The 126,019-nt window shown below is 40.6% G+C and overlaps 5 protein-coding genes and 1 long non-coding RNA gene across 13 annotated transcripts in view; 5 read left to right on the forward strand and 1 right to left on the reverse strand.

Annotated features, from left to right (window-relative positions):
- The window catches only part of LOC131197618 (integrin alpha-X-like), a 14,170-nt gene extending 2,977 nt beyond the window's left edge, over positions 1 to 11,193 (forward strand). Inside the window, exons 4-7 of the mRNA XM_058181893.1 lie at positions 982 to 1,127; positions 1,347 to 1,497; positions 4,375 to 4,519; positions 10,878 to 11,193. Of these exons, the coding sequence (XP_058037876.1) occupies positions 982 to 1,127; positions 1,347 to 1,497; positions 4,375 to 4,519; positions 10,878 to 11,050 (615 nt within the window). The 3' untranslated portion in view covers positions 11,051 to 11,193. The remainder of the gene's footprint in view (positions 1 to 981; positions 1,128 to 1,346; positions 1,498 to 4,374; positions 4,520 to 10,877) is intronic.
- Positions 11,194 to 17,491: 6,298 nt separating this feature from the next.
- Positions 17,492 to 37,135, forward strand: RABEP2 (rabaptin, RAB GTPase binding effector protein 2). Of its 4 annotated transcripts, XR_009154802.1 has the most exons (13): positions 17,492 to 17,608; positions 17,900 to 18,130; positions 18,265 to 18,383; positions 18,482 to 18,631; positions 25,734 to 26,051; positions 28,623 to 28,718; positions 29,952 to 30,050; positions 31,041 to 31,181; positions 31,263 to 31,440; positions 31,661 to 31,672; positions 31,762 to 31,832; positions 34,068 to 34,280; positions 36,758 to 37,135. XR_009154802.1 is itself a non-coding variant. In XM_058179805.1 (12 exons), exons 1-12 carry the CDS (start codon positions 17,602 to 17,604, stop codon positions 34,119 to 34,121), a joined length of 1,476 nt encoding a protein of 491 aa, XP_058035788.1. In that variant the 5' UTR covers positions 17,492 to 17,601; the 3' UTR covers positions 34,122 to 34,368. The 4 variants fall into 4 exon arrangements, 3 of the variants coding, with proteins under 3 accessions (XP_058035788.1, XP_058035789.1, XP_058035790.1); XM_058179805.1 differs by lacking the exon at positions 36,758 to 37,135 and having other exon boundaries at positions 34,068 to 34,368; XM_058179807.1 differs by lacking the exon at positions 36,758 to 37,135 and having other exon boundaries at positions 17,494 to 17,608; positions 18,482 to 18,601; positions 34,068 to 34,368.
- A 4,449-nt stretch (positions 37,136 to 41,584) lies between these two features.
- Positions 41,585 to 47,180, forward strand: TUFM (Tu translation elongation factor, mitochondrial). Its single transcript, XM_058179808.1, has 11 exons — positions 41,585 to 41,695; positions 43,434 to 43,480; positions 43,585 to 43,747; positions 44,491 to 44,657; positions 44,883 to 44,987; positions 45,095 to 45,259; positions 45,343 to 45,475; positions 45,571 to 45,675; positions 46,211 to 46,362; positions 46,560 to 46,679; positions 46,845 to 47,180. The coding sequence occupies exons 1-11, from the start codon at positions 41,644 to 41,646 to the stop codon at positions 47,013 to 47,015; spliced, it is 1,380 nt and encodes a 459-aa protein (XP_058035791.1). The 5' UTR covers positions 41,585 to 41,643; the 3' UTR covers positions 47,016 to 47,180.
- Positions 47,181 to 48,866: 1,686 nt separating this feature from the next.
- On the reverse strand, positions 48,867 to 69,272 carry ATXN2L (ataxin 2 like). Of its 3 annotated transcripts, XM_058179801.1 has the most exons (23): positions 68,100 to 69,272; positions 66,376 to 66,412; positions 65,403 to 65,459; positions 64,780 to 64,851; positions 64,318 to 64,468; positions 64,089 to 64,213; positions 63,893 to 63,984; positions 58,102 to 58,302; positions 57,547 to 57,722; positions 55,294 to 55,398; positions 54,979 to 55,176; positions 54,053 to 54,142; positions 53,359 to 53,423; positions 52,961 to 53,235; positions 52,443 to 52,512; positions 52,180 to 52,326; positions 51,981 to 52,050; positions 51,667 to 51,854; positions 51,452 to 51,581; positions 51,233 to 51,354; positions 50,255 to 50,464; positions 49,600 to 49,780; positions 48,867 to 49,317 (listed from the first exon to the last, which is right to left on the reverse strand). In XM_058179801.1, the coding sequence occupies exons 1-23, from the start codon at positions 68,342 to 68,344 to the stop codon at positions 49,268 to 49,270; spliced, it is 3,057 nt and encodes a 1,018-aa protein (XP_058035784.1). In that variant the 5' UTR covers positions 68,345 to 69,272; the 3' UTR covers positions 48,867 to 49,267. The 3 variants fall into 3 exon arrangements, with proteins under 3 accessions (XP_058035784.1, XP_058035785.1, XP_058035786.1); XM_058179802.1 differs by lacking the exon at positions 65,403 to 65,459; XM_058179803.1 differs by lacking the exons at positions 64,318 to 64,468; positions 66,376 to 66,412; positions 68,100 to 69,272 and having other exon boundaries at positions 65,403 to 65,441.
- A 244-nt stretch (positions 69,273 to 69,516) lies between these two features.
- Positions 69,517 to 78,563, forward strand: LOC131196689 (uncharacterized). 2 transcript variants are annotated; one of them, XR_009154804.1, is made up of 3 exons: positions 69,517 to 69,655; positions 72,894 to 72,975; positions 75,300 to 78,563. It is a non-coding gene; the product is annotated as an uncharacterized LOC131196689 (long non-coding RNA). The 2 variants fall into 2 exon arrangements; XR_009154803.1 differs by having other exon boundaries at positions 72,894 to 78,563.
- A 7,586-nt stretch (positions 78,564 to 86,149) lies between these two features.
- SH2B1 (SH2B adaptor protein 1) lies at positions 86,150 to 106,840 on the forward strand. 2 transcript variants are annotated; one of them, XM_058181895.1, is made up of 10 exons: positions 86,150 to 86,363; positions 88,707 to 89,632; positions 89,760 to 89,861; positions 90,867 to 90,958; positions 91,775 to 91,881; positions 97,463 to 97,654; positions 97,932 to 98,158; positions 98,320 to 98,491; positions 98,757 to 98,865; positions 103,268 to 103,433. In XM_058181895.1, the coding sequence occupies exons 2-10, from the start codon at positions 88,781 to 88,783 to the stop codon at positions 103,284 to 103,286; spliced, it is 1,872 nt and encodes a 623-aa protein (XP_058037878.1). In that variant the 5' UTR covers positions 86,150 to 86,363; positions 88,707 to 88,780; the 3' UTR covers positions 103,287 to 103,433. The 2 variants fall into 2 exon arrangements, with proteins under 2 accessions (XP_058037878.1, XP_058037877.1); XM_058181894.1 differs by lacking the exon at positions 98,757 to 98,865 and having other exon boundaries at positions 103,268 to 106,840.
- The last annotated feature ends 19,179 nt before the right edge of the window (positions 106,841 to 126,019 follow it).

Here is a 126,019-nt window from a genome sequence, read left to right on the forward strand (position 1 = left end):
ATGGCAAAGAAAAGAACTTGCCTAAAAGGTTTACAATTTAGTTTGGAAAGAAAAAAAGAAAAAAAGAAAGAAAGAAAGAAAGAGGAAGGAAGGAAGGAAGGAAAGAAAGAAAGAAAGAAAGCAAGCAAGCAGGAGGGAGGGAGGGAGGAAAGAAGGAAGGAAGGGACAGAAAGAAAGGAAGGAAGGAAGGAAGGAAGGAAGGAAGGAAGGAAGGAAGGAAGGAAGAAAGAGAGAGGGAGGGAGGGAGGAAAGAAGGAAGGAAGGAAGGACGGACAGAAGGAAGGAAGGAAGGAAAGAAAGAAAGAAAGAGGGAGGGAGGGAGGGAGGGAGGAAAGAAGGACGGAAGGAGGGAGGAGGGTGGGAGGGAGAGGGAGATACTAACCAGCTATTGACTAGCATCAGCCTCTGGATTGTAAAAAACAAAATTATAAAGCAGATTTCCTTGTCCTTGTCTATGTTCATATAACATGCTATGCCATGTTTAATTGGCTAATTAGCATGCTGGCTAGGGAATTCTGGGACTTGAAGTTCACACATCTTAAAGTTGGTCAGGTTTGACCATATACCCGAACAGGTAGGCTCACACCTTCAAGTGCTGGCTGGTGAGTGAATAATTATTTTCTGATTCTTTATTCTTTGTTTCTTTTAAATTTTAAATTATTTTATTAGCCAGAAACAGCAAGTGATGATTGGCTAATTGTTCTTGTGAGTTCTAAACTCACAAACAAATGGGATCATACTGAGAATGCCTGAATGTCAAAACAGGGCTTAAAATATATCACCAGAAATAAACCAGTCCCAGATATAGTTTGAATTGGATTTGTTAGAGTTGAGGGATGATCTAACATACCATCCAAAAAGCATCAGCTTGGGAAAGTCTGACCTTGCCTGTTGTGGGAATACAGCTAATTAATAAATGAATTCTTCAGAAATTCCAGATGGCTGCTTCCACTTTCATCCTCCTTTTCCTCCCCTCCTCAGTTTTCCCTCCTGCAGTTCTCCAACAAAATTCAGGAGTATTTTGACTTCAGAACCTTCCAAAATGACAAACACCTAAACAACGCCCTACAAGGAGTTCGTCAGCTGTATGGCTCTTCCTACACAGCCACCGCCATCAAGAAAGCTGTGTAGGTCTCCAGGCAGCCTTTCCTCTTCCCCAGCCCTGGTCTGGGCTCCTTCCTCCTTGGTTGGGTCTGGGGGTTAACATCCCCTTACCATGGAGCCATTGCCATGAAAGAATCCTCAACCCTTGGAATGTCATCTGCTGGGCCAGGATACTGATCTGGAAAAGGAAGTGGGCAATGGCACTTTGGTCTCTCTCTCTCTCCCCCTCTCCTATTTATTAGGGAACAGTTCACCCCCCAGAAAGGCGCTCGCAGCAATGCCAAGAGGTTCCTGGTGATTGTGACCGATGGAGAGAAAACTGCGGATCCCTTGAACTATGCAGAGGTTGTCCAGGAGGCTGACAGAGCTGGAATCACGCGCTTCGCTGTTGGGGTGAGGTCCAGCTTATTTGCCTGTCTTGCCCTTTGTTTCCACATTTTGCTACCCCACCCTCAGAGAACTTAGATCAGTATTTCTCAACCTCGGCAACTTAAACATGGCATCTTTCCCAGAATCCCCCACCCATTTTCAAGTTGCTGAGGTTGAGAAACACTGGCACAGATGATAGAACTCAACCAGGAGTCCAGAGTCACCTCTTCAGCTTACAACCTCAAGTTTTGTTGTTTTTCATTCTGGTTGCTTTTATTGTTTTGACTTTGCTTTAATTGTAAGCTGCCCAGAATAATGTACAGTGCCTTGGTACCCAACTGCTCTGAAACTCATTGAGTTAGATGAAAATTTTATCCAGTACTCATTGTTTGTTTGGTACTCAATGCAAGCTAGAACTTGTCGGAGTTGGCTGCCTTTAACTCATATTATTTCTCGTGGAAAAAATGGTTTGGTACTCATCATTTTTGGTATTCATCGTGTCTCCCAAAACCAATGAGTATTGAGGTACCATTGTATAGAAAATAGAAAATCAATCAATCTGTGTAACATTCATATACATAGACACCTATATCTAAAAGTATGTAATTGCAATGAGGCCACCTTCCTCTCTTTAACTATTTCTACATTAATTCTTATTTTGTTGGAATTAATAGCGGTATTGTGGGATGTTGTTTGAACCAGGATTTCAAATCCTGTCGCTACCGGTTCGCTTGTGGGCATGCGTGTGCTCGTGTGCATGTGCCACTTCTGCGCATGTGCAGAAGCATCCGGGTGGGTGAGTGGAGCCTCCCGACGCCAACGCTATTGGTTCACCCAATCTGGGGTGAACTGGTAGCAACCCACCACTGGTTTGAACCCTGTGTGTAGTTGTTGTGTTTGGTCTGTATGAATGTGAATATGTACTTACTGCTTTGACTTTTATTTCATGAACTACTTTTACTGGATAGAGTTTTGTAATTACTAGGTTCTTCGGAATTGTACCACACCTTTGTAAACACACAGATTAATAACTATTATTATCACACATTATCATCGTTACCAAAATAAAAATAGTCATTGGGTCCAACCCAGTGCTCTCTGTGAAAGTGTGTACTAGTCGAGGAAAAAAATAAAATAAAATAAGAAAATAAAAATAAGATGTTGCTGGTAAAGAATATCCTGGGGGAGAGCTGGAAGGGGTAGCACAAAGCTTTGTCACCAATTTATCTTCTGCTAAATAGGATGGATGTTTTATAACAAATTAAAACAGCTTTTTTATCAATAACCAGTAAGCAGATTTCCCCTCCCAAACACCACCAATTTGTAAGTATGCCTATATCAGACTCTCAGACTTCCAAATGTACCCAGAAAGGCTAGTTGTCTGTAATACACGTAGTCATTGTTTAATGATTGTCTCATTTAATGACAGTTCCCAATTACAACAGTGACGAAAAATAACTTTGTGATCAATCCTTGCATGTAAGACCTTTGTGGGTCAGTAAAGCAAAGGAAAGCTGAAGTGACAAGATAAATATAATTGTGATTTCACTTAACAACTGTCTCACTTAACAGCTGAGTTGCTAGGCCCAGTTGGGGTTGCTTAACAAGGGCTACCTGTATTTCAAAAGCTAGCCTGAAACACAGAGATTTTCTAATTACAACTGCTTGCCAAAGTTTCAATGGGGCCAGTGTGCTCATTATGTAGCAACCAATAGGAATTTTTTCTTGTTGTCGGTAAGAGTCGGCAAACTGCTTGGTCTGCAGTTTGCAAGGGTGTTTGGAAACCGTGTTTTCCAAAAATCAGTCCAGCCTGCTGGTAACAGTTAATAATTAACCTGTTTAAAACCTAAGGAAGAGAATTGATGTGTAATTATCAACATTCACAAATTGAACACTCCTTTACATGTTCTGTCAGAGCTGTTTTGGTGTTGCTTTGTGGCAGGTAATACCCAGCTTCCTGCAACTTGATTGAAATGCCTCTAGGCCAGTTTATCAAGCAGAGGCTGTGTTTTCTTGTTGTCCTCCTTGGTAAATCCTTGCCCCTTATTCTGTTTTTGCCTGTTGAGGATGTCATAACATTCTTCCCTGCAATAATCTTCATCTTCCTTTCCAGATTTCCTGGATTAAGAGATAAATTTTAGAGCCTGGTTGCATTGTGGCAGTGTTTCTCAAACTCAAACTTTAAGATAGGTAGACTTTCACTTCCAGAAATGGTGGGAGCCAACAATAGCAGAATAATGGAATTGGAAAGGACCTTGGAGGTCTTATAGTCCAGCACCCTGCTCAAGGGGGAGACCCTATACCCATGATGGCGAACCTATGGCACGTGTGCCAGAGGTGGCATGCAGAGTCCTCTTCCAGGTTCTGTCGCGTGAAGACCAGCTGTCCATCATGAATACATGCAACAGAACCCGGAAGAGCAGCTGGCTGCCATGTGCATAGGCACTGGCCAGCTGCTGTCTTCCGGGTTCCAGTGGTCCACCACGCAAACGCTCCAGTTTCGGCACTCAGTGCCAAAAAGGTTAGCTGTCACTGCCCTATACCATTTCAGACAAATGGATGTCCAGTCTCTTCTTAAAGGCCTCCAGTGATGGAGCACCCACAACTTCTCAGATCTAAACCATTCCACTAACCAACAACATGCATTCAGGTCTTTTACAGTTTGTAAAGAAAATATATTAAATGAAGGCAGCAATGTTTCTTATACTGGTGCTTGTAGAGCACTGGGAATTTGGAGCAGATGAATTCTGGGTCATATGTACTCCTTGAAGCTCACTGTCCATCCTCTATCAGGGCAGAGGGCCAAGTAGGAGTGAAGCCTATTTTCTTCTTCATTTCTACAAAAGTTCTTTGTACAATCAGTACTCAATGGTCTTTCACTGACTTTTTTTTTCCTGGAAGGTTGGTCCAGGGGTTACAAGCAGGCATGTCCAGCGGGAGCTTCATACCATGGCTTCCCGACCTGTCACAGAACATACCATCATCCTGAGAGAGTTCTCCGATCTTATGGATATCCAACTGAAAGAGAAGATTTGTGCTAGTCACGGTAAAGGGATTTGGGATCTTGGGGAATAGAGGAGGAGTTACCCATTCATATACCCAGAAAGGGCTAAGGGCACCTTGCAAATCTATGCATGTATTACAGGTAGTCCTTGACTTAAAACTACAACTGAGCCCAAAATTTCTGTTGCTAAGTGAGACATAGTTTCTTGCCATAGTTGTTAAATGAATCATTGCAGTAGTTGGGCTAGTACCACGGTTGTTAAATGAATCTGGCTTCCCCACTTACTTTGCTTGTCAGAGGGGGTTCACATGACCCCAGGACACTGCAACCATCATAAATAGTCAGTTGCCAAGCGTCTGAATCTTGATCACATGACTATGGGGATGCTGCAACTGTCATAAGTGTGAAAAACAGCCATAAGTCAGTGCCATTGTAACTTCAAATGGTCACTAAATGAACTGTTGTAAGTTGAGGATTACTTGTATTGTGATTTTGCAGTGAAGACTGTTCCTAATTAGTAATTCAGCCACTTATCACAGCTTTCACCCGAAAATTCCATTCACGTTCTCCTCATATAACGTTTTTGCAGCATTCTGTGGCCACCACATAGATTTTTTTAAAAACAAGGGCCATTTTTGGTCCTCTTATAAACCATGGAGTTCTCCCAGGCTAGCTGATATCTCCTTATTGTGTATGGATTGTGCCATTCCAACTACTAAAGCATGACTGAATATCAAAGATTGTGGAAATTATTTTATTTTAATTTCTGTCTGCACTTTTAAGAGTAAAGACCAGGTGAATGATTGGATTGATAATGATTTTATTTGCACAAGAATGAATTTGAGGAATTTAATTCCAGGTGGTGTAGTGATGGCCTCAATTTTGAAGCCAGAATAAATGGCTTCAAAATGGCATTAGATGAATAAATGGAGGCAAAATGTAGCAATATTTCTGAGGGGTAGCTGAAGTAACTTGCTATATTTCAAGGAAAAGCAAAATTGCCTTCTTGTCTGGCTTGAATGGGGTGGTGCTCATGAATTTGACAAAAAATGATGTCAGCAATTAGACTGATATTAAAAAGCTTTGCAAAACAAAACTTGGTTGGTTCTTAGATAGAAGTTTACTGCATAATACCAGGGTTATATGTTAGATTGGGTACAGTAGTTGAAAATATATCTTGGGAGAAGGCTATGGCAGATTACTTCCAAACTATATGGACATGCCTAGGATGTCACTAGGAATTGGGCTTAACCTTGTTGGAAGAAATATCCATCTGGGTTCAGTTCCAAGTGGGGACAAAGACACTGGAAACATGGAGACTGCTTGGAAAGATGGTTTAATGGTGGTCAGGATCACATGGCTTGAGTTCCTGAATAGAAAAGGGGTGAGATCCTGTGTGCTCTCTGGCTTTATGCTTTTTCTGAGCTTTGAACTTTCTGGACCACAAGAAGAGTACCCTGATTGGCTGTCAGACTCCCAGGGGGTGGGGGTCTTAGCTAGCCTTGCTGGCTGATGTAATCTTCCCAGGTGCCATGTGGTGAGTTTCAGTTGCTAGATGGGTTCTATTATGATGCAGATGATGGCCCATTGACAAAGGTGGTGGGTGGCAGTAAGTTGCAGGGAGCTGCTTTGTCTTTAAAACATGTTTCTCCATTTCTCATCCAGGGAAATATATTCTGCCTTTTTAAATATTTTCTAAAATATTTCATTCTTCTAGGAGGGGGGTGGGTGCTAAATTCCTACAATCCCTACTTTTTTTTTTTTTCAAAATGTGAGTTTTGAAACATGCTCTTGGCAAAAAATTAAAATTGATCAAATCAGGGAGGCTTGATGGGTGCTTTTAATTTTTCTGATGCAAAGGAAGCCATTGATAGAGACAACAGAAAAAAGATTCCTTCAGTGGCTCCCAAAAGCTTTCAACCATGAAGGTCTAGCAGCCAGGGGAAAAGTTCTGGTAAGAATTTTACAGTATCCAATTTTCTATGCCAATTAATTTCAGCTGTTAGATATCACTTTCTGTGAGCTTCCAGTCAGGTTTCAAGCAAGCACACATCCCAAAATTTTCACAGCCATGGTTTTCCTTTAAATTACAGGCTGCCCATTTCCAAGGGTTGGTTACTGAACCTGCCCTAGCTCTTACTTTAGTCTATCCAAGATTTTTTTTTCAGTCCAAATTGAGGTTAATCAGTGTGCAATCCAGGCTTTTTCCTTTCTTTCTTTTTTTTTTAAATTACACACAATGAGCCCTGGGACTTCTGCTCATGAGACCACCAGTGCAACATATCTTGCTTTACTGGGCAACTGGGCAGCATCATTTGTGAGTCATAGTCAGGGCTTGGGTTTTGGATATCACTTTTTCTGCTATCTCTTCAAGTGAGGAATTGCCTGAGGGGGATGCCCCTCCCCTATGGAATTAGCAGGGAGATCTGACTCCTTGGGCTTTTAGTGCCACAGAGCAAAAATCAACCTAGGAGAAGCTTTGTGTGGAGGTAAGTGAAGGGAATAGACTAATTCTGAATGGTGTGTCTCTCTGTGTGTGCCTGTGTATGCAGCTACCTTTACAATTCAGGCAATACAAACAATACAAACATGCTGGACAAATTTCCCTACCATTAGACAGAAATCTAAGGTGTTCAGAACTTGTGATAGCCACTCTCAAATACAATCCTTACATGAATACTTTAGACTGATTACAATGTAAATGAGACAAGAAAGAAAACCTTACAATCAATTTCTCACCTCCCCCATAGTCTTTCCAGCTGTCTTCTGGGAATTGAAAAGAGTCTTTTAGTCTTTACTTGTACATCCCAGGATCCTTTCTTTCATATCTTTTGGGTGGCATGCTTGGTGATAAGGCTGGTTAGTCAGGCTTGGAAGGTCTACTCCACTCTGGTTGCTGTGATGACTTTTCAGTGGGGGCTGGATTCAAACTCAATTCCTGGCTCCAACAAATGGAAGGTCTCCTCTGGGGGCAGCATCTGGAACCATGTGCTCTGCTTCCACAGTTGCAGAGTCATCTTTTCAGGGCTGAAAGACATTAGAACAGAATATCCTCCCCACTTTTGTGGGTAATCTTCTCAGGAAAGGCATTGTAACAGGATTAAAAGCGGGGGGGGGGTAGATATCTTGCAGGCATAGTTTGAAAGAAACAACGCATCAGTATTGCAGTTACTAAAAGATAATGCAATTTCAACAAAATGGAGACACAACTGATGAGAAAGAAAAAAACTGGATTCACATGCTTCAGGAAGAGGATGAACAGGTAAAATCATTTAAACACACAGAAATGCAAGACTGTTTTTTTCCCTCTTGTAAGTGAACTTAAAACTTTTCCTCATAAACTTATCTTGTAAGTGAACTTAAAATGTTTCCTTATAAACTTGAGTTGTTACTTTAAGATAAAGAGAGGGAAGGAGACAAAAGCAGAAATGAAAAGTTCTTTGTACTCAGTTTCTGTCGGCCACACAAAAACAGGATAAAGGCTCTTTCTTTCTTTTCTCTCTCTCTCTCTTTTCCCCATTTTCATTGCTTCAACCTTTTGTTTTTCTTTTTCCCTAACAATTTAAAATTCTTGTCTCTAGAGATCAGATACATTTTAGTTACAATTACCTCGGGGGCCCACAAAGACAGACATACACACGTAAAAAACAAGGAGGACAAAGAGAGGAAAACAAAACTGAAATTTACACACACACTGATCATTCTCGCCATAAATCTCAGTTAAATTAGGGAAGGCACAAATCTTAACAGACAGACCACGTGGTTCCATAGAAGAAAGAGAAAGAGACAAACAAACAAACAAAACAAACAAAAACCCAAACATTCCTATTTATATATTTCCCTTTTCTTTTAAGTACCTTTATTTAGCCAAATTTGTCTTCCTGGTGTTATCTCTTAGCAAAGCCCATTTTTTAATACAATTTCTTCAATTTCTTTTCTCGCATGCCAGTCAACACTGGCACCTGCCTGGCGTCCCAGGCCCCAAGCATGTCTCTCAGGGGATTTCCCTCTACCCTCTACCCTTACGCTTCCCATGATCCTCGGAATGTGAGGCTCACTTTGTCATAGCCATGTACTCCCGCAGTTTCGGAAAAAAACGGTATCCGCGAAGGACTCCGACTCCCTTCTGTCGAAGTATGGGCCCCTTCCTTAAGGGAACTCTTATTTGAAGATCACCAATAAAAAAAATAGTGATCCCGGAGGACCTTGCTGCCCCAACAGCAGGTACGAGCACCTCCTCTCACTCCACATGCACCACTTTAGGCTTTGCTTTCCTTTTTAGATACACCGATAGTTCCTATATATTTCTTTTTTTCCCCCCTTCACACTTCTTTTCCTTTCACTCAGCTTCCGTTCCTTGAAAACACAAAGTTCCACATTTGGCTTCCCCCCCTTGCTTTCTTTAGCCTACCGGTCATGGCTTGGTGGAGCTAGCATGTTGTGACCCAGGTTCCTGGACCCAGACTCCTGGACTCGGATGATTCAGAAAATGAGGGAGAAGACCTGGCAAGCCCTGCTTCTCTTGAGCCCTCTCCCTCCCTGGCACCCACTCAAAGGGAGGGGCCGGCAAGGCCTGATTCTCCCGGGCCTTCTTCTGATTTGGCAACGCCCCAAGAACAGTTTTGGAGGGACGCAAGGTTACGAAGGCTTGATCGGCGTGCGCAGCAGCGGAAGAGTTGGGACAAAGCCAAGTCATAATTGTCATGCAGTGACATCTGCAGAGACTATAAATAGGAGGCGGGACTTCCTGGTTTTTTGTCTCGGACAAAGCAATGAATTTGGCGCAAGCTAATTCATGGAGGGAAGAATATATTCGTGAGTAATTCTGGCCTTATCTATAATTTCCTCGTTATCTCCAGAAACTTGGCAGGCCCGTGGGTAGACGTGGCCAGGACATGTATCTATGTAAATAAAAGGAAAAAAAAAGGAAGGCCTCTGACGGACTCTTTGCTGGGAGTATTGGGGGAAGGGAAACAGAACATAGCAGTAGGTAGAGGTGCGGCTAGAGGTTGTTCAAAGAGGTGGAATCAGACTGTTTCCTTAGGTGGAATCCCACACACACACTTCCCTAACAGAAGGTCCTGTGCTCTGGCAAAACCCCCATGCTCTCCAGACTGTTGGTCTTTCTGCGGTTAGGAAATGCACAGAGGAAGCAAGATCCAGCTGTGATTGGGAGAAGGGCTCTCTTACTCACACACATGCAGGCATACACATATTTCCCATGCATTTCCATGATTTAAAATTAAAATTTAGAGGTACTCACCTTCTTTCCAAGCAGCTTTGAGCTCAACACTCAAAACCCCTTTAAAACCTAGTTCCAAATGGCCAAGGTCCAGGAAAACTTACCCACAGACTCAATGGGTCTGCTGCTAGCAAGGGAGGCTTACCTGGGCCAGGTCCATTGGTAAGGTTAGCTTGGAGTCCCATCTGTGGGGGCCAATTGTTGGAAGAAATATCCATCTGGGTTCAGTTCCAAGTGGGGACAAAGACACTGGAAACATGGAGACTGCTTGGAAAGATGGTTTAATGGTGGTCAGGATCACATGGCTTGAGTTCCTGAACAGAAAAGGGGTGAGATCCTGTGTGTTCCCTGGCTTTATGCTTTTTCTGAGCTTTGAACTTTCTGGGGCACAAGAAGAGTACCCTGATTGGCTGTCAGACTCCCAGGGGGTGGGGATCTTAGCTAGCCTTGCTGGCTGATGTAATTTTCCCAGGTGCCATGTGGTGAGTTTCAGTTGCTAGATGGGTTCTATTATGATGCAGATGATGGCCCATTGACAAAGGTGGTGGGTGGCAGTAAGTTGCAGGGAGCTGCTTTGTCTTTAAAACATGTTTCTCCATTTCTCATCCAGGGAAATATATTCTGCCTTTTTAAATATTTTCTAAAATATTTCATTCTTCTAGGAGGGGGGTGGGTGCTAAATTCCTACAACCTGAAGGAAACTTTACTATAACTTTTAAAACTGATCATGAGAAGTAAATCCCTGCCAAGTAAAGGAAAATGATTTTATTAAGCATCTCAAGATAAACCAGCGATCATAAAATTGTTATAAACATTAAAAAAAAACAGCAACCAATTTTTCCCCTTAATTCTTGCCACTTAATTGGAGTAATGTGATGGAAAAATTTAGTCATAGATTATACATTTGTAAGAGATAGAAATAGTTCTTATCAGTCACTATCTGCTTCTCCTTATTGGTTAAAATCCTAACAACTGTAACACCTTTCCCAAATGGCACCCGTGTGGCTGAATTCTTAATTGCTACGTATACCTTGGTGTATATGTCAATGTAGGGAGTTCTATATATAAAGGGGGGTGGTGAGGAAAGAATTATTGCAATTGATAAAGAAAGGATGGAATGGCAGATCGCTGTGAGAAACTTTGCTTTGTGTCTTCTAGGTACTGTGGTTCCACAGCCCACATTAATACCTCCAATTTCTTGCACCTCGTGCTCAGACCCCCGTCTGTTGCAGAAACTGGATCAATTAGTACAAGGCCTGGATCAAGTAAAATCCCAGCTGGACCAGCTAGCTGCCAAGGTTGGGAAATGTGGACCTGGTTCCCGCGGTTAACATTGTTTGCAGCAAGAAGAGAGTGATGCAGAGAAATGCAGGACAAGCTTAAGGAGTTGTATTTTTAGTGCAGTTTCAAGGAGCCAAACTTCTGAATTTAATCTAAATCCCAATATGATATTGAAGACCCTTTGAGGCCAATAAAACCGTTAACTCATCAGTCTTGTATCCTCCTTTTTTAAAAAATATAGCAACAATATATTCTCGTTCTGTAGAAATGACCTTAGAGATACTCACTACATATTATTTATTTATCATGTGGCACATTCACATCACGTTTCAATAGAAACACAAGAGATAAAAACACAAAATATGAAATATAAGGTCTAAAATATTACAAACACAGGTCACAGATATAATTTTTTCCTTCATTTGTCACAGCCAAGAAATCAACAAAGTCTCCATTATAGGCTGTATTTTGGTTTTCTATCACTTACCAAACTTTTCAGTCTATAAGATGCACTTCCCCCCTCCCAAAGTGGGTGGAAATGTCTGTGTGTTTTATAGAGTGAATGTTGCTGAAGTCCCACCCACCCACCCACCCACCAGCCCCCACCCTTCAGCTTCTGCCTCCCAGCAATTTGCCTCCTTGCAGTAAACAGCCTGGTCAGCTTCAGCGCAGTCTGATTTAGCATGAGCAGCTGATTGGCGGTTGGATCAGAATACCGTCACTCAGCTGTTCCAGGCTGCGGGGATCACTGCCACTCATCGCCGCCATTGCCTGTTACCGCCTCCATGCCCCCCATTTTCAGCCCATTTACCCACGCTGCTTGGAATGGGCTGAAAACGGGATGTACGAAGTCCAAAAATGGGACATGTGGAGGCGGCAATAGGTGCCAGCGGCAATGGGAGGCCATGACAGAGGCAATCCCCGCAGCCTGGAACAGCTGATTGGCGGTATTCTGGGAGGCTGATCCAACCGCCAATCAGCTGCTCGTGCTAAATCAGGCTGTGCTGAAGCTGACCAGGCTGTTTGCTGTTGCTGCAGAGAGGCAAATTGCTGGGAGGCAGAGACAGAGGCAGATTTTGTTTTCTTGTTTTCTTCTCCAAAAGCTAGGTGCGTCTTATGGTCCGGAGAATCCTATAGTGCGAAAAATACAGTATATGTTGGATAATTTATTTTTCAGCCCCACAGTTTGATGATGGTATTTTTTACCCCACTTATGGAGGGCATCTGCACATCTATCATGGCCAGTGTGAATTCAGATCAGTGTGGTCCATAATGGGCCTGGTTAAATCCAGCTGGTTTTCCAAGATACAAGGCAAAATTTCACTACACAAATGATTACAATAACATGTTTAAAAACATACCTTAAACCAAGGAATCAAGGCATAAAGAAGAAGACAAACCCAACCTTAATTTCTTGGGGTATAAAATAGAGAAAGAAGGAAAAACGCTGGCAGGGTTTGATGACCTATGTGAGATCTTTGAGGTAGTCTATAGACCAGAAAACAAACTACACAAATTTGACGGGCAATTGTACAGGCTACAGTAACAAAATCTTAATGGGTTGATTGTGTTTTTCCTTCTCTTCTTCTTATACCCCAACAGAACTAGAACAGAGCCAGCCTAGGTTTCGTCTTAACCTTTTTTTTTGTTTCTCGGCTTTACAACATAATTTTGTAACATCTCTGCAGTTTCTTCAAAGTCAATTGTGTGGCTCTCTGCACGGCCTCATCAATGCTCTGTGAGCTGTGAGGGCTTTCTTCAGTCTCTCAGCAGGAATATGTAGCAGCAGGTAGCCCTCCATAAACTCCAGAAGCCTTAGGTAGCATGACTAAGAGTAAGAGATGATGGAAGCCATATTTAGCATAATCTCAGAAACCACATATTGCCCAGTCTGATTTGCAACATCATTTTAATTCAATTCTTGAAGCACAACAAGCAAAAAACATGCAAATAGATAATCCTGCAGGCAATTTTACTCGGAAGTAATCTCCCCTGGATTTAAGGGAGGTTGTTTCCATATATCAGATGATTATATCTAAAAAGCGTACCATATATAATAACATAGAGAAAATATAAGTAGGTTTTTCTCTCTCATAATATAAGAATTCAAAATTACTCAGTGAAGTGGGCTGACACCATACAAGTAATCCTCATATGACCATAATTGAACCTAAAATTTCTGTTGCTAAACAAGACAGTTGTTAAGTGAATTTTTTCTCATTTTACGACCTTTCTTGCCATGATTGTTAAGTGAATTGCTACAGTTGTTAAGTTAGTAACATGGTTAAGTGAATCTCGCATCTCCACTGGCTTTTGCTTGTCAGGTGACAAAAAGTGATCACATGACTCCGGGACCCTGCAACTGTCACTAAACGAACGATTGTAAGTCAAATGCTATTTGTATTTAAGAAAGATGGAAACAGGTGATTCAATATATACTTACTATTTCAAAATCACTGTTACAAGTGATGCATTCTCTGATAGCTTTGAGAAAGGATTAATTAAATCCATAAGAGAATGACAAGGGTTAATAATCAGGATGGCAAAAATAAAACTTCATGTTCAGCAGCAATATATCACAGATTCTGTGTTGCATCGAGACACGCATAGCAGGAAAGGCTTCTTTTCTTCAACTTCCGTGTGAATTTTCAAGGGAAATTTGGTTAATCTTTGTATGTAAAAGAATGTTTTAAAAAAAGAATTATGGTAATCTTTTTAGAAACTTTTTAAAAAACTTATTTCCTAAAGGATTGTGCAGTTATAACAAGTACCTGCCAAAAAGCTGAAAATGTCTTCATGGCACATTTTCAGTCAATGCATGCTGGGTAATTAAAGTATACAGAATATAAATTCCTTACTGAGGATCACAGTTGGGGGTATCAAAGAAATCATAATGGCGGAATCTTGACCTTTTTAACCCAATCCAGAGGGGTGCTTCATCATTCTGCCTCTACCTCAGAATTTCCCAAATTTGGCAACTTTGCGATACATGACTTCAATTTCCAGAATTCCCCAGCCAGCAGGAATTCTGGGAATTGAAGTCCCTGCATCTCAAAGTTTCCGAATTTGGGAAATCCTGTCTACCTTGACTTCAGATGGAAACTACAGTTCCAGACAAGTGTTTATGGTTTCCAGATACTTCTTGGTGTCTACACAATCAGGACTAGTGCTAAATTGCCTGGAATCTAAAACAAAGAATATCTTTTAGTCTGCTGTCTCCATTCAGCTTAGATGTTTCCTTTTATTATTTATAGCATGAATAATAGTTATGTTTTTTATTATTTATAGTGTTTAGCATTCATAGGTAGGTCAGCTGCTTGGTAATATAATCTTGTTTCACTAATTATTATCTTGACTGAAAGGCAGCAAACTGGAAACTGAGAAGCAGACATGATCTAAACTTTGTTTTTATGTCAGATGACAATCTATTTTTACTATGTAAACTTTTTTCCCTTTGGAAAAAAGCCTCTAGTCACTACTGAAGATTAGTTCACATACAACAATAAGCCAAATATAATTTAGCATGCTTGTTTGTGAATTAACGTGTCATAGAATGAATTAATTTAGCTCATAGAGTTTATTAACTATGACATTATATGTCAGCCAGTTTCATGAACCCATCCAATCATGACTTATTCAATAAGGCATATTTGACTTGCAGGGTACATTGTTTGCTTCAGTTGTGGATTAAGATTATGGGGTGATATGACCCCTTAAAACTTTCCTCCCAAAACTGGGAAAGAATTAACTGGATTTGGAATTTGTGAGGAACCAAATAGAGTTGATCACCTATTAAAAATTACTAGATATCTTTGGCAGAGAACATGCAATGAAAGAGAGCAATTTAGGTAGGAATGATGAATTTATGTACCATTTTCACTAAAGATAGGGAAAATTTAAGATGTGCATAAAAGTTGAATGCAAATGGGGTCCTTAAATTTGGGTGGAAAAACAAAAAAGAACATATTAAGACTGAAGAGTTCATATATTACGGAACAGCAACTGGGAGAAAACTGAGAAAGTTGATGGATGGAGTTAATATGTTCTTCAGAAAGATAGCAATAAAGTTTAAGGAAGAAGGATACATATCAGTGGTAGTCAACCTAGTCCCTACCGCCCACTACTGGGCGTTCCAGCTTTCATGGTGGGCGGTAGGGGTTTTGTCCAATACTGAAGCACTTTCCTTTTTTTTAATTTAATTGACTTTAAAAAAAATTCATAGCATTATTTAAAAACATTTTCATTAGGTTTTCATAAAATTCCCCGTGACAATTTAAATTTCTGAAAATATACTATTTGCATTGCCCCCGCATAAGTTTTGTTCATGTTATGTAAGTGAAACTAAATGGCGCTATACTGCGACCGCAAATAAGAGCCTCGTCCCAGAATAGCTCGCGCATCTCCCTCCACACCACCCAGCTGTAACAGACAAGCAGAGCTGGTAGCCGGCGCCCCCCCCCCCCAAACGCGAGAGGCATGCACAGACGACGATACATTTTATAAATCACCATTACTGTGGAACCGGTGGGTGGTTAGAAAATTTATTACTAACAGAGAAACATAAGTGAACGGTAGGTATAAAAAGGTTGACTACCCCTGATATATATGAATCAGTGCATGAACTTGCTTTGCTTTATGATAGAAAGGAATGGTGAATGGTGATGGTGTAAACTAGATTTGGTTATATTTCTAACTTTTCTTGTTTCATGCCTTTAATTTCTCAGCCATGCTATTTCTTGTTCCTTTCTTCACTTTGCATAATGTTGTTTATCCCGAAAAGGATTTGGGGATAAACAAGTTTTTTTTTAAATTTTTGCCTAATAGAGACTTTGCAGCTATAACCACCTGCAGATGTTTCCCTGGAGATAGCAATAAATGAGAAGGTAAAAAAGGACATCTGCCCCACAATCAAGAGGGTTTTTTTTGTACTTTTCAAGGTAAGAAATTAACACAACAGGCATTTAGTTCAAAAGATGAACTGGCTGCTTTTGAAAAGTTTGTAAAATTACACCCAGTCTGGGCTATACTTGCACTACTGTATCCAATGTAAGACATTTACCAAAGATTGTATCAGTGTATCTCAACCTCAGCAACTTTAAGATGCATGGACTTCCATTCGGAATGGGAAGGTTTACTGCATTCAATGTCCAATCTTGCAATTTAGAATAGAATAGAATAGAATAGAATTTTTTGTTGGCCAAGTATGATTGGACACACAAGGAATTTGTCTTGGTGCATATGCTCTCAGTGTACATAAAAGAAAAGATACGTTCATCAAAGTACAACATTTATAACACAAATGATGGTCAATATATCAATATAAATCATAAGAATTGCCAGCAACAAAGTTACAGTCACACAGTCATAAGTGGAAAGAGATTGGTGATGGGAACAATGAGAAGATTAATAGTAGTGCAGATTTAGTAAATAGTTTGTTGAGGGAATTATTTGTTTAGCAGAGTGATGGCCTTCGGGAAAAAACTGTTCTTGTGTCTAGTTGTTCTGGTGCGCAGTGCTCTATAGCGTCGTTTTGAGGGTAGGAGTTGAAACAGTTTATGTCCTGGATGTGAGGGATCTGTAAATATTTTCACGGCCCTCTTCTTGATTCGTGCAGTATACAGGTCCTCAATGGAAGATAGGTTGATAGCAATTATTTTTTCTGCAGTTCTAATGATCCTCTGAAGTCTGTGTCTTTCTTGTTGGGTTGCAGAACCGAACCAGACAGTTATAGAGGTGCAAATGACAGATTCAATAATTCCTCTGTAGAACTGAATCAGCAGCTCCTTGGGCAGTTTGAGCTTACTGAGTTGGCGCAGAAAGAACATTCTTTGTTGTCCTTTTTTGATGATATTTTTGATGTTAGTTGTCCATTTTAGATCTTGCGATATGATAGAACCTAGAAATTTAAAGGTTTCTACTAAATTTGCTTTAATCTTGCATTTTTGTAAATTTGTGTTGTAAATGTTGTACCTTGATGAACGTATCTTTTCTTTTATGTACACTGAGAGCATATGCACCAAGACAAATTCCTTGTGTGTCCAATCACACTTGGCCAATAAAATTCTATTCTATTCTATTCTATTCTATTCTATTCTATTCTATTCTATTCTATTCTATTCTATTCTATTCTATTAAAGAGGTTTAAAAATAGTGGACAAATAAATCCGGTCCCGGAAGGTGGTATTTTTTTTTTAGATGAAAAAACAGGTTTCCAATCCAACGATTGAACTCTCCATTAAACTACTTCTTTGAATTCTCACGCCCAACTTCATAAACAATGCCAAGATATGCAAAAACACCGCTTCGACAAACGCCTTTCCTCCTCACTTAAATATGCTATTTCCCTTCGGTTCTCTTCGGAAACGGTCGAGAAGTCTCGGGGAGTCCCGCAAAGAGCCAACCTTAAACAGGAGCTGCGGTGTGTCGATCGTTCGGTTATCTTCGGCACATCCATGTTTTTTTTTCTTCCTCCCGACCATTTCCGAATTCCTTCGGCTATTTCCGGTTCCTCTCGGGGAATTCCGGCCTCGCTCGGTCTCCGGGGAAGCAGCAGCTGCCGCACCGCCACCGCCGGAGCAGTAGTTAGAAAAGTCTTGGCGGAATGGAAGGTACGCACGGACGCCCCCTCCCCTCCCCGCGGTGGGCTGACGACCAAGTGCGAAGCCACGCCCCCCCGCGGCTACGGGGCTTGCTAGAGAGGAGATCCTGTTGGCGTCACTCACACTGAGCAAGGTCAAAGGTCGCGGCTGGGATGTTTAAATCGGGTCCAGGGCTTACAAAGTTTATTGGCTGAGCTATGTGATAGACGGGGGGCGGGGGCGGGGGGGGGCGACGACTTCCAGTTCTGGGTTCCAGTCTAGCTCCGTTTGTCATTCATCGGTCCCTGTTTTTCTCCCTAGAGCCTCAGAGGGTGCAGGATGTGGGCGTGTCCCGCGCCCCGAATCTCTCTGGGGACCCCGATCCTGAAGAGACCATCCAAAGCCTGCAAGCCCAGTTGGCAGCCGCCTTGGCCGAAGTGGAGACAGTCCGAGCTGTGGCTGCAGTGAGTGAAGGCACCAAGCAGGAGGCGGTGGAGGCTGTCCAGCGCCGGTGCCAGGAAGAGGTGGCTTCCTTGCAGACTATCTTGAAAGGTGAAGGAATGCAGGTCGTGGCTGGGTGTGGAAGGAGCTGGGGTTGTTTTGCTCAAGTGCCTTAAGCCTTTCCCTCCAGACCTGATCGGATCTTGCCTTGGAGGTAGCAGCTGAAAAGTTTATTTCCTTTCTAGATACCATTTCCAGCTATGAGGCCCGTCTGTCAGCTTTCCAGCGTGACAGCCGGGAAAATGTTCGGAGCAGGCTGCCAAGGACCAACCCTTTGGACTCACTGGAGAAACAGATGGAAAAAGTAAGCAATGCACTCAACCAGAATCTCTCTTTGAGGGCTAAACTGAGTTTCCAGTGGGCAGGAAAAAAACAAAACCCTATGTCTGTCTCTCTCTGCAGGCACAAGAGGATACTCTGCGACTTCGGGCCATTGTTCTGCCGATGGAGCAGGAAATTGCTGAACTAAAAGCAAAACTGGCCCATGCTGAGAGTCTGGTTCAGGAGCTGCAGAGTGAGGAGGTGAGATGGAAAAGAGGGACAGAAGAAAAGGTAAATATTGGAAAGGATGAGTGAAAGCTGCTTAATAAGGGAAAAAACTGAGAAGAGAAGGAGGAAGGATAAAATATCTTATAAAATATATCTGAAACTGATGGCTATCTCAGAATAGATGCCAAGCCTTTGTGCATGTAATACCAGAAATGTTAGTCTGCAACTCTTAAGCCCAAGTGTTGCAGGTGGATCTCTAAAAAGAATATAGATTGGCAAGAAAGAGAGATGTGTGACTGGGCCAGAAAATGAATGACGTGAGGACAACATAAATTTTACACGATGATTAAAAGCCTGGGAAAGTTGTAGATAAATCACTAATGGAAAAAAAATTCTTTATTCAAGCACATTTATGAACTGCGCAATTAAAACTCGGCAGTGCAGCATATAAAAGTGGAAGAACAAATGTTTAACTTCTGGTAATTTAGAAGTCTTACATTAATGATGGAAAGTTCAGGGAAAGTCCTTTATGCCAAGTTATAGACATATAGACCCATTTTTCTGATTCTAGGCAGCTCACAACACATGAAATAAAACATAAAATCCATTTGTAAACCCACTTAACAACCACAAAACTGATTAAAAACTAAAAGTAAACCAGTGACTATTGTCAAATGAATCTGAATGCTTTCTTAAAGTGAGATGCTTTTGACAATCTTCCGACCTATCAGTACAGGGCCACATCTAACTTGCAGAGGCAGGGTGTTTCAATGGGAGAGCCACATTACTGAGAAAGTTAATCTCTGGGTTCCAGTTTCCTTCCTGATTTCTTTTTTTTTTTTTTTTTTTTATAAAAAAGTTTTATTTTTACAATCTTATCAAATAATTCATCCAATGTACAGTTATATACAATTAGTCGGGCCTGCCCAGTCACCACCCCCCTTTTTAACCTTCTTCCCTCTTCTACCTTCTTTTACTTTCCAAACCTTCCTCTCCTTCTCTTATCTACCTCCTCTCCTCCCTCCACCCTACACTCTTCTCCCTCTTCTACCCCTCTTCCTTCCTCTTCTCCTCTTTCCTACCTCCTACTCTCTCTTTTTTCCCTCCCCACCGTTCTAAAATGGCAACTGGTCAGACCCGACCCTACATTAATTATATTTATACATCTTCAATAATCCCTGTACATTAACCATCACTCCATCACTAACCTCAACCCCCCAATTCCCTTCCCCTTTACCCCCCATCCCCCACCCCGACTTCCCAGAACAAAATGCAGGGTATCAAAACTAACAATCATAATCTAAAATAATTCCTAAATTATAATCTCTAGTCTCTCCACGCTTATTCACACTCTCAATTCCCCTCTCCTTCAAAAATATATCTAATACAAATTATTTCCTAAATTTACTCATATGCTATTTGATATTTTTTTATCTGATACTTATTTTGAATATAATCAATCCACATTTTCCATTCTAAAATATATTTTTCTTGTGTATAGTCTTTCAAGTAAGCAGAAATTTTTGCCATTTCTGCCAGATTTGATACTTTAAGAGTCCATTCTTCAATTGTAGGTAATTCTTCTTTCTTCCAATATTGAGCAATCAAAAGTCTTGTGGCTGTTATTAAGTTCAGAATCAATTTAGTCTCTATAGCTGTACAATCCATAATTATTCCTAGTAAAAAGAACTGTGGGGTAAACTTAATCTTCTTTTTCAAAATATTCTGCATGATCCACCATACTTTAATCCAAAATGCTTTAACTTTTTTGCAAGTCCACCATATATGATAATAAGTAGCATCTTCACAATCACATCTCCAGCATTTAGCCTGTACATTAGGATACATACATGACAATTTTTGGGGGTCTAAATGCCATCTATAAAACATCTTATAAAATTTTCTCTCATATTTTGCGCTTGTGTAAATTTAACATTCCTCACCCAAATTCTTTCCCAAGTTTCCAACATTATTGGTTGCTGAAAATTTTGTGCCCACTTAATCATACAATCCTTAACCAAATCAGTCTCTGAATCTATTTCTACTAATACATTATACAACCTCTTAATATGCTGTTGACCTTGATCTCTCATTTGTTTTAACAAATTATCCTCAATTTGCTTAACACCTATTTTTTGATCTAATTTCCATCTAGCTTGTAGTTGTCCATATTGGAACCATGTATAATTTTTCCCTTCTTCCCCCATCTTTTCTCTAGATTTTAATTGTAACTCCCCCTTTTCCATACAAAGAAGTTCTTTATAAGTAACTACCTCCATCTTTTGATATATATTTATATTTTCTATCATGTGTCTCGGTTTGCCCATATTGGAATCTTTCCATCTAATTTGTATTGATATTTCCTCCAAACCCTCAATAATGCATTTCTAATTATATTATTTTTAAATATTTTATCAACTTTCTTATCATATAATAAATAGGCATGCCACCCATATAACAAACCATAACCTTCTATATTCAGAACTCTTTCCTCAGTTAAATTAATCCAATCAGTAATTAATGATAAAACAACTGCTTCATAATACAATTTTAAATTAGGCATTTTAAGACCCCCCCTTTCCCTTATATCCTGCATTACTTTTAATTTTATTCTTGGTTTTTTGCCCATCCATACAAATTTACTAATCCCCTTTTGCCATTCCTGTAATTTAATATCATTCTTAAACACCGGTATCATTTGAAACAAAAACAAAAACCTGGGCAAAACATTCATTTTTATAGCCGCTATTCTTCCCAGCAAAGATAGTTGTAACTTCTTCCAACTCTCCATTTCTTTCCATACCTTCTGCCACAATACCTCATAATTATTTTTGTATAATTTAACATTTGAAGCTGTAATATAACCTTTTTAACGATTTCAAAACCTGAAGTTCTTTCTAACTCTTCTTTTTGTTGTATATTCATATTTTTAGTTATCATCTTTGTCTTTTGCTGATTCACCTTAAATCCAGATACTTTACCATACTGACCAATTATATCTTTTAAACCAGTTACTGAGTATATTGGTTGAGATACAGTAACAACCAGGTCATCTGCAAAAGCTCTTAATCTATAATCTTGATGTTTAACTCTAATTCCCTTTATTCGATCGGAACCACGTATGTTATTCAGAAGAATTTCTAAAGTTAAAATAAAAAGTAATGGGGACAAGGGACATCCCTGTCTCGTCCCTTTCTCAATTTTAAAAGTTTCTGTTAACCCACCATTTACTATTATTTGTGCTGTTTGCTTCTGATATATTGCTTTAATTGCACGAATAAAATAATCCCCAAATTGCATTTTTTCTATTACTTTAAACAAAAACTGCCAATCCAATCTATCAAAAGCTTTTCAGCATCCAAAAAGGAATGCCGCTGATACTTGGTTGTTTCGTTCCAAATATTCAAGTAAATTTACGATTTGCCTCACATTATATCTCATCTGCCTACCCTTAATAAATCCTGACTGATCATTATGAATTATTTGATTCATCACTGGCATTAATCTATTAGCCAATATCTTGGTAAATATCTTGTAATCAGTATTTAAAAGTGATATAGGCCTATAATTCTCTGCTTTAATACCATCTCGATCTTCCTTCGGTATTAACGAAATAAAGGCTGTCCTCCATGAAGGGGGAACATCTCCTCCCATTTGAATTTTATTAAATAACTCTTTAAGTGGTTCAACCATCTCATTTTGTAAATTTTATAATAAACAGCTGTTAAACCATCTGTTCCTGGTGCTTTACCGATTTTAAGTTGTTTAATTGCTAAGAAAATTTCCTCTGAAGTAATTAATTGATTCAATTCTTCTCTTTGATTTTCTGTAAGCTCACAAATATTTTGTTGTTGTAAATATCTTTCTATCTCTGTATCATCAACCATATCCCTAGAATATAACTTACTATAATACTCTAAAATGCTTTTTTAATCAAGTTCTTTTGATAAACTTCCTTACCCCTATATTCTATTTTATCAATCGTTCGTGATTTCTGTTTTTTCCTTATTAAATAGGCAAGCCATCTTCCTGGCTTATTGGCATTATTAAACGTATTATGTTTTACATATTGTAAATTAATTGCTACTTGATCTGCCATCAACATATTAAACTGACCTCTCAATATATTTATTGATTCTTTTATTTTACTATTTCCTGGGCTATTTATCAATAATTGTTCTATCTTTTAATTTCCTCTTCCAGTTCCTTTTTCTTTTCTGCAATTTATTTTTGTATTTAATATTCATTTGTATAAGATTTCCTCTCATATAAGCCTTACTGAGTCCCAAATCATCTCTATAGATGTCTCTTTTTCATATTCATAATAAAAATTCTTTCATTTGTTTTTACATTCATTTACATTTTGTTCATATTTAAACAAATTCTCATTCAACCTCCATGATCTCCTAGCCTCCTTTTCCCGATCAAATTCAATCCAAACTGGACTATGATCAGATAAAGTTCTTGAACAAATCTTCGTCTTCTTCACTCTAGAATACAAATCATTAGTAATCAAAATAAAATCAATCCTCGAAAATGATTGGTGCCTATCAGAAAAGAAGGTAAAATCCCTCTCTTCTGTATTATGTTCTCTCCAAATATCTCTTAATTCCAAGTCCTCCATCATATCAAAAAGCCTTTGGTAATTTCGCCCGCTTGATATCTTCCTTAAGCTTTTTTTGTCTTTTTGAGTATCCAACACACCATTCCAATCACCCATTAATATATATGATTTATAATCCCAAAATACTATTCTTTTATGTAAAAACTTGAAAAAATTTTCTTGTTGTTGATTTGGAGCATAAACTCCTATTAATAATGTCTTCTTTCCCTCCAACAAGAGTTCAATAGCAATGTATCTTCCTTGCTTATCCACCTCAATTAATTTTGCTGATATATCCTTCTTTATATATATAACTAAACCATTTTTTTTCTCCAAAGAGGAGGCAACAAAATGTACTCCCAGTTTTGAATTTATCAAATATTTCTGGTCTAAAGATCTAATATGTGTTTCTTGTAAACAAGTAATGTCATTTTTAAATTGTTTCAAATAATGAAATACTTTCCTTCTCTTCTGCGGTGAATTCAAACCATTAACATTCCAAGATAATAGTTTAATTGCCATTATCGGCCAAAGGAAACTTTTGGAACACTAGCCGCAAATCACATTTTGCTTTAGGCCTTGCTCCTCCCACTGTTTCCGTTGTAGTAGTTGCCAGTTGTTGTTGTGCCTTCATCTCTTGTTCCTTGCGTTTAGCAGCAGCTCTTGTCAGCCTTTGTTCTTTTGAATCTGGACCTGTCATAGGTATTTCCAACACTTGTAATAAATCTTCTTCCATTGCAATCTGTTCTTGAACCTGCTTCACTTCTCTTTCCTTCACTTCAGTCTCCTTTCTTCTAGCATCCAGTGGAGAAAGACTTCCAACTTTTAATGCCTCAACATAAAATTCTCTCGCTTTTCCAACTGTATTGAGACGATGTACTTTCCCTGCATAATATACTATTATACCAGTTGGAATATCCCATCTATATTCAATCTGACGTTTTTTAAGTTCATTCACCAGGAAGGCAAATTCCTTTCTAGCTCTTAACATTTTGGTGGAATTTCCTTTAATATTAAAATATCCTGACCAGCAATCTGAATCTTCTCCCCCTTATATGAGGCTTGCAAAATCTGATTTCTCACTGTTCTATTTGTAAAATAAATAACAACATCCCTTGGCAACTTTTTTTGCCTTGCTATCCAAGAATTCACACGATATATTTTATCAATTTGATAAGCCACATCTGCTGGACGAGCTGCTAATATCTCAGCAAATACTTCAGAAAAATTTCCTTAAATCCTCTTCTTTATTCTCTTTCAGACCACGAATTCTTAGAGCAAATTCCATATTTCTGTATTGTATCAAAACTATTTCATCCTCTGTCTTTTCCATTTTACTTTGAAATTCAGCCATTTTATTTTCTAATTTTAAATTACATTGCTTAATTACTTCAACCTCCTCTTCTAATAAAATCACATTCGTTGCCAAACTTTGTACTGCCATTACAAATCCTTCTTTAACTTCTTTATTTCCCACTTGAATTTCTGATATCTGCTCTTTCATTTCAGACATCTCATCAGTTATTACTTTAAATTTTTCTTCTATAAAGCCTTTTAAGTTCTCTTGTAACGCCTCTAAATTCAATGTTCTAGTCTCTGCTGTATGAGCTGGAGAGGCACCAGCTGATAAAGTTCCAGAGCTCTTTGTTACAGTAGACTTTAATTGTTTGGCTGCCATCTTCTATAAAATTATTTATTTATTTATTTCCAACTTAATATTCACTTTAAATCTTCTTAACTTCTGAAAACACAGTCTTTTAAAGCAGTATTTAAAAATCTCCTAGATTCTATCAGCAGGCAGCAAAGAGTTAAAGCAGCAAGTAACATGCAAATTACCAACTGCAGAGGCACACGCTGAAAGTATCACTTTCGCTTTCCACTCGTTAACTTGTTAACAATTCGCCTCCATTTTCTTGCTGTTTTCAAGCTTGTTACAAAGTATCGGGGAATCGGCTTGGCTACTTGCTTAAAGTTCTCCCACTTTCGTTCTGTCCGGTATAATCCTTTATTGTCCAAAATAAATCTCGGCGTTTGGTCGTGGTGATTGGTTCCGCCAAAGCAGAAGAATCCTCGGATCTGGAGCACTTCGGGTTACTGGAGGGAACTTAACCCTTCAAACCCCTTTTTTCTCAGGGGCTTTAGGGAAATTCAACCTCTGCCCTCAGCTCACCCCTTCTCCTTCTCCCGAAGAGGGGGTTTTCCGAACCGCTGGACAGCAGATTTAAGCTGTCCTAGCGATTCCACATAATCCAGAGGTTGGTGATCGTAAAGATCACCGCCATCACCTACGGTGCCAAACCGGAAGTCCCTTCCTGATTTCTTTTAGTATGGGTACCCAGTGCATTATTTTCTCAGGTTATGCAGATTGGGCAAAATTACATGAAACTAATTATGCCATCAAATCTTTTTCAACTCCTAGTGATCGTATAGATTTTGTCTATGATGACCTATTCTGAACCAGAAATAAATGGTCCTAAAAATAATTAGAGCCCCAGCTATAAATACAGTACCCTATCTGAGCCACTTGGGCTTCTTTTTTAACTCCCATATTTTTATTTTCAGCATTCCTTATGTAGCTCAGCAGAATCTCTTGCTGACCCAGAGGCTGTGTCCACGGAATTGCCTGGAAGTCATCAGGTTCCTTTGATGGAAGGAGGAGTAGCAGAGAAGTTTGCCTGCAGTCTGGACAGCATCTCCATTGCTTCATTTTCCTCTTTGGCACCAAGTTCTGGGCCTTCTGTCCGACGCAGACGTCCCCCAAGTCCTGAGACATGTTCCATTGCCTCCTCCACTGGAACCCTGGTGCCTGAGACTATTTATCTACCACCAGTGGGCTACCAGCTTGTGTCTGAACCAGAGTGGGCTCAGCTCCAAGAACAGGTTTGTATGTGGAAGACAAAGGTAGTTTATTGTTAGAGATATTTCTGTGTATTCATTTAAGGTGCTTTTTGTGCTGTCTTTCAGGATATAGCCATCCAAGATAGTAACTTCTTTTATACAGAAAGAATATTATGTTCCAAATTACTTTCAAATGCTTCCACTTAAGACTTTATAAACTTTCTTTTTATTTACCGACTTCTGTTGCTTCTGACCATTCATGCTGTTTTCTTGTGGTCCACTTTCCTTCTCCCCACTTTTGCTATACCGTTTTTTGTGGCATAATGAAATTAAGCACCCTAAACTGATGTTGGAAGAATTTGGGAGTATTACAAAAATGTTTAGAGCAACTTTCAACTATGTAGAGTGGTGCTTAAAAATTTGTGAATCTTTGTGAATTTCCAACATTTCTGCATAGACATGACCTAAAATGTTATCTGTTCTTTACAGAAGTCCTAAAACTAGATAAAATGAACCCAATTGAGTGAAAACATACCTATTCATTTATTTATTGAAACAAATATTTCTTTATTGAAAGAACTACATATTGGTGCATAGCAAAGTGTAAAAATGTTTTTGACTCCTTTATTTAAATGGTTTTTTAAAATCTAATTTTAGGACATTTGTGGAGAACAGATCATCTGTTAGGTCATCTTTATGCAGAAATACTGAAAATGCAAAAGGCTGCTGCCATGGAAGGCTTAGCAGCTACCTCACAAAGGGTCAGGCCCAACATCCCTTGTCAATAGCAGGAGGAAGAAGAAAGCAAGGAGTGAAGCACAGGGCCTCCAAAAGGGCAAAGGTCTGGGGGAGTGGGGGCATAGGCAGGTGGGGGAAAGTTGAAGCAGAGGCAAATGTGTCAAGTCAGGAAAAATGTGAGGTCTTTGCCTAAGAATAGCATGGCCTAATGACCACAACCAGGACAACTGAAATTACCATTGCTAACCAGTGCAATTATGTTTTACCTAATGGACCACTTCACTTAATGATTTTGTACCTCATTAACAAAGTTGGAAGGGACCTTGCAGGTCAATTGCAGTACCAATCAATCAATTAATTAATTAATTAATTATATTTATGTGTGTGTGTGTGTGTGTGTGTGTGTGTGTGTGTGTGTGTGTGTGTGTAGGTCTTTGGTTATTCGGGTTTTCTCCCGCGTAATTCCCAGAAGCACGAAGCTGAAGCCTGAAGATGACGAATGAGACTTCGTTGAAATGTTGCCAAGACACTTCTAATTTTACGCGGGAGAAAACCCGAATGACCAAAGACCTACATACAAATACCCGCGAAAATCTCAGAAAACAAACAAACACACACATATATATATATATATATATATATATATATATATATATATATATATATATATATATATATATATATAATTAATTGCAGTACCAATTAATTAATTAAGCGAAGACTACCTTTTCTTGCAACTTTCTTTTGAAGGGGGTGATTGTTAAGTGAAATATTGCCCTAAACCAAATTCTTTAAATTTTATATAACTGAATAGCCTGAAAGCACCCATTGTCTTCCTTCAACTCTTTCCCCAAATACATTAAAAGAGCTCCATAAATTTCAGCCCTGCTTGCTTTAGAGGAGGGGCTGCTGTAGAAGTACAAGATTGCCTCCCTGTATTATAGGAATATGAAAAGGACAAGTAGCCTTTATATATGGCTTTCTTCATTGTAGCCCCCACCCCTCCTCCTCTAAAACACCCTGCTGATTGAGGCCGCCTGGTTCTATCATATTGTAATTTCTGGCACATGGTACATAAGAGAATTGTCAGGCTCCTTGCTGGAAAAGTTTGGGGGCTGGGGATGGATTTACTTGATGTCAGTATTTACTTAATCAGTATTGTTGGTGTTGGATTCTCTATGCTGCCTTTGTACTTTGTTCACAATTATTGTCTTAACAAGAATTTTTAGTTGCTTTGGAAAGTTTTTTGGAGGACATTATAGCTAGCTGACAATTTTTTCATAGACTGTCATCAACTTTGTAACTCCCAGGGGGATAATTTGTCACAGGGATAATAAGATAATTCTGATTAGCATAGTGAGAAATACAGGTAATTCTTGCTTCACAAAAATAATTGGGACTGAAATTATCATTGCTAAGTGATGCAGTCATAAAACTTGACATCACATTTTGTGATGCTGCTTAGCAATGGCAATTCTGGAAGTTCCCAATCATCGTGAAGTGAGAATTGTGTGGAAAGGACATCATGTGTTTGTGACTTCTCGCTTCTTGCCAGCTTCCCCATTGACTTTGCTTGTGGAAAACCAGCAGGGAAGGCCGCAAATTTCAGTTTCATGATTGCAGGAAGCTGCAACAATTAGAAATCCAGGCTGATTGCTGAGTGCCTAGATTGCAATCTTGCAACTGCATGGGTGCTCCACCAGCTGGAACTTTAAGGACCAGTCATAAATACTACTTGTTCAGCACTGTGGCAAATGAAAATGGTCAACGAACAAATGTTAAATGAGAACCATTGTAGAAGAACTTTGAGAAATGAGAGATATGAAGCTCAAGGCTTCCTTTCCCCATTCTCTATATCCTTGGCGGCCTTCTCAGGTACAACAACAACATGCAGCTCTGGAGGAAAGAGCAAAGGAGAAAGCTAACCTGGAGGAGGCATTGAGACGTAGCAATGAAGAATGCAGTAAGCAGGTAAATGCCATGTCTTGGATCTCACACTTTTTCTAATGTTAAATTGGGTATCTGCCCTTCCTCTAAGGACCTTGAGGTGGAATACAGGATTAAATCCATGTATCCATAAAGCATATGGAAATAAGACATAATAAAATACTAAATATTAATGAGGATTGATACCAAATGACCCAAATGATAAAAAAAAATGTCAGCTGGTTCCGCAGCTGGTGTCCAACTTGGAGTCAGAGACGCTGACAAGAACTTGTGGTTTTATATAAATAAATATATTTACAGTAAATAAGAGAGGCAAATAGCATAGGTAAATCAATACAGAGGGAACATCATGAGGTAAATTACAGAGAGCAGACAGGGCAAAAGAGACGGGAAATGAGGAAACTCCCCCTTTGCTCACAGCAACCAATCACAGCTCAGATTCCCTCATGCGGTGGCCGCTTCTCTTCAACCAATTAACTATAACTGTCTTCTTACTCGTCCAACCCTTCACTGTCCCAACTATTAAAAGTTAAATATATTAACAAACACTAGTAACTTCATAGAAACATCCATGTAGAAATAGTTTGCCATTGCTTTCTACCAGAATGTTTTACTTCCTAGATTGGCCTATCATTCCTTAAATTTTCTGGAAACCTTCAAGTACTAACCAGACCTGATCAATATCCAGACCAGGATAAATTCTTTCAGATGTTTTCTCTTTCTGGAAATCAATAGTGAAGTTAAAAATAAATATTCAGAGTCTATTTATGAGAAGACAAAAGGGTCTGCCTGGGGTTTGAAAAATAATTGTGGGTGGTAGGCTGATGTCTCACAACTGAGAAGACCCAAGACTTCGTTCATCTGAGGCTTGTGGGTAAAAATCTCTCAAGGATAATGTAGATTTCTAGGTAGATGCAGGAATATTCCTTGAGATACTATAAGCGACATCCTGTATAGATCTTTAAACATTAAGCTAAGAGATAAGTTACTGGGTGAATGTAATCCCTAAGCCATAAATTATAGTCTGTAAGGCTGAGTTTACACCAGGTGTTAAGCCAAAATCCAGCAAGCCACATTACAGCATATTACATTCTGCAGACTTAGTCACAGACTTGCTAAAGATAACATGACATCCATAGGCAACTTGGTGATTTTAACCGGCACATTTCACTTGCATAGTCTTAACCACTGTGCATTCTGTGCACAGAATGTCAACTTCCCGCAAGCCAGTCTCCCTTTCTCAATTTTTCTGAGTAGGTTCAGGTTCTTTTGATTCAAATCCAGACATCGGAGAACATTCTCCAAAGCCTCCAAGCCACCGTGAGTGAAACCCAGCGGAAGACTCAAGAGCAGATGGTGAGTATGGTAGATGGGTGATGATGCTGGGAATGAAGCAAAGGATAGCAGAAGAATTGGAAGAGATGCTTGGGAAAAATGATCCTGCTATGATGTATTCAATTTGGGATCTTTTGAACTCAGACTTTAGGTAGGAGGAGTTACAAGGCTATTGATTTGTTCATTTAACAAATGAGCTACCTGGTCTTCTGCAGTAGAGACCGAGAAAATAAGGTAGGGAATGAATTGACTATCTTAGTAGAGCACTCTTATCCAGATGTAATTATACAATATACCCCTGGGGACTTGAGGACAAAAGAGGCACTTCTGATTTTTTTCAGTTTCAAGTGCAAGATGTTGTCAGAACATGCAGTGTTTTCCTACTAGGGACGAGGAGTTTGTGTCTTACATATTCCAAAATGTCTTGAATAGAGTTTTCTCCTAAAAAGTTGGCACATATTTCCTCCCCCCCCCCCATGTGCCATTAGGCGCAGCCTCATGACCACAATTGAGCCAATTTCCAAAGCTAAGCAAGGTAGTAGTCAGTTATACACCATTTTTACAACCTTGTTGCCACAGTTGTTAAGTGAATCACTGCAGTTAAGTGAATTGTGTGGTTGTTAAGTGAATCTGGCTTCGCCATTGACTTCGCTTGTCACAAAGTGATGACATGACCCCAGGACAGTAGAACTGTCATAAATATATGCCAGTTGTCAAGTGCTCGAATTTTAGTCATGGATCGTAAGCGTGAAAATCAGTCATAAGTCACTATATAGTGTTGCTTTAACTTTGGTCTCTAAACAAATGGTGGTAAGTCGAGGATTGCTTGACCATTGTAGATTTGACAATTCCAGACCTTTTCTCACTTATAAATTCTGTGTTTGCTGTTCTGGATAAGTATTTTTCATAGGCCCTTATGTAGAACCCTTTAAATTCTCTCTTGGAGGTATCAGTGGAAGGATAGTTATTGGTTACTGACTGTCCCTCCCTACTCTTGTGGTTCTCTTCCAGGCTGATTTGGCTGCATCCCACAAACACCTCAGCTATGAAGTGCAACGTCTCAATGCCGAGAATGAAGGCCTGCGGGGGAAGAGTTCCCAAGATTCTCCCCCAACAGATGATGAAACTAGGAGCTTGCCCAGCACAGTGCCGGTACCTAGACTCTAACTTCTGCTGATATTGAGGTTGAGGAGTGAGTTTGCTAGTGTTGTATGAATTGAATTTCCTTCTCAGGAGTTGCAAGCCATGGTGTCCAAGCTGAGGCAAGAGTCTGCCTTACAACTTCGGGCTGCAGAGCATCAGGCTGAGCGCCTGCGAATTGAAATTATATCCTTGCGGGAGCAGCTGGATGAAGAAACAGCATCTCAGTCAAGCCTGAAGGGGGCGCTGGAGAGAGAGCGGGAAGAAAGAGGTGAGCAGGGGAAAGTGAAGAATGAATGTGATCCTGATTGTACAGATAGGAATGAATCGCTAGAATTGGCAAGTGCTAAGTTTTTAAAAAATAGTTCCTCTGCATTTAGAAGCTTGATATAAGGATGTCATTAGACCTTCAGGCCTGCCAGAGGAATTCTGTTCAGCATTAACAGCTCCTTCTTTTTGTTTCCTTTTCTCCCGCTACTTCTGACTGAAAGAGCTTTTGCAAGGTAAGATGCTCTCAAGTTACATGGTCCATATATTTCCATTGTACCATTTATGCACGTTCACAAACTGGATTTCTTGTCTTACTTTCCAGCCTCTTTGAATAGTATTCAGAGTGAGATGGAAAGGCTGCAGCAAGGGCAAGAAGAGCTGAATAGAATTCAGGTATGCTTGAATTTCTACCCAAAAATCTTGCATTTCTCAAAACTTGGTTCCACTGTATTTTTTTCAGTCTGGTGTCCTTGCAGGGTCAGAATTCTCAGAGAATTCACAAATCTCTCAATGTTTGATACAATCTCAGGGAATTCTGGGAGTTCAAATTCTAACCTATCCAGAATCCATCACTTTGGGAAAAAGTATGTATTTCTGCCCTCCCATATCTTGCAATTTCACATCATAAAGCAATTTGCCCCTATAATTTATTTATTTTAATTTATTTATATAATTAATTTCATAATTTTAGTGAACACTTGACTTTTTCATTGAGTTTCGATAAACATTAGCAATTGGGCCTGCAGAAATGCCTACTGCATTGAATTGACTATGTTTGACTCGTGGGTTCCTTACCTATGTAATGTTGGTTTAAGTAAATTTGTTGCAAACTTGCTAGACTCTTTGAATGCAAGGGTGTTTTCTCCAAACGAAAAGGAAAAACCAGGCCACGTGATTCCATGTTATGCAAAGTTTAGGGAAGAACATGAGAGGATCAAAATGTTTCTTACAGTGCCCCATATTCCTGAGAACCAACATGATCCCAAAAATGATGCTGAGAAAGACATTTCTCTAAATTCCGCTATTAGGCTTCAGTTCTTCTCCTAGGCATCACGATCAAGTTATCTAAAGGACCAAGTTAAGGAGGGCTGCAAATACTTCTCTTAATGTGTTGGACAAAATTGAGGCACTTTAGAATCCTGCTTCTAACTAGGATTCTAGCTATGTTTCTACATTCTACCTCACTTGGATGTACTAGTAATCTCCTCAATTATACCTGTGTTAGATTTCAAGAATCTACAAAAATCCTAATTAATTGGTTTTGAGAAGCTGATAATCACATTAACTCTTAAAATCTATTGCTTAGTTGTAGACTAGACCTGTCCAACCTTGTCAACTTTAAGATCTGGGGTCTTCAACTCTCAGAATTTCCCCAAATCCCCAACGAGCAATGCTGGCTAAGGAATTCTGGGAGTTGAAATCACCAAGTCTTAAAGTAGTCAAGATTGGACACCCCTGTTCTAGCCCGTTATTAAATTGCCTTTCATCTTTCAGTTTGAGAAAAATGACCGTACTGACATTTTTTTCTAAATATTTCTAAAATGCCCCCAAAGAAATCAATGTAATTCTATTGCAAAAGTTACCTAAGCAGCTGACAAGATCGTTTTAGGTCAAATGCAGAGGCCATAGCACTCTACTGCAGAATCCTGGAATTTCTGACTTATACAACATCCCAAGCTGGATGAGTACAAACATTTGGAAATGGGAAGATGGAAAGAGAATATGGTTGAAAAACAATGGCAAAATCATATCTAAGTCATAAAAGAGAGGCCCACAATAGATTTAATGAGTAGATCTTTTCTCACAGAACAATTCAAGCAGTATTACGTGCTCTAGAGAAATTTGTTATATTTCATATTGTCTTTATAGGCAAGTTACAGTGTACTATTCCATATAGTGAGAACAGCTCCCCCCTCCATGAGTCCACTACCCTTGCAGTCTTCATTATTCGGAACTCTTTCTCGTTTTAAATAATGACATGTTATATGCAGTAACAACCCCCTACTTCCAGGGCTGTGTTTTTATTGTTAGTGTCTTCAGAACTTCATTTAGTTCTTCAAAATTGTTTTAACGCACTTTCTCTAGGGCTCACTTACAAGATCCTGGATCTCTTCCTGCAGTTCTCTCTCATGAGAGTAGGACCCATGTTGTCACAATAGACATAAGTGTTGCATCCAGAACACCTTCACTAATTCAAGTTTCACCAATTGCAAAGTTTGAGAAGAAAAATGTGAAAGCATGTAGGCAAAGCAGAGATATGGTGCAGGGCTAGTATTGCCCTTTCTCATGGTGTTCCAGTCTGAAAGCAAAGTCTCATTCATATGGAAAGCAGTCTTAATAATAACAAAATTATATTAAAAAAGTTACCATAAGAAACGGGCAGGCACTAGCCTTTCTCCCAACACTTACAAGCAACACTCAGTTATAATAATTATAATTCTTAGCTGTTGTGATTGGGCATATTTGTGTGGGTGAACCTCTCGTTCTAATTGACAAGTGAAGATGGTACACATCACTTTTATTTGTGCACCTGAGTATTTTTGGCCGTCTCATCTACTTTGGGGGATGTGAGAGAAGTTGTGGGACTTCTTCTTTATACTTTATAAAGTATCCTTCTTTATACTTCAGATGCAGCCTGATGTGAGAGAAGCCAGTACACTACCAGGGAGGCCAGAGGCTTAGACTGACAATGAGGAAATTGGGCCTCTCTGTCTTCCCATTCCTGACACTCCAGGAACCTCAGGGAAATCATGACTTTCCAGGCACCAATGGGTCAACTTGCTCCTCCAGAGCATCTCCAGGTCTTCTCTCTGCATGGGTAGGAGTACCAGAACTCTGGAGGTAGGGATGGCTGGGTTCTTTTGTTACTTCCCCCAATCCTTGTCCGGACACTGGAGCCTCCAGAGCACAATAAATAAGTTTTTTGTAACTTTCTTAGCCTTTGCCTCTCCCTTTCAAGATTGATTAATTAAGATTGAGGTAGGGGGTAGCACAAAGTATTATGACTCTGGCAAAAATGCACAACAAGTAGCCTGTTCAAAACAAAAGCATCATGAATAGTTGCACCTCCACTTTTCAAGATAAAATTGTAGCTTGCAAGCAGTTTAAACTTTTATAATAAGTACTATTTTGCACCTATGTTATCCTAGCTCTTTTATACAAGGCAGATGGAAAGAATTCAGCTGAAAGGGCTTCTGTGGTGGCTGTTTCTTGCTTTTGTCTTCTTTTCAGAGGCCCTAGCAATCTCTGTCACACAGCTTGGCTTCACCCTTTGCACCAAATTACAGATTGCTGAATGAATCACAGTGGTTGTCTCTCCCATATCCCTATGCCAAAGCCAAACAAGCAACATTGTTTAGCCTGATGTATAGAACCAAACACAATTTCCACCAAAAAGCCTGTGAAATCAACTTGTGTAAAGTCAAACTTGCAACTCCTAGCTCAAGTTTGACTCAGGCTTCAGGTATTCTTTAACTACTGTATCCTTGAAAATAGTCGGTTTATATGGGACTTCTGGGTGAGGAAAATGGCAGTATGGAGACAACACTGAGACTGAAAATCTGACTTGGTGGTGAGTCCAGTTCTCAGAGCTTTTCTGGACAAGGAAAAGCCAAAGAGATTGCCCAATGACCATGTGAAATCCGGATCTCAGCTCCTTGTGAGGAAGCCTGCAGAATCAAAAAGGAATATGCAGGCACGTTGTAAGTAGAGTACCGGGAGCTATGAAAGGAAAGCTTAAAGTTCCAGGAAAGTCTTTAATGAATGTTGGGTCCATCCAAATCCCGCTTTCCTAAACACTTTGGATTACAACTATCTAACAGTATAAATGATCTTCAGAATGGCAGTTTCATTAGGCCCCCAGTGTATTTAACAGAAAAAGAAGAGACAAAAAAAACCCCTATAAAAATTAACTTGCAGCTTGTAAACATTTATTTTTTGTCTTTGCCATTTATTATTTATCCTACTTTCCCATAACAACAACTATCCTATGCAGTGAGTTGGACAGAGAGTGATTGACCCAAGGTCAAGTTCCTGTGAATTAAAGAAATAGCATGTACTTCCATGGGAGTGTTTTATTTAATTTCTCTGAAGAAAGTGAACTTTTTTAAACAAAACTAAAAAACGGATAATTATAAAAGTGTAGAGGCTATATAAGAATAGAAACATCAAGACTTTAATCAATTGTTTTAAAAATTCGCATATTGAAGAATTACGGAAAAAATAAATAAGGCTTGCTAATTGCAAGTCAGGATAAAAAAAGATGGCCACTACTGTACCAGAAACACAGTGAAAGAAGGGAAAATAGGATCATTAACTGACTAATTTGCTGGGATAACATATGAGATTTTACAGAGGATGTTTGAAGAGATAGGAAATATTATCACAGCCTCAACAACGGCTGTGACAGTGCCCATAAAATAAAGATTGCTGAATTTGGAGGAAAGAATTAATTTTACAAAATTGAAGATCAATGCAGATACAGATCAAAATTGAGGTTCAATTTAGCTTTACTGTTTAAAAAAAGTTGTTTATGAGAAAAAGGGAACCTTGAAATGCAATTTGGGTTTGCAGAAATGGTAAATTTGCTTGCAACTGCTGCAAAGAAGATCAGAAATCACTTCTTTAGATTTTTCTATTCCTTTTCTTAGTCTTTTTCTATTTTTCACTTTTTTATTTTTCCATACCTTTTTCTTTTCTCTTTTTGTAGTTGTTTAATTATGTATAAAATCTTAATAATAATAAAAAATTTCTTCTGCTCAGTCATGTCCGATTCTCACAGGCTGCCCAGAGAAATCCCTGCAGTCTTTTCAGCAAGGTTTTTCAGAAGTGGTTTGTCATTGCCTCCTTCCTAGGGTGGAAGTGACCAGCCTAAGGTCACTCAGCTGGCCAGTTCTTCTCACAATAATTTTTTCTGCATCAAGATTTTAACACTTATTTAACACTGTAATGGAAAAGAGGCTTAGGTGCATTAATGCTCAGAAATAGGGGGTAAAAATCCCTCTATCCTAGAAAAAAAGTAGATTGAGAATTCACTGCAAAAGTAACAACTGGAATAGCAATATTCTTATACCAATAAAGAATCCATGATCGATACAGAGTGTTCAAGTCCATTTCCTATGGCCCACTGCAGTCTTTCCCAGTTTAGTTTACCTTGAGGTTCAGAGAACATAGTACCTGGAAATGTGGGAATTTAAATCCAAGAAATCTGGAATCTGCAGGGGAATATATGCATATTTTTACTAGTTAGATTTATACCCTGCTTTTATGCTAAGAGATTAAGAACTGTTCATTGCATTCCCCTTTCCATTTTCTCCCAGCTTTATAGGGCAAGTTGAATTAAAAAACAGTGACTCACCAAAAATTATCCTGCAAGTTTCCATGACTGAGTAGATTTGTCTTGAATCATGATCTCTCTAATGCACTTAAGCTTAAAACTGATGTCTCCAATATCAAGATGTTAGCATATTTGCAGATACTTCCCAGGACTCCTACCAGACTTGTAGAAAAAAAAATAAGAATTTATTTATTAAATTTGCCCATCTCGCTGCAAGGCAACTCTGGCTGGCTTGCAACATTAAGAACGGGAAACAGATGTTGATACTATTAATAATTGTACTGTTTTATATTGTTGTATGCCATTGTCAGTCAATTACAATTGAGTACCATATAATTTCAATAAATACTGTAAATAAAACAAATAAACATGTAACTCAGTATTTGTTAGGAAGTAGGTCAAATGCTCAGAAAAGAACAGTGAAAGGGAAGATCAAAAGTGGCTAGCAGATATTCTAGCAACTCAGTTTTTTAACTGAATTGTTATGAATGTAAATTCCCCCAGTAGTCATTATGAGATTACTCATATTTTCCCAACATAACCCACTTGCCTAAAGAGGTTCGGGACTCCTGTCTTATACAGTACCAAGCCTAAATATCACTGAACAAAGATTTAACTGAGCAAATTGAAATCAAATGTTATTTGTCTTATTTCTAGGGTTTCTCTTTTGTAAAAATTCTATTCACACTGCTCTATAATAGTCATGGTTTTTAAATATTTTCATTTTCTGGACCTATAGAAAAGAATAACAAAATTCCATCATGACCTCAATAATTTCCACCCTACCATCAGTTTCACCCTACCATCTTTCTACAAATAATCCACTTCCTTGAAGTCATAATAAACTACATAGCGGATACATAAACACAATGTTCTGCATGAAACCTACCAGAAACTGCTACCGGACTCTTCTTGATATACTTTTTAAAACCGTTTTTATTATTTTATAAATAAGTAGGCAAACGTATCGAATACTCCTTCCTCCTCCTATTTTCCTCAAAACAAAACTGGGAGTAAACTTTGATTGAAAGACATTGACTGACCCTAAATCACCCAGCTGGTTTTCATGCTGAAGGTGGAATTAGAATAAATTTCCTGGTTTCTAGCCTAGTGCCTTAATCAGTAGACCAGTGATAAACTCTTTTGGTATACCCAAAATTCAGAAAATGCCTAAATTGAGTCTACTGGTATGTCACTCTTCTCCAACAAAAGAGAAACAATTCTCTCTCTCTCTCTCAAACACACACACACACACACACACACACACACACACACACACACACACACCATCTAGGCCAGGGGTCTCCAACCCGACCCCCCACCCCCGATCCGTGGACCAGCACAGGCTGCAGCATGCCAGCAACTAGGCCACGCAACTAAGCAAAGCCCCATCCATGGGATGCAGGCAGCACGTAAAACCACGCCTCTTCCGGTCCAAAGAAAAACCTTTCTCCATTGAACCAGTCCCTGGTGCCCAAAAGGTTGGGGGCCATTGATTTAAGCCACCTTGAACAGTGTCATTTGGTGGCAGCACTAAGCTGGGTCTGAAATGAAACCTGGGCATTGACTTCAACCTTGTGCCATCGCTGCCATTCAAAAATGTCATCTCACATTGTTTCCCAAGGTGTGTGAACTTTGAGAGAAGCATTCACCTCTGCAGCTCAGTGATCCCCAGGTTCTGTTGTACACCACTCACCTTCAAGTATTCTTTGCAGTGTTCTTTCTATTGACGGGTTCCTATAGCCTATCCAAAGCTGCTCCAAGTCGCAGTAAGCCTTTTTTTTTAAGTGCCTTTGGAGAATGCTCTTTTGTGGCCTCTGCAGCCTCTAAAAACTACGTGAAACCACATCAAATTCTCACATGATGTTTAGAAGCTCTGGAGGCCTCACAAGCATGGCCGTCTCACACAACTTTTGCAGAGTCTGAGACTGTGCAAGAGTGCACCCCATTCTCCTCCACAGCCTCCAAAAATCACACAAGACTTAGATGTGCTTTTAGGTAATCCCCAAGTTACGACATTCACTTAGTGACCGTTTGAAGTTATGACCTAACCACCCTCATAGTCCCGAAATTACAAATATTGGAGCGTCATGGAAGTTATTCACACTTATGAACCACCGAAGAGGTGCTGCAACATTTGCCTTGGCCTGGATGAAACTTTCAGCAAAAGGGTTTGCAAATGGTCTGACGCACTGAAGCCTTTGCCATCGAAAATGGAGGCCGGCAGGGGCGTGCCCATCCCTCCAGGCCTCCGTCGTTGCTGGCAAAGGCCTCCTTGGTGGTGACGATGGAAGCCGGGATGGCCGTGCGTGATTCTCCAGACCTTCCTCCTCGCTGGCAAAGCCTCAGACTAGCACTGATGTATCTAAGATACCATAGTAGTTTACGCTGGCTAGGGGAAACAAAAAAAATCTGATTTCTTCTTCTTGATTATGCCATGTGGCCCAGTGAGGGAGTGGCCTCTATGCTGACTTCCTGAGCTCATCAAAAAGTTAAGTAAGTAAATGGTGATGCGATGGGGTATGGAGGAGACCCATAGGGCTTTGTGGAAACCAAGGGGCTGGAGGCACAGCCTGGGATATCTTAAGAGGGTGTGGAATGCCTCCTGGGAATGTCTGTCCCTGCACTAGACCTCCCTTGATATCTCCCATCCCTGAGTCACCCCAAGCTCTACCTGACCCGGGCATTTGTTTAACATAATGCATTGGGGAAAGCAGGGAGAGGGAGTTCTTTAGTTAGGTGTTTCATTTAACGTAGAGCCAGACTTCCGACATGAATGGGCAGGCTCCATTAATGTTGTAAATCGGGGATTACCTATATTTGTTGGGTGTTGGTGAACGTTGGTATGTCCCAAAACATTGTGACGTGCATGCCATAGATTTCCTTCACTATACTAAACCAAGCTCACTTTAAGAGCAGGAATCGCTGTAATTTATAATTTAGCATGAGAAAAGAAGAATCATTAACCTGAATGGGTTCCTGGCAGTCATCTTGTCCAATCTTCTGATGACTGCATATTCTGCAGTACTGGAATGCGCAGAATTCTAGTTTTTTTCAAACTCCCAGACTTTCAAGTATTCTGTTTCAATGTGGGATTGAGGGAATTGCAGTTTCACCACATCTGGAGAGTGCCACATTTCAAAAAGACTGAATTAATGAAATATTCCAGTGTGGCATATTCACACTCTGCCTGTCTTTTGCTGCTAAAAATAATACTTTAATATATTTAGCCTACATCTATTTGCCAGCAATTTTCACCTATAACTTGTGAATTAATGCCCTATTTCAGAGGTTGGGGAATTTTGGAAAGTGAAACTGCCAGGATTGAGAATCACTGCTTTAGACTAAACATAGGCCCGGCTTCCAGATCATGCTCCTGTTTAATCACAACTCAGCTGAAATATTCACTTTCCCCCATTTTCTACTAGGACGGGTGCCACTTTTTAATTCTCTTCTGCTTTAGTATCTGTACATATTCCCAATTTTTCTCCACAACAGCCCTGTGTAGTAGGCTGAGGTGAAATAGAATAGAATAGAATAGAATAGAATAGAATTTTATGGGCCAAGTGTGATTGGACACACAAGGAATTTGTCTTGGTGCATATGCTCTCAGTGTACATAAAAGAAAAGATACCTTCATCAAGGTACAACACTTACAACACTTAATGACAGTCATAGGATACAAATAAGCAATATACAAATATCAGTATAAATCGTAAGGATACAAGCAACAAAGTTACAGTCATAAGTGGAAGGAGATGGGTGAAGGGAATGATGAGAAAATTAATAGTAGTGCAGATTTAGTAATAGTTTGACAGTGTTGAGGGAATTATTTGTTTAGCAGAGTGATGGCATTTGGGAAAAAACTGTTCTTGTGTCTAGTTGTTCTGGTGTGCAGTGCTCTATAGCAGTGATGGCTAACCTTTTTGCGTGCCAAAAGTGGGGGTCATGCGGAGGGGGAGTGTTGCGCGCATGCGTGCCCACACCCATAATTTAATGCCCCCTGCCCCCCCATGCATGCGTGCATGAACCCCCTGCGCTCCCCCTGCTTTTGGCACACGATGGCATGGTGGGCCAGGTAGGCCTATTTTTTGCCCTCCCCAGGCTCCAGAGCGTTTCTAGGAGTCTGGGGAGGGCAAAAACGGCTTTCCCCACCTCCTGGAGGCCCTTTGGAGGCCAGAAACAGCTTGTTTCCTGACTTCCAGTGGGTCCAGATGGCCCGAAAATCAGTTGGCTGGTGCACGCATGTGCACTGGAGCTAAGCTAAGGCAACGCTCGCGTGCCCACAGATATGGCTCCGTGTGCCACCTGTGGCACCCGTGCCATAGGTTCGCCATCACGGCTCTATAGCGTCGTTTTGAGGGTAGGAGTTGAAACAGTTTATGTCCAGGATGCGAGGGGTCTGTAAATATTTTCACGGCCTTCTTTTTGACTCGTGCAGTATACAGGTCCTCAATGGAAGGCAGGTTGGTAGCAATTGTTTTTTCTGCAGTTCTCATTATCCTCTGAAGTCTGTGTCTGTCTTCAGTATTCAGTATTCCTTATATTGGCGAACGATGGGATTTGAAACAAAAGTCTCCATAAGTCCTTCCTCCAATAGTTTTCTCGCGTTTCTACCAACTGATTAAAAAAAAGTGTCTTTCCTTCTCCGCTCAAAAAAAAAAAAAAAAAAAGGGGGGGGCAGGATTAATTTAATCTAAGACGGTTTGCACGGCGGAAAAAGGGATCCTCAAAAGTCAAAATTAGCGCCTTTTTAAAAATTTATTTATTTTATAGGCGGAAGTTAGATCAGCTAGATGCCCTTCCTCTCCATCCCCTCTCGGGCATTCCGCGGCTGGTGACGATCCTTCCGGGACAAGGAAAGGGAAGATGGCGGCCTCTGCTCTGCTGCTGGCGCGAGGGCGGCTGTGCGGCGGTCGCGGTCAGTCATAGCGGACATAGAGGAGGGGGGGGGGCCGGTGCGGGTGGAGGAGGAGGCCGAGCGGGGCGCGGGGGTCGGTGTGGGAGGGAAGCACGTTTCCATGGCCCGATAGGAGGCCGAAAAACGCGGCCCGACGTTTTCCCATCCTTCGTGCGTCCTCTCCGGAGCATGCCCGACCTTCTGCGCCTTGACCTGGTCTTCAGTTTTGGGGTACGGAGGATGCTGAAGGCGGAGACGAGACGGTCGAGGGGAAGGAGAGAAGCGCGCGTGAAATTTATTCTTTGTCCGCATTATATGTCTGCGTAAAAGCATCGATTCCAATACACGTGGGAGACATCGGGTTGCAGAAGCGCTACAAGGACCGGGGCTGGGCAAGGCGTCGCTGCAGTTTATTAAAGCTGTTAGCGGCGTTTTCTTGCTCTTGATCGACACCAGAGAATATGCTACCGCCATACCCATCTTCCCTTTCAAAAAAATATTTGTATAATTATGGTTTTAATTTTACCCCAGTTTTACATTTGAGTCTGTTTGAGAGCAGACATCAGAATTTCATTTTGAATGTACCCCAGTGTGTTCACAGTAAAAAGTGACAATAAAGGTTATGGTGTATGCATCTACATGTACATATGTATATGTGTTTGTATATTATATACACACAGAAAACACACGTATATATTGAAGTGTAGATTGAAGTGTATGTATGTACACACATATACATATATGTGTATGATATATTGTGTGTGTACATACACACTTCAGTCTACAGTTCAGTCTATACATTTCTGCTCAAGGTCCATTGTTAACATGATTTGGAATCTAGCAACTATGGGAAAAATAAATTGATTTTTACCCTAAATAAATTTTGTTTCCCTCTCTTGAGGGATGTTTCAGTTATTTTGTGTTCTTTCTTGCTGTATAACCAAATCCTTTTGAAGAGTCTTTCTGCAATAGATAAACAGTTCTGAAGTTTTTATGCTCATACTTGGCCCATTAATTGCGAATTCTGAATGAATTTCTGACATTTACATTACTGGTATCACAAAACAAACAATTGAGAGAGCCAAATGTATTTAATGTAGAGAAGATGAAAGGAGAAAATATAAGCTAAGCTGATTTTAAATATGCTATTCATATTTTTGTGTAATCTATACTTACTTAACTGAAATACTTTGGCCACGTAATGAGAAGGAGGACTCACTGAAGAAGAGCCTAATGCTGGGAACGATTGAAGGCAAAAGAAGAAAGGGACAGCAGAGAATGAGGTGGCTGGATGGAGTCACTGAAGCAGTTGGTGTGAGCTTAAATGGTCTCCAGGGGATGGTAGGGGACAGGAAGGCCTGGAGGAAAGTTGTCCATGGGGTTGCGATGGGTCAGACACGACTTCACAATGAACAACAAATACTTACTTGCTCTGGATTAAATGCAGTATAAACCAGATCATTGCATGGTGATTTATATCAAGTTTTGCCCGATCTAGAGATGCTTTTCAAGTTACCTGAAGTTCTGAGCATATATGGTTTTGTTAAATGCCTATACTAAGAGTTATATGCAGTGATTCAAAAAGGGAAGAAATGGAACTGAGAACAAGAATGTCCAAAGATAATGGTTTGGTTGGAAGTATAACAATTTCAGTGGGCTATGTGAAATACAATTGGATGTTTGAATATGAAGCAGTGTAGTGCGTAAAAGCAGAATACCATAAGCTAATGAGATTTCTATCACAATCTGTGTCTTATAGGCCTACGTGGCTTCCTGTCTCAGTACTTGCAAAATGTACTATCCAAGGTAAGAAACATTTACATTAGGGAATGGAAAAGACAAATGTGTTGATTAAAATTAGAAGCAGAAATTCTTAAGAGATTTTAATATTGCTACTTGTTTTTTTGCAGCCACCAGTACATGGCACAAGCTTCGGTGGACTAGAATTCCCAATTCGATGTTTTGCAGTTGAAGCAAAAAAAGTATTTGTAAGGGACAAACCACATGTCAACATTGGAACAATTGGGCATGTGGATCATGGCAAGACCACATTAACAGCAGCCATCACTAAAAGTGAGAGTTGGGGAAAGATTGGTGCAGTTGTTAAAGGAGACCAAATATCTTAAGCGCCTCCCTTTTTGTTTACTAAAGGGCCATTGATTTAAAGAACCATCAGTAAAGTATTGGAGCAATTGACTAGGCTGATCCAGAGCTATTGATAAACAGGATGGTCTAAAATTAAAGCTTGATATTTAAAAAAATTGCCAAGTTAGTTTTTTGTGTGTTGGGTGCTCTGGCTGTTTTCAGTCATCAGGATTCCCATCTAAAATCTGCTTCAGCCTTTGTATTTGGAATAAAAATGTTACCCTTCAATAATAACCTTGTTTGATGGCTATCATAACATATTTGAAGGTGTTAAGGCTCTGTTACACAGGAAGAGTTTTCCAGGAGGGTTTCAGATCAATTCAAGCATAATGTTATTTCAAAGTCTCACATGGTAGATTTAATGCTTTCTCCTTGCTTGAGGCTCAGGTAAAGAATTAAACCTAGTGTGTTCTCCCCCATTTTTATTAACTGAGAGAAAGAGTTTGAAGCTATTTTCTTTCTATTAATACTTCTTATAATTGCATAAGGGAAAAAAGGCTGAGATGCTTAAAAGTCCTTTTTGCTAATTCAAAAGTTCAGAAAAGGAATAAAAGAACCTTTAAGCATTGTTTGGCTGACTTGTCCCCTTACACAAGGAATACTGCCAGCCCTTCAAATACATCGGTTTAAACATACCCATGATGCCATGTTCAGTTACCTTTTTCTTCCAGTTCTTTCAGAGACTGGAAGTGCCCAGTACAAGAAATATGAAGAGATTGATAATGCACCAGAAGAGAAGGCCCGGGGGATTACAATTAATGCCTCCCATGTAGAATATTCAACAGCCAATCGCCATTATGGTCACACAGATTGTCCTGGGCATGCTGATTATATCAAGGTAGGCATGAGGAACTAGGTGCCAAGGAACTTTTTAAGAATTCCAATATTCCTATTTTGGAATCCCTGGCAAAAGGTTCTTAGTGTTTGTAGGTATATAAATGATTTAAGGGAAAAAAGTATATTTCCTGTTTGAGATATTTTTATGCCAACCATAATAATATGAAAGGATGTTTTTCTAAGCTTAGTGTTGGAAACTGACATGTTTTCCATTCTTTGGTCTCAGAATATGATCATTGGGACAGCACCATTAGATGGCTGTATCCTGGTGGTGGCTGCAACAGATGGACAAATGCCACAGACTAGAGAGCACCTTCTGCTTGCTAAACAGGTTGGTTGTGATCTAAGACACACCTAGTGATCATCTGATACATTTGCTCAGATGGAAAATTTAAGCAATTCTCCCCTCCCTTTTTTTTAACCCCCTCACTATTCTAGATTGGAGTGAAACATGTGGTTGTGTACATCAACAAAGCTGATGCAGTCGATGATAAAGAAATGTTGGAACTAGTGGAGCTGGAGATCCGTGAGCTACTTACAGAGCTGGGCTATGATGGAGAAGCAACTCCTGTAATTATAGGGTCTGCTCTATGCGCTTTAGAGGTCAGTGTTATGCTTCGCAAACTCTGCTCCTTTTATTTTCTCCCTTTAAGATGTATTACTAATTTCCAGTTCTTTTTTTGTAGAACCAAAATCCAGAACTGGGATTGAATTCTGTCATAAAGCTTCTCGATACAGTGGATTCATACATCCCTGTGCCAAAACGTGACTTCGATCAACCTTTTCTGCTTCCCGTAGAGCGTACTTACTCCATTCCAGGTACCAAACCATCACATTATCCCTTGCACTTCCAAAGATGGAGATCTATAACTGTTTTATACTTTATTATTTGAACTGGCTTTATTTTGTTCTAGGTCGGGGCACTGTTGTAGCAGGTACTCTTGAACGTGGTATTCTCAAGAAAGGGGAAGAATGTGAATTTGTGGGTTACAAAACACATTTACGCTCAGTTGTGACTGGTAAGTAGAATCCTCCCACTTGGTCTTCCAGTGTTTTTTTAGATTAGTTCTTCTTATTATATTACTGGTCCATTTCTAAACAATTATGACTAAGGCAATCCTTGAAGTAGTTCTCAACTTACAACCACAATGAAGCCCAATATTTATATTGCTAAATGAAATTTGTTAAGTGAGTTTTGCCCCATTTGATGACTTTTCTCACCACATTTGTTAAATGAATCACTGCAGTTGTTAAATTAGTAACACAGTTAAGTGAATCTGGGTTTCTCCATTGACTTAGTTTGTCAAAGGGCATAATGTGACCCAGAATACTGCAACCGTCGTAAATGTGAATCAATTGTCAAGCATTCGAATATAAACCATGGGGATGCTGCAACAGCCATTAAGTGTGAAAAAGGATTGTCAGTCATTTTATTTAGCGCCATGTAACTTTGGTCACTAAGCGAATTGTTTTAAGTCAAAGGCTACCTGTATAATTTTGTGGAACAGGGAAGCTGCACAAAATTTGCAGAAATGTGTATGTATGTGTATTCAGGTGTCGAGATGTTCCACAAACAATTGGATCAGGCACAGGCTGGAGACAATTTGGGTGCTTTGATACGGTCTGTGAAACGAGAAGATATACGAAGGGGATTAGTCATGTGTAAGCCTGGCTCCATCCAGCCACATCAGAAGATTGAGGCTCAGGTGAGTGAGGGAAATATATGTGGGAAGGCAGAAAACTAGGATGCTGTTTCACATCATGTAGAGGGCTGAGAAAGAGACATCCATAAAACTCTGGAGCACGTTATTATGTTACTAGGGAATGGTAGGCTAGTATCCCTAAACTTGCTCTCCTACCCGTAAAGTTAAGACAAGAAAAATAAATTGCTTTGCTTTCATAGGTTTATATCCTGACCAAAGAGGAAGGTGGCCGTCAAGGATCTTTTGTGTCTAAGTTCATGCCAATTATGTTCTCACTGACCTGGAATATGACTTGTCGCATTGAATTACCGGAGGGAAAGGTTTGTATCACACTTTTTCCTACTAATTTTTTGTGCATGATCATGTTGAGTACTGGGGTTTGTAACGGGCGTTATCTGAATATTTCTAGATTGCCACATTTCTTGCAGTTGTGGAGGTCTAAGTGTAGGTTGCCATCTTTTCATATCTTTCCTCGTTTGCTGTAGGAAATGGTGATGCCAGGTGAGAACGTCTGCCTTAACCTCATACTGCAGTACCCCATGGTCTTGGAAGAGGGGCAACGGTTCACTCTGCGGGATGGATCTCGAACCATGGGCACTGGAGTGGTCACAAAGATACTGCCACTAGCTCCAGGGGAGGATTGCTGGGATAGTTAAGTTGCAGCAGCTGGAATTGGACATGAATACTTTCTAGAAAACTGACAACACTGCATCCAGGTCTACATAGTAGAAAATGTGGCAGTCTTGGCTCAAAGAAGAGGGCTCCACCAAAGGGTGGGAGCAAGGTTGAAAATTGTTTAAATAAAAATAATTAAAAAGTGAGCAGGAGCTTTTTTCCCCCCTCCAGAATCATCCCTGGCTCAATGCAACTTCCAAAACATCTGTACCACAAGAACATAAATAACCCTGCTATGCAACTTAATCCATTACAGATAAGCAGCATGCAAAAGCAGCACGTTTCCAACAGAAGTTCTGAGAGCTTCTTGGTATTCTGGGCTGTGTTGTTTGCTTGCAGACATTTTGTTACCCAATCAGATTAACATAATTCTGGAGTGCCAAGAACCCCATAGAAGCATATTTGTTATGTTTTTGTGCTGCCATATATAAGAGAAAGGAAACATGAAATCTCAAAGTACTGAAAATATAAGAAAAAATATCTGCATTTAAAAAATGGAGACAGGAATTATTGTCTTGATGGGAAAGAAGAAATATGATTTGGAAACTAGCTAAACTGCTCATTGGAAGGAGTGAAATCACTATTATCTGTTCTCCAGCAGTATCTTAACTATGCATTGACAAGGTTTTTTTTTAGTAATGTTAAATACTATGAAACATACACAGCCTTATTTTTGCAACTAATTACATGAATCACTAACAAGAGTTTGATAAAATTTAATGTACAAATTTTTAGCCTGATTAAGCATTGCCAACCTGTTTCACAAATATGATCAGCAGAATTATAATAGTTGAGAAGGGACTAATACTATCCTTAATTCTAGTTTGTTTTCTTCTGTTTTTTCCTGTTCAAAAAAAAAAAAAGGATATTTCCTTTATTCACCACTTCACAACTGTTGGTTCAGATTACAGCTGAATATATACAATGCCAGATTTCCTATACCCATGATGGCGAATTGGTGGCACATAGAGTACCCAAACAGGAACACGCATGCGCATGCATGTACCCCAGCCCTGGAAACTTGAAGACCAGGTGGCCGGTGCACATGCATGCGCAGCGGCCAACTGTCTTCGAGTTTCTGGGCTGCAGTGCATGTGTGTTCTGGTTTGGACACTTGCTGTCGAAGAAGTTCGCCATCACTGCCCTATACCTCAGCTTGATTAGCCAGGATCAAAGTAAGACTATGACACTGTAAGCAGGTTGACAAATAAAAACTGAATTTCTTTGGAGAGCCACAAAAGGGTCATGGTCCACAACACTGAACTTAACCTGCGCTCATAAAAAAAAAAAATCTCAGATGTTGACTAGCTGAGGCATAAAACTGGGACTTTTAAGTGATTCAAAATGGTCTCTACAAATAAAAAAGACTTAACATCTCAGTCACACCATCATTCTTTTTTTCTCTTTTTATAATTACGAAAAAACAATAACAAGACTCCTTCAGAGGCCAAATTGAATTATGGCACAAATATACTGTTTTTTGCCCATCGCCAAACACCTTAAATTTAATGTGTCATTGATTCCAATAAAAGCATCAATTGAAATTTTAATTTGGTGGGTAACTTCATTCACAGGATAACCCGTCGCTAAATACGGCTGCTTTAGGATCTGTTTCGCTGTCACTCAAACTACTAATCCTCGGTGATCTATTTTCAGATAGATAAGAGTATGCTGCTAGACAACAATGCTGAATTCCAAAACAGTTCTTCAAGTCTGGTTGAGCTATGTATGCTGGACAGGTCACAAATTCTTCCTCTCTGATGCTGCAGAACCACAATTAAGGATTGTTGCTTACAGACTGGCCCTCCCACACATTCACCCCAAGCCCAACATTAGTTAGTTTAAATTTTTATTTTTTTAACTTTTTAAATATTTTTACTTAATAAAAAGTCAAGATTTGTCCATATGGTCATGTCCTTGTCAATGTGGGAAAGTGGCATTTGCTCTAGAAACCCCAATGGAGTTATAAATAAAAGAAAATAAACTGCCCTGCCCTTCTCTGGGCAATAGAAAGGGGTCTTGCTCCATCCTGCTGGTCAACAAGTAACTTGGGCAGGCTTCATTAAACCAACAGAAAGAAAGGTGCTTGCCAAAAGGGGCTGGGCCAGACTGCATCCCTTCAGGGGCCTCTGCCTTGGGCACAAGGGATGGCCCAGGCTTGGGGGTGGGGATGGGGGTCAGCAACAGAGCCATAGCTGGCTGGGGTCTCAGGTCACAGGGAGAAGCGTGGACATCAATTCCCAGGGGTGTGGAATGGAAGTTGCTGGGAGGGATGAGACTGAACTGAAAAGAGAAGAAAGAGACAGTGAGGACCACGAAATAAAAACAAGTAAATAAAAATAAAATAAAAAACGGTATTATCTGTTATCTGCAGGGCAAGCCCTGCCCAATTGCTATCAACATTCAATCAATTCTAAGTAGCCAATTTATCCTGATCAGAAATACTGATTACAAAATCTTTCATTTTCCACCCATACAGACATGCTAGATGGGGATCAGGTTGGAACATCACAGGGCTCATCTTTTCAACTTTTCCCCACCACTGGCTTTAAATAACAGACTTACCTTGGTGGTGCCCTATGTATGTGTAGGGGGATGGTGTGGAGGCGGAAAGCGTGGGCACACCACTCTGGGGCACACCTCCTTGAGGGGGTCCACCATGAGTCTGTGAGGGGTGCAGTAACATGACCTGGGGAGCCCCAGGGTGAGGTGGTGGGGCAGCTGCAATTCCAGTCTGGACATGGGCCTGTAATAGACAAGAATAGTTTTGAGTATTTTAATAAATGATATGCCAATTTATCAACTAATTAGGCCAGCAGAGAAAATGCCAAATTTTCTAATTTAAGAACATATATTTAGTAACTAATGTAACTCATGCTACTGAAATTTAGATGAAGACTTAATTCCAAGTATTGTTCAAAGAATATTTAATAATATAATTAAATAACAATTCAGGAAAAAATTGCTATTCTTGATACTGACACAATCTTTGCTCAAACTCATGTAGTACTCTGTTGATGGCTTTTAAATGTTTGTCCAAGCAATCCTAGTAGACAAAAAAGCATTTTTTTCTCATACATCAATTGCTGCGAAAAATGTTATTGATCATATCCATTTCCTGGGTTGTCAAACAGAGTGTTTATGAGGACAGACACTCAGAAATGTTTTCCATGGTCAAGAACGCTGCCCCTTTTCCCTTCCCAGGGTCAGGTATACTCACCTGAGTGACATGGGCCATGTTGGTGTATCCGTGCTGCAGCTGCTGATGGGCATGAATGGCATAAACTGTCGGCTGTGGAAAACCGCTCTGTGGAGACTGAGCGCTGGGCCCCGGGGTTATGGATGGTGGTGTAGCCGTCAGTGTAGCTGTGTGATATAGGTTCTGCTGCTGCTGAGCACTGGCCAAATGAGGGGGCTGTCCAGCTTGGTGCTATAGTAGAAAACACAAGAATCACATTTCAACTACCAGAGTTTGCATTTTTTCTTTTTACATTATTTCCAAAGAACATGTTTGGTATTTTATAGAGAAAAGCAAGATTTGAAACTTAGGTTAGCATGCATTTATCTGTGGGAAAGATGGGGAATGACTAAATTTGTTTTAATGGCATTATCTTTTTATTAAATTAGCCTTCCGATTCTCTGATCTCCTTTATATAACATAACCCTTTGACTCATTGGTCATGTTGCCATAGATTTAAATTATTCACATTTTGAATATAAATTCTCATAGAAAGTACTTTTATTTAGGTATCATATTCAAAAAAGCTACACATCAGTTATCATGGTGGGTAGATTCAAACCACCCATCTGTCCTCAGTTCCGCATTTCCGTTGCAGAAAATACCCCCCTCCATTTGTCTTATATTAATACCCAAATCAAAAGTAGCTGCAAAGCAGCATCTTGTTTAATTCTTAAATTGCATTCCCCCCAAATAAAGCATGCAAGCATTAATAAAGTTTGTCCCTGGTGCTTCAATTCTGTAACAGCAGTTTGAGGAACCAAGCTAGACAGAACATCACTTTAAAAGCAAGATCGCTTTTCATGCCAACCTAGAATTTCTAGAGCTTCAAGGATCATGGTGCTCTACGACCAACTTCAAACATAAAATCAAATAGCAGGGTGTTGAGTGCCAAGACAAGCATTAAGTGTCTCCTATGCAGTAGCTGCATACTTGGTTCCTCCCCCTCCCTCCAAGTACCTGCACAGGGCTGGGGGCGGCATGTTGTGTTTGCTGCTGGTTGCCCGTGGGTGTGGTAGCTGGTTGAGGCTGATGCGGATGCAGCTGTGTGGCATGATGGGGATACGACTGATGCACTGTGGCTGGGGAGAGAAGCAGCAAGCAGCAGTCAACAAGGCAACGTGGCGGGAGAAAGAAAGAAAGGAAGAAAGCTCAGACTTCAGCTAACAATAAAGGTACCATAAAGAGTTTGGGGTGTAGGTTGTTCGGCCGGAGGATACTGTGGAGTAGATGATGAGACGATAGCTTGGGGGTGACTGCCAGATGTCATCATACGGGGATTACTCTGCAGCATGGGGGCAAACATAGGCTAGAAGGAAGGAAAAAAGATAGAATATATGAGCAAAACAGATAAACACACATATCTATTTTCCCTTGAAATTTATTGTGTCTACCTGTGAGGAATAGTGGGCCATGGGCTGCATCATAGTAGGCTGTCCTGTGAACTGCTGGGGATTGTAAGAGATGTATGAAGAGTATGGAGTAGCAGCCACCAGAGGGGGCCCCGCAGCTGCTGCTGCTTGCATAATGGGAGGAGCTGAGGTGGGCTGATGCTGGTCTGAACGCTGGGGAGGTAGAGACCCTGTTCAGGAAAAATAAATAGGTTAAGAAAAGCCATTCATATTCTTGTTTTTTTCTGTCCAAGTGGCAAAACGAGCCTTCCAGGCAAATTTCCCATGATCAATGAGGCTTTGGCCAAGAATCTCACCTTTAGCTCGGTATTTCCCCTGCTGTCCGGGCACAGAATTGGAAACAGGATAGGGGTACATCTGAGGTGTCTGTAGAGATAGCAGCAAACTAATTAATTCTAATGCTATCCTTACTACTATATCTGATACATTCTGTAAAGAACCAATAACATACAATGCAAAAATAGGACCATTTAGGTATCATTCCTCCCACCTCACCTGCACAGCTGGGCTCATGTGAATCTGTGGGATGTAAGAAATATATTGTGTGCTGTACATGCCACTTTGCCCTGGGGTAATCACTGGGATGGAGGGTGTGGAATGGGTGCGTGGCCCTGGTGATGTAGGCGTACTTGTTGATTTGTTCTGAGAAAAAAAGGCAGCAGTTATTAGATATTTGACTATGAAAGCAAGTTAAGAAGATGCTGTTATCCCAAACCCCACCGTGTCAACTCACACTATCCCCAGAGTTAATTACGCACCACAGAAAGAAGTGTCTTTGAGGGGTTGAATTCTTTTGCATTAGGATTCAATGTTGATTTCTTCACCTGCCTGGATGGGAGTACAATGGAAATGAGACAGGAACATAGACAAACATGCAGCAGTCTTATCTACAGGTAGTCCTCGACTTAGAACAGTTCATTAATGACCACTTGAATTACAACAGCACCAAAAAAAGTGACTTATGACCTCTGCAGCATCCTCATGGTCACATGATCAAAATTCAGAAACCTGGCAAGACTCATATTTATGACAGTTGAAGTGTCCCGGGGGTCATGTGATCACCTTTTGCAACCTTTTGACAAAGTCAACGGGAAAACCAGATTCACTCAACAACTGTATTACTAACTTAATCAACTTATATTGATTTGCTTAACAACTGGGGCAAGAAAGGTGTACAATGGAGCAAACCTCACTTAAGAGATGTTTCGCTTAATAACAGAAATTTCGGGCTCAACTGAGGTTGTAAGTTGAGGACTCCGGTTCCCCCCAGACTCACTCTGAGACAGGACCATCTTCCTTGTCCTCTGCTTCTCCTTTACCCAGAGGACTGGCAGTCTGGGTCTGGCGTTCCAGGACCTCAGAGGATCCTTTCTCCTCCTTGCTGCTACCTTCACAGAAATCCAGGCTGGGCTTGGGACACTCTTCAGACACTTCACATGAATTGCCTGCTCCAACCAACACCTCTGGCAGTTTGTCTTTTACTTTCCCTTCAAGAGACTCTTTTGGCCGGAAGGGGTCATGGGTGGCCTCTGGAGAGGAGCTGGGCTGTAACTAGGAAAAGACGTGAATTAAGCAAACATGGTCAGAAATCTGCTTTTATTTTATGTTTCTATTTTAAAAGTGCTCAATGTTTTCCTCCTCTTTAAATGAAGAGGAATAAGAGAATGTGCTCACCTTAAATTGGGCTCCAAACTTCCTCAACTCCTCGAGCTGATTCCTCTTTTGCTCATTTTGGAGACCTAGAACAGTGCAATTGCCACAATTAAAGATTTAAGAACTCAAAACCTTGAAGAGCATTTTAGTATCAATCTCCAAGTTCTGTTAAGTCTTCTCAAATCTGGTACTCTTAATATTAAATGGGAGTAATTGGCTGAGGATTATGGGAGCTGTAGTCCTATAAATCCAGGTAGTATTGGTTTCTGGTGGCCAACTAAATTATATGCACTTGGTAAGATTTTTTTTTTTAGTTAGCAGTGATTATTCAATTTTGTATTATTATTCCACTTTTATGAGTGAGTAAGGGGATGTTATTGGATGTGTGTGTAATCGTCTTCATTTATCCCCAGGACAAACCTGGAAGTTACACTGAGATGAAATAGCTGGCTCAAAGTCATCTAGTGAGTTCTGAGTTTATCAATTAACTATTAAGTTCATTACATTTAGGATAGGATATAATTCTTTATTGGCCAAGTGTGATCACACACACAATGAATTTGTCTCCTTGTGTATAGACTCTGCCTGACGTAGCTCGCAATTTTAAAAAACAGCAATGTGCAAAATATATTGTATAATAGAAAATATGCAAAGCAATTCCAATCTGACATTTAGAGTAACAAGCAAAAAGCTAAAAGAGTCAAAAGAAACAAACCTTTGCTAGTCTGTTTGACCAAGTCTGAGGACCCCATAACTTCTACAGTCCTGCCGGCTTCTTTGGTGGCAGAGCTAGGCACCTCTTTAACTAGAAGAGGAAGGAAAGGGTTAGGAGACAAACCATATGCTACGTTTTACATCCAGATACTGAGCAAGGAAAGAGGAACAAAAACTTGAAATGCACTTAGAAAGTATGACAACTTCCCAAAGAGCCTCACCATTTATTCAAATCCCATACTTTCCTTCAGACAGACAGACAGACAGACAATAATAACAATAATAATAATAACAACAACAACAATAATAATAACAATAATAACAATAATGTTTTAATTTGTATACCGCCCTTCTCCCGAAGGACTCAGGGCGGTGAACAGGCAAATAAAATACAAACAAAACATACACAATAATTAAACAACCCTTAAAAAACTGATTAAATTTGCCAAAAAATTTAAAATAACATTATACCCCATAAAATTACAGAAATTTAAAACCCATCAGAATTCAATTAAAATTTAAAATTAAACTCAAGCCAGTCCAACTATACGAAATAGATAGGTTTTAAGTTATAAATAAAAATAAATATCCTAAAACTTTTTCAACTGATCAAACCTATCAAGTATTTAAAAACTGTAAAATCTCAAATATTCTTCTTACTAGGGTAAAATAGGAGGGAAGAAAAAACAGCAAGAAGTTTATAAGTCAGCAATCTTTCCAGGCAGCAAGTTTCAAAAATGTAAACAAAGTCCTCAATGTTCTCAGAAACACTGAAATGATATGACACATTGAGTTTGGTGCAGCACATCTGAGATTCTCTAGCCAGTTAATACTTATAGATTTCTTTGTTTTAGGTCCATCCTTAAGTTCCTTCTTTGTTGATTGGCAATCAATTAAACTTGCTTAACTCCCAGTTTAAGTACTTACCTTCAACAGCAGCTACTGGGATAGATGCTGGGACTTTAGGTGAAGGTGGGGTCGGGGAAGCACTCGATTCCATAGTAGTCCTTGATTCAGAAGGTGATGCAGGAGCAATAGGGATAGCTGGTCCCACAGGGGGATCTTGAGAAGAGACTGGAACAGTTGAGGCAGACTTCGGAGAACGAGGAGCATAGAGACGGCCCACTATACAGTACAGTAACAGCAAAGGTGCATTAGATTAGGGCTAATATGTGAAGTTTTTTTTTAATCAAGGCCCTCAGAAAAAAAAACATCAGGTTTGCTGCTTATTTGTGCTTCTACCTGTAGGCGATGCAGCAGAGACTTCCATTGGTCGGCTGGTCGGGGAAGACATATTCTTGGCCCCTCGATTGGGTCGTTGAGATTTTGGAGACATTCTAGATGGACCTGAAAGAAGCAGCCATAGGTGGTGATGAATCAAATTAGACACACACAAAGAAAACAAAATGTTCCTTTGACATCTATGGCTCTCTCTTACTAGTAAACAATGGAAACTCTACCATGTCAATGAAATTAGCAGGCACTTAGTTGCAATTGGCATTGACAAATTGACAAATAAAAAAAAAATTAAAATAAGTGAATGGTGATTAAGTCAATGCACCAACTGGAACCCTTATCTATAAGAGGTAAACTAATAAATGTGGATAAGTGACTTACCCTACGGCCTCTACAAATATGGGGGATGAATGGGAAGAGGGAGGAAATGTTGCACCCTATCCAAAGAAGAGAGGCAAGGAAAGAGAAAGGTCACAAGGACTCAGGATGAAATGCAGCAATCCTGGTTCCACAATGTAGTGAAGCAAGACTGAACAGGGGCAACCGAAGGCAAGCATGAGATCAGTGGTAGGGTAGAAGGCTACTTCAGACTGAGAAAGTTGTCACTGGTATTGTTACTGCTTCTCCTGATTTTCAGCCAGCTTTCAGTGAAGGTTAAGACCAACAGTGCAATGTGACTTTTGCAAGAACCAAAAATTAGCCTTGGATCATTTTTTTCTGAGGTGTTTCATAGGCTGTTCAGGCTTCAAATCTAACTTCTCCCTATTTGTACTACATTTCTTCCTTTCTTCTTCACTACTTCAATTTAAAATCCATATTTTGATCCCATACATTATAAACTATGCCACTTCATTTCTTTTCTTTATCTTTCAATGCTACTACCTTGTTATTGTTCTCCAGAGCACATTATAACCTTCGTCCTTCCATTTCCACCCCCTAGTGATGGTCTGATACACTTTGTGATTTCAACCTGTCCATACCATTCATCCCACCCTGCCCTTATACTCATCAACTTAACAGTATTTTTCAGCCTTGGTAGCTTGAGCCAGATTGATATTGCAATGAAGACAGAAAATCATCAATCATTTCCTCATTCAAGGAAGTAATCCCTCCCTAAACCTAATTTGTATTGGTGGTGCAAGTAGTCCCTGCTTAATGACCATTTGTTCAGCAATCATTCAAAGTTACAACAGCACTGGGTAGTTATGACCAGTCCTTGGGTTATGGACACTGAAGTGCCCCCACAATCCTATGATCAGAATTTGGGTGCTTTGCACCCAAGTGGAGAGAAGCACAACAGGGCAGAAGCTTGAGGTCCTTGCCTAACACTACAACTGGGACTATCAGAACTGTGATTGCTAAGTGATGCAGTTTTGCCTAATGTGACCATTTGGTTAGCAATAAAAATTCCAGTCCCAATTAAGGTTGTTAAAGAAGGACTGCTTGTAATTGTTACTAGTATTTCATTTCTTTCTAAATAATTCAGAATTTTTGCATGGCGCTTAGATCTCTTATCTCCCCTTAGGATCTCTATACTATTAGCCAATGGTTTCTGAAGAATCCTTTCAACCCAACTCTTCCCCAAATTGGCTTTACTGCTGTCATCCATTCGTATGATTTTCCAATGTTTTCCCAGGTTGCCCATGTCAGTTTTAGCTATCACATGATTTTCTTTTTTGCTGTCATCTTCTACAAGCATTTTCTTCAACTTTCTCAGTCTCATTTCAAAATGCATTTTCCTTACAGGAGTGTTTCTTAATGTGTGGTCCTAAAACCCCTGGGGGATTCCCTCAAGATTCTCAAGAACCAAGATCTGGTTTCCTTGAAATCAAAATTATTTGCCAGGCTATGTTGAAAAATACAACATTAAAGTCCCATCAATCATGAATAATCACAACTGTAGCAAATGTGTCAATTTTAATTTTTAATATGATAAATATGACCTGCAAAGAAAAGCTTTTGATGTTCTCTACAATTTTTTAAAATGTGAAATGGTCCTTGGGAGAAAAAAAAGTTTAAGAAATATTGCTTTAGAGGAAAAAGTAAAGCAGAACAAACTTCCTTACTTTGACTTTTCATCTTATCCTTTACCGCTTAAAATTACATCATAATAGAGACAGGAAACAGGGGTGGGGGAGGGAGTCATGTGAACTTCCAGTCAGATGGGCTAACATTCACCGAAGCCTTCCTGCCTGTTAAAGTGACTGTTTCAATTCATTCCAATATTTTCCCTTTTAAGTCAGAGATCCTCAGCCTTACCTCCATTGATACCTCGCTGCTCTGGAGCAGAGCCAGTGTTGCTTTCTGAATGATGTGAACTCCCACGGGGTGGCAAGGACCCCATGCCTGGCCTCCCTCCTCTAGAACTACTGCAGCGTATGCCTCCTCTGGAGCTTTCTCTGACACGCTGGGGAAGTGGGATATATTTGCCCTCTCTGCAAAAAGAAATAGTCGGGTAAGTTTGAAGAACAATAAAGAAAGAAACCACCATAAATTTCCTCATCCCAGAAGCTGAATGCAAATGCAAGGGAACGTTTGAAGCAAAGAGATTGGCAATCAACAGGTGAAACAGTTTCTAAGTTACAATGGGACCTTAAGGTTATTTCTTCCGCAAATATATAGGGTATATTAGCCACAATTAGTACTTGTTTTATACTAAAGAGGCAAATGGCTATCCAAAGGTTATTTTGTTTTTATAGTTTTAACAAATGCTGTCTGAGCTATACAGAATAGCTATAAAATAATTGGTATCATTGATATTAGAATATATTTAAATATTTACTTTTATTCATTTCACCAATGCTGCAAACTTACCTGGAAGCCAAACTGGGGCTGTCTCTTCCAGACACTTGTCTTTGCACTGAACTGTGCTTCTCTTCTTCTGTGCGCCCATCATCATTTTCCATTGCAATACGCAGTCTATACTGTGGGCTTGACTCAATTTCTCGTGCCAGCTGTGCAGCTCTGGCCTCTCGTTGCCTAAAAGCCTCGGTATTATCTTTTTCAAGAGGGACTCTGTCATGAAAAAATGAACCATTGGAAGAAGGGGAAAAAGGAAATGCAGCAAATAAATTCTACTGATCTACCCAAAACAATAAAATAAACTTTATTGCAAATGCACCAACATCTCTTAATTTGTAACATGGTAAAAAAACATCTTAGTTCCCAACAGTTCAAACCTTTTGATTGAACTTCCTAGAGTTCGTAAATTTCAGATCCATAACTAATTCCAATAAAATTCTTGGATGCTTATTACTTATTGCATAAATTCACACATTGCATTTTGAGTAAAATTGGATTTGGTTGGTGACATGATACTGCAAGTATTGGTGACATACTGGCCAAAATGTGCCGAAACTGACCAGTAGAGTTCTTACCATTAACAGAGACTACAGATGGTAACACAACTTGCTTCTTCTTTGAATAAAAAGGTGTTATGTGAAAGCTTTATATAATGAAAGCCGCAACAGGTACATGAGGTCATTTGTTGACCATGAAATATGAAGATTCTGATTTGGAATATAACAGGAAAATAAATTAACTAACCAAAGGAAGAAAATTAGATAAACTATATTTGTGAAACTAAAAAAAAAAAAAGGGGGGGGGACAATAATGCAACTGATCTAACTCTGAGGTATTGATGGATATGGGTATGAAATAAAAATGTAGATTTAATTATGAACAAAAGAACTACTATGTCAAACAGCATGAATTGGTACTATATTGACATAAAACCAAAGTCAATGAATTGTGTACTTAAAAATTTAAATGGGAATGACAACATAATCAAAAGTGAAACTGAAATGGTCAGCCAGGGTTGGTTGGAGATATGACTGTACAAGTACTTTGATCGCAGACTGGGCCATTTTGTAGTCTGAGACTCTAAAGGAAAAATTCAATGACCATTTACAAATAAATGGCAAAGTATTACAGCCAGGAGATTTTTATTTTATTTATTTATTTATTTTGTCATAACAGTATATATAAGCATTAACATGAAATAACTATATAATATATAAGCATATAGATGAGCGTAAGTATGTAATAAACTATATTAATTGGATATAATGAAGAGGAACAATAGGACAGGGAATGGTAGGCATGTTTGTGCTCTTATGCACGCCCCTTATAGACGTCTTAGGAATGGGGTGAAATAACACTGTTCACTTTAGAAGTATATCTTTGTATTTTATATTTTGATAAATCAATAAAAATAAACAAGTAAACAGAAGTATATCCCTAAAGAAGGGGACACGGATAGGAAAACATTAAAATTTATAAATGCTGATAAAAAGATAGGTAATATATAGTCTACCACATTTGCTAAGAATAAATGTTTGTTGAAAGACAGCAATAGCACTTAGATTTATATACCACTTTACAGTTGTTTACAGCACTCTCTAAGTGGTTTGCAGTTAGCATATTGCCCCCAACAACCTGGTCCTCATTTTAGTAACCTCGAAAGGATGGAAGGCTGAGTCAACCTTGAGCTGGAGAGAACTGAACTGCCAAACAGCCAGCAGCAGAAGTAACAAACTGCATCACTGTTTAACAAACTGCATCACTGTTTGGTTTGGTTACTGCAGTGCCTCAGATAGAAGGTCCATAGAGAGAGTGGTAAGAACAGCTGAGAAGATTATAGGAAGCTTGCTTCCCATTATTCAGGGTATTGCTCATAAATACTATGTGCTTAAGAATTCAAAGCATTGTTAGAGATCCCATACACACACTTTATGGTCCATTTCTGTTGCTCCCCTCTGGGAGGAGGTTTTGAAGTACATATTTCTAGCAGGACTATTTGATTCTGTAACAGCTTTGTTCCCTATGCCATTCGTCTGGTAAACTTGCAAGATTCGTTTTTCTCACCATGTACATGTATACATCCAAAATAGAATGTATTGTTTCTCTGTGTCATAATATATGTGGGTATATGCATAATTTTTATTTATTTATATTTTTGTCATGTTTATGTAGTGTATATTGGAGGTGGTGACCCTTTGAGAGCTATATGCAACAAAATTTCATTTTAATATATGCTGATTAGTGTAAATTTAAAATGACAATAAAATTAGTCTAAATCTGCAGTATTGCATGCTAAGCACTGCACCACCATCAAAGCTCTTTGAATGTAGATGTTTGAATGTAGTAAAGCAAAAAACGACAGGGTCAAGAATGAACAAGCAGACTTGATACAAAAATCAGAAAGTAGTATGAAAGTAGTACACTGAGGTGGCTTAGCTGTATAGAGAAAATGAACAAGTATCTAATAAAAATAAATATATAAAGCAAGAGTGAATAGTTGTAGGAGAAGACTGAGAAAGTAATGCCCTAAATTTGTAATCTTCAAGAAAATAAGAGGGGAGAAATTTAAGAAACAAAGGGAATATATAAACTGATGTACAGAGGCAAAGAAAGCAAGAGTGGCTTGCAAGCATAGAAAGGAAAAGTGAATGGTGACTATTTGTATTTTAGACTTACATTTTCTTTTATTTCCCGCTTTAATGTTTTTGTCCATTACTCCTCGTACAAAAATAAAAACCGAATAATTGAATATTTGTATGTGTGCACATGCACACATATATATTCATATTCCCCCCTCCCCTGTTTAATTAGATCATAATATTTGGCGTGTGTGAGTGTGTGTATATGTGCATATACATATACATATATGTCATATATTTTTTATAAATAAATAAATAAACAAGCAAGGAAACATCAAGTACAGGCTTCTGGTACTTCAGCATACTATTAAATTTTAGGAGCATAACAAAAACTAGTAATGTACTAGACAAGCTGTATATTAACTACCCTATTTTTCGGAGTATAAGACGCACCTTAAATTTGGAGGAGGAAAACAAGAATTCTGCCTCTGCCTACCAGCATCAGGATCAGCGGCGTCCTCACTTCCATTCGGATTTTGATAACGGGTAGCACAGATCTTTTTATCAGTTTAAAACAAATTCTATCACTCTATTTAACTGGAGTGGGTAGGGTGTGATGGGGGATGATTTTCATGGGGGCAGAAGAGGGACTTGGCACTGAAGGCTCCACTCTCAAGACGCCCCATCTTCCTACCTATAGCTGGAGGCATTGAAAGCCTGGCTTTCTTGCAGCTAGGTCCCATAGAGACGCAGCACTTCAGTCCTCCTGGACGCTGCCATCTCGTAAAAATAGTGCCAAGCTTCCCAGCAAGCCCCCTGTGCCTTTGCTGCCTTGATTGGACCCTGATTCCGGAAGTAGCCTGGGGAAGCATGGAGGTTGGGACTTGTTTGGCGAAGCAGGTGCTGTGCAGGGGGCAAAAGACAAGGCGCTGGCATCAAAAAACACTTTTGCCGCAATCTCCATTGCCTGGAGATCTCCGCTGCCTCCCCAATTCCAAAAATGGAGTATGCAGAGGTAAAGAAAGAGCATCGTGTTTTTGGCCTGTTTCAGGCAGCGGAAATCGCAGCAACAGTTTTTGGGTGGCAGTGCCTTGCCTTACACTTCCTGTGCAGTGCACAGCAAGCCACCAGTTCCTTGAGAATGCAAGCCCACTCTGGGCACATTGAGAACATGCACACTCCTGTTGCTGGAAGAAGGGCTGCTTCTCCTGCAGTCCCCCCTCATCCTTGCATCTTCCCTTGCACCTACATTCCTCCCTCCTCAGCCACCTTCTCCTCCCAAACAGTCTTCGTACCCAGAGGGGCTCTATCTACAGTTGAGGTTGGTCCCCCCACTCCCTCTCTTAAACTGAACTGCACTGAGCAGCTGGTGGCGTGAAGTAGAAATGTCTCAGCTCCCCACAGCTGCTTGGCGTTTTGACCACCCAAAACGGATCAGCGCTGCCTCCGCAGTGGCCGGCTGCTGCTTTCTCACCGGATCATTTATCAACAAGTCAGAAAAGCAGTTCAGTTTAAGAGCGGGGGGGGACGGGGGACGGGACGGACACACACCAACTTCGACCTTCTTCCAGCAACAGGAGAGTGTCTTCTCAATGTGCCCAGTTTTCTTCTTCCCCTTTAGCCACCAAGGAGGAAGAGGGTGCGCAGCTCTGTGAATTGCATTGAAGAGGAAAATGAAGGAAAATGTGACGCATGGAGGCAATGCTCTTGTGAAGCAGGCGCTTCTGCATGAGAGGCTTAAGGCAAGGTGCTTGCTGCCCGGCCTGCCCCTTCTCCAGATGATCGAGGCTGAGGGCAGTCGGCTTCTGCTCCTGGCCCGGGAGGTGGATCTGACAGGAGGAAAGAGAAAGTGAGACTGCGGAAAAGGAGGAGGAGGGCGAGCGGCTCTGCAAATTGCTTTGGGGAATTGAGGAAGAAATGCTGGAAAATGCAATGCATGGAGGCAATGCTCTTTTTCCTCCCCGACTGCCCGAAGCAATTCGCAAAGCCACAGGCCACCCTCCTCCTTTTCCGCAGTCTCACTTTCTCTTTCCTTCTGGTCAGATCCACCTCCTGGGCCAGGAGCAGAAGCCGAATGCCCTCAGCCTGGGTATTCTGGAGAAGGGGCAGGCCGGGCAGCGAGCCACCTAGCCTTATACCTCTCGCACAAAAGTGCCCGCTTCACAAGAGCATCACCTCCATGCATCATGTTTTCCTCCCCGATGCAATTCACAGAGCCGCACGTCCTCATGAAAACGCAGCAGCCGGGGTTTTTGGCCAGTTCCAAGCAACACCCTAACCATTTCCGCTGCCCATCTCCCAGTGTGTGGAGACTGAAAATGTGATGCTCATTTTTGGCAATGTGAGGATCCCCGCCGCCTGAAATCACTGGAAAATGCGATGCGTGGAGGCAGATAACCTCCAAAGGGTGGGGGGCAGCGGGTGGGTGGGGCTACATTCAGAGTATAAGACGCACCCAGATTTTCACCCTCTTTTTGGGGGTAAAAAGGTGTGTCTTATACTCCAAAAAATAAGGTACATAAAGTACAATTAAACTGGTTAGCAGTCCAAAGTGACCATTTTGCATGAGCCCCAATATTCACTGCATTCAAAATTTATTATATTTGTATCGCCTACATTTTGTGCACTATTTTATGCAACTCAAGGTGTACATAATGCTCTTATATTTTCCCCATAACAACAGCCCTGTGAGGTGAATTGGGCAAGAGTGTATTTCTGTCTCAAAATCATCCAACTGGCTTCCATTCCAAGAGAGGACTAGACAGACAGTTTCTAGTCCAGCACCAAACTAAATTGAATCCTGGAATGGAAGTCCAAGGGTAGCAATATAATATTCCAATGGACATGTCTCATCATGGAGTATTCACTGTTTATGTTATCAAACATTTCATTTTTTAAAGTAGCTGCCAATAGCCTATAATAAACAGGTTAAACTGAGGATAAAGGATAAAACTATTCACAAATACTGACATTCAAAAGGTTGAGATGATTACTTTTGAATTATCTTGACAATCAGTCTACTTTTCTTTATCCACTGATTTCTGCCAACTAATCAAGCCTTACAAGTCCTGGTATGTTAACCAACTCTGATTTATTAAGTGAAAGAGAAAGAAAAGCAACCTAGACTTTACTTTAATAGCCTACCAAATTATATTCTTGTCATCAGTTGCTCTCTCCCCTGAACCTTCACATAAAACATATATATGGCTGAATCATTAACTTACGTATATGATGAAAGACTGCTATCATATGTTGTCTTCACACCGTAATTTTCCTCATTGAATTTGAACATCTCATTTGGGTCCCAGCCATTAGACTGAAATCACAGATAAATGCTTTAGTACCTTTGCTGCAACAAAGCTTAGCGAAGCAGCTCTAAGTAAATCTATTTTGAGGACTCAAGCCTTATCGGTTACTTACCATATCTGATTCTAAGTCATAATCATCACTGTTGCTGTCTCCCCCTTCCCAGCGTTGTAGTATTTTTTCTTTGTGCTCCCCATTCACTTTAGAATTCATGGCGATGGCAGAATCTGTGAACTTATCTAAGACACATGACAGAAAGAAAGGCCAGGATAGAAAGGATTCAAGTTCTCCTTCACGCCTCCTCCCATCACATCTCAATTCTGTTATTTTAAGGCTGTATTACCTTTGGTGGCGTAGTTAAAATCAACATTGCGGAAGTGCACTAACATGACATCAGCAGGCTTGAAAACCATAGTGTCTACAATATCCTCCCTCCTCGGCCCTACTGGCTGGTCGGGCACCTTCTTGTGCACAGCATCCACAGCCAACTCAAACTGTAAAAACAAAAAAAAAACAAAAAAAAAACCAGGCTGCCTATTCCTACTATAGAAAACCACATAAATCGGAAAACATGCCATATCACAATCCACTGGTCACTAAGCACTATCTATTTCCAAATATTAACCTTTGTCATCTCAGGATGCTTAAGTAAGCTTTGTGAAATTTGGGGAGAAAGAATGCTTCCTGTATCCAAAGTTCCAATATAAAATAAAACCAAATACTTAAAATGCAAATTAAGAAATAAACTTCACTGAACCTGTTAGCTAAAATTCTAAGAAAACTAATCAGTAAAAAAAGTATTCACCTTAGAACTCAGGGTTTTAAAAATTCCTTCAAATGTGCTTCCATTTTTCACTTTCACATCACATGTTGATCCCTGGGAAGAGAACCAAAGGGCAGGAATACTTTTAAAAAAGGATACAAGGATACTTGAAAATGCTGATCAAAGGTTCCCTGCCCACCCACCCTCAACATACACCTGTAATCTATTAAACTAAAGCAAAATAAACTGAAGAAATCCAAGAGAAAATCCCAACACGTTTCCACAATGATTAGCACACACCATTCTTAAGGCACTTTTTGCCTTGAGACCTCAAAGGGGTAACAGCTATTAGCCTTTGCAAGCATCCCACCTTCCTTTGGTTGATAACTTTGCAATTTTTGCATTGTCTACTATTTTAAAATCAAACCAAATTATCTGGAACTAAAATTATTAACATGAGAATCTGAGTTCAAAGAATAATGTAAATAAAATTACAACATGAATTAGTACATCATATGAGCAATGCCTATATAAAATAAATGCTCAACTCTTCCTGCAGGACAACCATATCGAAAGAAATTCCATCATGTAACTTCCACAACCTATAAACATGCACCTGTACATCTATCTTTCCTACATCCTTAATTTATCACCAGGAGACTCACCACAACTGCAGTTAGAAAATGAAGCATTCGGGAATTGTTATAAACACCCTCAAAAGCCTGGGAGGAATTAAAAAATATAGTGTCACCAAGACATCTGTAAGCATCCATTGCCCAATGTTACAACACTCCCAATAATTAGGTAGGCAACTGAAAGATTTCAGAAAATATATACACCTGTTGTAACTAATAAAGGCCTAAATAACTATTATGTCATTTGTTTTCTTGATAAGGAGCGCCTTCATGAATCTTAGTATATAGGAGGCTTGGCACTGGTTCAAACTGTATTGCTACTTCTCAGAGTTTGGATAGAGGGTCTACGGTTGAAAATGAAGATTATATTGGAATTTTACAGTTCAGTATCTAAAATTGAACATTCAAATATTTGTGACAAAATAAATCAATGATACAGCTTGATATGATACAGTTTATGATATATGTTGATATGAAAAATACACTTTTCTTTTTCAAAACAAAAATTGTGCCTCTCAGTGATTTAACTCCATTAATCTTAACAAAGTTGTACATTTAGAAAAAAAGGGAGATAAGTATTTATAAGCAGACTCTGCTGTACCCCAACCAGAGTTAAATGACATTATGCTGAATATTTACAGGTAATTAAGCGTTACAAGTTTGAACTAAATTTATTACATAAAATTATTTTATTCCAGATAGTATTTATACTTTGCTATTGTTATAGAAATTGCAAATAAAAGAAATGTAATACAAATTAACACAAAGACACAGAAATTGTTTTAACTGTAGTCATACACAATACATAAGATTCTAGGGAGTCTTTACGTCATAACTAAAAAAAATCTTACATTAGGGGTACATTAATATCCATAAGAACTGAAACCTACTAGCAGATATATTTATTGGCAAAGATTAATAGTAGAAACCTCAAATCTCTAGCAGTTACACAAATCATATAGATTATATATGACAATCCCAAATGGTTTATAGTACAACTTACAGGAGATTGTGGAGGTCCTTTGCCTGTACTCTGGCCCCTGAAAATAAATCAGAAACAAATGTAATTAATAATTCAAAATGTAAACTCTTTAAGCTAATAGGCTACATTTTGTGCATATTCATCATTCCTTATAAATCTAATTCAAAGGAGCTCTCATCACTAACAAGAACTCCATATTTTATTACCAAAATAATAAAACAGACTTCCTAATTCAGCTAAGAAAGACATAACTTCCTTTCCATGGAGACAACTTTCTGAGAAATCAGTGCATGTATTATACATGAAAACTCATCCTCTACAAATACATAAAAGTGGATGTTGCTTCAAGGTCACAAAGTGTTACTGGCACATGCCCCCAATAATTTTCTGTGTATGAAAAGAACCTTAGAATGGATTTGCTTTGCCTCAAATCTATGATTTCTGAGCTTTCTACATTACTTTACCTAAATTTGGAATAAAGTTTTGCACAATTCATTAAAATTCCCCAGCCAATTTAAAATAAGTGAGAAATAACTAGGTGATACTTCAATCAGAATAGCAAAAGGAGCCCTTTATATTAAATAGCCTGATGAGCTCCTTCATTGCTATGCCTTGCTCTGTCATAACCAGAATTATCATCCCAAAAAATACCCTACTCCTGGGAACATGACAGACAGAAACTATGATCTTGTTCAACTTGATAAAATTGATACATGGCTCAGCAAATGTTATTTAGTCCTGCTCTTTCTTAAACCAGAGATTTATACTAGGCTACTGAAATGGAATGCTGGCTACTTAAACAGCATGCTGGGCAAAAGTCATTTCTGGAAGGCATCACTGCTCATATATACAGGTACCTCGACTTACAACAGTTTGCTTAGTGACTGTTCAAAGTTACAATGGCACTTTAAAAAGTGACTTATGACCATTTTTCATATGCATGTCAATGGGGAAGTCAGATTCACTTAACAACCATGTTAGAATAAAATAACTGCAATGATTTACTTAACAAAATGTGGCAAGAAGTCATAAAACGGGGCAAGACTCACTTAACAAATGTCTACATAAATTTTGGGCTCAATTGCGTCGTTGAGGTCTAACTGTATAAGGAAGTTCTTTTAATTAAGCAGACCAAGCCCCTGCAATCTCTGAAAGAAGGTCAATTGGACCTATGATTTTTCTGAGGTCTTTTAAATATATTGGATTGTACAGTTGGCATGCAGTTAAGTCAACAGAATTTACTTCCGAGAAAACACCTATTGCTCTATTGGCATCCAAAATTAATCCTTGCCTAAGCAGTCAAAGTCTACTGCTCCACGACAAGGAGGGCAACTCAGGCCAGAACGGATCGATTTCTTTTTCGAAAGAGGGTAGAGCCAAATACATCTCTCCCAAAAATGACACAAGGCCAGAGATGGGGAAGACTCCCGGGAGGGGGTGTGTGTGTAGGGGTGTGTGGGGGGTGCGCGAGTCTAGCGGTATCCACCTTCCGGTCTCGGCAGGGCTTAAACGGAGAAAAGCGGCACCTAATCAGCGGGAAAACAGCCCAACTCTGCTTATCGGGTCTACACATACTCTTCCACCCCCCCCCCCACCTCCACCTCCGCCACCCTGCCGAGTCCTCCCGTCAACCCTTTTGAGGCGGGAACGGGACGGTGTCTTCTTCCCTTTCGCTCTTTGCCGCCAGGATGGCTTCCCTCCCCTCGTTCACACAAACCAGCGCATTTCGGCCGAGCCTTCCTTACCTGGTGCCGCTTCCTCCAGGGGGGGCTCCTCCGCCGCTACCCGGGGGAGCCACCATTGTGGCTCTCGGTCCGCCCGCGGCCCCGGGGCTGAGGTTCCCGTTGGGGCTGGCCGGCGGTGGGTTGGCTTTGCGGGAAGCGGCGGCGGCGGTAGCAGCGGCGGCGGCCGGAGGCGGCGTCGGAGGCGGGGGGCCCGAGGAAGGCGCAGCAGGTTGAGGGGAGGGCGGCGGCAGCGGTTGTTTCAACATGGCGCTGGCGGCGGCGAGAAAAAGGGCCGGGCGCCCCTGTTCGCTCTCTCTCCTCAGCACGCGTTCAAGGCCCTCGAGCGAAACGGAGGGCGGAAAAAGAGCCAAAAAAAAAAAAAAAAAAGCCGAGCGGAAGGCAGCCGAGAGACCCTCGCCCCGTGCGCGCCTCCCGGGCGTTTGACTTTATGCGCTGCTTCTAAAGCGGCGACTTAAAAAAACAAAAACGGAAAAGTGAGGAAAATAAGCGTCAAGGCAGCCGCGGCAAGTCAAGAAGCCCGGCTGTTTCAGACTTTTAAGCTCCGCGATACAGGCAACGCCGTGCGCTCCTGCCGGCCCGGAAGGGGAAACTGACTGACTGGCTGGCGGGCAGGCGGGCGGGCTGGCGGACAGGCCGGCCGTCGCGGAAATGGGGAAGGGTTAAGCGCTGCGAAACAGTGGAAGAGGGGGGGGGGTCGAGAGAGAGCGAGCAGTCCTGCCCCCCACACCTGCTTTCTGTTGGCTTCGCCTGCGCGCGCGTCAGCAAAACAGACGCCTAGAACGTGGGCCTCGATCCCACCTGCTGCTGCTGCCGCCGCGGGATGAGTCCCTCCAGGAGGACGCGCGTCCTTTGGCCGCTTCTGCTTCCCGTCCGTTAAAGGCGGCGGCGCCTCGGGAAAGAGAAGAGGGGAGAAGTCTCGAGCCCCGCAGGCAACGTGAGGGGAATGGCAAGCTCGCGGAGACAGGGAAAAGAGGCGGAAAGGAGATGGAAGAGAGCGAGGCCGCAGCAGAGAGAGACAGAGAGAGAGAAAAGAGGGAGGGGGCGGTCGTGATGTTGGCGCTCAGGGCCGCGACGCGAGCGGTCTCAAACCCCTTCCTTGCAGAGGGAAGTGGACGGCTCTGTCCCCTATCAGGCTCGCGCTTGCTTGTGAAGTAAGCAGGGGGGGGGGGAAGAGCGACACGGATCCCGCTGGCCCGCGCGCACAAGAAGAAGTCAATCCGGTTGCTGCACAATGAGTCCCTGGGGAGGGCGGGGCCTTGCTCTGCGCCTGCGCTCTTCGCGCGCCCTCCTGAAGCGCACGTTTGGTAGGGGTTGCTGCTGGCCGCCGCGCACGCAAGCTCTTCGCGTTAACCAATCGAGAAACGAAAGAGAGCCCCTTCAGTTCCTTGACAGAGCTTTGGGGAAGAGGGGGGCGTTCCTCCGGTAATGGCTAAGACCAGTGCACATGCGTAAGAGGAAACAAAGGGTTGCCCCTGTCGTTTCCCTCGGATCGGTCTGAGCATGTGCGAAACGAGGGGAAGGAAACGTGTCGCCCATGTGGGGAGTGCGTACAAATGGTAGGTTGACTGAAAATACGCATGCGCGGGGGAACGAGAATCGCCAACAGACCAAAATGCCAGGATGTTGGTTACCCGGTTGACCCCGGTTGACCTCATTCCCAAGTATGATAGCTTTGGCCTCTGTGACCTCAAGGGCACTGTGTCTTAAGGAGGGATGGCTAGGCTTGATAGAAATATCAAAAACCATAAATAAAATACATATCTCTGTATTAGATACACATCGCTAAGAGTTGATGTGACTTGAATGCACATATTACATATATGTATAATAGTGACATGTTAACCATATTAATATTTAAGAAAATTTTATTATTTTAAACTTAGTCAACAAAGGCTGCAATCCCATAAATATGTACAAGACAGAACCCCAATGATTAAATAAATGTGGACATGAAAACACACCAGATACATTTTTATTTAAATTGTCTCTGAAATATGTTCCATTATCCTTCTTTCTTAACGTACCATTATACAAAAATAACGAAATTGCTGATTCTGACATTCTGAAAGAGGAATTATAAAATGCAAAATACAGTCACAGGACTATCAATCACAAAAGCTCTGCTATTGTCAAGTCTATTATGTTGCAATTATGATAGAAAAGACAGAGAGCCACTAGCACAGACTGGATTGGAGATAGGAACAGGCAAACCTGGATTTTAGCTTAGTCTCTTGGTCACTTTCACCCTGGACTATTTCACAGGACTGTTGTGGGGAAATATGGGAGAGAGTGCTCTGTACATTCTCATAATCTTCTGAAGGGAAACTGAGTTACAAATTAGTTTCCTGCATTCTTAGAGAAAGGCTCTCATTCCCTAATGCTCCACACAGTTGCTGTATCATAAAGTGCATTACATACATAATAACAAGATGCTGATCTAGGCAATACCCTACTTATACATTCCTGGGAAAGAGTAATTGCAAAGCAGCCAACAGGAGATACAAGAATGGCAGCAAAAATAAAACACTTCTCGTGTCCCTAGAGGCATGAGAGAAATGAGCATTACACTTTGTTGAAAATATGAGATTGGGAAATGGGGTGAGGAATTCACTCAGTACCTGCAGAAGAGTAACCTGTGAAAAACAAAGGTGAAATACACTAAGAAACAATAAAAGGTACATAGCACCCGAAGCTGGATTTGCAATCGAGACTAAATCGGGATTTCTAGCCCATGGCAACTTTAAGAGATGTGGATTTCAACTCCCAGGATTGAAGTTCTCTGTGGTGGTTGGGGAATTCTGGGAGTTGAAAATTAAACAAAGTTGAGAAATACTGCACTAAATGATACCACTCTCCATAACAATGTGTCTCAACTAGTTATGTTTTGCTAAGCAAAGTGTTCACAAGCACTTGGCCAACAATGGTAACAGTCTTGGTCTACAGGAAATGTATATGTTGAACTGGAGCCTCTTTTGTAGGAGTTGGATCAGAGTTAGTATTTATACAGCAAACAATAGGAGACCTGGGGGGAGAGTCACAGTTATTATCTATTACTGGAAGAGATTTTCTTTCCTTACTTGTCCTCTATTCTGGATCTTCTATTACAGCGGAGTTGGGGATTTGATACCTGGTCAAAAACAGGTCGTGATACCTGGTCAAAAACAGCCAGGTTTCTAGGTATTATTTGTTTTCTGCATTAGCCTCCAAGTGTCCTGGGATAGATCATTTGATACATTTTGTATGACTAAGGGCCTCCTTTCCTTCCTAAGTTCCCCTTCATATATTTCAAATATTTGTAAAACAACACCAGAGAGATCAAATATTGGACTAGACATTGACCAGATTCACACTGCATTAGAAGTCAAAATGTGACTCCTTTATTTGACCTAAAAGCAGATTACTTCACTTGTTTAAAGAGCCAATTTTAACATACTGGTTAAAGTGTAACCAGCTGAGTGAACTTGGGTCAGTCACTCTCCCAGCCCAGCTCATCTTAGAGGATTTTTGTTTGGAAAATAGGAGAAGGAAATATATATGCATCTTAGAGCTGCACAAAATAAATGCAGGCATAAACATAATAAATAAATACAGGTAGTCCTTGACTTACAACAGTTCGCTTAGTGACCATTCAGTTACAGCAGTGACATGAACGTTTTTCACACTTATGAGTGTTGCAGTATTCACATAGCCACGTGATCAAAAATCAGATGCTTAGCAACTGACTCACATTTATGATGGTTGCATTGTCCCAGGGTCATGTGTTCACTTTTCATGACTTTCTGACAAGCAAAGTCAATGGGGAAGCCAGATTCACTTAACAATCATGCTACAAAACTAACTTAACAACGACAGTGAATCACGTAACAACTGGCACCAAAGGTCATAAAATGGGGCAAAATTCACTTAACATAACAATTTTGGGCTCAATTGTGGCCATACATTGAGGACTACCCGTACATAAATATTAATATATTAAGCGAACATAATCAAATTATGATTTGGTCAATAACCCATGATAATACAAACCATGACTTCATGCATATGATCTCAACTAATTTGTATCTCAGCAGAAGTTATTTTGGAATTTATACAGCATATTAGCTTTGAAAAGCTGCAGTTGGTTGATGATCAGCATGCTCGGTTATAGAGTAGCACTGTTCTTGATATGAAGGAGTTATTTCATTTTAACATTTTTTTCTTCCTGTGAGAGGGACATGGATTAAATAGCTACAGGATATATAAATAACCTCTCCTGCTTCTATCCAAAATTTGCCTCCAATTTTGTCATCTAGTAGGATGTATCTTTGACACATTTTGCCACAGGAAACTGAATCAGGAAGGCATTATCCTGAGGGTAATGTATTTTGAGTTCTCCTGGTATAAAGGCATCCAATTCTATTACTGTGTTGTATTTCCAAGACAATGTCTCTCAAAATAAAGATTATGTGTGGCATCACGTCTGCCAAATTTATTTTGTTCTTCCACAATTCTCTTTCAATACATAATCAGCTTTCTGTCCTCTCTCCCAAAACTTTCATGGATTGTCATTCTGGGAGACTAGTGCTGTCTCATTCCAACATATTCATTTGGGTAAAAGCCTATTAAATTAAGATTTATTCTCAAGCAGGATGCTCCCAGATCGGACCAGATCGTATGATCCGGTAGTGATCATGGCCGGTAGTTCAGCGATCCGGTAGCAATGGTGGAGCAAAGCTCCGCCCACCCACCCACGTGTCATTACTTCCTGGTTTTAACCAGGAAATAATGTGTTTTTTACCTTTTGTTCATGCGCAGGTCTGTATGTGCATGTGATGCATGCACACGAGCAAAGTGAGTGCACGCACGCAGCTCATGCACTTCCAAACCGGTAAGGAAGGTAAGTATATTTTACCCCTGTTCTCAAGAGTAAACAATTTTTGTTGTCTTATAGGGGCTTTTGTTAATGGTTGCTAAAACAGTAGTCTTCAATTTAACCAACTAGTAAGAAATATATTTTTCTACTCTGTATAGATAAGTAATTAGTCTGAACAAACATTTGGAATATTTTAGGGGCTAAGAAAGCAGCAGTGGTTGCTTTATTGATGTTCATAAATTCGCTCATAAAGATTTTTTATCTATAAAACCTAAAATCTGCTAGTAGTTCCCTATTACCAGATCAATAAAAGGGTAGCAACAGAGGTGAAATCCAGCTGTATATATCCGGTTCGCGTGAACTGGTAGCACCGGTTGTGGGAGGCTCTGCCCACCTGCTGGGATGTTATTACGTCCCATTTTTGAACCTCTGCATGCGCAGAAGGCTCTGCGCATGTGCATAAGAGGCACACACTCTCACATTCCCAAACCGGTAGTGAAGGTAAGTGCATTTTACCACTGGGTAGCAACCATAGACGTTTCTATTACATCTTTTATATTATAAAATGGTCTCCCGCTTGAATAAGATTAGTGCTCACTCTAACAGCTTTTTGGCAACTAGTACAGAGTTTTTCCATGGAGAGTTGAGGACGATTGGGGAGAGGGTGCCATCTCAGCTATTATATTGGTATAATGTAGTTTTTGCTTTGTGTTTTCTCCTTTAATTGTCATAATATATAAATTACTTGGAGTGCATGCAGATTGCAGGAAAATATAAAAGAAATTAATAAGCTCCACATCTGTCTTTTACAATAGGTTCGCTAAGGTGTATCCATAATATAGTTTGTTTGGTTTTAGCTTAGCATGTTAAGTGAATCCAGCCTTCCAGACTCAATCAAAAAATTACTGTTAAAACAAATATGGATTAACATGATTGGCATAACGAAAACTTCTCTGTGTCATTTTTGCCCTACTGTTGCAATATTAGACTTTTACAGTTGGCCGGGTAGCATTGTCCAAAATGGATAATGGATGGATAATGTATGAATTATGAAGTATGAATGCAGATGTAGCCATCTCAGTACAGTAATCCCCGACATACACAAATCAGATTATCTGTGTGGAAATTTCTGTAAATCAATTTATCTTGCATATTCCTAAAAAGAGTTGCAGAATCGATATTGGAAGAAAAAAAAGAGTTGAATAAGTTGCATGAAGAAATAAATAAATATTACTGTTAGTTGATGGTTCAGAATCCACTATACTATGTATACTATACTATTTACTATTGGTGTAATTAAAAAATTAGCTGTGAAAAAAATCTTTTAAAAAATTGAACGGCAATGGTTCTTAAGGTCTTTTATGCAAGACATGATCCAAACATAAGCAAGAGACAACAGGTCGCAGCATTTCAGAGGAAGAACAGAACTTGAACAAAATTGCAATGAGTGTGAATATAATTATGAGTTAAGAAACTATAATACACAAACATTTTGTGGTCACTACATGAAGAGGTCAAGCTACAAAGTTTATGTCCAGCAAAGGCAGGACTGAAAGTGTTCAGAGATGCTATAATTTGCATGACATAAACTTGGCAGAAGAGATGGCTTTAGCAGAGTTTGAAGCAGCATCCAAGTTTCCTGTCAAATTAAAAAGAAAGTGAAAGAAATAATTAATTATTGGGTCTGGTCTTTGAAACTAGTCCTTTCTGAATCTGGCCCTTTCTGGAAGCACATGACAGAAACTGCAAGGAGGGGGAAAGGGGGTTCACAGCTGCCAAGACAGCTGTGAGGCAATGCTACATGATTTCATGTTGCAGCCCATGCCTTTATATTGTACTCTTAGCTCCAGGTACTTTTAAGGGCGGGAATAAGACTTTTCTCCTCTTCCTGGAAGGGAAATAGGCAAGCATGCATAACTGGTTAAGTGCTATTTTGCTTAATGAAGCATAGCTTTCAGGGTCCCCAGTAATGGCCATACTGTTTTGCACATCCCAAGTAATTTCCCCCCTCCAAATATCACCTCACTCCTTCAGGCTAAACGGCTGTGAAAGTTTTTAAAAGCTATTACATTATATACGTTACAGATTAATATAGTTGCTTAATTAATTCCAAAGCTGGCTTTTAAGGGTTCATGGAAAGGATACACCATTGCTCAAGTTGTATCTTCTAGGAATTTTTGGAGGAAACAAAACAACCTTAATGCTCTGAAGAGGAAACGCTGATACAAGATGGTTAATTAATTGATTGGTTTTCATGTTGCTGATGGTTTGCTTTCTTGAGGGCAGATAGATGATGGATCTGAAGACATACAAACAAATGTTACCACCTCTTGTATTTCCATTCTTAGGGTCTAACAACTGATTGCATCATCAATCAATGAATGTAATAATTAAGAAAAGCAAGATGAAGAACTCCAACTGAAATGGTTTTTATGAAATTAAGATATGCTACTATAGCCTCAAGCTATTTTGGTTGATGAGGCATTAGAGATTGATTCTTTTATGGAATGTGGTATGAAGTCTAGAAATCCGATGAATGATAATTTGATGCTATATAAATAGCTGCAGAAAACCTTAAGAAAGAAAAATAAGCAACTATCTAGGCAAAACTGAAACACTGATAGTATAGCCTGTGTTAATAACAGTACTATCAGGAGAACATAAAGTCACTTCTATTGTGAAAGAGGAGGAAACTATTTTCTCAGTAACCATCAAGCTCTTACCTTCTCCATCCTCAGTATTGTTGACATCTTCAGGAGTTTCAGAAGCATTAAAATAATAAACAAGGGCCTTGAAACAACCCCACTAATAGTGACAGTTTAGCATGCCTAGTGATTACAAGACACTGTATTCTGACAAGAGGAACAGAAAACTGGGACAAAAAGCACCTGGGCATGCCCCGATATTTTTTAATCCTATTATTTATATTTAAATTTGCATATCTATTAATGTTAATATGTGTACAGGGATACACATATGGAGCTCTATGTAGACAATTTATAATTTATAATGCATTGATTCTACATTAATTCGTTATGTTTGTTTTATGATTTTATTGATTTTATATACTTTTAATTAGGGCTCTTGTGGAAGTTTTAGTTATTTTCTATATGTTTGGTAAACCTCTGAAAGTAATATTTGACTGTGGTAGGATATAAATGTAATATAAATTGTAATTCAGTGTCAGAGCTGGCATTTCTCCAGGTATGTTAGACAATAATTTCCTTCATCCCCATGTATTGGCACAGCTATTGGCTATGTAAACTGGATCTGGTGGTAGTTCTAATCCAAGAAAACTGTATGAGGAGTCTGAGCTACGTAGATAAATCTGAGGTTTATTACCAAAAGTTACAATTACTTCCTAGCAGCTCTGCTTCTAAGGTCCTGGATATGCTTATGGTTAGCTGTTAGAAACAGGACAATTCACTTCGTGCCTTCTTTTTCTCTTATAATTTAACACTGAACTAGTGTGGCTTACTCTTTAAGGAAAATTAATCGTAATCCTGAAATTTAATCTTGATGGAAGATGATTATCTTTCCTATTAACATTTCCTTGAAAATATTTTTGTGTAATTCTGTAAAGACTGTGATTTTCAGGTATGCCATTACCTCCCTCATGTTCCTCAGAGTTCCTGATTTGGCTTTATTTTTTTTGACAGTTAATTATGTGAATGTGCAGTCTAAGCTCCCAATTTAGACTGAGACTTTCTCAGTACTTTTTGTTTTTTTTTTCCTGGACAAATGCATTAGCTCAATTGAATTACCATGGCAATCAGTTATCAAGCAAATTGTCCAGCATGTATTGAATTTCATTGCAGTAGTTTACAGAGGCTTTTCTGACATTAGACTTATTATCTAGACCTCTGGAACTGGTATAACATGATCCTGATCTTTTTAGAAAACATTTGTTTATTTTGTCTGGTATTCAAGCAAGAAATACTGTTACATGTCCCATCTAAAGTGATGTTTCAGTTTCCACAGCAGCATAAACGGAACAATTTTCAAAAAGTTGAGTTTCCAAAACTCATATAGACATTTATGCACATCTCTACTTAAAAACATAGCTGATATGTCACTTTAGAATTTCAGGCATATCCATCATAACACGATTCTATATTCATGTTAAACATAATATGGTTTGTATCATCTTGACCAAGCTTGTTAATTTCAGCGTTGTTATCTGGAACTATGACTTATGCATACCATGTGAATTCAAATATATAGATATTGGCTGGGTTTATAAAACCCACTGAACCACATTTGTTTTAGATTCCCAAATACTGCTAAGGAAATACTAAGATCCAGGAAGCAACATGGAATTCCAAATAATGAGCAACAACAGGCTGATTCAGGACAGCAGTCTCTCCAGTCTACTTGCTCAATGAAAACAGGATGTTTGGGGTGCAGGAGTGGAATAATGAACCAGATTTTAGGAAGAGGGGGAAGAAGATGGCAAGGATGAAATGCATGATGTACATCATATTGAAATGCTCTTTAGTTGAGTAGCTGGCAGATCAGTAGGGACATATTTTGGTCACTTGGCTTGAATTTGGCAAGGCATGGGTGGGAGACAGAAATCTGCAGAAGCTAAGCAGCTAATCCATGCATTATTTTTGTTGACAAACCTGAAGAGGGCAGGTTGAGTCTAGTGTAGGATTCTCTCTGGAAGCATATGGTATGGGCTAAGCCTAGAGGATTCCAGTGTGTACAAAGTATCTCTCTAGAGCAGCTTGGCAATCATTAGAAGAGCAATAGGCAATTGTTCAGGAAGAGCTGAGGTTGCATGAAGAAGAGCGACCACACTCTGAATTCGAATTACAACAGTGGTAAGGGGCAGATAAAGGGGGATAAAGCTAAAACCACCCCATTTGGACAAGACATGTACTCAGTGGTGGGATTCAGCCAGTTCGCACCACTTCGGGAGAACCGGTTGTTAACTCTCTGAGCAGTTTGGTGAACTGGTTGTTGGAAGAAATCATTAGGGCAGAGAAACGGTTGTTAAATTATTTGAATCCCACCACTGCATGCACTAGAATCCAAGAAAGCATTCTATCCAATGAAGATGTAAGTCAGATAGGGAACACCCCTAAAAGAGAAGCAGCACCCATCTCATACCTACATTAAGTTTGGTATGGAAGGTAATGCCAAGCTGTCTTGGAACTGGGAGTGAGGGCAGCTGTGAGAGCGTCATCTTAGCTCTGAAGGAGTTGCAGATGCTACTTGGAAGCAGTAGCCTGCATGGTTTTGTGCAGACCTTGGTGAATCACCTCTCCTGCAGGAACTGCTTTGGTTGCCGATTTGCTTCCAGGTGCAATTCAAGATGCTATTGTCACCTTTAAAGCCCTTCCATGACCTGGGATCAGGTTATGTGAGGGACCGTCTTTTACTGGTCACATCTACCTAACCCACTAGAGCGGGGAGGCAAGGAATGTTGCGAGTCCCATCCCCTTAGGACAGGAGTGTTATGTATTAGTGTTGTACCTTTAAATATTTGAGCGGGAAATCAGCACGTTGCTGATTGGTCGAAACCTCCAGCAGAACTGTATAAAAGGAGAGGTTTTTCCCCCAGCCTGTTGCTGGGTTCACCCTATATTAAAGAGCTGTTGTCACTACCCTGGTCTCCAGCCTCATTACTTCCCGAACCTAACATTGGCGACGAAGGTGGGATTTCGAGGCTAAGGAGAACCAGAACCGAGCTGAAGCGCGATAGTTCCGAACCCAGCAAACTCAGGGCAGAAACGCGGAAATGGCAAACACGCCACCCGCACCGTACAACCCGGTCAAGGAGAAATGGGGAACGTATATGACCCGTTCAAAGCTTTCTAGAAGCCAACGAACTACAGGATCCCTGATAACCGCAAACGGGCTTACTTCTTAAGCCATTGTGGGCCGGAGGTCATCGAGATTGCGGAAGCCCTGGCAGAGCCAACGCCGATACAATCGGTATCGTGGCCGACTCTGCAGACTTTGCTGAAGAACCATTTCGCGCCGACGCCGTCCAAATACGTGCAGCGGTTTGAATTCGGAGAACGTAGACAGATGGAGGGCAAGTCCATCGGTGACTACATGGCCGCTTTAAGAAGAGCGTCCAAGGACTGTGGATACCGAGACCTAGACGAGGTGCTACTCGAGCAACTCGTCCGAGGGGTCAAGGACATCCGTCTACGGCGACGGCTGCTAGCCAAGAGCAACCTGACACTAGCCAACGCTCTGGACGAAGCCAGAGCACACGAAATGTCTACTAAAGCAGCAGAGACCCTGCAAAAGCCTCTTCAATCCAAGGCGAGCGCAAAGCCAACGCCAGTACACCAGGAGGAGATTCAGTCCGAATCCGACGGTGAGGCGAGATGAGGAAGGGTCTGCCGGACCGAGAAACGCGACATTGAGGACCGTGGACGAGTGCGGAAGCTGCGGAGGGCAGCACCAGCGCCAACGCTGCAGGTTTAAAGACGCAACATGCCGGTGTGGGAAGAAAGGGCACTTAGCTCAGGTCTGCAGAGCGGCCCAACCTTCCCGCCGAAAATTCAAATCGGCCAATCAGAACGCGGAACCGGAAAGGCGGCCCGCGATTGGTTCAAACAAGAAAGGCGCGAAGTCTAACCAAACGACTGTCATTATAGGCCGCGCCTCAACCAAAGTGGAAAAGAAGATCTTCACAAAGCCCAAGATAGAGGGAGTACGGTGCAGGCTTGAAGTAGACACGGGATCAGCGATCACCATCATGTCCTGGGACACTCTGGCGAGGTCGCTGCCGTCCGTCGCGAAACGCCACCTGCAAGCACAACGGCTACGAGTGCACGACTACCAGGGAAATCGCATCCCTGTTCGAGGGACCACCTCCGTCCGAGTCGAGTATGGTCCACATAAAAAGACCCTGCCCATCACGATCGTCGAAGGAACTCTGCCCAGTCTGTTGGGACTAGACTGGTTTCGTGCCCTGGGCATGGGAGTGACTGGCATCTACCGAAGTGACTGTAACCTGAAAGACATTCTCTTTAACGAGTTCGAAGATGTCTTCAAGGACTGCCTGGGCAAGTACAAGGGACCCCTATTTCCTTCAACTTAGACCCCAGGTAGCCCCATTAGGCTTAAGGCGAGGAGAGTCCTTTGCCCTAAAACCAAAATTGATAAGGAGCTGGATAAGCTCATTAATCAAGGGATCTTGGTGCCAGTCGATCACGCAAGGTGGGAGACGCCAATCGTCACCCCCATAAAACCGGACGGGTCAATTAGAATTTGCGCTGACTACAAGGCGACGCTTAACAAAGCCTTACAGAAAAGCGCTTACCCGGTTCCCGTAGTGCAACACTTATTGCACTCGTTGGGGCAAGGGCAAGTCTTTGCAAAGTTAGACTTGGCCCAAGCCTACCAACAACTACCAGTAGACGCCCGCACAGCCGAAGCCCAAACGATTGTGACGCACAGGGGTGCCTTCAAGTGCACCCGATTGCAATTTGGGGTCAGTGTGGCACCAGGGCTGTTCCAAAACCTGATGGAACGACTACTGCAGGGGCTCCCAGGGGTAGTTCCTTACTTCGATGATGTCCTAATTTCAGGGGAAAACATGGAGGAACTGGGGGAGCGGTTAAGAAAGGTCTTGAGCATTTTCCGGACAGCCGGGTTAAAAGTCAAGACAAACAAATGCCAGATCGGGGTCGAATCCGTCGACTTCTTGGGCTACCGGATAGACAAGAAAGGAATTCACCCTACTGAGAGCAAGGTTAAGGCAATTAGAAAGGCTCCAGCGCCCAAAAACAAAGCAGAGCTGCAGGCATTCCTAGGATTGGTTAATTTTTACGCGGTCTTTTTAAAGAACAAAGCAACTGCTATGGAACCGCTGCATAGGCTCTTAGGGAAAAATACTGTTTGGCCTTGGGGAAAGTCAGAAAATAGGGCTTTTGAAGCAGTAAAGAACCTGCTCTCAAGTGATAGCCTGCTCATCCAATATCACGACTCATTACCCCTAGTGTTGGTTTGCGCGCCTCCTTATGGGGTGGGGGCTGTACTCAGCCATAGACTTCCAAACGGCACAGAAGCCCCTATAGCGTTCTATTCGAGAACGATGTCCTCCCCAGAGAGGAACTACAGCCAGTTAGACAAAGAAGCACTAGCCATTGTGTCAGGGGTCAAGAAATTCCACAGTATGTATTTGGGCGAATTTTGAAATCGTGACTGACCACAGACCGCTACTAGGAATACTGGCTGGCGATCACCAACGCCTGTGGCACTTTCGCCGATTGACCCGATGGACTATATTCTTAGCCGCTTATTCGCATAAGCTGCAACATCGACCAGGAAAAGAAGTGGGGCATGCAGACGTTAAGCCGATGCCCACTACCTGGGGCGACCGAAGACCCCACCCAGGGACACCCATCCTACTTATTGACTCATTGACTCTGGCCCAGTCACATCTAAGGAAGTGGCTCGGCATCATACCGACATTGTGTTAAGGACTGTACTCGGTTGGGTACAGAGAGGTGGCCGCTGCGCCGGGCGAAAGGTTCAAAGAATTTGTCAAAAACGAGATGAGCTCTCAGCTCAAGGGGGGTGTCTGTTATGGGGTGATCGTGTAATAATTCCTGAAAAGTTAAGGGGAAAGGTATTGGACCTCTCCACGAGGGTCACCCAGGGATCGTAAGGATGAAGGGGTTAGCCAGAAGCTATGTATGGTGGCCACTCATGGACGCAGAGATTGCTGAGAGGGTAGGAAATGTCAGGCTTGCCAAGAATCCAGACCTCTACCCCAACGGCACCAGTCAGAGAATGGGAAAAGCCCCAAGGGCCCTGGTCAAGAATCCACATTGATTTTGCTGGCCCTTTTCACGGCCAAACATTCCTAATAGTTGTGGATGCATTTTCTAAATGGTTGGAGGTCATACTCATGAAATCCACTACGGCCGAAGCAGTAATCGCAACCCTGCGCCACCTATTCGCAACTCACGGATTGCCGGACACTCTGGTGTCCGACAATGGGCCTCAATTCACGGCAGCCCAGTTTGAAGAATACCTGGCAGAGGAAGGCATCCGACATGCCCTCTCTGCGCCTTTCCACCCTGCGTCGAATGGCCTTGCAGAGCGTTCCGTCCGGAGCGCTAAGGAGGCATTGTCCAGGCTAAAGCCAGGTGACTGGCAAACAAAAATAGACTTTTTCCTAGCCATCCAGCACAGAACCCCAAGCACGGCCACCGGGAAAAGCCCAGCCGAATTGCTAATGGGACGGAAACTCCGGTGCCCACTGGACCGTTTGAACCCCCATTACACAGCAGAGGGTTACAAGGGAAAACTAGAAAAGACCAGGGAAATGAGCATAGGCGACCCGGTGTGGGCTCGAAACTATGGGGACGGCCCTAGTTGGCTCACAGGACAAATAATTAAAGTAACTGGCCCAAAATCATACGTGGTAGAGCTACCCGACAACAGAGTGTGGAGGCGCCACATAGACCAGTTAAGGAAACGAATAATCGACCAAACTGAACCAAACGAAACATATCATGATCAATACCAATTTGATTCCACAGCCAACAATGACCCGGGGGAGGCGCAAGACTTAGCTGAGATCCCAGAGTTCCAGCGACGCCATCAGGTTCCCGAGGGAAGCGGCAGGGAAATTGAAAAAAGTAATCCAAGGCCCGATGGCCAAGAAAAAGAGTCGGCCAATAATCCGGAGGCCGTTGGCCCAGAGAAAGTGCTGGGAGGAGAAAACAGCCCCTCCGACCAGCTCAAAACACCACCCAGAACTGAACCGCGCAGGTCAGAAAGGACTAGGAGACGCCCAGGTTATTTGCGTGACTACGTCGAAAAATAACATGTAAATATTTATGTAAATAGAGGCAAGTGTTTTCTGGGAGGGGAGGAGTGTTATGTATTAGTGTTGTACCTTTAAATATTTGAGCGGGAAATCAGCACGTTGCTGATTGGTCGAAACCTCCAGCAGAACTGTATAAAAGGAGAGGTTTTTCCCCCAGCCTGTTGCTGGGTTCACCCTATATTAAAGAGCTGTTGTCACTACCCTGGTCTCCAGCCTCATTACTTCCCGAACCTAACAAGGAGTGTCAAACTCAATTTCATTGAGGGCCACGTTAGGGCTGTGCTTGACCTCAGGGGCCGGGCAGACATGGCTGACTGATGGGTGTGGCTGACTGGGTGGGTGTGGCCAATTGGATGGGCATGGCTAGCTTGATGCCACTCCCCAAACTGCTGCCATGTTTCCTCTTCGCATTGGGTAGACCAGGCTGAAGCCATGCTGGCCAGATCTTTCCCCTTCGCATTGGGTAGATCAGGATGCTCTTGAGTTTGACACCCCTGCCTTAGAAGATACATCTGGTGGAAGAAGGGCCTTCTCTGTGGTGGCTCCCTCTCTCTGGAACATCTCCCCAGAGATTAGACTGGCCTCCACTTTAACACTCTTTTGGAAGGCCCTGAAGACATGGTTCTGTCAGTGGGCCTAGGGAGCCCATTAAATGGCTAGTCTAGAATAATAATAATAACAGAGTTGGAAGGGACCTTGGAGATCTTCTAGTCCAACCCCCTGCCCAGGCAGGAAACCCTACACCATGTGTATTTTTGCTGGGATTTGGGGTTATTATTTTATTATTTTTCCTTTTATTATTTTTTATTTCTTTTATATGGTATTTTTATATTCCTGTAAGCCACCTTGAATCGCCATGTGCGAGTAGGTGGCAAAACTTTCTAAATAAAAATAAAAATAAGGACAAGATAGGGGAGATAGTATATACCAGCTTGGTGTAGTGGTTAAGGTGGCAGGAGACTCTGAGTTCTGAGTCACCAGCTGAGTGACTTTGGGCCAGTCTCTCTCACTCCATCTCTCAGCCTAACACAACTCATAGTTATGGGGAAAATGGGAGTTTATGTATGTTTGCCACCTTGTGTGTGTGTGTGTTTGTGTATGTATGTACGTATATGCACATATATACACATACACACACACTATATATAAAACCATCAATGTGTGAAATTAGGCATTTATAGAATGCCTAGAAAGTCTATAGAGTGCCAAAACTGGGACAACAAAGCATGAAATGGTTAATATTTCATACATTTCCTAGAGATTCTATGCAATCTCAAAAGGCAAACCAGTAAAGTATAAAATACTCCCACTAAAATGCCGTTGTAGCTTTCCTTGTGGAAGCAAGTAGGTCAATACTCATCTTTTTATATTTTTAGTAACAGAGTCCTGTCCTATATTTTATTTTGCTTTTCTTCTTTCATTTTCATATACATCTTTTCAATAAAGGGCTAGAGTTCGGGTTAGCCTAACTCTATCCCTTTTTATGACTCTCATTTCATACTTTGCCTAAATAGTTCTTATCATTCTGCATAATGTCTATATATTATAGGTAGTCCTTGACTTATGATCACAATTGAGCCCAAAATTTATGTTGCTAAGTGAGACATTTGTTAAGTGAATTTAGTCCCATTTTACAATCTTTCTTGCAACATTTGTTAATTGAATCACTGCAGTTGTCAAGTTAGTAACACGATTGGTAAGTGAATCTGCCTTCCCTATTGACTTTGCTTGATAGAAGGTCACAAAAGAGAATTACGTGATCCTGGGACACTGCCACCATGATAAATATGAGTCATTTGCCATCTGAATTTTGACCACTTGACCATGGGGATGCCACAAGAGTCATAAGTATGAAAAATGTCATTAGTCATTTCCTTCCATGTCACTGTAACTTTGAATGGTCACTAAACAAACTAAATAAACAAGTCAAGGATTACCTGTATATAGAATGCCTATGGAAAGTACATACAGCATTTTCAAATAACCCAGACAGTTTATACTTTGTCTAAAAAGTCATGCTTTCTATAGATTTCCTAGGCATTCTATATACAATGCCAGGTTTTCACACCTTCTCTCTCTCTCTCTCTCTCTCTCTCTCTCTCTGTGTGTGTGTGTGTGTCTGTCTGCCTGCCTGCCTGCCTCTCTGTCTGTCTCATACACCCACACTTTTATAAAATTTCTTTTGGCAGTAATGGCACTATGGCAGGTGCTGATATTCAGCTGCAGTGGCAGCTGTTCTGCCTCAGGTGTCAATGCAAGATTATATCCAAAAGTGAAACTCCGACTGGTAAATGTGGAGTCAGAGCACAGATCTTGGCTCATATCACTATCATATCCCCACCTGTATACCACAGACTATCAAAAGAGGGTCTCCTTTGAGACTAAACCAAGGAGATGGGTGATTACTTTCTCCCTACACAAATTTTTTGCTTCCTCTTTCCCTTATGATTGATCGGTTCTGGATGTTATGCAGAACACTGACTTTATCAGAACATACGGATACTCCTCGACTTATGACCACAATTGAACCCAAAATTTATGTTGTTAAGTGAAACATTTGTTAAGTGAAATTTGCCCCATTTTACAACCTTTTTTGCCACAGTTGTTTAGTGAATCACTGCAGTTGTTAAGTTAGTAACATGGTTGTCTGCTTGTCAGAAGGTTGCAAAAGGTAATCACATGGCTCTGGGACACTACAACTGTCATAAATATCAGTCAAGTGTCAAGCATCTGAATTTTGACCACGTGATCATGGGGTGTGTGCGCTGCAGTGGTCATAAGTGTGAAAAATGATCAAGCCACTTTTTTTTCAATGCCGTTGTAAATTTGAACGTCACTAAATGAACTGTTGTAATCGAGGACTATATGTACCTGTCACGACCAAACAGTGACTAATAAATGGGCTCTCAAACTGAGATGTGAATCATAAAAAAGTGGGAGGGAAAAAAAAGAAAGGAAAGCTAGATGGCTGGGTTTGGAAACTAGCCGCCAAAGGTATTTTTGGTGTGGAAATTCCACAATGTAGGTTGACAGAAGGCTTTCCTAAGAGAAAGCACTCTGCATATGCTCAGAAATCGCATACAAGCACTTCCAGCCTTGGCATAAGAACCCTGGCATTGAACGGCGTGGCGTTTACATAACTTCCTAGTTACCATTCGGGGAATTGCGAAAGGCGGGGAGTTCCGCATATGCCGTTGCCCGAGCAACCGAAGCAAGACGCTCACTACCAAAGAACATCCCTACTTCCTCTGCGTCCCATGAGCATTCGTCAATATACGTCATGAGCCGCCATGGTAACGGCTTGGACGCAGTGTCCAACGGAGGACAGCTTACGTTAACAGAGCCTCTGAATTTCCCGGGACCCTTCTAGCCGGTTCCATTTACTCTCTATGGTTAAAGCTCGTTGTTTTCATCGCTTCGGCCTTTTCTTCCTCCGAGTTGATGACGAAGACGGAAATGAAAACAGGAAAACAATTGACACCGACGACAAAACAAACAAACAAACAAACAAACCCGGAAGCGGAAATAGTGCAAGAAAGCCAGGGAGAGTGAGAGAGGGGGACAGACAAACCCTTTCTCTTGGAAGGAACCCAAGGCCGGGATGGTGAGTGACAGATGCGCCCAGCCGAATCGAGGCCCCTTTTCTTCTTCCCGCTCGCGCGGAGACCTTTCCCCCCTCCATTCGGCTCCCCTGTCCGCCCTTGGAAACGTCTTCTGTCCCCGTCCCTCCCTCGAGTGGGTTGCGGGGTCCAGGATCTGGAGGTGGGGGGGGGAGTCTTTTATTTCGCAGCCTAGCTCAAGGTACGACTGTGAGGGTCGTCGATCAAGCGGTTCCTGGCTTCCCAGCAACGGCGCTCAGAAGGCCGCGCGGGCAAGTTCGGAAGAGCGCAGGAGCGTGTCGCCCAGCGGGGCTTTTCCCGTCAGCAGGAGCGTGACGAGAAAGGAGCCACGTCATGTGAATCGGTTCACTCCGACGCAGGAGGTCTTTACGGAGCCTGTCTTTGAAATGCATCTGACAAGCAACTCCCGCGTTTCCAGGCTGCACGCAATTGCTTGCAGAAAAATAAGCTGGTTCCGCTCCGATATCTTTTAGCGAGTGGTGTTTTTGCTTTAGTGCCTAAGCCACGGAAAAAATGCACCGTCTCAAGAGCTTTTGCTTTTTATGAAAACAACCACCACCGTGTATTTAATGACATTTCTAGGTCCTCCTTTACATGCCTAAAAGATACTGCCACAGCTAATTTTCAGTTGTAGGACCTTTTTCCATATAGGCAGCACCATCCCACAACATTTATTTTGTTCTTCATTAGATACATATTCTCCTACTTACACTGATCCATGTTCAAAAAAATGTGCATTTCAAGTGGGATTCAGCATGTTTGCTGAACTGGATAGTATTCACTCTCATTTTAAAAATCCAGAGTCTAGAGAATAGATTATAAAATAGTTCAGCTACTATAGAATATAATCAATTATTCTAGTCCTGCCTTAGCCATGAAAGCTGGCTCGGTAACCTGGGACCATTGATGCTCTCTCTCAGCCCAACCTACCTCATAGGATTGTTGTTGGGGAAAATAGTAGGAAGGAGTTTTAGGTATGTTCACTGCTTTGAGTTACTTATAAAAAATAATAATGATGGGATGAAAATAAATAAAATGATCTAGACTTTTCCTAAGGGAGAACATAGATATAAGCATGTTCTCTTTTGTGAGAACACAAAATTTTGACTGGTCTCAAAGAACATGGGAATTAATTGCATAATTATATAAATAGCTTTTGAGAATTAGCTGTACTGTAGAAAGTTAGGTTCTTGCATGAAACCTTTACAAATGTATGTTTTACGGAATGAATTGATGAGGCTACAGAGTTCATTTTTTGAGGTTTTGACATTTTGGAAATGCAAATAGGTCACTGATTTGAAAAGCAGGTTTGAAAAGACCTGCTTAGACTGAAAACTCCCTTCATGTAAACCATTAAACATTTTCCCTTTGATATACAGGTACTCTGTAAAATTGATTTCAAGCTTGGGAAATACTATAGTAAGAATTGTTCCGCATATGTTCATGAAGTAGCCATAATCTTTTGTTTTATCTATTTTAGGGATGGTTGACTGAATCTTAAATTTGTTAGAAATATAATTTCAACAGTTGTATTTAAATTTGCAAAAGTATAATTTTCAGGAGTATACATTATTTATCAAAAATACAGTGTCTTGCAAATTAAGTTCACTCTCTAATGTACTTGGTTCTTTGGAAGTCACACTATCCAGCAGGGGGATTGTTCATCAAATGGAGTGTACTGCAATTTATATTTTACCAGTCTTTGTTTATTCCCTGAGACTGTATTAATTATACAGAAGTTCAGTCTTGATGGTAAGATTTATCACACCATTGTGACTTAATCATCCCCTCATCCACACAATAAATATAGAGTGATACTGGGCTTACTGATTCAGTTTGATAATTTATTTTGTCCAGAAAATAATATTTAGCTTTGCTTTCACTAAGGAACAGGGCTTATTTTTACCGAGTTCATTTATCTAGGCAACATTGCTTCTGCTACCCCAAAATGTGCAAGTTTTACATCATTCTTTTCGTACCTTGTTTCCACTGTTTCTTCAATTATGTTACCGATAGAAAAATGGCTCTCTTCATTATGTCCTTTTTTAAAAATACTCTGACTCTTCTATTAATTTGTTTTTTAAGAGTGGTATCTTAAGCCTTTAAGCATATGTGAAATGCTCAGAAATGTAAAGGTGTTAGCAGTTATAGTTCTCAAAGACAAAAACAACAACAACACACACACCTCTGTGGATTAATAAGAAACATGCATGAAAAGGAAATGGTTGGTTCATTAAAAAATCCTTGAAAGGACATTATTTATGCAGATGGTTTCTACCCTATAATAACTCTTACAATAACTTATAATAACTTTTCTGTTTCTTCAGGTCACAAAACCACTGATAATAGCAACTCAATCTTGGCACTGGATGTATTGTTACCTAGCCCCACCTGGGTGATCATGAACGGAAGCACAGTGCCATTGTCACCAGTTGGGGGAGGGATGGTGGGAGAACCTGCCTCTCTCCCCTCCTTGGGTTGGCGGGAATTCTGTGAAGTCCATGCTCGCGCTGCCGCAGTTGATTTTGCCCGTCGTTTCCGGACTTTCCTTGGCGAGAACCCCCAATTTGCCACCCCAGGAGCTGAAGCTGCTTTCTCACACCGCTTTGCAGAGCACTTCCTGGAACATTTTGAGGCTGAAGTGAGCAGGGCTTACACCAGTGACTCGCCACCCCGCTGTGACATTGCCCCTTTCACTGGTTGTTCTTCTGCACGGGACCTCTCTGAGACCTGCAGTGACTCCTCGGTGGCTTCCCCTGTTGAGCCTCCATTGGGCCCACCCTCTGGCCTCTCTAGCAGCCAGTCCCGCAGCTCTGAAGATGTTTCTACTGTGGCAGCCGTTACTGCTACGAAGCCAAAGCTGAAGAAGCGCTTTTCTTTGCGCAATGTTAGCCGCAGTGTCCGAGGTAGTGTACGTGGCATTCTGCAGTGGAAGACTTCAGCTGAATCATCCTCTGGTGGTGGAGACGGGACACCCACTGGAGCCAACAGTAATTCCAATTCTTCAGGGGGTGGTGACTCAGAGCGTTGGACTCACCGATTTGAACGTCTTCGGCTCAACAAAGCCTCTCCAGCCACTCTCCGAGTTGAACTAGCTAGTGTGCGCCGGGAAGGCCTACTGAACTACATTGTGGCTGATGATGGTTCAGGCGGGGGCAGTAGAACACGCTGGCAGAAATGCCGTCTTCTCCTGCGCAAAGCAGGGAAGGGAGAAGGGGAGGGTTACCTGTTGGAGTTCTACATCCCACCAAAGGTGAGCAATGAGTCATTGTGTTCAGGCAAGAGAAAAGTCATGGGGAAAAGTCAAAAGCTTGGGATTCCTAATCTAGGCCTTGAGAATATAGTTACAACATAGTCTTTTTTTCTACTCCAACCATCAGGCAGCAAAGCCACGGGTCAGCATTGCTTGTTCCTGTGTAATGGATGTACGGACAACAACTCCACTGGAGATGCCAGACAAAGAGAACACTTTTGTGCTGAAGGTCAGAAAAAGATTGATGGGGTACAGTTAAGATTTGGTAACAGTTGAAATATTAGCTATGTATCTATAGCCAAGGGATGCGTAGAATTGAATTTCCTCTTCTGTTGTATCAGAATCCATCCCTAACCTCTGGCTGGAGTTTGTTTTTAGCAGTTGTCTGCTTCTTGCCTCTTGCATTTTCATTAGAGAAAATTAATGGTCCTTTCTATCCTCCCTCTCTAGCAGTGCTTCCTACATTTGGCAGTGGTAATATTTTTGAGTAGATTTACTCCTTCCAAACTTTTTTATGTCATTGGGAGGAGAGGAATCCCTCTATTTTGTATATAAAATGACTTCTTAAATGATGTGATAGAGGATATGCATGTTGGAGAAAGGGATTTGGGTTCTCGGCGATTCTTACATTTTAAAACCATTGGGGATTTAAGCAGATAACCACAAACGCATCTAGCAAAGAATTCACTGAACTCAGCTGAATGAGGGGAGGAGTAATCAGCTGCTAAAAGATCTTTTCGGTTGCTGATTTTGATTAGTGTTGGAGCCCTTTTATCAAAAGCCAGAGAGGAAGTTCTTGATATTTTTTTGTGTATGTAACCACCTTAAAATAGGAACAGATGGATTAAGCCCTTGGATTTAAATTGTGCTTATGTGCATGCCTGATTCTTGAAAATTTATTTATTTATTTTTATTTATTTATTAAATTTTTATGCCACTTGTCTCCCATGCAAGAAGTCTGGGTAGTTTGCAAGGTATAAAACAAGTAAAAACAATTAAAACATTAAACCTACACAGATTGAAATATTATTAAAAGTTGTACTAAAGCCAAATCTGAGAGAACTAAGAAATGAATGGGATGGGGATCAGGTCTTCATTCAATTCAATTCAATTGAATGTTTTTCAAGTCTACCCTCACTGATACGAGTTCATCATTTCAGAAGGAAATGGGGCTTTAGAATAAAACCCATCCTATAATGTTGTATATTTATTATTTTTCCCCCCTTTCTCCAAGCTGTCAAGTTCCTTGGAGTACATCCTTGAAACTGTTGACTCACTGCAGATGCGATCATGGTTGGCTGACATTCAGGAATGCATGGGCCTGGGGTAAGTTAACCTAAACATCATGAAAGGCTGCAACTCAGTGGTGGAATACATAGTATACAGGTTTAAAGTCCCAGATTCAGTCAACAAGTAAAGAGAGAAGAGTTGTTTGGCCTAATAAAAACTTGACGGGGAATGAGACTTTCCCTCTGTAGAGTTGCTGGTACAATAGATCAGATGTGAAAATGTATAACTGTTCAGGTGTTTAGACAACAGCTCTATCATCTCTCATTATTGGCAATGCTGGCTTGGTCTTTTTTCCACAGACCAGGATATAATAAACAATATGATTCATTACCTAGTTTTATATGAAGCAGTTTCTCATGACAGCTTGTAGAAGGAAGATAAGGGTAAGAGTGAGAGAGAGAGAACAGATATGCAGATATTAACAATAATGTTCTTACTATACCTTAATTGAACAGTGGTGCAACCCTGAGGTTTGGATGGCTGTGGAACAGGTACATGATTCTTACTCCTTTAAACAAGCGATTGGATAAGAGTTCAAGGTTATCTTGACTTTTTGCTTCCAACAGTAGAAGCTAATTCCTCTGGAAAACTCACAGGTGGGATTTAATAGTATAGGAAAAATGTTGTATGGCAAGTGCTGTGTGGTGGCAAAAAGTAAACGTTGTCTGGTGGCCCCTTTTCTAACTAATACCTTTATTAAAAGGCATAAGCATTTGTGAGCTTACTTCATCAGGCGCATAGTACGATTTAATTGATATAACGAGAGGTAGAACCTTTCTTTGCAACATCAAATGGTTAGATATATGTGGTCTGGGACTATGGAAACATCGCTAATGATACTTGTCTCCACAGAGAAAGTACTGATAGCCTGGAGCAGCCATGCATGAACCACTCTGATAGCATGCCCAGCCGGGAACTTCCCATGGTGCCCAGTGAGAGCAATGAACAGCTCAGCCAAGGTGTGTATTCAGCACAATGTATACCTACACTGTTATGCCTTTTTGATCTCTTGGTAAAGACAAAGAGGCTTTCCAATGATGTCTTTGTGTGCAGGCAATCTGCTTGCAATAGAATACAGATAATCCTCCAGTTACGACAGTTCCCTTAGTGCCCATTTGAAGTTATGACATAACACTCCCCCCCCCCCCAATATTTACAGCACAGGCCCAAACTTACGAATGTTGCAGCACCATGGCAGTCATTCACACTTAGGCCTGTGGAGACTCACTCATCTTATGACGATCCAATAAGCCATTGGTTCTTTTACCTGCTTCAGTGCATTCGCGGAGAACAGAAGCATAAAGTAATATGAGATTTCGTACTACAGTACTTTTTTTTTCTTTTGACTTTAAATAGTTTTATTAATTTATAATATGACATACAAAGAGACTACAAAAGTGAATATTAGGGAAATTAGGAAAAGAAAAGTAGATAGTAGGGAAAAGAAAAAAAGGGTATTGACTTCCGACTCCTTTGGTGCAGTAAATAAGGCATTAAAGTCTACCCTCAACTTTTTACTTTTTCATAATAATAGAAACAAGCCATTTCTATAACAACAAATCTATCTAATCGGTAAAACCCAAAATCTAAGTTTCATTTTTTCCACCTTAAGCACAAAGTCCAGAAGTGGTTTCCAAGTAGAAATGAATGTATTTGTATTTTTTTCTTTAATCAAAGCAGTCAATTTAGCCATCTCTGCTAACTCCATCAGTTTTTGTATCTATTCATCTGTTGTGGGGATCAAGGTGACCTATTTCTGTGCGTATAGTCTTGCTGTTGTCAACATATATAACATCAGAGTTTTGAATTTTTTCCCCCAAGTCTTGTTCCATTGAACCCAAAGGAAAAGTCTCTGGTTTTCTTTCTATATTCACTTTAAGAATTTTCTGTATTAAGATTGAAATCCTACTCCAATATTTCTTTGCTTTATCACATGTCCACCACAGATGATAAAAAGTCCCGTCTTTACATTTATATTTCCAACATTCAATTGAGGTACCTTTATACATTCTTGACAATTTATCTGGAATTAAATACCAATGATACATCATTTTATAGACATTTTCTTTTAAATTATAATTTAATGTAAAGTTTAAATCTTTATTCCACATATTCTCCCACTCTTCAAGTATTACATTATATCCAAAAAATTTTGCCCACTGAATCATTCAATGCTTTACTTGTTCATTTTCCAGATTTAAATTTAATAACACTTTATAGAGTTTAGCAATAATATGGTCATCACTACCACACAGTAGAGTATCCAGTTTATTTTTAACAAAGTTAAACACATAATTCTTTTTATTTAATTTAGATCTTTCTTTCAGTTGTAAATATGTAAACGAATGGCAAGCACTACAGTACTTTAAGCCTCTGTTCTCTGCGAATCAAGCCCTGCACAAGATTTGTGGCAAAATGCTTTCCAAACAGAGAGGCCTTCCCTCCAAAAGCCTTTTGCCACGGATCTGGTACAGGCCTCCATTCATAGAGAACAGAGGCTAAAGTACTGTAGTGTGAGATCATAGCCCCCAGAAACTTCCAATCTCGGTGTGAAAAGCATTTGCAAACCGATAGGAGGCTTGAAGAAATCCGATTTCACGGCCCCAAAGCCTGATTGATTTGCAAACGCTTTTCGCACCGAGACTGCAAGCAGGCAAAGAAATTGTGGCAGAGAGGCTGGAGAGGAGACAGCTCACTAGATCTTCACAAGGTAACTGACCCGGCATGGCAGGATGGGAGGGGTGGAGCAATGATGGAGACCTCAGTGGACAGAGCATGAGATATCTCAGTGGGTTGGGGCAGGCCTTGGGAAGTCTGAAGCAGGTGGCCTGTTCCATCTCTAGGCCACCCATGGCTTTCCCCATCCTGAGATACCTCATGTGCACTTAACTAGCCGCTCATTCGATTAGTGAATGTGTGGGCGAAAGCAGGGAGCGATCACATTTGTTTTATCTGATTCACTCCAATGAATCCTTGGGTTAAGAATGTAATTGGTAGGCTTAATTACTTTTGTAACTCGAGATTTATTTGTATGCTGCAGCAGACTTTTCTCAAGGACAACGTTCTCTGAAAAGCTCTACCATGCAATATCTTAGCTGGTAGGCATAGAAGTACTACCATATATACTTAAACTAAGCCAGGAATTGTAGGTGCTAAACCCCCATCCCCCGCACCCTCATTGAATTCCACTTACAAGGTAATATGACTTATTCATGTATATCCCAATTATATATGGCTGTATAAGTCCATCTGCAGATAAGCTGATCCTCAAATTTTTAACCAATATGCATGAAAAATGAACAATGTGTATATTATCTTTTACAGAAGAAGAATTATAGTAGCCCTCTGAAACATCTGTCTAGATCAGTTAACCAGCTACACTAAGCAAAGATACCAGCCCACAGATCTCTCCTAAACCATTTAAATATTGGATGCATTTTTTAAAAAATTAAAAATTTCAGGTTTTTTTTAACCAAGAACATTTTTCTAGATTGTTTGAAAAGTAGGTGGAATCATTGTAGGGCGTGACTGTAAAATCAGAATGGGGAGACCAGAGTTCAAATCCCAGGCAAGATAAGAAGCTGATGGTGTGACCTTGAGTCAGTAAATCTCAACTGAAACTTTGTACTTTATAGGATGCTGTGGCAATCCAGCAATAACTGATAGCCAGTAAAATTTATTTAGTATCGGGGTTTTTTTTTGTTTTTACACATTACACCAAAAGCAGCCTTCATGCACAAACTACCCATTCAAGATAAGCATATGAGAAAAATAAAAATGTTCACAATTTTTATGAATTAGGTAAAGATTTAAAAAACCATGCCTGAAATCAAGCTTATTGGCAACAATATAGAAGTGCTTTTCTATAGTTGTCTTCTGCAGTGTATGTTAAACTTCCAATCAAGCCTACAACTGTAGAGTTTCCTGATGGTCTCCCACCCAAGTAATAATCGGCTCTGGCCTTTCTTAACTTTTTTCAGAGTCTGGCAAGGTCAGCTAGGTGCTTCTGTTTCCTGTAGATTAAGAACAAAGGAAATAAGCACAAAACACGTGCTCTCTTGAGGAGATGGCAAAGACACCTCCTCTGGGGTATAGGTACAAAGTGCAGTTATGAACCTTGGAAGAGAAAATGACCTGGTTTTTAGAAGATGGAACAGGATTCACAGGATTCACTTAACAACCGTGTTACTAATTTAGCAACTGCAGTGATTCACTTAACAAATGTGGCAAGAAAGGTGGTAAAATGGGGCAAAATGCACTTAACAAATTTCTCACATAGCAACATAAATGTTGGGCTCAATTTTGGTTTTAAATTGAGGACTGCATGTAATCCTTGACCTACTACTACAGCCGAGACCAGAATTTGTGTTGCTAAGCAAGGCGGTTGTTAAGTGAGCCATGCCCAATTTTACCACCCTTTTTACTATAGTTGATAAATAATCACTGCAATTGTTAAGTGAATCACACAGTCATTAAGTGAATCTTGCTTCTTCCATTGACTTTACTTGCTAGAAGCTGGCTAGGAAGGCTGCAAATGGTGATCATATGACCCTGGGAGGCTGCAACCGGGGTCAATACAGGCTGGTTGCCAAGCACCCAAAGTCTGATCCCATCACAGAGGGAATGCTGCATTGGTTGTAAGTGCAAGAACCAGTTGTAAGTTGCTTTTTTTTGCTGCCGTTGAAACTTTGAATAGTCACTAAATGAACGATTGTAAGTTGAGGACTACCAGTATAAGAGAGGGAAGAAATATAAGGCAGTAGCATGGATTGAGAAGGAAGGTTTTATCTCTGACTGAAAAGCATAAAGGAAAAAAATGATAGGTATTAAGAAAGTCTAAGGGAGGATCTGGACTTGTTTTAGAAGGGGCCCAAAACACCTACAGAGAAGATACATAGGGAAATAAGAAGAAAAATATCAATATAAACAGAAATAGCTTCTAGAGCAGCGGTCCCCAATCTTTCTGGCTCCGCAGACCGATAGTGGTGACGGGGAAGGAGGGGAGAAGGAATGATTTTGCATGCATGCTGACTGCTTGTGCAATTAGAGCTTCACGTGCTCGCAAGCCACTTGGTTCCCAACGGGCCATGAACTGTGTCTGGGTTGCGGACCTGGCATTGGGGGCCCTTGTTCTAGAGGATCTTTTTGAGTATGGTTGAGTCTTCAACCATTCCTAAACTGGCTGAAATATATTGGCCTGAAATGTTTGGTCTCCATTGCCAATATTCAGTATTTCCTGTCTGTTTCAGCCTCAATGAATTTGATTTAAATCAAGTCATTTTAAATCATGATTTAAATTATGATTTAAAAAATTTTAAAGAGTAAAAAAAATGTTACTAGTAAAATTTTTACTAGTAAAATTTTTTAAAGAGCAACTGTCATCTCTGTCCCACAGCGGCTCCTCCTTTGACCTGCTGTTGACTCACCGACAGTCCCATTCACTTTAATGGGAGGGCTGGTGATGCAGCAGTGACACAACAAGGTGAGGGACGTGGCGGGCAGCAGATGAGTGGATACCTGCTATTAGGTGCTGCCATGAGGGATCTGAAATGACAGATGCTCTTTAATATTATATTTATAAGCTGCTTAGAAGGTTTCACTTTCATTTTTACTGCTTGCTCTTCCTTTTCACACTTAGAGACTGATGGTACAGATGCATTTCTCTTCAAACAATCATACAGTATAAATAATGGGATAAAGGAATATTCCTGGACTTTATTTTATTATTTATCTCATGGTTACTGTGAAATTTTGTGAATGCATCAATGCAGTGAATGTTGTCTCAGCTTGCAGAGCTTGGATTCATTGAATGAATTTACCAAAAAGGTAAATATTGCAGAATACACAACCTCATGCCACATAACTAAGCTCCATTTCATACTGAATAAACTAAATTATTAATGAATCTTAAATAGAAAACTAACCTTAGATAGATTTTTACTTCAAAAGCATTTTATTAAAATAAATTTGATAAAAATTAAAAAAAATCCAATTAAAATAAAAAAATGATTTAAACCAAAAGAATCTGATTTAAAAAAAAAAAATCATGGATTTTTATGCACCCTGGTTTCATCTCACTGTAATTATGAATAGAATGGAATAGAATAGAAACTTTATTGTCAGTTTAAATGTACACTAATCAGCATACATTAAAATGAAGTTTTGTTGCATTCAGCTCTCAAAAGGTAAGTGTTATGCGTATACCCACTTACACATGCATATATGACACAGAGAAACATCCCAGTCTAGCTTGAATGAGTACATATACATGGTGAAAAAAAGAATCCTGCGAGTTTACAAGACGGATGGCACAAGGAACAAAGCTGTTACAAAATCTAGTAGTCCTTCTGTAAATACTTCGAAACCTCCTCCCAGAGGGGAGCAACAGAAAGAGACTGTCAAGTGAGTGTTTGGGGTCTCTAAGGATGCTTCGAGCTCTGAGCACATACTGCTTATAAGTAGTATCCTGAATAACGGGAAGCAAGCTTCCTATTATTTTGATTTTCTAGCTGAGCCCAGCTTGTAACATTTCCTTTCCAGGTGCCTATGGTGGACTGATGGAACGGCCCTCGGTCTCCATGTCTCCCAGCTCAGTCTCTATTGCTGCCTCACACTTTGATTCAATGGAGCTGCCTCCTCCTCCTCAGCTGCTGCCTCGGGTGCCAGTCAATGAAGGGCAATTTTCTACTGGCTTCCTCCATACAACTTTCCCTGAAACCCCTGAAACCACAGGTAACGCTTTGAAGTGGAATGAGTTGGTGCTTGGTGTAGATTTGAGGAGGACTCGAGGAATTCCCACCCTGCTTGCTGGAGCTCCTATTGGGGATGGCATAATGGTGGAAGAAAAACAGTAGTTGGCAATCCCTATAAACAAGTCGAAGTGGGCAGGGTTTATATCACTTATCCTGAACTTTTTTAAGCTCTGAAATTTGTTGAAAATGTTGTGGAAACGATCCAGATTCCTCTGAGTGAGCTTTGGCTGTCTTCTGTTGTTTTTGTTTTTGCTCAGGTTCCTTCCTCTTTCAAGGGGAACCTGACCCAGGCGGAGGTAGTCTTGGTGACACTGAACACCCACTCTCTGAATATCCATGGTTCCATGGCACCCTGTCTCGTCTCAAGGCCGCCCAGCTGGTGTTGGCAGGAGGTGCAAACAGCCATGGTGTCTTCTTAGTGCGTCAAAGTGAGACACGGCGAGGTGAATATGTCCTGACCTTCAATTTTCAGGGAAAAGCCAAGGTGAGTGCAGCGGGGGAAATCTATCAAATGGTGCTTATTATATTTCTTTATTTATTTCTTTGCCTCCCATCTTGCCTCAAGACTTAGAGGTTTTGGGACCGGATAGGCTGGACTCTGGTTCAGGAATAGTTTCCCACCCAGCTTTCTTTTCCTACCCCTAGCATCTGCGCCTCTCCCTGAATGAAGAAGGGCAGTGCCGTGTTCAGCATCTCTGGTTCCAGACTATATTTGACATGCTGGAGCACTTCCGGGTCCACCCCATCCCCCTCGAATCAGGGGGCTCCAGTGATGTGACGCTTGTCAGCTATGTGGTTGCTTCACAAAGGCTGCATGGTGAGTGTAGGATGAAGTGGGGCTGCAGGGTGGAAAGATTATAGACATTATTGCTAGTTCATATCATGCTCCATCTCCCTCCATCTTTTTCCATTGTTATTCCAGTCTGCCCCTCCTTTGTTGCCCCATTCCTTGTCCATCAGTCTTTTCCAGCCTAGGCATGCATGTAGCAGGAGGGAGGATAAACCTGTTCACCCCCATGTTCACTGCTCCCTCTCTTCCTCATCCCCAATCCCTATTTCTGATATGGGCATCTCTGTCACAGGCCGGGACCGGGCTGGGAGCCGAGCGCCAGTGTCTGGGTTCAGTGGGGACCCCGACTCGCCCCCCAACCTCATCTCCATCCTTGCTGCTGCCTCTGCGGGTGACTGCGTGTAAGTGTGCAATAGGTACCACAGGAGGAAGGCAGGGATATGACCGTGTGTGTGCGTGTGTCACGGCCCCCACGCCATAGCCATTGCTACCATGGGTCATGTGAATGCAGTGTCTACACCATCCACTGTGTCTGATACCAGGAGGCAGGGAAGAGATTTCAGGGGCATTTCCAGATAAGACTAAGAAAGGCTTCTGTACAGAACCCTGAAGAGTCGCTATTAATTTCTCTAACTGAATGGAACCATAGTCTGGTTTGGCATAACGTAGCTGCTAGTGTTCTGCAGAGAGAGACCTTAGAGCTAATGTTTCAACTACCCTTTGGGCAACTCCTTCTATAATTCAATTGTATTAGATATAGCAGAATTCTGCAGAAAATACTCACTTGAGATGGACAGCCCAAAGTTAAAGATTATCTATCCAAGCTCCAATAATAGTACTGCTGCCTCTTTTACTCCCCTCTTCTAGAAAATTACTTAGTCAGGTGTCTGAAACAATTTTGAATGTGATATTTCCCTCTCTGACACCCTCCCCCCACACCTTCCGGGTAAGGTTTTAATGTAACATGAAGAATACTATTTATTTAATCAGTTTTCCACCAACCAGATCCTTCAAAATGGTTTGGGTTAGACTATTTTTGCCATTTGCTTGGTGTTGATGAGAGTTATAATCCAAGACATCAAATAAATTCTAGGTTGGAGAAAAATTTAATGGAATTGGAATAGGAATAGGAATAGGAATAGGAATAGAATAGAATTCTTTATTGGCCAAGTGTGATTGGACACACAAGGAATTTGCCTTTGGTGCAATGTTCTCAGTATACATAAAAAGAAAAAAAATACATTCATCAAGAATCATAAGATACAACACTTAGTGATAGTCATAAGTTACTAAATAAGCAATCAAATCATACTGGGAAACAAACAATATAAATCATAGAGATATAAGCAACAAGGTAATAGTCATAAGTGGGAGGAGATAGGTAATAGGAAGGATGAGAAGAATAATAGTAATACAATCTTAATAAATAGCTTGACAGTGTTGTGGGAATTAGTTGTTTAGCAGAGTGATGGCATTCAGGAAAAAACTGTTCTTGTGTCTAGTTGTTCTGGTGTGCAGTGCCCTATAGCATTGTTTTGAGGGTAGAAGTTGAAACAATTTATGTTCAGGATGTGAGGGGTCTGGTCTGTAGATATTTTCACAGCCCTCTTTTTCACTTATGCAGTATACAGGTCCTCAATGGAAGGCAGGTTGGTAGCAATTGTTTTTTCCGCAGTTCTAATTATCCATTGAAGTCTTTGTCTTGTTTGGTTGCAGAGCCAAACCAGACAGTTATAGAGGTGCAGATGACAGACTCAATAATTCCTCTGTAGAATTGGGCAGTTTGAGCTTTCTAAGTTGGCACAGAAAGAAAAAAAATGTGCTTTTTTGATGACATTTTTGATGTTAGGTGTCCATTTTAAGTCTTGAGATATGATAGAACCTAGAAACTTGAAGGTCTCTACTGTTGATACTGAGCTATCTAGTATTATAAGAGGCAGTAGTATAGGAGGGTTTCTCCTAAAATTACCACCATTTCTATGGTTTTGAGTATATTCAGTTCAAGATTGTTCCGGTTGCACCACAAGGCTAGTTTTTCAAATTCCCATCTGTATGCAGGTTCATCGTTGTCTTGAATGAAACCAATCACTTTACTTTAACAGAGGGATCGTTTGAGATGCAGTCATTGGTATATAGAGAGAAGTGGAGAAAGTACACAGCCCGGGTGTGTGTGTGTGTGCTAATTGTACAGGTATCTGATGTGATTTTGCCTAGCTTCACCTGCTGCTTCTTATCTATTAGGAAACTTATGATCCATTTACAAGTGTGGTCAGGCACAGCTAGCTGATTTAGTTTAGTTAGAAGAATATCTGGAATGGTGGTATTGAATGCTGAGCTGAAGTCTACAAAGAGGACCCTTGCATAGGTCTTTGGAGATTCAAGATATTGTAGGATGTAGCGCAGAGTCATATTAACAGCATCATCTGTCGATCTATTTGCTCGGTAGGCAAATTGCAAGTGATCTAACAGTGGATCCGTGATGGTTTTCAGATGGGCCAGCACTAGCCTTTCAAAGGTTTTCATAACTACAGATGTTAGAGCAACCAGTCTGAAGTCATTCAGTTCTTGATGGACAGTTTCTTCGGCACTGGGATGATAGTAGAGTGTTTGAAGCAAGAAGAAACATAGCACATCTATAGTGATTCAGGTGAAGATGGGGGCCAGTTGGTCAGCACAAGCTTTTAAGCAAGAAGGAGTTATCTTTATTAAAAAAATTATTAGGGCAACTGAGAGTGAAAAAATGGCCAGCATGATTGCCTTAACTTTTATCCACACTATGAAGCAAAGGAAGGTGTCCATAACTGAAAAGTCTTATAGCTCCCAAATATGTTATAAAATAAGGTAGGTATTGTATATTGCATAAGTATTGTTTCATAGAGGAGAAAAAAGAAAAGTACAACGTATTTCTAAGATAGCACATGACATTTGTAATGGAGTCTAAATGTTTATGCTCTTAAAAATTATTAGTTTTTCCAGTTTTAAACAGAATATTCAGCATACAAGGACAAACAAATCATTATGGTTTCACCTGGTATATGTAGCCCTTCCTTAAATTAGTTTGGTGAATGGATTATCCCTTCAAATTTTAGAAGTATTGGAAATTCTCTCTTACCGTATATACTCGAGTATAAGCCGAGTTTTTCAGCACGTTTTTTGTGCTGAAAAACGTCCCCTCGGCTTATACTCGGGTCTATACGGCTTATACTCGAGTTTTTTTTTTTTTAAGCCCCTCGGCTTATACTCGAGTATATACGGCTTATACTCGAGTTTTTGTTTTTTCTTTTTCACATTTGCGGACGGGCGGGAAGCCCTGCGGTGCAGTGAGAGGCGGGCGGGAGCCAGCCTTCTCAGCTGAGGGAGGGAGGGTTTCCCCAACCGGTAGGTGCCTCATTTCCCACCCTCGGCTTATACTCGAGTCCCCAGTTTACCCCAGTTTTTGGGGTAAAATTGGGGACCTCGGCTTATACTCGGATCGGCTTATATTCGAGTATATACGGTAATTGGAAAATCATGTCCTAATGCTCAGACTTCACAGTATGTTGCCAATATTCTGTAAGAAGTATATAGAGCATTATTTCTCAACTTTATCAGCTTTAAGAAATATTGATTGCAACTCCCAGAATTCCTCAGCCAGATAGTTATGGAATTCTGGGAGTTGAAGTCCACACTTCTTAAAGTTGCTGAGGTTGACACACGTTACTATAGAATAATGGGTAGGAATTTCAATACTGCATTTATCATGCCTTCCATCTCTCCATAATTATCAACCTTTTTCTATTAATATTTGGAATTGCAGTCTCTGAATGGTATCTATCAAATAAGAAAAAACCCTAAAACATTACAATAGCCTAGGATTTCACCTTGTTGAATGATCGTTCCAAGAGCTTATATCCTTAAACTGCACTAACTGTAGACTGTCAGTAAAAACATGTAAAATTAAATAGGTAAGATTGTTTTGAGTAGATAGTAGCCCTAATAATAATCTAGTTCAAACAATTTCTGGCCCACATAAGTTCTGGCTTAAGTAAAACTGATTTTAAGGATAGAGTTCAAAACATAATGTGCCCATTTTTGCACATGTGTAAAACTGTCGGGCTTTTGTGCCATGTGCAAAGTGTGCAATTTAGTATAATCAGTTTGCGCAAGGTTCCTGGAATAGGGACCTGCCTAACCAAAGGATTGCCTACAAATGATTTAAGTTGACTTTATACAGAGGCACAATACTTTACACCAATTTTGCATATTATAATGGATTATAGAAAATACCTATTGGTATAATTTTTTTAAAATGTGGAACACAACCACAAGGTATAATAATCAGCCCCTGTCTTTATACAGTCTTTCAACAGTAGTAACTTGATTTCATTCAGAGGCTACTGCAAAAAACAAGTTTTAGAAACCAAATCAATACAATAAATCATTTCCAGACAAATCCTGAATAAGGGGTCCTTGATGCTCTCTGAGCTTGCTTGTTTACTTGCAGACATTCCATTATTCATTAAAGTAGGTAACATCAACAGTGCTAGTTACCTAGGTAATGAAATGTCTGCAAGAAAACAAGTAAGCTCAGAGAGCACCAATGACCGTTCGTGTCAACCATGAGCTACAAACATTCTCCTTTATTAATTCCTGAATGTTTGCATTTGGCAAGCATTGGCATGGACCATAGTTGATGCCAAATCCGTTCATGAAGAGTATCTTGCTGAAATAATACTGGCTCTCAATGTTTATTCCCTCTTCCTGCTTTAACCCCAGACAATCTATCTTTCTGTCTGTCCATCTGTCTCTTCTCTCCCTCCACAGAGCCGAACATCTCTCGTAACCTGCCACTGCCACCTCCTCTTCCTCCAGCCCGGCCACCTCATGCTCCTCTGGACCATGGATTGCCGGAGTCTAAAGGGCAGACTGAAGAGGAAGCACAGATGGAGCCAGAGGTGGACGAGGGAGCATCTGTGAGAGTCGGGGGATCCCTTCCTCTGCCAGAGGAGTCAGAAGGGAGAGCCAGGGCTGTGAACAATCAGTACTCATTTGTTTGAATCCAGTGGTAATGCGGGGGGAAAAAAGGGAACAAGCCCTTTTACTCTAACCATTACTAGATGGAAGATCTGATGCTGACCATAGGTACCATTGATGGGTTTGAACACCCAACAGACTTCTAGACTTTCCTTGTGAAATCTTTGAGGTGGGGTTGGACGTCATCCCCTCAGTTTTTCCTGCCCCTTTTCCCTGGGTATGGAGCAAGCCTCACTTTTGCTTATCCCCTTTCCCCACCCAATCTAGGTACATGACCCTCTTGGGGTTCTTGCTATCAGCTTTCAACCCCTTAGTCTGCACTACTTTGGTCCTGTTTGGGTTGTTGAGAAATTGATCTGTCATTTCCCTGTTTCCTCCTCTTCCTCCTCATACCCCTTCCCTTTCTTCAAGCCTCTGCAGTTGGATAGTCCACAAGAAACACTACCTGGAGGAAATGGGAGTGGTTGTAACTCCAGGATAAATGTTGACTTCCATCATTTGTACCCCTGCCTTTCATGGTGAATGTATGGAGTTTCTGAATGTAAATCCTTTCCCCTTGAAGTTTCCTCTTGTGGGGGAAAGTTGGCTGCTTTTTTCCCCAATTCGAATATATATTTATATTCTTTTTTCCTGCTTTCTTCCCCTCCAAATCATGGGAACTGGTCACTTATTAAACAGTCTACATCCCAGGGAATTGCATCATGCTATGAAATACTTTGGGAAGACTGTTCCCTTCTTCTTATTCCCACTGCTCCCCTCCTTCTCTTCTTCTTTTAAGATTTATTTTTCTACTGTGGACTAGTTGGACTGCTCAGGCCCCCCTGCCTTTTCAATTTTTTTCTCTCCCTTTTTTAATTATTCTGGGATACAGTTCTGTGTTTTGTTTATGGGGGGAGTTTGTATAAAAAAAAATAAAGGAAACATCATTTTACCTTTTTAAAGTGAACTTTTTAAAGAAAAATATAGTAAGTAAAATTAATAAAAACTGAAAGGCGGGCGGGGTGAGCAGCTTGTTTATTTTGGGGTAAAATGAATATTTTGTCAGGTTTCCTTTTGAACTAATTTTCCTGCCTTGATTGGTAAATATGGAATCAAGTGAAGATATTACTTTACATTTACAGTAGTCGCTTAAAGACGTAATTGGGGACAGCAACTCTGCCACTAAACAAAGTGATCCCTAAGTGGGGTAACCACAAACTCACATCACTACAGTTGCTTTTCAGCCAGAAAGGATCAAGATGAGTCAGTTTCATATCTTTGATTAGGGTTTGGTTTGGTTTGTTTGCCTCCTAAGCAGTCCCCAAATGCTGGAGTGCTATTTTATTGTTTTGAAAGTAATGTGATTTCATCACAGTCCAGGTTTTGAATGCTGCAGATGTTTTGTGCAAACAGCTTACAGTGTTTTCTTGATATCTGTTTCTCTCCAGTCTCTGCTTTGATGGGGGGGAGGAATGAAAAAAAGCAAGTGATTTCTGCATGCAATCTCTCCTTTGTCTGACCCTTTCCTGCTGCCGGGCTATCGATATGTGGAAGAACAAACTGATATTTCCTTTTTGAAATCTTTTCCTCTCCAATCTCCCCTGCAGAGGTTGGAGAAAGGGTCAGACAAGAGAGAGATTATGATCACATTGCTTTCGATCTGTAGAAAAAGAAACAGCTTACTCCCTTGAAACCCCTCTCCAATTTCTCTTTTCTGTAAGGGGGGAAAATACAATACAATTCTTTTTGACTCTAACGGTGATCATTTCGCTGAAGGACACTGCATAGGTCATAAACAGTTGTACATGAGCTATAAAATTATTTTTCCAGCACCCTTGTGCAGTATGTTTGTACAGTTGCTGGATGAATGATCACTAAGCAAGGATTACCTATATAATGCTTGATAATCATCAGGCTTCATATATAAGCCTCCTCTTAGTCCCATATTGATTGTTGATTGCTTAATGGAGATTTCTCTGATTTTTCTCCGTAACAGTTTTAAAGTGTTTTGCGTTGACTCTTCTCAATCTGCAGCGATTGAATGAAGGAATAGGGTACATCTGAAAAGATTCTACCTTGGGTGAAAAATACTCCTGAAATATGTCCCTCCTTTTAAAAAAATGGGGGAGTAGGAAGTGGCTGAATTCACACAAAGTGCCAAATTAAAATAATAAATAGCATTGTGGCTTAGTCTGGAAGTTGAGCCATGGCAACTGGATTTATTTTCCTTTGTTTGGTTGAGATGTTTCGCTGCCCATCCAAGCAGCTGCTTCTGTATGAGCTGAGGGGAATCTGAGTAGGCAGAGAGTCATTGGAATGTACCAACTCCTAAAATGCTTAGGGCTACTCCTGTGCCAAATTCAGTTTTTTTCCCCCAGAGTGTGTGGCAATACATCGATGAAGATTCTCAGTCATCCAGGTAGAATTGGGGTTCTACCCTTATGGCTTCTTCCTTACAGTGCACAGCAGTTTTATCTGAATGACACAGAATCATCATCGGTATATTGCCATACACCTTGGTGAAGAAATCTGAGGTTGGCGCAGGAATAGCCCTAAGAATTTTAGTAGTTGGTACATTCCAACTCTGCCTACTCAGATTCCCCTAACTAACTTGCTCAGCCTGAAGAAGCTGCTTGGATGGGCAGTGAAACATCTCAAAAAATAAGAAAATAAGTTCAGTTGCCGTGACTTAATTTCCAGACAATCCTAGTACATGACTGAGAATCTTCATCAACATCTCATAGCTTAGTGCATTGTGTGAACTCAGTCATCAGTTTTGGGGACTGTGTGCAAGATGGACTACCTTGGAGATGGGCTCAAGTAGTGTTGGTGTGTGACAAATTTAATGAATGGTGTGTGTATGTGTGTGTGTGTGTGTAGGGAGCAGAATTCAGAAGTTGCTATTAATAATTATCTTGAAGTAAGATGGTATCTGCTTGGAAGCAAGGGGTTGGCATAAAAGGAACAGTAAAAAAATATGAATGGAGCCCAGTTGGATGAGAAAATGAACCTTTGAAAAGCTGACCATGAAAATAGTACAGTAACATAATTGTCTCTAGCTTTGTGCTTTCCTGATGTGTTTCCTTGAAGCTTTCAGGATTCCTACCCTACTTTTTGTTGACCAGTACTTTCAAAGTTGCAATTCCAGAAAGTGCCAGGTTGAAGATGGCAACTCCACAGATGCTGTTAGAATTTGTGAGCTGTCCAGACGAATCTTTCTTCCCAGTATCTAAAGGCTGCTTCTGCTAGATTCTATTTTTGTTGCTTTTAAAATAGTTCTACTTTGTGTTCCATGAATTTTCAAGAAAGCATTCAGATTTCCAAAAGCTAATTAAAATACCATGTTGTAAATTTAATAAAGCAACTTTTAATTAAAAAAGGAAATTGTGGTGGAATTTAGTACTGATAGTCCTCGACTTATGACCACAATTGAGCCTAAAATTTATATTAAGTGAATTTTGTCTCTTTTACCATCTTTTTTGCCTCAGTTGTCAAGTGAATCTCTGCAATTGTTAAGTTAACAATATGGTTGTTAAGTGAATCTGACTTCCCCATTGATTTGGCTTGTCAGAAGGTTACAAAAGGTGATCACATGACCCAGGGACATAAATAAGAACCAGTTGCCAACCAGTTCATCACATGAAGTTGTAACTGAAAAATAGTCATAAGTCACTTTTTTCAGTGCCATTATAACTTTGAATGGTCACTAAACAAACTATTGTAAATTGAGTACTGCCTATGCTGAACAAAGAAAGTTTGTGATGACAGGTAAATGCTCAGGTTTAATGAGTGGAAAATGTTTCCCCATGATTGTTTCTGAGTAGAGCCTTTCATGGTTTAGATATCATTTAATAGCTACAGTACCTACCTAAACTGCATTAGCAATATCAAGAGAAGTTTCTTGGATAAGCCATTTTATGGTAATGACAAAGGCTGCAAACTCATCTCCAAAGAGCTATATGCTCTGTGACCATGATTATTAGCATCAAGATGTCTAAAATCTGTGAGATTGTAACCTACCTCCCTGAATATGGCTGCAAGAGGAAAATCAACTTCAGGTTGAACAGAAGGATCGTTTGAATGGTGGAGAAAGAACCAAAGGAAATTTCAAAGATCCTGGATGACCTCCATAATCAAGTATAAAAAAATCAAGTTGCACCATCCATTGCTATCTGAAAGTGGTATCCATGATAGAAGACCCCATTTTTGAAAGAAAGGCACACAAAAAAAGGCAGACGGGTTTGCTAAAATGCCGCTTTGAGAAGCCACAATCCTAGGAGAATGTTCTTTGGAGAAATGAAACACAATTAGAGTTTTTTGGTAAGTCGCAACAGATCTAGCCGCACAAAAAAAGTGATGCTTTTAAAGAAAAAAAAAATTAGCTCTATTGTAAAACATGAAGGAGGGTCCATAATAAATGTGGGGTTGCTTTGCTGTCTCCAGTATCAGATGTTTTGAATCTATTTGGCACTATGAAATCAAGATTATCAAGGTATTCTGGAACCAAACAATATAATGTTTGAAAATTCTGTCTCAGTCACAGATCCTGGGTCCTCCAGCAGGTAAAATGACCCAAAATACACATCTAAGAACCCCAAAAATGGTTGAAAAACAAACATTGGATTCTTCTGAAGTGGCCTGTTGTGAGTCCTGATCTGAATCCAATATAATATCTATGAAAAGAACTGAAACACGGAGTTGGAAGAAGGAATCCATCAAACTTAAGATCATCTAAGTCTGGTGAATACCTCAATGGGGTTGCACTAGACTAGAGAATAGATACTAAGGCTGTAAGCCAGTTTTCCAACCTTGGCAATTTTAAGATGCATGGACTTTAACTCCCAGAGCTCCCCAATCAGCCTGGCAGTCTTAAAGTTGCCAAGGTTGGCAAACCTTGCCTTAAGTTAAACGGAATGTCAAATTTGCAAAAGAAGCATAACGTTATTTCATTTCTGACCTTGAAGCTAAAACAAAATTCTTAAAAACAAAATTCCAGAAATAAGTAAGCCACTTGCCAAGAAAATTATGGTGGGTTCCTCTGTAATAACTAGAACATAGTAATAACTAGAATGTAATAACTAGAACAACTCTAGGAGAAGAGCATGAACCCAGCCAGCTATAGTTTATACAACAAATTGTGGCACAATGTGAATTGCAAATACTATTATTCCCTATGGTTTTCTTTTTCTGACTACTGATATGTGTAAGAAGTATTCTTTCAAAACTATTTACTAGATATGTTAATTAAGTGAGCTATTTGCAGCTATAGTTGGTAGGTAATTTTATAAATTCTAGCATCTATTCAAGCAGAATATTGATAGTAGATGGATCTATGCTAATAGAGAACAGGCTTCAATAGTAATCACTAATTGTTGCTTTGGCAGAATTTTGTATTTCTATGCAACTGAGGTGACACCATGGAAAATCTGGAATGGGAATGTTTCTTAATTTGTTAAAGTGAGACTACAATAGTAAGAATGATTCCAGCTCATGGAGCCCTACTTTGGCCAGAAGGGGGTGCTATTGGTCTTTGTAGGTGTGAATCTTAATTCACTTAATCAGATCATGTTAATTAGCAATTTAACTTTAGAATAACCTTCCCAATCTGGTGCCTTCTAGAGTAGTTGGTCTAAATTTCAAATTCCTACTCAGCCCAGCCATTTTAGGTTGAAGCAGCTGCAAACTGGTAGGGAAACAGATAAAATCCAAATGCAAGCAGCCTACATCCTCAAACAAATTTCTGTTTTGAAGTTTTGCTGATTCTTTTAGCAGGAATGTAAGTCTTTAATTTCTGAATAAGAACCTGAACTTTAACATATTAGTTCTGTAACCCCTTTATTACTAACAAGTTAAAATGCCAATTGAATTAGGGTAATTTACCTATTCAATCATTTTGGTATAGGGAATTTTGGAGCTTTGGTATTTCATTCTATTTATATTATCTGTGTTGGTCTGTAACACATATAGATAATCCTTGATTTATGATCAAAAGTGAAATCAGAATTTCTGTTCTTAAGCAAGGCAGTTGTTAAGTGTCTTGCCCAATGTTACGACATTATTTTGCCAGGTGGTTAAGCATATCATTGTGATTGTTAAGTGAATCATGCAGTTGTTAAGCAAATCCAGCTTCTCTCATTGACTTTATTTGTTGAAAGCTGATTGGTAAAATTTCTAATGCTTTCAGAAGACCAAAACAAGTTCTGATTTCTAGAGGAAGCAGATTCTACAAAATAGGGATTTTTACTGAAAAGCAAACCGTAGGAGCCTGATTAATTGTTCTAGTTGTCAAGATTAAACAGTTAAGATTCTAACTGTTAGTATTGTCATGTAGTTTTGACAATAATCAGCTAATAACCAGGTTGTTGTATTCTATCTAGACAACTGAAGTTTCTGAATAGCAGCCCCATATAGAGCACATTAACAATAGTTCAGATGAGGAGTGATGAAAGCTTGAGTTTCTATAAGTGGTCCTCCTGTCCAGGAAGGACCATAAGTGGCTGATCACAGTTGAGCAAAGTGTCTAGCAACTGACCGTTGGAAGTCTGCAATATAAAATCAATGCAAAATCTGCACAAAGATCTATACACAGCCATTGAAAAATGGCTGCCATTATATGGTCATATATGGCTTTGCTACAGGTCAATCCCTCTTGTTTCAAATGCCAACTGCAAGACAATCCTTGTGTCCTGGTTTTGATGTAATCTGAACATAGGGTGCTACCTAGCAAAATGAAATTCAATGGTGAAAAAAAATAAGGTTATACATTTAGACAAGAAAAACCAAATGCACAGGTATAATAAAGGTGGTACCTGGCTCTATAGTGGTAACTGTGAGAGGGATCTTGGAGTCCTAGTGGACAATCACTTAAATATGAGCCAGCAGCGTGCTGCAGCTTCCAAAAAAGCCAATACATTTCTAAACTGCATTAACAGATGGATAGAATCAAGATCACATAAAGTGTTAATACCACTTTATAATGCCTTGCTAAGACCATACTTAGAATACTGCATCAGGTTTTGGTCGCCACGATGTAAAGATGTTGAGACTCTAGAAAGAGTGCAGAGAAGAGCAACAAAGATGATTAGGAGACTGGAGACTAAAATATATAAAGAATGGCTGCTGGAATTGGGTATTTCTAGTTTAACAAAAAGAAAAATTAGGGATGACATGATAGCAGTGTTCCAATATCTAAGGGGATGCAATAAAGAGGAGGGGGTGAACCTATTCTCCAAAGCACTTGAAGGCAGGACAAGAAGCAATGGATGCTAATCAAGGAGAGAACCAATCTAGAACTAGGGAGAAATTTCCTGACAGAACAATTAATCAGTGGAACAACTTGCCTCCAGAAATTGTGAATGCTCCAACACTGGAAGTTTTTAAGAAGAGACTGGACAACCATTTGTCTGAAATAGTATGGGGTTTCCTGCTTGAGCAAAGGTTCGACTAGAAGACCTCCAAGGTCCCTTCCAACTCTGTTATTCAGTCTTTAGAAGATTCCACTTGACCACATTGGTATCATCCTTGGTAAAAGGCAGGTTCTACTGTTAGGTAGAATGAGATGGTAGCCAATATTCTGTTGAGTTTACTGTTAAAGATTGGGTGAAGTGTTCATAAAATTTTCTACCTCATATGCCAAAACAATTTGGCTAGTTTTTGTATTCTACTCTTGGACCCTAAGGAAGAATTACATCATTTCCAGTCTATGTAGTCTTATGTAAGCCATCTAACCTTGGTTTTCAGTTCAAAGACTCCTAAAATAGCTTATGAAAAAAAAAAAGAATTAGCCTTTGCCTTCAAATTCAGTCTAAAAGGGGTGGAAAATCATGGCTGACACAATAACTTAGATACATATAAATATTTCTTTATGATGAAGTGAGAACACTTTGGGGCAGTCCTTTTGGGCAGGTATAATAATTATTTGTTTTCTCTAACTTCTCTATCTGACTAGGTTTATTTCCCACAATGCCCTAATATACCATCATTCTGGGACATGATAGGAATGTGAAGTACGGCTACAAACAATCATGCAGTGCTTTTAGGGATCCTATTTACAAAAATGAGACAGTAGAGTAGGTTGATTGAGTAAGGCTCCCCATGCCCTAATACACTTTGCTGAAAAGGCTCAAGGCCACAACAAAACTGCTTCTTATAGCATATATTTGGGCTAGTGAGTGGTATGGGCTAGATTACTATATAATCCCCTCCTTTTAATCATTTTGCATATATATTTTTATTGTATCTTGCTGTTGTTAATAACATTTGTCTTCCACATTTCCTTTTTAAGAGTTCAAGGTGACAATACTGGTTTCAGTTTTCCACTTTCCTATCATCTCCTGAAGTAGATTAGGTAAACAGAAGGTGGCTGATCAAAGGTTGCCCAGAAAAAACAGTATAGCTGGGAAGGGATCCAGATGTTGCTGAATAACTCCTACAATCCAATCCAACATAGCCAGTGAGTGAGTGAAGCTGGGAGTCATAGTTCTGCAATATTTGGAGAGCAGGTTTCCCAATTTTGCATTATCCTTCCCAGGATAACCTTTCATTTGGTTATTTGAGTTTTGTCTAGCGTCCTCAGGAGACTTGCTGAAAGCTGCCACTTCATCCCTTTTAGAGTTTATGGAATGTGCATTATGTAGAATTGATGCCTAGAGATGTCCTGAATTAGTTTTTGTAATGTTTAATTAAATCAGAATTGTCTAACTTGGACAATTAGACTGCTGTTCTCTGAATTAATGGGTACTATGGTTTAAAATACAAAGCAGCAGGATTGCAAAAACCTGCATTGCTTCAAAATGTCGGCAAAGAAATGCAGAATGGCTAATTCCTGAACCTTATGATCATCTAGATTTTTTTGCAGCACTCATCAAAATCTTCCTAACACCAATAGGAAAGATGCAGCAATCAGCTCTAGTGACAAACGTAATCCAGAGGAGACTGGCAGCTGTCAGACTGAACTAAATCAAGGCCAAGCTGTATTGGAGTCTGTGTGATTTACCAAAGACCTGTAAGGATCTCAAATTCCCAAGCTGTTAAGTGAAGAATTAAGTTCTCCAATGGAAACAAATTGTCAAGAATACTCAAAACATTATTCCATTTTCCATAGTTACCACATGTGGCCATAATTGATGGGTCTTGGGAATCTGATTACAAACATTTTATAAGACCAATATTTATCTAATCCGATACTAAGATTGCAATTTTATGTACTCTTGCCTGACAATACACTTAATAGAACTTTCCTTTGAATAGATGTGCACACTCACAGTTATTAAAGACATTTACTTGTTTTCTGTTTTTGTCAGGCCTAAAATTGTACAGATTATCCAATGTTTAACATAAATGGATATTTTGTGCTTAAATTCACCACCAAATACCAAATATCAAAGCAGTCCAAATTCTCTGCCTGGGGGTGGGAATTACAGGGAATTGCAAGGCAATTAGAAAGAACAGAACTATAACATTGTATTTTGTTTTTATTCAGGGAGACAAGTCATAGAATCATGACAGGAAATCTGGCTTATCCACTCTTTCGTAAACTTCAAAACAATCAGTTTGTTCCTATTGTTAGAAGCTTATCTGTGCATTGATGAAGGCTAGAAACTTGCAGGAAACCAATAAAAATATTCTTTGGATATCATATTCAATTTTTATTACCAAAGGCAACCTTAGCAATGTGATGCTGATTGCACACGGCCCTGCCTAAACCCCATTAGGTCGTTTTTTCGCTTTAAACCTCAGTATTCCATTGTAGACTAGATGACGCCATGCAAAAACAAGTATGTGCCTTTATTTAGCAATGATCCACATAGAGATCTACCTGGCTTTTGGTTCATGCATTCTAAATCTCATTCACACTCCTTCATTGGCCTACCTATCCATTCTGTGTCATTCCTCTCCCTCCCAGCCCCCCTTCCCATCTTAATTCCCCTTTCCCTCTGAAAGTCTCCTCTTGAGCTCTCTAATCCAGAGGAGGCAGCTGCATCTATTTTGGGCTCAAGGAGCTCCCAGCTGCTCCCCATATAGGGTAAAAGCCGGTGCCCCAGCAGGGGACAGACACGGACACCACCTCCTTCAAGACGGATCTTGTGGCTGGAGAAGGTGGGTGGGGAAGTAAGGGGACCTGTCATTCAGGCAGGGTGGGGGGAAGGGAGCAACACCAAGGTACAAGACCTCAGTGAACCTTGTCCCCTGCGCATGCAGCTATGGTGCCAAAGTGCTTGACGCACAAGCTTCAAGACCACATTGATGCAAAAGCAATTCAAGAAAATGTAGATATGCATTTAATGAACACAGTGGTAGCTGCAGCACTCAGCCCCAGGCCTGGGCTTTGGAGCTTCCCAGAGGAAAGACAAATGTGGGAACTGAACCAGAGGTCCACCCCATTCCCCACAATATACTGATCCTTTGGGAAAGTAGGGTGCAAAAGTCATTCATCACCTCTTACGGATGCTTCCCAACAAAACTCTTATTGACACATGACAAGATAGAGGGTGCCTCTAGCAATAAAGGGGCTGATCTTGCCATGCAGTCTTATCCATGAATGTTCCAAGGATGGATACCTAATGAAAGGGTATGCAGAGTCAGCTTAGGATGATACTTAGTAGAAGTGTAAGTGCCAGCTTATTTGCAGGGCACCAAATCTAGGAAATTGATTTATAGAGGTGCAGTCTTAGCTAGAAGGGTAGTCAAGATGTGGCTGTATATAAAAGACTGAGACTTCAATCACATGGTAGCAGATGTCACCTTGACTTTTTTTGACATTCCCCCTCTTGCTTGGAACCTGTGGAAGATACAGGTTTTCACCTTCTCATCTTCTCACAATTACCTTGTGAAATGGAGGTTAATGAAATTACTTATGCCTACAGAATTTGGCCATGGAAGGTTTTATAACCTTTGTAGAAACCTTTGTCTCCCTCGTTACATCTGGGATAGTATTTCTATGGTAAGAAATAGAATTAGAATTGTGGAATGACCATACATAAGGGCTGATTTTTGAAATGTTGTTTGCTTTGAGGTCAAGAGTTAAGAAAGTGAGGCAGAATTAATACCATTTCCCTGCAATATGATGGCTAGATCAGCCTTCCCAACATGTTGGGATACAAAACCTAGAATTCGCCATTAGCAGGGCTATTGTCCACCCTGAATAAGAAATCTGAAAATTGTAGCCCAACCTGTTTGGAAAGGCATCTGATTTGTAGGAAACCTGTCATGGATGAACATCTTTTGCCCTCTGTTCTTCCCTTGCTAAAAATGGCCAGAAGGGTCTATTGGGGTAATGATATGTGGTAATGACCTTATGAAAGAGGGAGAATCCCAAACACAGCAATGGTAAGATCAGAGGCAGCTTAGCCCACAGAAATGTGTGGGTGTGGCAAACATCTCAGAAGGGACTTTTCCTAGTTTCTTTGACTGCAAGGTGAGGGGTTTGCAAGACTTTCAGGCTTGCAAGATAGATGTCAGCTTGTGATGTAGTCCAGACAGGAAGCATATCTTGATGAACTAATTCTATATTATTGTAAGGTTATATAAACAGAATCTTACAAGTCTGAAAGTACATCTCTCCCCCACTGCCTTTACAGTTTAAAAAAACAACAACTAGGGAGGATCCCTTCTGAGACATTTGCTCTGCCCACATCCCTTCTGTGGGTTAACCTGCCTTTTATCCAACAGTTTCCTTGGCTTTGGCTGTTCCCTCTGCCTTCCAAGGTCATTCCCACATGCCATTACAATTGGTCAACAGCAGTATTGGGCTTGCTTTAGCAGGAAATGCCAATCCTGCACTGATATAGTGTCTTGGTACCTCAGGCAAAAGATCCCAAATGCATTTCTTTTCCCAGCCTGGAAATTAAACATGCAATAAATTAAGCAACTAACCACTTGCTGTCCTTTTATGAAAGCCAAAATAATTTGCCTCAGGCAGCCCTCTTGCTTGGTGTAATACTGTCTGGTCTACATGGAAATTTTGTAAGTTGTAGTCCGTCACATCCGGAGAACAACAGCTGAGATATTAAACTAGGCATCAGGTCACTTTGGTTCAAAGCTTTGCTGTGACACTTCTTAGATGAGCATTATTTCTCAGCCTAACTTACCTTGGAAGATGGTTAGGAGGATAAAACATTACAAGTGATATAACTTGTAATTGACAATTAAATTGTTACTTTCAAGGAAGGATCCACAAGCGGTCCTTGGCTTTATGCAGTCATCTCTAGGACCCTAACTGTTGAGGGAGAGCCATATGAAGGTGGAGGATAGGAGGTAAAGGAGTCCTTGTGGATTTTACTCTGCTAGCTATTGCTGACTCTGGGTGTGTGTATGCCCATTTCCATTTTAAATCCATTAAGCAATGTTGTATGAAGACATTTCTGTGTCATTGGGCCAACATGATGTCACAGAGCGCTGTAACCTTCCCACTGAAGTGGTACCTATTTATCTATTCGTATTTCCATGCTTTCAAACTGCTATAGGTTGGCAGGGACTGGGGCAAAGACAGGAGCCACCCTGTTGTATGGAGCTTGGGTCTTGAACCTGGCCTGTCAGATTTCCAGCTGACAAGCCCAGCATCTTAACCACTGAGCCACCATGCTGCTCCCATGAAGGTGGGGGGTTCCAAAAAGTCAAGACAATGACCATGAGATTGCAGACCCACCTCCTGTTTACTTGAAACCACCTTTTTTATACAAGACATATGTAAAAAGGTACAAGGTTTCAATATCCTGGTCACAGCTATCATCTTGAGCTTTTTGACAATACCTTCCTCTCCTTGGACATTTTTACCTTTGCTTTTGGTTGGTAGTTTGTGTCTTCAGTTGCCTTCTGGCAGGTAAATCTAACTTCACATTCTCTTCCAGGCACAGAAAAAAGTTATTTTATTACTAACCACCATAAACTCTGATGTTTATCCTTATGGTTTTGTTCAAAGCAGATTTCTGGACAGACTGTGAGACTTGAAATAGCCATGAAAAAACACTTGAATCTGTTACCTTAAATGATATACATAAAAAACAGGTGAGCTTTGCACACTTTGATTTTTTGACCACTCCTTATGGACATCACCAGTGAATCTGATGAAAGTCACTAGTGATGGGACACAACCAGGTCTCAATAGAAGTGTTGACTTATGAAGAGAAAACCTAGATTTCTATGTGAGGAGAAGGGATTTCTGGACAGGTTCAAAGCTTTTTCTCTGATCCCAAAAGAGATCCACAAAATCAGTTCACTTGCACAAAAGCTAATAAAACAGAGTGTGTGTCTTCCAGTGTTGTCCGAGTCCAAGGTATGTGTCTTCTTGAACATGACATATTAGATGGAAGTTCTCCCACCTCATCTTGAAGGTTTTGAGATCCTACAGAAGGAGAGCCAGGAGATTCTGGTTATCTAGGCATGGTAGAAATGAGCCAACAAATCTGATGATGCACAATAATTCTTTTTGTATTTACACAAGTGTGAAGTCACTGAACATTTAAACTGGTGCCTCTCCAAACCTCATGTTCTTCTCTTATCTTCAGATCTTTGGGGGGAGGCTTGTTTTTCAATATCTAGATATGGACGTGCATGTTTTGATTCTCAGTTTAATTTAAAAAAACAATTTATTAACAAAAAAATCTTGCTCTCTCTTTGTCTTAGAAAACATTACAGTTGTATCCCACACTTCTAATGAATTGAGAAGGCTTATCCCATTTAAACCTTACAAGTACACTATGTTGTTATCAAGGTTGAGAGGTGTGATCACACTGAATTTCAAAATTGAGCAAGGCTGTGATTCCAGATCTCCCTGGACCCACTCCAATCTTATCCATTCCATACACTACATAGCTCTCATAAAATTTCACTCTGCCCTCCAGGACCTTCAAGTTGTTTAAGAGATGGACTGGTGATATGAAGCACTATGCGGCTACTGGATATCAGAGTGCAAATGAATTTATTAATCTAGCAAAAAGAGGTAGTTTGTAACTGATGTCATATCTTTCATTTTGTTCCCTAGCTCAGTCTTTCCTCTTGTGGCATTTTTCAGTGCCAGGACTGCAGTTCTCAAAATTCCAGCTGATTTGAGTTGGACTGGAAGACTTCCAAGGCCCTTCCAACTCTAATCTATGAAGTCCAGGGATGAAATCCAGCAGGTTCTGGCAGGTTCTGAAGAACCAGTAGCGGAAATTTTGAGCAGTTCAGAGAACCAGTAGCAGAAATTTTGAGTCGTTTGGAGTACCGATAGCAGAATTTTTCAGTAATTTGGAGAACAAGTAGTGGAAATTTTGAGTAGTTCGGAGAACTGGCAAATACCACCTCTGGCTGGCCCCAGGACTGGGGAGGGAATGGGGATTTTGCAGTATCCTTCCCCTGCAATGCCCACCAAGTCATGCCACCAAGCTACACCAAGCCCACCAAGCCATGGCCACAGAACCAGTAATTAAAAAGTTGGATTTCACCACTGATGAAGTCCATCCTGATTCTTCACCATCTTATCTGCAGTTGCATTGGGCAGACTATAGATAGATGGAATCTGTTTGGATTTGTTTTGTTTTATTTTTGCTTTTTACTGCAATATTGGGTTTTGGACTTGTTTCAAAATGGAGCTCAGTGGCAGAGTTTTATAATTACTGTGCTCTGAAGCCATTTATTGGTGCAATTGCCATCTAGAAGCAGAAATCTGTCCTGGTTCATCAATTATGTTAAACCACTGTTTGTTAAACCATGTTTATTGCAGTGATTCTCAAACTTTATGGTTCCCTGATCCTAAAAAGATGAAATAGGTCTCCTGCAGATAAATTAAATGAATCCATTGGGATTAGGTTGGACAAATAATAAATATTATGGTTATTTTAAATAAATATTACTCAGCTTTTGAAAACTTTGTGGTACCAAACTGTCTACTGTAGACTTGCATGTGTAAGATGAGCAAACGTGAGAGTTTTGACAGTGTTCCTGCTTTGTTCATGCTGGCAAGTGTGCAAGAGCAAACTACTGAGCAAAAAGCAGTAATTCCTGTTGATAATATTTTGGCCTGAGCAAGCTTGATCACATTTTAAAAGAATTGTGACATGCCCCCCCACCCACTTTACCTCCATGGCAAATAACCACCTTCTGATTCTTTTTCAGGAGGAGTCAGGCATGAGTGCCATTCCTTATCTATAAAAATGATGCTATCTATCCATATGATCATTATTGCTTTGATTCTGATTTATGTATGGCTTTAAGGTTTGAATTTCTTTTATTCCTCTCCATTTTGGAATTCTAATGAAAAACGTTGCTAAAAACTATTATAATCTGGGTACAGCACGGAGACGGCTTTGGTCGCGTTGGTTGATGATCTCTGGAGGGCCCGGGATAGGGGTTGTTCCTCTATCCTGGTCCTACTTGATCTGTCAGCGGCTTTTGATACCATCGACCATGGTATCTTGCTGCAGTGGTTGGGGGGCCTGGGAGTGGGGGGCACCGTTTTTTGGTGGTTCTCCTCCTATCTCTCCGACCGCTTGCAGACAGTTTTGGCGGGGGGGGCAGAGATTGACCGCGAGGCACCTCATGTGTCGGGTGCCACAGAGGTCGGTTCTCTCGCCCCTCCTGTTCAACATCTATATGAAGCCGTTGGGGGAGATCATCCATGGTTTTGGGGTGAGTTGTCAGCTGTACGCTGATGACACTCAGCTGTACATTTCCACCCCGGATCACCCCAACGCAGCCGTCGATGTGATGTCTCGGTGCCTTGAAGCCGTTCGGGTCTGGATGGGGACAAACAGACTTCGACTCAACCCATCCAAGACGGAGTGGCTGTGGATGCCGGTGCTAGTTCCGTCGCTGACTGTGGGGGGCGAGTCACTGGCCCCCAGGGAGTTGGTTTGCAGCTTAGGTGTTCTCCTGGATGCACGGCTGTCGTTGGAAGAACACTTGACGGCCGTTGCCAGGGGAGCTTTTTATCAGGTTCGCCTGATCCGCCAGCTGCGTCCCTTCCTGGACCAGGACTCGTTATGCACGGTCACTCATGCCCTCGTTACCTCCTGCCTGGATTACTGCAATGCTCTCTACATGAGGCTCCCCTTGAAGAGCACTGGGAGACTTCAACTGGTACAGAATGCGGCTGCGCGGGGGATAGAGGGAGCATCTCGGAGCTTCCATATAACACCTCTCCTGCGCAAGCTGCACTGGTTGCCGGTGGTCTTCCGGGTGCAATTCAAGGTGTTGGTGATCACCTTTAAAGCGCTCCATGGCATGGGACCAGATTACTTACGGGACTGCCTACTGCCACCAATAGCCTCCCATCGACCTGTGCGCTCCCACAGGGAAGGTCTCCTCGGGGTGCCGTCAGCTAAACAATGTCAGCTGGCGGCCCCCAGGGCAAGAGCCTTCTCTGTGGGGGCACCTACCCTATGGAACGAACTGCCTCTGGGCTACGCCTTCTTCCCGACCTCCGGGCCTTTAAGTGCGAGCTCAAGACTTTTTTGTTTCACCGAGCAGGGTTGGCCTAAGGGTAATTTTTAATGGGTGGTTTTATTACTTGTTATTTTAATATTCGGCCTATGGATTCAGATTTTTTAATTTCAAATATTGTGTTTTAATTTTTGTATATGTCTTTTTAACTTGGCTGTAAACCGCCCTGAGTCTTTGGAGAAGGGCGGTATAGAAATGTAAATAATAAATAAATAAATAAATAAATAAATAATCAGTATCAAACGACTTAGGTTTGTGAGAGGCCACAACGAAATGTTGTTGTTAGTTGTGAAGTTGTGTCCGACCCATCGCAACCCCATGGACAACTTTCCTCCAGGCCTTCCTGTCCTCTACCATCCCCCGGAGACCATTTAAGCTCACACTGATTGCTTCAGTGACTCCATCCAACCACCTCATTTTCTGCCATTCCCTTCTTCTTTTGCCCTCAATTGTTCCCAGCATTAGGCTCTTCTCCAATGAGTCCTTCCTTTTCATTAAGTGGCCAAAGTATTTCAGTTGCATCTTCAGGATCTGGCCTTCTAAAGAGCAGTCAGGGTTGATCTTCTCTAGGACTGACCAGATTGATCTCCTTGCAGTCCAAGGGACTCTCAGGAGTCTTCTCCAGCACCATAATTCAAAGGCCTCAATTCTTTGACGCTCAGCCTTCTTTATGGTCCAACTTTCACAGCCATACATTGCAACTGGGAAAACCATAGCCATGACTATACACACTTTTGTTCGAAGGGTGATGTCTCTGCTTTTTAGTATGCTGTCTAACTTTGCCATAGCTTTCCTCCCCAGGAACAAGCATCTTTTAATTTCTTGGCTGCAGTCCCCATGTGCAGTGATCTTGGAGCCCAGGAAAATAAAATCTATCACTATCTCCATTTCTTCCCCATTTATTTGCCAGGAATTGAGAGGGTCAGATGCCATGATCTTCGTTTTCTTAATGTTGAGTTTCAAGCCAACTTTTGCACTCTCCTTCTTCACCCGCATCAGAAGGCTATTTAGTTCCTCTTCACTTTCTGCCATTAGAGTGATATCACCTGCATATCTGAGGTTGTTGATATTTTTCCCGGCAATCTTAATTCCAACTTGTGATTCATCTAGCCCCACCTTTCTCATGAGGTGCTCTGCATATAAGTTAAATAGGCAGGGTGACAGTATACAGCTTTGCCAAACTCCTTTCTCAATTTTGAACCAATTAGTGGTTCTATGTCCAGTTCTTATTGTTGCTTTCTCAAGAAACAAATAAGATGGTCTGGTACTCCCATTTCTTTGACAATTTACCACAGTGATCCACACAATCAAAGGCTTTAGCATAGTCAATGAAGCAGAAGTAGATGTTTTTCTGAACCTCTCTAGCTTTCTCCATGATCCAGCATATGTTGGCAATTTGATCTCTGGTTCCTTTTCTCTTCGCAATCTTGCCTGTACTTCTGGTAGTTCTCTATCCTACAAGCTAGGCTCTACTTGTAGGATTTTGAGCATAACTGCTAGCATGTGAAATGAGTGCAACTAGATAGGATTAAGAATAAATTGAATGTTATGGAAAGGGCAGAGGTGAAAGGCTAGAAGAAAAATATAGAACACTACTCATACTATTTCAAATTTAACTTTATCAAAGATTTTAATTCAACAGAAAGCAGTGTTGGAGCCCCCTCCTCTTTGCTGTTGCCTCAGCAACAGCAACTGATAGTGAAAACTTTTGCAAAAAAGACAGTCATCTTCAGGATTTGGGGATTCTGTGTGCAAGATCTCTGCCTCCCTCAGATCTTTAAGACTGGGGAATGAAGAGTCTATCTTGATCTTCCCAGATGTTAAGAGAATATCCATCAGGAGCAGAACAGGACTTCAATGACAAGGAGCTTCCAGGCCCACCATTTACAGACTCTGCTCACCTTGGGTTGGTCCCATAGTCATCGCCTGTGGGCCTGGCAGTATGGCCTGAGGTAACCCCATCCCTCTGCAGAGAAGCTCTGGAGAAGGGTGATAAGTCGAAGATGGGATGGGGTAACTGACCTCACCAGCTGCAGCTCCTGCCACTGCAAGTTGAAACAAGGACGTGATGGGGAACCCAGTCTGAGCCCCATGCACTTTCTGATGTGCACCCTCCCCGTAACTAAATAATTTGGGGATGACCTAAGGTAACTGCTGGCCATGGCTTTATTAAGCCTGCATAATGTTCTCCCTCTAGCGATTCTGAAATTCTAAACTCACTTTTAACACCATACATGAGAATATTAAGAAAGGGTTTAGATTTAGATTTGAGAAATAGGTTTAGGAATAGATGACCAGAATTCCCAAGGAGAACCTGGGTAGATGTGGGAAGTGGGGATGGAAAGATTTTCTCTTGCACCTCATTTCTATTTTCTTCTCCATTCCTTACTATTTCAAAAAAAAAAAAATCATAATTAGCAATCTGAGTAGATTTGCCATGGGGCTGGTTTTCTACACCAATGCTCCCATTCTCAACTCTTAAAAGAGTCCCGAACACTCCAATTCCCTTCCAGAACCCCTTTGCTCCAATCCTCTCTTCTTTTCTCCATGCCTCCCACTCCTTTCCATTCTCTCTTGTGGCCGCTGACTTTGCCAAACCCAAAAGGTTGCAGTGGTAACTGGAGCCACGCGGGATCCAGCAGCTGGGCTTGTTATTAGCCCTAGGGAACTCAACACCCTCTCTGTGCAGCGCATAAAATTCACGGGTTTCCCATGCTGGTTCATTGCATAACTTGACCCTGAGCCCCATACAGATGGCTTCTCTTGCTCAGAGTGGCACCATGATAGCCATTAAATAGCCTGTGGATTCAAATCAGTCCTATCTCTGGAGTTGGACCATAGAAATTGGAAGAAGCAATGTTAACTTTATCAAACCTTTTGTTTTGTTTTAACCAGGGGCTTTGATAATTTCCCAAAATATAACACGAGGCTCCTGGAAGTGTCCTCCAGCACACTTCTGGATATTTGCTTCAAAACGCACAATTTCCAATTATAACATGGGCTAATCCCTTTCCTTTCCTTGCATCCCACCCTTGTGCCCACAAAGCAGACCATTATTTCCAGCTAATAAATGGATCAAGGTAATGCCTCAGTTTCCCCATTGCCTTGGATCAATTGGAATAAGCCAATTGGCAGGGTTTACACAACCTGACAAATCAGAAACCACCATATATAATCGTCAGTAGCTGAGTCCATGCAACATGCTAGGCCTAAGCCAGACAGACAACAAATTAATGATGTCTAGGTGTAAAATATGTCTCTCAACACAACAGATGAAAAACGTCTCTTCTACTAAGAAACTCTCATGTATGCAGTAAGTATCTGATATAGCAATGTGTCACCCTAGTCAATTCATTTTTTTCCTTTCTGAATAGCATTGCTGTCATGAGGAAGAGAAGTAATATTTGAAAGTTGAGAAGAAGGGCTTTCTCCTGGGTTGTTCCCAAAGTATAATGTTACAGTTGGTGCTCCCTCTCTCGAATTTTAGAAGGGTTTAAGATACATGATTATAATCTGCCCTCTTAAACCATTTTAGTGGGTTTTAATTGCTTTTAATTGTTTCTGATTTTATTTATTTACTTTTTACCATGGTGTTTTGCTTTAGAGGTACTTGATTGGAAGAATAAATAAATAATACATTTTCTTTTGGTTTGTCAGTATGAGGGCTTCAGTAGATAGTCAAACATAAAAATGACCTTCCCACCCCCGATAAAATACCATATTGAAGAATCTGCAGCTTTTCATTTCAAAGAGAGTATTTCAATGCTTCCTCCTATGCGACATCATCACACACTTATTTGCAAGATAAATTGACCAAGATAGCTTGGTTAAAAAAGGAGAGATGAATGTGAATATGAGGTTGACCTTAGACATATTGGATGAGTATTTTGCTTTTCCAAATTTCAATTACAATTTTTTCTAGTCGTAATTGGATTTGCTTCTTGTTCTCTTCATGTTCTCCAGTGCCCATCCTTTGATTTGTCAGCTTGTCAAGGCAAATGAGAGGACATTCTACCTGGGGCTGATGAGAACTATAATCCATCACAGCTGAAGAGGGCAATCTTGGGGGAGATTGAAATCTGGGATATCAAAGGAACACATTAGAAAGATACTTGGAATATTTCATTGAATTCAAGTGAGCAGTGCTTGATGGCATCTATCAGAGCGATCCGGAAGAGGACAGCTGGTCAAATCTCAGTGGTATTAATTATTGTATTTGAGAACTGATGGAGGACTGGCACAGCATCAGAAGCAAGGAAAAGAAACACAAATAATGCCTCTTTTGGAAAAAAGATCAGAAGAAAGAATAACTGTGGGAGTGCATATGTATGTGTGGATATATGTTTGTTTGTTTGTGTGTGTTTGTGCACATACAAACATACATATCAATATTAAATGCATCGAATTGTAGGGAGGTCTCAAATTAAATTGTAATTGGTTTGGTGTTATATAACTCTTTAAATTAAAAAGATCGGATTTAGTTTTGCTTCTTGCTCACCTACATCCACCTATTTTTGGAACTGCAGCCTTCAGTCAGAAAAAAAGCTTGTTCCCCCTTGATTTAAGTTATAATTATAATTTTTCTTGGCCATAGTATTGAACTTTTATCCCCCAAATTCTATTTCTTGAGTGACTCAAATGCCAGCCTGAGGTGAAAGTTCAAATAAGGAAAACAATCTTGAGAAAAACAACATTTTTCCATTCCTCATCCCAGTGCAGTCATTCTGATTTGATCCTCTGTTTTTAAAAATTACTACATTTTTTAAAAATGGAGGCAATTCAATTGCAGCAGTCCTCATGTCTTATTTAATGATTCCTTCAGATTGTTTAAACTGGGAGACATTCTTTGCAATCAACTGGTTTTATCCAACAGCCCTTCTACATAAAGTTTCTTCTGCCGATTCTGGAACCAGCAACTCTGCTAAGCCGATTTATTTCTGAAAAAGCCTCAATGAGCTGAAACTCGACAGGAAAGATTTTGGGTTCTTAGAGGTTGTGGCTTTGTTTGCAGTTAGACTGTTGGCCTTCCTCTTCATTTTTTATTTATTTGATCTGGTTTCATCAGAATTCTAGCTGATGTGGCTTGGTGATAGCTCCTGTTGGAGTATTTGTATTTTTAGTGATTTCAAGATGTGATCCATAAACTTTTCTGATGTACGATCCACCCTTTTCTGAAATAAAAGGAAGTGATATTAAATATAAAACCTTATAACATACTCACTTTTTGTGATCATGGAACAAGGTTGCAAAATCCTTCTGCCCTCTGTTGCTGTTACTATGAGATCAGATTTTATCATTATGTTTTAGCGGTTGTGATTTTGACCATTTAATTATTTTTGTCTTTATAAATGCATGAAAATGTCTTTTCTCTTTCATCACATTTTCTGCCCATTGAGGCCTTTGTTCATAGATATGTACATAAATTTGGTTAACATCTGATTCCTGTTCTCAAAGCAGCAACAACTTCACATAATTCAAAATGAATTTTTCTTTTTCAGAAAATATAGCAAGGGAAAAACTGGTTCAGGAAGCTCTCTCCAAGTCATTGAGTTAAGTATTTGATGTTTCAAATCAAATGCTTGGCTTGCTATGGCCAATGGCTTCTTTCTCCGAATCATAGAGTCAGGATGGAAAAGTAGTAAGTGAGCAACTCTTTCCAGTTTACGCAGAGATTATTAGCTTGAGTTGTATAAACAGATGACTATTCTCTGTATTGCAGAGGATTTTAAGAGCTGGTAGGATAAAATAGGATAAACCGAGTCTGGATATTCTTCATGGGGCTGTATTTCTCTAGGAATACACATGAGGTCACATGGACCTCACAGATTTGGATTCCAGAACAGAGCTGGCCATTTTGCCTTACTCCCCACCTCCCCCAGTTCACTATATCTATAGCATGCCTATTGTATTATTATAGCTGGGTTTATTTTGTTCTTCCTCTTACAAGGTTCATCCATCAAAGTCCTCATCTTGCAAGCTCTTTTCAACACAATGAAATTCAGCTGTAAGCATTTGCCTGCTCCTGCACAAACCCTTGGACATATAACCATAACATAAACATTGATGAGCAGGTCAAAGAAGGCCTCATCAATATCCTGATTCTCAGACACCAATAAGAAGCACAAGGCGGGATAAGCCTACTTG

Source organism: Ahaetulla prasina, chromosome 4 (genome assembly GCF_028640845.1).
Source record: "Ahaetulla prasina isolate Xishuangbanna chromosome 4, ASM2864084v1, whole genome shotgun sequence".
NCBI classification, from domain to species: domain Eukaryota; kingdom Metazoa; phylum Chordata; class Lepidosauria; order Squamata; family Colubridae; genus Ahaetulla; species Ahaetulla prasina.

Coding starts and splice junctions, on each gene's coding strand:
- RABEP2 (XM_058179805.1), top strand. Junction 18,632..25,733: donor AAAGAGGGACAGAAGAAAAG/GTAAATATTGGA, acceptor TTTTATTTTCAG/CATTCCTTATGTAGCTCAGC. Junction 28,719..29,951: donor ATGAAGAATGCAGTAAGCAG/GTAAATGCCATG, acceptor TTTTCTGAGTAG/GTTCAGGTTCTTTTGATTCA.
- TUFM (XM_058179808.1), top strand. CDS start 41,644: ATGGCGGCCTCTGCTCTGCTGCTGGCGCGAGGGCGGCTGTGCGGCGGT. Junction 43,748..44,490: donor AACAGCAGCCATCACTAAAA/GTGAGAGTTGGG, acceptor TTTTTCTTCCAG/TTCTTTCAGAGACTGGAAGT. Junction 45,676..46,210: donor TTTACGCTCAGTTGTGACTG/GTAAGTAGAATC, acceptor ATGTGTATTCAG/GTGTCGAGATGTTCCACAAA.
- ATXN2L (XM_058179801.1), bottom strand. CDS start 68,344: ATGTTGAAACAACCGCTGCCGCCGCCCTCCCCTCAACCTGCTGCGCCT. Junction 64,214..64,317: donor TTTTAACTACGCCACCAAAG/GTAATACAGCCT, acceptor CATGTGTCTTAG/ATAAGTTCACAGATTCTGCC. Junction 50,465..51,232: donor CCGCCCCCAGCCCTGTGCAG/GTACTTGGAGGG, acceptor TTTCTACTATAG/CACCAAGCTGGACAGCCCCC.
- SH2B1 (XM_058181894.1), top strand. CDS start 88,781: ATGAACGGAAGCACAGTGCCATTGTCACCAGTTGGGGGAGGGATGGTG. Junction 89,862..90,866: donor AGAACACTTTTGTGCTGAAG/GTCAGAAAAAGA, acceptor CCTTTCTCCAAG/CTGTCAAGTTCCTTGGAGTA. Junction 91,882..97,462: donor CAATGAACAGCTCAGCCAAG/GTGTGTATTCAG, acceptor TTTCCTTTCCAG/GTGCCTATGGTGGACTGATG.